Below are 121,896 nucleotides of genomic sequence, written 5' to 3'. Positions count from 1 at the left end.
GTTCGGACAAGCCACCTTTCACGCGGCTGTAGCTAAATGGCTACCATGTGGAACAGCGCTTATCTAGAGAATGAAATGAGACCAGCAGTTTGATAGCCTAAGTTCATTCATTTCTCAGCCCTCTGTCCACTCTTAAAAGTTCCTCCCATCCCCGCTTTAAATTTTACTTTATTTTGTAAAAGTTTGGCCACCAGTATACTTTGGAGTGCTTAAACGACCCTCAAAAGCTTGTCGGCGAACGACAAGAAGACCGTTGGAGGGTCCAGGTCTTCTCTGGAGATCACTAGGGCATTAGGTTGGCCTGCGCTGTCCTTCGATTCGGCTCGCTCTGCGCTCAGCGGCTTCCGGCTGCGGTCAGGTACATTCCGGGAGAGCGGCGGTCGCCGGCGTTTGGACCGAGGGGCGCGTGGGGATATCAGGGCCTGGGGTGTCCGGCCGCCTTGTGACATCACAGCATCATGCTTTGGGGGTTCAAGTTCAGCGAGGCTCCTGGCTTCCAGACCCCGAAGGTCAAAGATTTTCAGTGGGAAACAGCCGGGACTGGAAGAGGCAACGACTAGGTCCCCGCTGTAAGTCGTTGCTTCCCAAGCGGGCCTCTGATCTGGCGAAGGCGGGTGAAAAGACACATGCAGAGTCCAAAAGACCCGCGGAGCGGGGCGTTCCTCCCCACCATTTCCCAGGAGCACCAGCGGGGTCTTCCGGATGGACCCCTACCTCTGCTGATTGGTTGTAGCTTGCTGCCACGTGATCCAGAAACTGGTCGGCCACCGCTTTCCCCGCCCCTCTCACCCCCTCCCCACCCGGAGGTCGCGGGAGGCGGAGAGCAGGTTTCCTAGGTAACCGCAGCGGGCAGTTGTGTACACACCAGGCCACAGGAAAGGGAGGGTGTCCAGCCTGCTGCTGCAAGACCGGGATTAAGAGGCGGGAGTGGACGCTACTCTGTCTCCGATTGCCCCGGAATCCATCCTGTCTCTGGATAAGGTGAGTGACTATAACCTGGTGGCCTTTGGGAGTACCTCACCTCTAAGCAAGACCCAGGAGTCTTTGCTCCCCTCTCCTCACTCTCTCTCTGGCCACACCAGGAGGAAGATAAGAGAAAAGCAACGTTGAGGTCAAAAGACCCTTGTAATGGTGCAGTGGAGATGATGATAATAATGAGAGACAGTGACGTGACTTTATCTGAGGCCATCAGGTTTACCGGAGCAAAGCTGAAGAAGAAAAGGAGAGGGAGGGTGGCACACAGCCATCTGTGCAGCCTTTACTGAGAAAAGGAAGTGCTCCTTGGACACCCTTGGTACCGCTCACCTAGAACTGGAAGGGCATTTGTTTGGCGCATCAGTAATAATAGATGGGATTCTGATCGCTTTATACCCAAGGCAGGAAACAATTTGACCATACAGGCCTTGTAGTTTGTAGAAAAGAAATTGATTTTCTCACAATGACACTTTCCCCAGCTCTCATGGCAGACAGAAACATGGTCCTTTGAATTCTATTTATTGTTCTACTCTGACCAGTCATGTAAAACTTAAGGTATTAGGTTGGCCAAATGCTTTAGGTATCATCTTGTGGAAAACCCAAATGAACTTTTTAGCCAACCCAATATTTCTTTAAGTTATACCATATAGGACCCTGTGGCATGACAACTAATTCAAACCATACAATAAATTGCTATCAAATACCAAGCATGTGTCAGGCACTGTGATAGGGTGGTTGTCCCTGCCTTCAGTGAACATGTAACCTGGTAAGGAACAAAGACCTGGAAGTATCACAGTACAGTAGGACAGGTGTATATATGCCATATTCTGGCCTTTATTGGAATTATGAGCAGGAGAATGATTATAATACAGACAGAATTAAAGTCTTCACATAGAAGACCCTTGATTTAAATTTTTAAGGGCATATGGAGTATGCCATAAAGTCAAGGGAAAGTTAGGGAGGGGAAACAGCATATGCCAAAGTACAGAAATATCCCATGCCATTCAGAGAACTATAGTTGTGGCCAGAGCCTGGGATGCTCTCAGGAATTTATAGTTGATGAGCTTGAAAGGTAGGCAGGAGTTAGAGTTTGGACACCATGAATACCTTGCAAGGGTATTCATGCCTACTCCCCTTAGTAGCGTGAGCGAATTTCCCTTTTGGGAGGTTGCTGGCTTCCCAGGTGACTCAGTGGTAAAGAATCCGCCTGCAATGCGGGAGACACAGGAGATGTGGGTTCAATTTCTGGGTCGGGAAGGTCACCTGGAGAAGGATAATGGCAACCCACTCCAGTATTCTTGCCTGGAGAATCCTATGGACAGGGGAGCCTGGCAGGCTACAGTCCATGGAGTCGCAAAGAGTCAGACATGACTGAGTAATTGGCATCATGGTAATATAGAGGATAGATTGGCAGGAAGTGAGACTATAGGGAAAACTTCTGTTAAGTTGAAGTAATGAAAACCTGAATCAAAACAGAAGCAATTGGATAGAGGGGAGAAAAAAAAAAACTTGATAGACATTTAACAAGTACACTTTAGAAGTACGTATATGCGGAATGATTTAATGAATGAGCAAAAGTGGGGGAAAGAATGAAAGAGTGATTGAGCATCAGTTCCAGGCTTCTTACTTGAGTAATTAGAACAATGATGTCATTTACCAAGAGAAAATATGCATTAGGAGAAGCAGGTTGGCTAGAAAATATAATAAGTTCAGTTTTGAACATACTGAGTTTGAGACACATTCTGATGGAGCTTTCCATGTGGGTAGTTGGGTTATTGAACAGAAAAAAGCAAGATAAAAATTAGTAATTTTCCACCAAGAAGGATACTATTAATCAGAAAATTAGGCATTAAATAACAAGTAGAGAAAAGTCAAGGAGAAAAAGTCAAACCAAAAAAGAAAACTTAAAGAGTTATCAGCATCATCAGATTTCATCTCAGTCAAGTTAAGAGCTAAAACATGTCCAGTGTCTTTGACATTAAACCGGTGTTGACCTGGAAAAAGAAGATGCAGTTGCCTGAGGTGTCCCCACTGAGACAGCAGTAAATTGAGAACTGAATAGAGGTACTGAAGTGTTGCTAATTACTCCCTATGTTTGCTAATGCTCTAATATGGTGCTAATGACATATCTAAAAGGTTTTTGTAAAGGGATCTAAAATCAGCTAATCATTGAATATAGGATAGGAGAACTTTTTTTTTTTAAGATAATAATGACCTAATATTTGTGTATGAAGAGAAAAGAGACCCTAGAGAAGGAAAGATGGGAATAAATGAAAAGAAGAAAAATTTGGCAGATCAGTGTTCTGAAGAGTCTGAAGAGAGTGGGTTGAGTACACAGGAAAAGGGAATCATTTGGGACAGGAGAAAGAATACTTTTTCTAAGATGAATCAGAAAATGAAATAAACACAGCTGACTCTTGAACAATCCACATATAACTCATAGTTAGCCAGCTTATCCTTTGTTTCTCCTTATCCTCAAATTCAGGAAGGCATGGACCATGTCAGTCAGTCATTTCAGTTGCTCAGTCATGTCCAACTCTTTGTGACTCCATGGACTGCAGCATACCAGGCTTCCCTGTCCATCACCAACTCTTGGAGGTTGCTCAAATTCATGGCCATCGAGTCAGTGATGCCATCCAACCATCTCATCCTCTGTCATCCCCTTTTCTTCTTGCCTTCTGTCTTTCCCAGCATCAGGGTCTCTTCCAGTGAATCAGTTCTTCACATCAGGTGGCCAAAGTACTGGAGCTTCAGCTTCAGCATCAGTCCTTCCAATGAATACTTCAGGACTGATTTCCTTTAGGTTTGACTTGTTTGATCTCCTTGCAGTCCAAGGGACTCTCAAGTGTCTTCTCCAACACCACAGTTGAAAAGCATCAGTTCTTCACCACTTAGCTTTTTTTGTGGTCTAACTCTCATAAGCATACATGACTACTGGAAAAGTCATACCTTTGACTAGATGGACCATTGTCAGTAAAGTAATGTCTCTGCTTTTTAATATGCTGTTTAGATTTGTCATAGCTTTTCTTCCAGGGAGCAAGCATCTTTTAATTTCATGTCTGCAGTCACCATCTGCAGTGATTTTGGAGCCCAAGAAAATAAAGTCTGTCACTGTTTCCATTGTTTCCCCATCTGTTTGCCATGAAGTGATGGGACCAGATGCCATGATCTTAGTTTTCTTATTGTTGAGTTTTAAGCCAGCTTTTTCAGCCTCCTCTTTCACTTTCATCAAGAGGCTCTTAGTTCCTCTTCACTTTCTGCCATAAGGGTGGTGTCATCTGCATGTCTGAGGTATTGATATTTCTCCCTGCAATCTTGTTTCCAGCTTGTGCTTCATCCAGTCTGGCATTATGCATGATGAACCATGTAGTACTGTAGTATTTACTATGGGAAAATATCTGCATATTAGTGGGCCTGTGCAGTTCAAACCTGTGTTACTCAAGGGTCAGCTATATATTTTAAGAGGTATGGGAATTTAAGAAGTGTCTATCTCATGGTATCATGGCATCATTGTTCTCTGTGAAAATAGGAACAAGATCATCTACTGAGTGAGAGAGAGAACTTGAGGTGAGTGGTGAAAGTTTAAAATAGTCCAGATGTTGTGAATCTCGGGTCTGTATCTCTGGTCCTACTCTTTAGGAGAGGAAGTTGAAGAGGAAAATATAAAATATCTGTTGTTGGATTCAACTCAGGTTAGAGACCGAGCATTTGTAGTGATTTCAACTCATATGACCAACCAGTCAAGTGAAATCTTTCAGCAGCACTCCAGAGCAGAGATCAGAAGTGACTGGATCAATCCAAGGCTTGAGATTTGAAGGATGAAAGCTATAGATGCTCCTGGTGGCTCCTGGCTCCCTGGAGAAACTTGAGAAGACCTGCAGTTTCTTAGATGGACAGGTCCTGAAAAGAGCTTTCCCAGGTGCAGGAGAGTGAGTACAAGCTGGGCATCAGGACACTCACCTCTAGATGGAATCAGAAGTTGGAAGGAAGCCTTAGGACCACTTGAGTTTGGAGAAAACATAGGAGGTTTGTGAATGCCAGAAAGGTCCATAATTATGTATTATTAATTATGCATAATCAAATAATTCAGATGTAGTTATAAAAATATATAATTTGAGGATTTTAAGTTAACTTTTGTTTCACTAATTAACTATTGAATTACAACAGGGTTTTTCCTAAGTGAGGGCACTGGTGAAGAGAAGTTAAGGTGAAGTGAAAGAAAGGTTGATATCACAAATATGCATATTTCTCTCTGAAGAAAAAGTAGTCTTTGAAAAAGAATAGATTCATGTATATGTGTAACTGAATCGCTTTGCTGTACAACTGAAACTATCACAACATTGGTAATCAACTATCCTTCAACATAAAATAAAAAGTTTGAAAGAATAAAGAAAAAATAGTCTTCTTGAATAAATGGAGAGTTATATCTTGTTCTAAAGGAAGATTCAATATTGGAAAGGTGGAAGTTCTCCCTAAATTAATTTTTTCAATCTAATCTCAGTCAGAGTCCCAAGTGAATTTTTAAAACTAAATGCAAAATAATTATAAATCTTATTTGGAAAAATAAATATGAAAGAATAACCAGAAAATTTCAAAAAAAATAAATGAGGTAGAAATTTACAATATAAATCAGTTATTAATACAAGATAATACTGTAGGAATAAATAGAGCTAACGGAAAGCACAGATTAGAAAGTCCAAAATTAGACTCAGGTACATATGATAATTTAGTGAATAATGAAAGGAGCAGTTAATATCTTCTCTAATAGATATCTTGGGCATAGACTATAGGCTAGAAAACTTGGATCGCTGTTTGGTGACTCTGGGGGTACTAAAGGCAGGTTTTGTCCCTTGTGTGGTGGTGGGCAGACAGACTTTTCCTTTGGTGCTCACAGACATTAAACCAGAATGTAGGGGTCCCCCTTTACTTGGGATGCCATCCAAGTAAACCTAGGAGGGAAGACTGTAGTCTGCATCTCTATGTGGGCCTCTGATGGAGTATCTAAACTCCTTCAGGTAGTTCTTTGCTGCATGCTCCCTTGTCTGGCCACTCCTATGCTGTAATATTTGGGGATTGTCCAAGAATAGTATAAAGAGATAGCTGCCAATTGGAAGCAGGGAAGGAATGATCAGTATTACTTTCAGTAGATCTATCGTCTAACCACTGCTCACCATCTTCACTACAACCACCCAGTTCCAGCTGCCACCCTTTCTCACCTTATTACAACTGCTCCTTGACTGATTTCCTTGCTTCTCCCATCAACCCCTGCAGTCCATTTTCAACACAGTAGCAAGGGCAATCGTTTTCAAAACCCAAGACAGCTCATGTTATTCTTTGATTCAAAATCCTCATATAGCTTTACATCTTATTCAAAAAGAAATCCACCCCACTTCTCTGACTTCACATCCTACCAGTTTTCCACATGCTAGTAAGGTAATGCTCAAAATCCTTCAAGATTTAATAATACATGAACTGAGAACTTCCAGATGAACAAGCTGGATTTAAAAAGGGCAGAGGAACCAGAAATCAAATTGCCAACATCCGTTAGATCATAGAGAAAGCAAGGAAGTAAAAAAAAATCTATTTCTGCTTCATTGGCTACATTGAAGTCTTTGACTGTGTGGATCCAACAAACTGGAAAATTCTTCAAGAGATGGGAATACTAGACCACCTTACCTGCCTCCTGAGAAACCTGTATGCAAGTCAAGAGGCAACAGTGAGAACCGGACATGGAACAATGAATTGATTCAAAATTGGGGAAGGAGTGCGTCAAGGCTGTATATTGTAACCCTGCTTATTTAACTTATATGCAGAGTACATCATGAGAAATACCGAGTTGGCTGAAACTCAAGCTGGAATCAAGACTTCAGGGAGAAATATCAATAACCTCAGATATGCAGATGACACCACCCTAATGGCAGAAAGTGAAGAGGAACTAAAAAGCTTCTTGATGAAGGTGAAAGAGGAGAGTGAAATAGCTGGCTTAAAACTCAACAATCAGAAAACTAAGATCATGGCATCTGGTCCCATCATTTCATGGCAAATAGATGGGGCAACAATGGAAACAGTGACAAATTTTATTTTCTTGGGCTCCAAAATCACTGTGGACGGTGACTGCAGCCATGAAATTAAAAGATGCTTGCTCCTTGGTAGAAAAGCTATGACAAACCTAGACAGTGTATTAAAAGGCAGAGACATCACTTTGCCGACAAAGGTCCATCTGGTCAAAGCTATGGTTTTTCCAGTAGTCATGTATGAATGTGAGAGTTGGACCATTGAGAAAGCTGAGCCCCGAAGAATTGATGCTTTTGAACTGTGGTGCTGGAGAAGACTCTTGAGAGTCCCTTGAACAGCAAGGAGATCAGACCAGTCAAACCTAAACGAAATCAGTCCTGAATATTCATTGGAAGGACTGATGCTGAAGCTGAAACTCCAGTACTTTGGCTACCTGATGCAAAGAGCCGATTCGTTGGAAATGACCCTGATTCTGGGAAATACTGAGGGCATGAGGAGAAGGGAGCGACAGAGGATGAGAGGTTGGGTGGTATCACCGCTCAATGGACGTGAGTTTGAGCAAAGTCTGGGTGATAGTGAAGGACAGGGAATCCCGGTGTCCTGCAGTCCATAGGGTCGCAAAGAGTCAAGCAAATCTGAGTGACTGAACAACAACATATTAAGACCAGGATTCCTATATTCTTATTTTTATTTATTTAAATTATTTATTTATTTTACTTTACAACATTGTATTGGTTTTATATTTTTCTAAATAGTATTTATCTGGAACAATATAATGAATATATTACAGTCTTTTGGACTCTGTGGGAGAGGGCGAGGGTGGGATGATTTGGGAGAATGGCATTGAAACATGTATATTATCATATGTGAAACAGATCACCAGTCCAGGTTCGATGCATGAGACAGGGTGCTCGGGGCTGGTGCACTGGGATGACCCAGAGGGATGGGATGGGGAGGGAGGTGGATAGGGGGTTTAGGATGGGGAACACATGTACACCCATGGCGGATTCATGTCAATGTATGGCAAAACCAATACAATATTGTAAAGTAATTAGCCTCCAATTAAAAAAGTTTATATTAAAATAAAATAAAAATTAATGACAGTAGCCTACATTTTATTGAAGCTATGTAGTTATTTAGTATTTCATACCATTAAGAAGTTGACTAGTTCATTTTACTAAACACTTATTGCCATGCCTATGGTATGTTACTAAGTCCTGAGGATTCTTTTCTTTGCTAACTATACTTAGAAAACTGTATTCAGTTTGGGACATCACAACATAATAGAAAGAATGAACTGGAACTGATTCAAGGAAGAAAAACAAGAATCTTTCTAGTAAGAGAACTAAAAGTCATGAACTTGGGCAAGATAAAGGTATAGATGAGAGCTGATTATGTTCTTCAACTATTAAAGGCTCATAAAGTGGAAGAAAAATTATGCTTGTTTTATTTGAATGCAGGAGGTAAAATGACAGCGAATGGGGAGGAGTTATGGAGAGACAGAATTAAGTTCAGAATAAAAAAATAACTTTCTAAGAGAATATTTCAGATATGGAATGGACTGTCTTGGGGTCTAGACATTCTTGGTAATGTACTGTTGGAAAATGTTAAGTCACAGGTAAGTCCACCTAAGTAATGTTGATTGCTTTACATGATATGGCAGACTCTGGTACTTAGTTCAACTTTTCCTTTTTCTTAACAGATATATTATTATAACCTTTATTTTTAATGGAAGATGATTGAAAGTGAAAACGTAAACCAACACGACATAATTAAAGAACTGGTGAGTCAAAACCAGATTTCTTTTCAACTACATTTGTAAGAATATTAAATGAAACATTTTTACACCTCTCTGGAGTTTATCTAGAGATTTCTTCTATGATCTTTGGAAGTAGAGAAAAAACATATATGTGGTACAGCTTTTCTCCTTGTGAGTCAAAATGTCATCAGTAAAACACAGTTTATAATTTCTAATATCAAAAATAATTTATTATCTTAAAAAGGTAATAACCCAATTTCTTTTTTGAAAACAGTGTTTATGCAATGGTTTATCTTATGAGATGATTGGACAAGAAGGATCAGATACTTCAAAACTGGAAATGTTTTTCTCAGGGTATCCTCGTATAGTTGGATTGTCATTATTTCCTAACTTAACAAGTCTCACAGTTGTTGCTCAAGATATAAAAGAAATTTCAGGACTAGAAACTTGTTTACAGCTTAAAGAACTTTGGATTGCTGAATGCTGCATAGAGGTAAGTCTAAACATAACCTTACGTGAAGTATTTGTACTAAATTATTTGGCTTTGGAAAATAATTCATTGAAGTATATGCTTGAGGCATGGATCAAAACAGATAAATTCATACATGATGAATTAAACCCTTCACCCAGTAAAACAAAAGAAACATTTAAATGGGCAAAATATAAAAATAGATGTATACAAAGGATAAAATAGAAATAACCTAAAAATAGACACATTTTACTTTTTAATAATCAAATCAAATCAAGTAATACCCAGTATTGCTTCATAGTAAAACTGGTTTATTTTAACACTATTGGTTGTGTGAAAATTATAACATCTGTATTGAAAAGCCATATTGCAGAATAAATCAAGAGCCAGAGATAGGTATATACCTTTTGACTCAGAAATCCATATTCTAAGATTTTATCCTAGAGAAGTAATTAAAAGCAGAAAACTCTATACATAAAGTTATTTGTTGTAATATTATTTATAGTAGTTAAATTTTTGAAACAAATAATCATATGAGATTATTTCTAAGAAAATTATTATAAACATGAAATATTTTGTAAATACTGTAATTTGAAAGATTATAAAAACATTTTTTTAGATGGCTTTAAGTTTAAAAAATCCCACAAAATTGTCTAGGTATTATGACTATAACCATATAAAATAGGTATCAAATTGATTAAAATTTAGAGAATATGAAAATGGAAAATAGTTGTATTTAAGTGGAGCAATTATATGATTTTTTAATTTCAGTTCATTTTGCTGGGTATTGATTTTGCAGTCTATTCTGAAAATGTGATTTTTAAAGGAAAATGTACTTAAAATGTACCTTATTGGAAGGATTAATAAAACATAAATATTCAGCCTCCTTTTTTTTTTTTAACAGAAAATTGGAGGTCTTCAAGAATGCAGAAGTTTAGAAAAGCTGTACTTATATTATAATAAAATTTCTAAAATAGAAAATTTAGAGAAATTATCCAGATTGGAGGTTCTTTGGCTGAACCACAATGCAATTAAATATATTGAGGTAAGATAATTTCAGTGATTTGTATTTAAAGTCAATACTCCTGTAGAGTTTAACCAGTGTCCAAGAAATATTCATGACTAGTTTAATTATTGTTGAGAACTAATGCATATATAGCATATTATAACATATAGAGAACCTCATATGCATAATTTTCTTTATTCCTTCCACCATGTCTGGGAGGTAAGATGTTATTTCTTCTTTGAGAGTTAAAAATAAAAAGGAGGTTTAGAGAAGTTTTATATATAACTAGCTCTCTATGTGTTCTTTTTCCTCCGCCTCCTCTTTTCCTCTCTGCTCCGCTCCCTGTTCCCTTCTCCTTCAGTAATTCTCTCCAGCTTCCAGAGAACAAGGTAGGCTGCACTGAGTTCTGAGCTTGTAAAGAAATCAGCACCCAGTGCTTGAAACACCAGGAGAGCTAACTAGCTTGCTCAGATGACTTATAAACATAGATTTTTAATGATTTCTTCTAAATTATATGTTGCCTAAATTTTTAGGGCTTGCAAACTTTGAAGAATTTAAGTGATCTCAACCTTGCTGGAAATCTAATAAGCAGCATTGGTATGTATAGTTTCATTTGAAATATTAGATAATGTTACAATAATTTTTATTAGTATAAAAAGTACAGTCTTAGATTTCTTTCTTTTAGACTTTTTGTATGATGTCTTTACAAAGCATTTCTAAATCTATAATTAAAGGATATGGAAATACTACCCATTGATCAGTGGTTACTAATTGTGCAATGTTACTGTTAGGAAAAGATGGTCATATACAACTCAGAAACATGACAAGATACGAATAGGAGGTAAAAAGAGAAATTTAACTTTTTTCTCATCTTGTTTTTTTAAATTTAAGGTCGCTGTCTTGATCCCAATGAACACCTAGAAAGATTAAACCTTTCTGGTAACCAAATATGTTCTTTCAAGGTATGTTTAAGTGGAATAATTTATTTTTATTTATCAACCTGAATCATGAGCCATGTTATTGCAGAAAATGGACTAAATATTCCCTCTTAAAGAATAATTTAATTGTTTTGGGCTACAGAATACTTCCACAGATTTTCGCATTATCTGATAAATTGGTCCTAATGATCTGACACTATTAAAACCAAAAAAATAACTATTTAGTTGGTTTTAAGGATACCACTTTCTCTTAGTTTTTCTCCCATATTTCTGGCTATACCTCTTCATTTTTCTGGTTTTTCGTTCTCTTCTAGCACCTAAAAAATGGATTGTCCCAAGCTAGTCCAAGATCTTTTCTCATTTCTATCTGCATTCATTCTCTAATCACTCTAATCATCTTACAACTTTAAATACCTTTAACCACTGAGAGTGAAAGTGAAGTCGCTCAGTCGTGTCCGAGTCTTTGTGACCCCGTGGACTGTAGCCCATCAGGCTCTTCCATCCATGGGATTCTCCAGGTAGAATACTGGAGTGGGTTGCCATTTCCTTCTTGGGTTCTTTCCGACCCAGGGATCGAACCCAGGTCTCCTGCATTGCAGGCAGACGCTTTAACCTCTGAGCCACCAGGGAAGCCCCACTAATTACTCCTAAATTGGTATCTCTATTTTGCCTAAAAAAATCATAGACATCTCCTATGCTAACTCAAACTGATTTCCCCTTCACCAAATCTTCATTTCCTGCAGCCTTCTCCCTTTCTCTAAAAGGCATCTCTATTCTGATAACTTAAGCCAAAATCTTTAAAGTTATTTTTGATTCCATGCCCCATATCCAGTCCATCAGCAAATTCTGTTGGCTCTACCTTCAGAATATGTCCACAGTCTGACCATTTTTTAACCGCCTGTATCACTGTTAGCCTGATTCAAGACACCATCTTCTCTTTCTTGCATTACTGAAAAAAAAACCCTCCTAACAGTTCTCCCTGTGTTTACCCTTCACTATACTCAGTCTGTTCTTTACATAGCATCCTGCCCCTTTAAATATATGTCAGATCAAATCACTTCTGCTCAAAATCCCGGCCTTGGTTTCTCATATCTTTCAGAGTAAAAACCAATTCTTACAATGGCCCATCAGATTCTATATAATCTAGTTTCCCCACTGTCTCTCTGACTACACCTTCTATCACTCTCTGCTTTGTTTACATCATTCTAGCCTCTCTGGTCTCTTCACTGTTCCTTAAATATATCTAAGACAGTCACCCTAGAGCCTTTGCACTTGCTGGGATATTCTTCCCCCATATATCTTCATGGGCTTCCCTCGTAGCTCAGTTGGTAAAGAGTCTGACTGCAATGCAGGAGACCTGGGTTCGATCCCTGGGTTGGGAAGATCCCCTGGAGAAGGAAATGGCAACCCACTCTGATATTCTTGCCTGGAAAATCCCATGGACAGAGGAGCCTGGCAGGCTACCGTCTATCAGGTCGCAAGAGTCAGACATGATTAACTAAGTGCACAGTGTGCTCACATATATCTTCATAGCGCATCTCATTTCTTTCCAGACTTTATTCGAATGTTATGTACTTAGCCATGCCTTTCTTGCCTAATTTAAATAAATAGCAACAATCCCCTACTACCCCTCCCAACTGGAAGCATTCCCATCATTTTTCCCCTGTTCTATTTTTCCTATTGGAACTTATCCACAAAGCTTACTAGAATACAAGCTCCGTGAGTACAGAAACTCACCTGTTTTATTCACTGCTATATCCACAATACTTAAAGCAGTATTTGACTTGTAGTAAACCTCAATAAACATTTGTGAAGTACATAAATGAGAGAGAAAAAAACAAATAAGACAATGCTTATGGCATATAGTGTGGGTAAAAATATATAGCATTAATAATTTTGACAGTGTCAGAGTGAAGTACATATTCAAACACTGCCTCTAGGTAATACTGAAGAAAGGTGGGCAGATTTACTGTTTAAATAATTCTGAACTGATCAATATTAAAGTAGGCATTCTTTTACTCAAAAAAGATTATAGAACACCAAAAAGCTATAGAAGGAGGCAGAATGTTTGAAGTGAAAGTTGCTCAGTTGTGTCTGACTCTGCCACTGCATGGACTGTAGCCACAAGGTTCTGTCCATGGAATTCTCCAGGCAAGAATACTGGAGTGGGTTGCCATGCTCTTCTCAAGGGGATCTTCCCGACCCAGGGATTGAACCCAGGTCTCCTGCATTGCAGGCAGATTCTTTACCATGAGGCAGAATGTTATAAGCACCTTAAAAGAAATTTAAATAAAATTTAATTTTATTGATAAAATTAAAGAGGAAATATTTGATGTGAACATTGAAGGGCTGACAGAATGTCAACAGGCAATGTAGGGAGAATCTTCTACAACATAGTGGGAAGTAGGCATTCCAAAGATGAGAAGAACCATATGCAGAAAGAAGTGGAGGTAGGAAATCAAGGGGTTTATTTGTAGTAACAGCAGCAACAGAGATCAAAGGGAGCTATGAAACATATATTCAAAATGCTGTGGGAGGTAATATTTAAGCTAACAAATGAGACATGAGCTGGGGTTACCTAAGGAAAGAGCATTCCAAGCAAAGGTGTGTAGGACCTAGGTGGTGGAAAAATGGTGGCAAATTAAAAAAACTAGAAATCCTGTCTGGAGCAGAGTGAGGGAGAGAGTATGAGTTGAGGCTGAAGAAGATAAGTGCAGAATGCTGGGAGGATGATGTATCGCCCTGCCAAGAAGCCATATGGAAGCTTATCTCACCCTGGCCTGCCATGGCAGCCTTGTGGCGAAGAGCAGAGGCTGCACAGCCAGGAAGACCTGTTGTTTCCAGCCCTGCCGCAAACCAGGGGCAGCACGATACAACGGAAACGTGACGCTGAAGTGACATAATAATATGAGGTTCTTAGAATAAAGACTGAACATCACTGAATAGATAGGCTATTTTATGACTGCTCTCACTGTTATAATGTTAACCTATTTCAGTCTCCTCACCAAAAGAATGGGATGAAATAGGACTATTGCAAAGATTCACTGTATGGCATAAAATTAAAAAGGCTGTCTACAATAATGGCAGCTACTTCTCAAAAAAACACTGAATATAACTCACAGCAACTTTTACTATTCTCATACTAGGAATGTTCCTGAAATACTACTATTCTGAATTTTTATGTCTAACCTTTCCAGTCACCCTAAAAACATACTATCTTGGTGGTGATGAAAAGATTTGTGTGCCACTTTCCATCTGTACCAGGTACCATACCACTAACCTTCAGTGAGATGTTGTGCTTTCATAGACTCCAGTGTCATCTAACTTTAGAGTGTAGGTGGAGGATTCCTGCGGAAGACTTCAAAGATCACACCCACCATAGCTTAGACTAATGGTCAGATGCAATCCAGCCACCCAGAAAACAGCATCTTCATGCTTCAGAACTATCAATGGTTTACCTTCCTTGCCCTGCGGAATTTGACCAAATAATTCTCTGCACAAGTCTATTTAGCACTCTCCTTTCTAGAGAAACACTGCTTAGTGCCACTCCTGGGCTATGGGCCCAGCCATAGCCTCAGGTCCAGCCAGGAAGCCAAGTTCTCACTTGTCCATAGATAGCTGGGACACACATTGTCCACCTCCTCCTTACTGTTGATTCTGGCAGCCTGACTTCATTACTTGTTTCCTGATTCCATTTGTACTTTATCTTCTAAATTAGAACCTCCTGATTCTTGCCTTGGATTTCCTTTAATTATGATTCTGAGTCCCCTAATTAGCATTGCATTCCATCAAGTCCAGCTTTACCATAGTACCCTCCTACCCCAGGCCCCCCTAGTAATATTATTATTGAGAAAGATGTGAGGATGTCTTAGAGATTGGTGGAAAGTAATAAGCATTCAGTTCAATCCATGTTATTTATTTAGTGTCTGCTGTGTTCTAAATGCTTAGTGCTGGGAATGCAATGTTAATAGGACACAAAGCCTGCTCTTAAAGAGTTTATCTCAGGAGTTGCCAAACTTTTTTTATAAAGGCCAGGTAGAAAATAATTCAGGCTTTGTGGGCTACATATGGCCTGTGTTGCACATTCTTCTTTGTTTTTCCCCAACTTAAAAAATATAATCACCATTCTTAGCTTGTGTACCAAGGGCATGTGCTATATGCTGTGCTAGTGCATGTGTGCTAAGTCGCTTCAGTCATGTTTGACTCTGTGACCATGTGGACCATAGCCCGCCAGGCTCCTCTGTCCATGGGATTCTCCAGGCAAGAATACTGGAGTGGGTTGCCATTTCTCCCTCCAGGGGATCTTCCCGACCCAGGGATTGAACGTATATCTCTTGCACTGACAGGCGGATTCTTTACGAGGCGGATTCTAGTGTAGTGCTATCTGAGAAGCTCAGTCACATCCAATTTTCCCGACAAGAGTACTGAAGTGGGTTGCCATGCCCTCCTCCAAGGGATCTTCCCGACCCAGGGATTGAACCCACATCTCCTGTGTCTCCTGCATTGCAGATGGATTCTTTACCTGCTGAGCCACAGGGGAAGCCTGGACCAAGGGCATACCCTTGGTCTGTAACTTGTAGGTAATTGGCAATAAGGTGTGATAAATTCTTTCACAAAGGTAAGGACAGTGGCTAAGCAATTTCATAGGATCATATAACCCAAGCCTAGGGGATGAAACAAGGTCTAAAAAAATGATACCTAGTTTGTATATTGACAAATTAAGGTATAAAATTGGGGCAGATTTCAGTCCATTCAAAGGCAGAAGCATGAGTAAATGTCTTAAGATAAAAAAGGGTCTGGCCCATTCTGAAACTTCAGGTTGTTCAGTGTGGCTAAAACGTAAAATGTCGGGATTTAAGTAGAAGAGACTTCTATTTATAGAAGGGCTTCCCTTGTGGCTCAGCTGGTAAAGAATCCGCCTGCAATGCGAGCGGATTGACCTGGGTTCAATCCCTGGGTTGGGAAGATCCCCTGGAGAAGGGAAAGGCTACCCATTCAGTATTCTGGCTTGGAGAACTCCATGGACTATATAGTCCATGGGGTTGCAAAGAGTCGGACACGACTGAGCAACTTTCACAAATAGAAGAGACAAAACAGAAGAGTTAACCAAAGGCCAGATGCCAAGTAAAGGAAGGTGTAAACAATGATTTTAACTTCAAGGTAATAGATGTAATTACATTACCAACCCCTACCCTTCCAGAGTCTGTGAGGAAAATGAGGGCCTCAGGAGAAAGCTAGATTTCAGTTGCCCTTAATAGGCAGAAATGGAATTTATAGAAACAAAAAACCTCAAACCAAAAGAAAACCTAAAACTCAGGAGTTCAGTGGTAATTATGATAGAACAAAGGTGCCATAGTCTTTGGTGATAATAACAGACCTGGAGGCTGAGGAAAGAGTGAGTGGTGGTCAGTGTGGGGAGTTTGATGAAGCTTGTAGGAGACCTGCACCCTTGTTACTGCTGGGCACTTGTTAGCAAAGGGGCTCTGCAGAGAGGGAATGGGGTCTGAAGGAATAAATGGGCTCCAAGATTTCATGTGGAATACATGATGTAGTAAATACTCTTTGGCCTTTTACATTTAAAATGCATGGAAACAGAGTCTGCTGTTTAATTATTGATCCATTTTTCAAGTATTTAACATCTTTTTCACTAGAGAATAACATTTATTCATCTAAATCACTTTGACATATTAAGGTACATAATTAAAATGCATTAATTAAATTATGGGTGGTCTTAAGAATTCAAATGCCTTTTTTAGAAATGGAGAGTTGAAATTAATTAATTTGTTACTGTTCTAGGACCTTACTAACTTAACCAGGCTACGTCACTTAAAGGATTTATGTCTGAATGATCCTCAGTATAAAACCAATCCAGTTTGTCTGCTGTGTAATTATTCCACACACGTGTTATATCATTTGCCTTGCCTTCAAAGACTTGATACGATTGATGTGTCACCAAAGCAGATCAAGGAACTGGCAGATGTAAGTGTATCCCAATCAGGTATCTGTGACTTAAGTTTAATTAACTGCTTCTTTCTGGCTATGTCAACATGTGGTAGGTAGTATTATTTTGTCAGTGTTGTTACCAATTCTACTTCTGCCCAGTGAGCTGGATATTTCACATAAATGCATATAAATAATAATAATATTAGTACTAGAACCTCAATTTTGATGACAGTACTGGAAGGTAAAATAGTAGAAAAACATTTATAACTTATATAAAGCTTAAAGAAGAAAATCTGAAAAATTATCATCAGTGCTAAGAATATACGAAAATTAATAAAACCTAAACAAAGTAGAAATGAAACAAGTAACTTCCTCTCATTTGAGATATTATATATCAAAATTAGAAAATACCCATGGTTGACAGTAGTATGCCAGGATTAGGTAGATTTTAATCTAATTAAAGATGGTTTGGGGTTCTCTGTAAGTATAAGTGGATCTATCCACACTGCCAAAATCTTGAAGATGTCCAAAATCTTGAAGATGACCAAAATCTTGAAGAGAGCTTTTCCTGGGCTGTCACTGATGGTGAATCTCCCAGTAAAGGGGCTACTTTGACATGGTACTAAAGGCTTTGTAATTTGAGAATAGAGTTCATAGGAATTTACCATGTTTATTAATATTCTTTCCACATTATATTTCTACTTCTGCTTCCAATCCATTGAGTCCCATTTGTTCATTTAGTTAACCATTCAATAAACAGTTTATGAGTATCTAGAATGTGCCAAGCATGTGGATGCCCCCACATAAAGCCCTTCCATCCTTTCCTTGTGGTTCATCCATTATCTCAACATAGATGAAGAATGTCTTTACCCATTTATCTTGTTTCTCTTCTCTTGTTAGCCTGAGGATTTATTCTCAAGTTCCCTTCTTTCCTCTCTTCTTTTCAAAACTGAGATTATCTTCTCTCCCATCCCAGTCTAAGAAGTGAGCTGTCTTGTAATATTGAGCAAAGGGCTAGAGAGTTATTGTCTACTAGCAGAGGTTCAGAGTCTTTGGAGGGTCAGGTAGGAATGTCTTCTCTAACAGTGTTAAGTCAAAAATAATCACAAAACTTTGCAGTGACAACCATATTTTTGAAATTTCCATTATCATCTCTGTGTTTTTTAATCACACACTTTCTAAAAGGTGAGCAGGGTGAATGTGCTTCACTAAACTACTTGTCTGATTAATTTATCTAACAAATATTGAATGCCTATTAGACATTGAGACACAGTTCAAGGCACTAGGAATAAAATGACCAAAATAGATAAAACCCCTGCTTACATATGGAGTTTACATTCTAGTGAGAGAAGACAGATAATAAAGACTAAATGAGCAAAAAACTAGTATGTCAGATGGTGATAAATGCTATGGAGAACAGGGTGAAGGAAACAAGATTGTTGGTAGGCACAGCGGAAGGGCTGTTGGCTCTTTTATATAGAATTGTTGGGAAGTGATTTATTTAGGCAACATTTGAGGAGAGAACTGAGGAAGTAAGGGGGCAAGCTCTTCAGGGATCAGCAAGAACAAAGACCTTAAGGCAGGAGCATGCCTCTCATATTTTAAGAACAACAAGGAGGCTAGTCTGACTGGAGCTGAGTAAATAAAGAGGAGAGAAAGATGAATACAGGAGTGGCGGGGGCGGTAGGGGGGAAACCATGTGAGACTGAAGAATGGTGTAAGAACTTTGGCTTTTACTTTAAGTGATATGAGGCCACTGGAAAATTTTGGGAGGAGATGAAACGAGATGCCTTATGTTTTAAAGTGTTAGTCACTCAGTCATGTCCGACTCTGTGACCTCATGGACTATAGCCCGTCATGAAATTCTCCAGGCAAGAATACTGGAGTGGGTAGCCATTCCTTTCTCCAGGGGATCATCCCAACCCAGGGATCAAACCCTGGTCTCCCACACTACAGACAGATTCTTTACTGCCTGAGTCACCAGAGATGCAAAGGGATCTTTTTTTGAATAATGAATTAAGAATAGAGGATTCGAGGGAAAAGGTGAAAGCAGAGAGACCAGTTAGGTTCCAGAAACTTGGATGGAAGTTGGATGGAGATGTTGATGATTTGTACAGGACACTATAGAGAAGGTAGTAAAAAGTAATCAAATAGTGGTAGTAGTTAGAAGGTGGAACCCATCTGGATTTGCTGATAGATTGAATTTGAAGTGTAGGAGAAGAAAGTAGAGAATAATTCCAAACAACTGGCCCAAGCAACTGAAGGGAAAGGAGCTGCTATTTGATGAGATGAGGAAGAGTATGGGAAGAGTACATTTAGAAGGAAGAATCACAGTTTAATTTTAAGCACAGAAGGCTTGAATAATCTTTTGAACATCTGAGATAGATATGAGTCTATTTAAGAGAGTTGCCCAGGTTGAAGCTATAAATGTGAGAATTGAGAACAGAAGGATATTACCAAGCTGAGGACCGGATGAATCACCGAGGGCATGGTGTGGATGGGGAAGTGTGTCACTTGGGTAGGTAGGTCCTGACTTTACTTGCTACTTCTAGGCAAAAAAAAAAAAAAAAAGAAAAGCACCATTTGCCATTTCCTTAGTTAATGATTTTTTTTTCCTCAGTGGCACCCAAGAAACAAGCTCTTCTTGGTCAGGAATTTTTATCTGCTAATCATCACGCAAAACAGCTTTCCCCACTCTTAAACTCTCCAATTTTATGAATGCCTTATTTTTTGCACAAGAATTTAATGATTTCAGTTTCAGAATTTCATAGTATGTGTGGGAAAGGGAATTATTTTGCTTTTTCAGCATGCATATATTTGTTTCCATTCCATCTTTTATGCCAAATAATTCTGTCGGGATCTTGACTATCCACTCTCTACTAAATAAATCAAATAATAGTATACAGCCTTCCAACTTATCTGAGGTACAGATTTCCTGATAAAAGGAAATCTCTTCATTATTTCAGGTAAACAGTTAAAACCAGGTCATATTATGTTAATAATATGACCTGATTTGTTTATTTTCTTCTCATCTAGTTCTTTTTACTAGTATAACTCATAAGCACCATTTACTTTGTGTATTTCTTTTTTGTATTCTTTTTTTTTCTTTTTTAATTTATTTTTTAACTGAAGGATAATTGCTTTATGGAATTTTGTTGTTTTTTGTCAAACCTCAACATGAATAAGTCATAGGTATATATATATATCCCTTCCTTTTTGAACCTCCCTCCCATCTCCCTCTCCATCCCACCCCTCTAGGTTGATACAGAGCCCCTGTTAGAGTTTCCTGAGCCATATAGAAAATTCCCATTGGCTATCTATTTTACATATGGTAATGTAAGTTTCCATGTTACTCTTTCCGTTCATCTCACCCTCTCCTCCCCTCTTCCCCATGTCCATAAGTCTATTCTCTATGTCTGTTTGTCCACTGCTAAATAAGTTCTTCAGTACTATTCTTCTAGATTCCGTATATATGTGTTAGAATACTATATTTATCTTTCTTTTTCTGACTCACTTCACTCTGTATAATAGGTTCTATGTTCATCCACCTCATCAGAACTGACTCAAATGTGTTCCTTTTTATGGCTGAGTAATATTCCATTGTGTTTATGTACCACAACTTCTTCATCCATTCATCTGTCGATAGACGTCTACGATGATTTCATGTTCTAGCTATTGTAAATAGTGCTGCAGTGAACAATGGGATACATGTGTCTTTTTCAATTTTGGTTTCCTCAGGGTATATGCCTAGGAGTGGGATTGCTGAGTCATATGGTGGTTTTATTCCTAGTTTTTTAAGGAATCTGTCTTCCATAGTGGCTCTATCAGTTTACATTCCCACAAACAGAGCAAGAGAGTTCCCTTTTCTCCACACCCTCTTCAGCATTTATTGTTTGTAGACTTTTTGATGATGGCCATTCTGACTAGTTTGAGGTGATATCTCATTGTAGTTTTGAATTGCATTTCTCTGAAAATGAGCGATGTTGAGCATCTTTTCATGTGTTTGTTAGCCATCTGTATGTCTTCTTTGGAGAAATGTCTGTTTATGTCTTTTTCCCACTTTTTGATTGGTTTGTTTGTTTTTCTGGTATTGAGTTGTATGAGCTGCTTGTATATTTTGGAAATTGATCCTTTGTCAGTTGTTTTATTTGCTGTCATTTTCTCCTATTCTGAGGGTTGTTTTGCTTATTTCCTTTGCTGTGCAAAAGCTTTTATGTTTAATCAGGTCCCACTTATTTACTTTTGTTTTTATTTCCATTATTCTAGGAGGTGGGTCATAGAGGATCTTGCTTTGATTTAGGTCACTGAGTGTTCTGCCTGTGTTTTCCTGAGTTTTATAGTTTCTGGCCTTACATTTAGGTCATTAATCCATTTTGAGTTTATCTTTGTGTATGGTGTTAGGAAGTGTTCTAATTTCATTCTTTTACATGTAGCTGTCCAGTTTTCCCAGCACCATTTATCGAAGAGGCTGTCTTTGCTCCATTGTATGTTCTTGTCTCCTTTGTCAAAAACAAGGTACCCATCAGTGCATGGGTTTATTTCTGGGCTATCTATCTTGTTCCACTGGTCTATATTTCTGTTTTTGTGCCAGTACCATACTGTCTTGATGACTGTAGCTTTATAGTATAATCTGAAGTCAGGAAGGTAGATTCCTCTAGCTTCATTCTGCTTTCTTCAGACTTCTTTGGCTATTTGGGGTCTTTATTGTTTCCATATGAATTTTGAAATTTTTGTTGCAGTTCTGTGAAAAGTGCTGTTGGTAATTTGATAGGCATTGCATTGAATCTGTAGATTGCATTTGGTAGTATAGTCATTTTCACAATATTGATTCTTCCTACCCAGGAACATGGAATATCCCTACATCTTTGATTTCTTTCATCAGTGTCTTACAATTTTCTGTGTTCACTTGTTTTCTCTCCTTAGGTAAATTTATTCCTAGATATTTAATTCTTTTTCTTGCAGTGGTGAATGGGATTGATTCCTTAATTTCTCTTTCTGATTTTTCATTGTTAGTATATAGAAATGCAAGTGATTTCTGTGTATTGATTTTGTATCCTGCAACTTTGCTAAATTCACTGATTAGCTCTAGTAATTTTCTGATGCTATCTTTAGGGTTTTCTGTGTACAGTATCATGTCATCTGCAAGTAGTGAGAACTTTACTTCTTCTTTTCTGATCTGGATTCCTTTTATTTCTTTTTCTTCTCTGATTGCCGTAGCAAGGACTTCCCGAACTATGTTGAATAATAATGGTGAAAGTGGACACCCTTATCTTGTTCCTGATCTTAGGGGGAATGCTTTCAGTTTTTCACCATTGAGAATAATGTTTGCTGCTGGCTTATCATATATGGCCTTTACTATGTTGAGGTAGGTTTCTTCTATGCACATTTTCTGAAGAGTTTTAATCATAAATGGGTGCTGAATTTTGTCAAAGGCTCTTTCTGCATCTATTGAGATGATCATATGGTTTTTATCTTTCAATTTGTTAATATGGTGTATCACATTGATTTGCATATATTGAAGAATCCTTGCATCCCTGGAATAAACCCAACTTGATCATGGCAAATAGATAGGGGAACAGTGGAAACAGTGGCTGACTTTGTTTTTCTGGGCTCCAGAATCACTGCAGATGGTGATTGCAGCCATGAAATTAAAAGATGCTTACTCCTTGGAAGGAAAGTTATGACCAACCTAGACAGCATATTAAAAAGCAGAGACATGACTTTGCCAACAAAGGTCCGTCTAGTCAAGGCTACTGTTTTTCCAGTGGTCATGTATGGATGTAAGAGTTGGACTATAAAGAAAGCTACGCACCAAAAAATTGATGCTTTTGAACTGTGGTGTTGGAGAAGACTCTTGAGAGTCCCTTGGACTGCGAGGAGATCCAACCAGTCCATCCTAAAGGAGATCAGTCCTGGGTGTTCATTGGAAGGGCTGATGTTGAAGCTGAAACTCCAATACTTTGGACACCTGATGTGTAGATTTGAAAAGACCCTGATGCTGGGAAAGACTGAGGGCAGGAGGAGAAGGGGATGACAGAGGATGAGATGGTTGGATGGCATCACCCACCCAATGGACATGGGTTTGGGTGGACTATGGGAGTTGGTGATGGACAGGGAGGCCTGGCGTGCTGTGGTTCATGGGGTCACAAAGAGTTGGACACGACTGAGCGACTGAACTGAACTGATCATGGTGTATGAGCTTTTTGATGTGTTGTTGAATTCTGCTTGCTAAGATTTTGTTGAGGATTTTTGCAACTGTTTTTATCACTGATATTGGCCTGTAGTTTTCTTTTTTTGTGTTGTCTTTGTCTGGTTTTGGTATCAGGGTAATGATGGCCTCGTAGAATTAGTTTGGAAGTGTTCCTTCCTCTGCAGTTTTTTTTGAAAAATTTTGAAAGAGTTTTACCTTGTGGTTCAACTGGTAAAGAACCCACCTGCAATGCGGGAGACTTGGGTTCGATCCCTGGATTGGGAAGGTCCCCTGAAGAAGGGAAAGGCTACCCACCTCAGTATTTTGGCCTAGACAATTCCATGGACGTCCATGGGGTCACAAAGAGTTGGACACGATAATAGGTGGTATTAACTTTGGGCTTCCCTTGTGGCTCAGCTAGTAAAGAATCTGCCTGCAATCTGGGAGATCTGGGTTTGATCCCTGGGTTGGAAAGATCCCCTGGAGAAGGGAAAGGCTACCCACTCCAGTATTCTGGCCTGGAGAATTCCATGGACTGTATAGTCCATGGGGTTGCAAAGAGTCAGACACAACTGAGCAACTTTCACTTTAGAAGGATAAGCATTAGCTCTTCTCTAAATGTTTGATAGAGTTCTCCTGTGAAGCCATCTGGTCCTGGGCTTTTGTGTTTTGGGAGACTTTTGATCACAGCTTCAATTTCAGTGCTTGTAATTGGGTTGTTCATAATTTCTGTTTCTTCCTGGTTCACTCTTGGAAGACTGAACTTTTCTAAGAATCTGTCCATTTCTTCCAGGTTATCCATTTTATTGCCATATAATTGTTCATAATAGTCTCTTATAATCCTTTGTATTTCTGCATTGTCTGTTGTAACCTCTCCTTTTTCTTTTCTAATTTCATTGATTTGATTCTTCTCTCTTTTTTTCTTGATGAGTCTGGCTAAAGGTTTGTCAATTTTGTTTATCTTCTCAAAGAACCAGCTTTTAGTTTTATTAATCTTTACTATTGTTTCTTTCATTTCTTTTTCATTTATTTCTGCTCAGATCTTTATGTTGTTTCCTCCTACTAATTTTTTTTTTGCTTCTTTTTCCAGTTGTTTTAGGTGTAAAGTTAGATTGTCTATTCGATGTTTTTCTTGTTTCTTGAGGTATTGCTATAAACTTCCCTCTTAGAACTGCTTTTGCTGCATCCCATAGGTTTTGACCTGTCTCTTGAGAAATCTGTATGCAGATCAGGAAGCAACAGTTAGAACTGGACATAGAACAACATACTGATTCCAAGTTGGGAAAGGAGTATGTCAAGGCTGTATATTGTCACCCTGCTTATTTAACTTATATGCAGAGTACATCATGAGAAACGCTGGGCTGGATGAAGCATAAGCTGGAATCAAGATTGCTGGGAGAAATATCAATAACCTCAGATATGCAGATGACACCACCCTTATGGCAGAAAGAGAAGAAGAACTAAAAGCCTCTTGATGAAAGTGATAGAGGAGAGTAAAAAAGTAGGCCTAAAACTCAACATTCAGAAAACTAAGATCATGGCATCTGGTCCCATAACTTCATGGGAAATAGATGGGGAAACAGTGGAAACAGTGGCTGACTTTATTTTTTGGAGCCCAAAAATTATTTCAGATGGTGACTGAAGCCATGAAATTAAAATAACTTTTCTTCCAAGGAGCAAACATATGACCAACCTAGACAACATATTAAAAAGCAGAGATACTACTTTGCCAACAAAGGTCCATCTAGTCAAACTATGGTTTTTCCACTTGTCATGTATGGATGTGAGAATTAGACTATAAAGAGAGCTGAATGCTGAGAAGAATTGATGCTTTTGAACTGTGGTGTTGGAGAAGACTCTTGAGAGTCCCTTGGACTGCAAGGAGATCCAACCAGTCCATTCTAAAGGAAATCAGTCCTAAATATTCATTGGAAGGACTGATGTTGAAGCTGAAACTTCTGTACTTTGGCCACTTGTTGCAAAGAACTGACTCACTAGAAAAGATCCTGATGCCAGTAAAGATTGAAGGCGGGAGGAGAAGGGAATGAAAGAGGCTGAGATGGTTGATTAGCATCACTGACCCGATGGGCATGAGTTTGAGTAAACTCTGGGAGTTGGTGATGAACAGGGCGGCCTGGCGTGATGCAGTACAAAGAGTTGGACATGACTGAGTGACTGAACTGAACTGAACTGATAGGTTTTGAATTGTTGTCTTTTCATTGTCATTTGTTTCTAGAAATTCTTTGATTTCCCTTTTGATTTCTTCAGTAACCTGTTGGTTATTTAGAAACATGTTGTTTAATCTCCATGTGTTTGTGTTTCTTACAGTTTTTTTCTTGTAATTGATATCTAGTCTCATAGCGTTGTGGTCAGAGAAGATGCTTGATATGATTTCAGTTTTCTTGAATTTACTGAGGTTTGATTTGTGACCCAAGATGTGGTCTATCCTGGAGAATGTTCCATGTGCACTTGAGAAGAAGGTGTATTCTTCTGCATTTGGATGGAATGTCTTGAAGATATCAGTGAGATCCATTTCATGTAATGTATCATTTAAGACTTGTGTTTCCTTACTAATTTTCTGTTTTGGTGATCTGTCCATTGGTGTGAGTGGGGTGTTAAAGTCTCCTACTATTATTGTGTTACTGTCAATTTCTCCTTTATGTCTGTTAGTGTTTGTCTTATGTCTTGAGGTACTCCTATGTTGGGTGCATAGATATTTACAATTATGTCTTCCTCTTGGATTGATTCATTATCATTATGTAGTGTCCTTCCTTATCTCTTATAATCTTCTTTATTTTAAGGTCTTATTTTGTCTGATATGAGGACTGCTACTCCAGCTTTCTTTTGCTTCCCATATGCATGGAATATATTTTCCATCCTCTCACTTTCAGTCTATATGTGTCTTTAGGTCTGAAGTGGGTTTCTTTTAGACAGCATATATATGGGTCTTGTTATTGTATCCATTCAGCCAGTCTGTGTCTTTTGGTTGGAGCATTTAACTCATTAACATTTAAAGTAACTATTGATATAAATGTTCCTATTGCCATTTTCTTAATTGTTTGGGGTTGATTTTGTAGATCTTTTTTCTTCTCTTGTATTTCTTAACTATATAAGTCCCTTTAACATTTGTTGTAAAGCTGGTTTGGTGGTACTGACTTCTCTTAACTTTTGCTTGTCTGAAAAGCAAAAGCTTTTTATTTCCCCATCAATTTTGAATGAGATCCTTGCCAGGTACAGTAATCTTGGTTGTAGATTGTTCCCTTTCAGTAATTTGAATACATCCTGCCATTCCCTTCTGGCCTGCAGAGTTTCTGCTGAAAGATCAGCTGTTAAGCATATGCGGTTTCCCTTGTATGTTACTTGTTGCTTTTCCCTTGCTGCTTTTAATATTCTTTCTTTGTGTTTAGTCTTTGTTGGTTTGATTAGTATGTTTCTTGGCATGTTTCTCCTTGGCTTTATCCTGTATGGGATTCTTTGTGCCTCTTGGACTTGATTGGCCATTTCCTTTTCCATGTTGGGGAAATTTTCAACTATAATCTCTTCAAAAATTTTCTTATACCCTTTCTTTCTCTCTTCTTCTTCTGGGACCCCTATAATTTGCATGTTGATGTGTTTATATTGTCCCAGAAATCTCTGAGACTATCCTCAATTCTTTTCATTCTTCTTACTTTCTTCTGCTCTTCAGAAGTTATTTCCATCATTTTATCTTCCAGCTCAGTGATTCATTCTTCTGCTTCAGATATTCTGCTATTGATTCCTTCTAGGGTATTTTTAATTTCAGTAATTGTGTTGTCTCTGTATGTTTATTCTTTAATTCTTCTAGGTCTTTGTTAATTGATTCCTGCATTTTCTCCATTCTATTTTCAAGGTTTTTGATCATCTTTACTATCATTATTCTGAGTTCTTTTTCAGGTAGTTTGCCTATTTCCTTTTCATTTATTTGGACTTCTGTGTTTCTAGTTTGTTCCTTGATTTGTATAGTTTTTCTCTGCCTTTTCATTTTTTTTTTTTTAACATATTGTGTTTGAGGTCTCCTTTTCCCAGACTTCAAGGTTGAATTCTTTTTTCCTTTTGGTTTCTGCCCTTCTAAGGTTGGCCCAGTGGTTTGTGTAAGCTTCATATAGGGTGAGATTTGTGCTGAGTTTTTGTTTGTTTGTTTGTTTTTCCTCTTATGGGCAAGGCTGACTCAGGTGGTAATCCTGTCTGCTGATGATTCAGTTCAGTTCAGTTCAGTTGCTCAGTCATGTCAGGCTCTTTGTGACCCCAGGACTGCAGCACGCAAGGCTTCCCTGTCCATCATCAACTCCTGGAGCTTACTCAAACTCATATCCATCAAGTCAGTGATGCCATCCAACCATCTTATCCTGTCTGCCCCTTCTCCTCCTGCCTTCAATCTTTCCCAGCATCAGGGTCTTTTCTAGTGAGTCAGTTCTTTGCATCAGGTGGCCAAAGTATTGAAGTTTCAGCTTCAGCATCAGTCCTTCCAATGAATATTTAGGACTGATTTCCTTTAGGATGGACTGGCTGGATCTCCTTGCTGTCCAAGGGACTCTCAAGAGTCTTCTCCAACCCACAGTTCAAAACCATCAATTCTTCAGTGCTCAGCTTTCTTTATAGTCCAACTCTTACATCCGTACATGACTACTGGTAAAATGCTGATGATTGCGTTTGTATTTTTGTTTTGTTTGTTGTTTAGATGAGGTGTCCTGCACAGGGTGCTACTGGTGGTTGGGTGATGCCAGGTCTTGTATTCAAGTGGTTTCCTTTGTGTGAGTTCTCACTATTTGATACTCCCTAGGGTTAGTTCCACTAGCAAAGTAATGCTCAAAATTCTCCAAGCCAGGCTTCAACAGTACATGAACTATGAACTTCCAGATTCAAGCTGGATTTAGAAAAGGCAGAGGAACCAGAAATCAAATTGCCAACATCCATTGGATCATCAAAAAAGCAAGAGAGTTCCAGAAAATCATCTACTTCTGCTTTATTGACTATGCCAAATCCTTCGACTGTGTGGATCACAACAAACTGTGGAAAATTCTGGACATGAAACAACAGACTGGTTCCAAATAGGGAAAGGAGTACGTCAAGGCTGTATATTGTCACCCTGCTTATTTAACTTATGTGCAGAGTACCTCATGAGAAATGCTGGACTGGATGAAGCACAAGCTGGAATCAAGATTGCCTGGAGAAACATCAATAGCCTCAGATATGTAGATGGCACCACCCTTATGGCAGAAAGCGGAGAAGCACTAAAGAGCCCCTTGATGAAAGGGAAAGAGGAGAGTGAAAAAAGTAGGCTTAAAACTCACCATTCAGAAAACTAAGATCATGGCATTTGGTCCCATCACTTCATGGCAAATAGATGGGGAAACAATGGAAAGAGTGACAGACTATTTTTTGGGAGCTCCAGAATCACTGCAGATGGTGACTGCAGCCATGAAATTAAAAGATGCTTGCTCCTTGGAAGAAAAGTTTTGACTAACCTAGACAGCATATTAAAAAGCAGAGACATTACTTTGGCAACAAAAGTCCATCTAGTGAAAGCTTTGCTATTTCCAGTAGTCACGTATGGATGTAAGAGTTGGACTATAAAGAAAGCTGAGTGCTGAAGGATTGATGCTTTTGAAGTGTGGTGTTGGAGAAGACTCTTGAGAGTCCCTTGGACAGCAAGGAGATCTAACCAGTCCATCCTAAAAGAAATCAGTCCTGAATATTCATTGGAAGGACTGATGCTGAAGCTGAAACTTCAGTACTTTGGCCACCTGATGGGAAGAGCTGACTCATTTGAAAAGACCCTGATGCTGGTAAAGATTGAAGGCAGGAGGAGAAGAGACGACAGAGGATGAGATGGTTGGATGGCATCACCGACTCAATGGACATGAGTTTGAGTAAACTCCAGGAGCTGGTGATGGACAGGGAAGCCTGGCCTGCTGCAGTCCATGGAGTCACAAAGAGTTGAACACAACTGAGTGACTGAACTGAACTGAACTGAGGGTTAGTTCTCTGGTAGTCTAGGATCTTGGAGTCAGTGCTCCCACTCCAAAGGCTCAGGGCTTGATCTATATCCTCCCACTATACTGTAAATCCTGTGCAGTACTGGGAACATGTCTGGTTCATCACTATGATGTCTTCATCAAATGTGATATAACTCCCAGTGGCTCAGCTCGTAAAGAATCCACCACACCCACATCAAGAAATCCAAACAGGCAGAAGCTCAAGGTCAAGGAAACTCCCAGGTGCCATGGAAAGAACAGGAGTTTCTGAGGCAGGCTGGCCACCATTCTCTTAAGAAACCTGAAGTGCTTTCCAAGACTTCTCAAGTCTCCACTTCCCAGTCCATAAAATGGGGAGAAGCTAGTCGTGTCTGCAAAGCTCCTAGTGTCTGGTGTATTTCTTTTTTTTTTTTTTTTTCTGGTGTATTTCTTAATGGTGGATTTAATCAGTTTATTATGATAAGCATTAATAACTACATGAGTCATTGATATTAAGAAATTCAAGATAACTGAATTAGATTGACAGTTTAATAACTTGCTCAATCTAAAACAAATTCATTTAGAGCATCATTTTACAAATTTGAAAAAGAAAACATGAAATGCTATTTCTTAACCATGATTTTTAAAAATGAATAATGTTACCTTTGCTTTTATTCTCTTAAATTTATTTTTTTCAATTAATCAAATAGGAATAATACATTAGCTTTAATAGTACTGCTGCATTACCTAAATGGTACTATTTTTAAATTGAACTCTATCTATATTCTCTCTATGTTGTCATCCTGAAAGTAAATGTAAATATGCCCCACACTTAAAATATTACCCACAGAGAAAATCTTTGAAATTTTATATTTTGCTTATTAAATTTGAGTAGAGAATTCTGTATAACCATTATCATTTCAACTAATATTAATAGTAACTGAGCATGTAAAACTTTATTATATAAACACACCACACTCATATAATACCACTAATAATTACCTATAATGTTTTTTGTTTCAACTAATCTTTTGGGTTTTTTTTCACTTTTAGACCACAGCAATGAAAAAAATAATGTATTACAATATGCGTATAAAAACTGTTCAGAGGCATCTTAATGAAGATCTTGAAAAACTGAATGATCGAAAATGTAAATTACAGAAGTTGCCAGAAGAACGAATAAAATTATTCAACTTTTTGAAAAAAAATGTAAGATAATATTGTAAAATTTCAGTAGCCATGTCTTAAGAAAACTGGCAGATGGCATTATCTTTTAAATTTTTTATGTATATATAGAATTATACATATACATTAGTACCGAGTTTCAAGTAAGTTTGCCCTGAAAATGTTTTGATTCTAGGTATTTAACTCAGCTTCATTCTGTGCTTAGAAGTCTGCAATTTAAAAAGGGTATAGGCTTATTAATTTACAAAATTTTATTTATTTATTTTTTAATTTATTTTTTTTTTGGTCATACATTGATATGAATCAGCCATAGATTTACACGTATTCCCCATCCCGATCCCCCCTCCCACCTCCCTCTCCTAAAAATGCTGGGTAATTCAATATGATTCACTGAGTTATAGAGATCTGTGAGACTTGTTTCACTGCATTTTTATTAGATACCTGCAGGCTTTGCTCAAAATTCATGTTTTGTCTAAAGAGCTAAAATATTCCTTTACTAACACTATTAAGGTATACAACGTGGTGGGAACTTTATAACAAGCTATACTTTAGTAGTTATATGTTCCTTTTTTATTTAGAATAAATTGAATTTCCTTTATTAAAAGTAGACTCTGAAAAATGAAGAATTACCTCAAAACAGAATTTTGTATGTATAAGAATTTATTGTATTTAAAAAGTATAGGAAAATAATGGTTTATTTAAAAAATAGTGTTACAAAAATAGTCACACTACTTGGGAGCAGGAGAATTGAGTCCTTACTTTATACTTTACCAAAAGCTAATATAATGGGGAAAAAGAATTAAATGTAAAAATAAAATCATAAAAAGGCAGAGAATATATAGATTAATATATTTAACTGCTCTCAGTCTGCCAAATAAGAAAAATACTATAAACTCTAGATAAACACTAAAAAATCATGAAGAAAAGAATTAAGATTTGATTTTAAAAAGGTGCTTTTGTACTATAAAGAATCATTAATGAAAATAAATAATAGATGACAATCTGAAAATTTTTGTTTAGGATAAAGGTACTCATAAACAAAACAAAAAGGAAATATCCAGATAGAAAAATTGAACAAATTCCATGAACTTTCATTTTACAATAGAAGAAATAAAAACTGACTAATAAACATTTGAAAGAAGACCCCAGTCTGACTGTTAATTTCTGGGTATGAAATAAGACAACAAGCAACCATTTTCACCTATAAATTTGTCATAGCGTGCCTGGTGAAGATGCATGTGTGCATGCTCAGTCGCTTCTGACTCTTTGCTACCCCATGGACTGTAGCCCACTAGGTTCCTCTGTCTATGGGATTTTTTCAGGCAAGAATACTGGAATGGGTTGTCATTTCTTACTCCAGTAGACTGGAATGGATTGTCGTTTCCTACTCCAGGGGTTCTTCACAACCCAGGGACTGAACTCAAGTCTCCTGCATCTCCTGCATTGGCAGGCGGATTCTTACTCCTGAGCCACCTGGGAAGCCCACCCAGTGAAGATGGGTGTGACTGTTACTCCACTGATGAGGGTGTAATTGGGTCACATGTATTACTAACAGTCTAAAAATGCTCCTAGCCTTTGACCTAGTAAATCTACTACTAGATTCGGATAAATACTTACATATGAGTATTCATCACTGTGCTATTAATAATAATAAAAACTGGAAACTACCTAAATGTTTAAATTTAAAAAGAGAGGAAGAATTATTCATTCTTAAGATAGAATGGTATGTAGCCATTAAAAACCAAGTTTTTAAATATATTTAATACTGTTTCTGAAATGAACAAGTTTAAATTCAATTATAGTCAAAAAAATATTCTTCAAGTTAAAACATTAACATCATCTAAATTATTTATTTGAATAAAAAGTCACAGGAGAACCAGTATATGGAAATCACTCTTTGATCTGCCATTTTCATGTGCAAACGGGTATATTAATATGTGAAAAATAATAGCTATAGGTTATGTAAACTACAGACAGTTTTATAAAATATGCTTCCTTAGTTTTTCAACAACTATATATAGCCATTACAGAGAAGGGAGTAGAGAAACAACAAATTAGTCTATTTGTATACACCTCTCTGTGTACAGTGCAATTTATCTTGAAATCCATCCTACAAGACTGGACTTAGGGTAAGGCAAATGGGGCACTCATTCTGGGCTCAAAATTTAAGGGAAGGTCCAAAACCTCCATAATAAAGATAAATCTTATACTTTAATATAATACATTTAAAAAATACCAATGAATGCAAAAAAGTCCTTTATGGACCAAAAAAATCCCAAATATCAATAGTTATGTTGATAACTATTGTGCAGAGTCATATAGGAGACTGAGGCAAAGAGAAAAATGTGCACTGCTATACCCATGCTTTTTTGTATTTTCTGTTAATTTTTCCCAGAATGCCAAAGTAGTTGAAAAAGTGAAAAGTAGGAGTGGTAAAAGTCACATTATTTCTAGTTTAGATATTTTCTTCGTATCAAAACCAGCATTTCTTATCATTTTACTTTAATGGAAGCTAACTCATCAATAATATTTTAAAATTTACTTCTTTGCTTTTCTTATTTTCAATTGAGAGGACTGCTATGTTTGAAGTAGTTAATATTGTCTTTCATTTGGGCAAGAGAAACTGGGTGACTGAACTTGAACTAAAGTTATAATCATGTGTTTGCCATGGTTTTATGAAGTTTGACTTACTTGTATCTAGGTTTCTACTTTACTAATTTAAGTTAACTAAATATTTAATAGATTACACTAAATGATTTTGCTCTCTGGCACATTGATTTCAACAGCTGGAACGGGAACTGACTGAACTCAAAGGATCTGGCAAAGCACACAATGATAGATCCAGTAACAATAAAGTACCTGAGCTTGAAAAATCAAAAATCTGTGAAACTGTCTCAGAAGAACCAAGTCTTCAACAGAAGATAGTGATCAAACTAAATGCCTTGAATGAAAGGGTAACATTCTGGAACAAAAAACTAGATGAGTATGTTTAATGAATTATCTAGTTGTTCAAATTTGAAACATGAAGATAAAGTTCTAGGTCATTAGTTGAGCCCAATTCTCTCCTTCAGGAATGGAAAGAATTACAGTATGAAGTACAACACAAAATGTGTTTCCAGCCCAGTTCTTAGGAGAGATGGGCATCTCTGGTTCGAAGCTAAATTTAGTTTTTTACAGAGGCAAAACTTTACTAGAAACAGTGCATTTCCTTTGAGTGGCTTCTTGTCACACCGTTACTCTAGTATCTGCAAACTGAAAACATTAGTTTTTTTTAACATGAGCTGCTACTGGTGCAGAAACTCACAACATAGATGAGACTGGGCAAAGCACATATAAAAGTTGTCTGGAAATATGTAGAAACAAACTCAGGTTGAGTATCAACTAGAAACAGAAATCAAGAAGACTTAGTAAGTCTGTGAGTTTCCTTTTACTTAAGAGGGCAGTAAGTGAATAAGTTAGTTTGCCCTGTAATAATACTAACAAAATAATAACTAATACTTACTGAGTTCTTCCTCAGTGCCAAATTCTTTTCTAAGAGCTTTACATATATTTTGCATATAATCCTCAAAAAGGCCTATTCAGGTATAAGTACTATCAATAATGTTATTTTCTGAGAAATTGCAGTAAAAAAATGTTGTGCTTTGTCTAAAATCTGAGAATCATAAATGGTAAAGCCAGGAGTCTTCTAACCTTCACTTATTCTGAGGTTAACAAAATTTGAGGTGATTGTAATTGCCAAAAATAGAATGTCTTTTACTTGGTTTAACTGTTAACACCAAGCTCTGTTTATCCACTGATGAAAGCCTTATATTTTGACATCAACTTAGAAGACGCTATCATGAATTTTAGTGTTGTGATTTTTAGATAATTTTAATGTTTATTTTTTCTTAAATAGAATTGAAGCAATTTATCGTATTGAAGTAAAACGAAAGAAGAAAAGTCATAGTTTATTAATCCCATTTTTGTTAATTGAATTGGAGACAGTGGGAAATATCCACTTTGAAGAAGGCACTCGATCTGATGACTGGTAAATCTTTTGAAATTTAGTTATAGCTTTAAAACTAATCTTAAGTGCTTAGGATCATAGACCAAAATATCAACTTATAAAAATCTTAAAATGTCCCATTTCAACACACTTTCCATATAGAGTATTCATCAACTGAAAATTGGCAGTTACTTACTTTCAGTTCAGTTCAGTTCAGTTCATTTCATTCGCTCAGTCACGTCCAACTCTTTGCGACCCCATGAATCGTAGCACGCCAAGCCTCCCTGTCCATCACAAACTCCCAGAGTTTACTCAAACTCATGCCCCTCGAGTCGGTGATGCCAACCAGCCATCTCATCCTCTGTCATCCCCTTCTCCTCCTGCCCTCAATCCCTCCCAGCATCAGGGTCTTTTCCAATGAGTCAGCTCTTCGCATCAGGTGGCCAAAGTACTGAAGTTTCAGCTTCAGCATCAGTCCTTCCAATGAACACCCAGGACTTATCTCCTTCAGGATGGACTGGTTGGATCTCCTTGCAGTCCAAGGGACCCTCAAGAGTCTTCTCCAACATCATAGTTCAAAAGCATCAATTTTTCGGCGCTCAGCTTTCTTCACAGTCCAACTCTCACATCCATACATGACCACTGGAAAAACCATAGCCTTGACCAGACGGACCTTTGTTGGCAAAGTAATGTCTGCTTTTTAATATGTTATCTAGGTTAGTCATAACTTTCCTTCCAATGAGTAAGCATCTTTTAATTTCATGACTGCAGTCACCATCTGCAGTGATTTTGGAGCCCAAAAAAATAAAGTCTGACACTGTTTCCACTGTCTCCCCATCTATTTCCCATGAGGTGATGGGACCAGATGCCATGATCTTAGTTTTCTAATGTTAACCTTTAAGCCAACTTTTTCACTCTCCTCTTTCACTTTCATCAAGAGGCTTTTTAGTTCCTCTTCACTTTCTGCCATAAGGGTGGTGTCATCTGCATATCTGAGGTTATTGATATTTCTCCCGGCAATCTTGATTCCAGCTTGTGCTTCTTCCAGCCCAGCATTTCTTATGATGTACTCTGCATGTAAGTTAAATAAGCAGGGTGACAATATACAGCCTTGACGTACTCCTTTTCCTATTTGGAACCAGTCTGTTGTTCCATGTCCAGTTCTAACTGTTGCTTCTTGACCTGCATACAGGTTTCTCAAGAGGCAGGTCAGGTGGTCTGGTATTTCCATCTCCTTCAGAATTTTCCACAGTTTATTGTTATCCACACAGTCGAAGGCTTTGGCGTAGTCAATGAAGCAGAAATAGATGTTTTTCTGGAACTCTCTTGCTTTTTCGATGATCCAGAGGATATTGGCAATTTGATCTCTGGTTCCTCTGCCTTTTCTAAAACCAGCTTGAACATCTGGAAGTTCACGGTTCACATATTGCTGAAACCTGGCTTGGAGAACTTTGAGCATTCCTTTACTAGCGTGTGAGATGAGTGCTGTCTTGCGGTAGTTTGAGCATTCTTTGGGATTGCCTTTCTTAGGGATTGGAATGAAAACGGACCTTTTCCAGTCCTGTGGCCACTGCTGAGTTTTCCAAATTTGCTGGCATATTGAGTGCAGCACTTTCACAGCATCATCTTTTAGGATTTGAAATAGCTCAACTGGAATTCCATCACCTCCACTAGCTTTGTTCGTATTGATGCTTTCTAAGGCCCATTTGACTTCACTTTCCAGGATGTCTGGCTCTAGGTGAGTGATCACACCATTGTGATTATCTGGGTCGTGAAGATCTTTTTTGTACAGTTCTTCTGTGTATTCTTGCCACTTCTTAATATCTTCTGCTTATGTTAGGTCCATACCATTTCTGTCCTTTATTGAGCCCATTTTTGCATGAAATGTTCCCTTGGTATCTCTAATTTTCTTGAAGAGATCTCTAGTCTTTCCCATTCTGTTGTTTTCTTCTATTTCTTTGCACTGATCGCTGAGGAAGGCTTTCTTATCTCTTGTGCTGTTCTTTGGAACTCTGCATTCAAATGGGAATATCTTTCCTTTTCTCCTTTACTTTTAGCTTCTCTTCATTTCACAGCTATTTGTAAGGCCTCCTCAGACAACCATTTTGCCTTTCTGCATTTCTTTTCCATGGGATGGTCTTGATCCCTGTCTCCTGTACAATGTCACGAACCTCTGTCCACAGTTCATCAGGCACTCTGTCTATCAGATCTAGTACCTTAAATCTATTTCTCACTTCCACTGTATATTCATAAGGGATTTGATTTAGGTCATACCTGAATGGTCCAGTGGTTATCCCTACTTTCTTCAGTTTAAGTCTGAATTTGGCAATAATGAGTTCATGATCTGAGCCACAGTCAGCTCCCGGTCTTGTTTTTGCTGACTGTATAAGTGAAGTTGCTCAGTCGTGTCCGACTCTTTGCGACGCTGTGGACTATAGCCTAACAGGCTCCTCCATCCATGGGATTCTCCAGGCAAGAATACTGGAGTGGGTTACCATTTCCTTCTCCAGGGGATCTTCCCAGCCGAGGGATCTAACCCGGGTCTCCCGCATTGGAGGCAGATGCTTTAACCTCTGAGCCACAAGGGAAGCCCTGCTGACTGTATAGAGCTTCCTCATCTTTGGCTGCAAAGAATATAATCAATCTGATTTCGGTGTTGACCATCTGGTGATGTCCATGTGTAGAGTCTTCTCTTGAGTTGTTGGAAGAGGGTGTTTGCTATGACCAGTGCGTTCTCTTGGCAAAACTCTATTAGCCTTTGCCCTGCTTCATTCCGTACTCCAAGGCCAAATTTGCCTATTACTCCAGGTGTTTCTTGACTTCCTACTTTTGCATTCCCGTCCCCTATAATGAAAAGGACATCTTTTGGGGGTCTTAGTTCTAAAAGGTCTTGTAGGTCTTCATAGAACCGTTCAACTTCAGCTTCTTCAGCGTTACTGGTTGGGGCATAGGCTTGGATTACTGTGATGTTGAATGGTTTGCCGTGGAAACGAACAATTTTCACCTATACATTTCTCTATTTACAAAATTGCCATGCACCAACGTGGAAACATCCTAATAGTAATTCTTTACTTTTTACTCAATTTCCCTTAGCCCAAGAGCAGAATATAATTTAGAAAAGTTTATGGTCAAGAATTCATTTTATGTATGCCTATACTGTTTATTTCTGGACTGAATATAGCCCTGGTTTCTGACTACTAGGTGAGAAGCTAGAGCAGAAAAGGAATGGCAAAGCAGGATTGGCAGCAGCAGGTTGCAAACACTGGAGGACGCTGCCTAGTGTATTTCCTGGCAGTCCACAATCAGAGTCCACAATCAAACTAGTTATCTAGAACTAGCTAGAGTCAGGGTGCACATAGACTTTATGCGTTTTAAAATAAGGCAGATACTTAAAAACTAGGAATTCAGGTGAAAAGTCCATCTGGACAAAAACAGAACAGCCACCCCAAAGAGAAGCCGGAAACAGGCATCTACACTTCAGAATCAAGGCCTAATGGTAGACACAAGGAAGTGGTTGTGTTGCTTCGGCTAGAGAGTGTGTGTATGTGTGTGTGTGTGTGCACAGTCACTCAGTCGGGTCCAACTCTTTGCAACCCCATGAACCGTAGTCCACCAGGTTTCTCTGTCCATGGCATTTCCCAGGCAAAAATACTGGAGTGGGTTGCCATTTCCTACTCCAGGGCATTTTCCTGATGCTGGGATTGAAACTGTGTCTCCTGCTGAGCCATTGGGGAAGCCCAACTAGTGGGTACAGCACTCAAAAATGATCCTAAAAAAGAGCCTTGGCACAAAAATGTCATAATTACAACTTTCACATTTCTGCAATCACTTTCTCAAAATCAAGAAGCCTATGAATGAGCTGAAGATTTCCCTCAAACTCTAGAAGCATATTGCAAACTTGGATTGTGGAGAGAAACCAGGAAACATTTAAAGCTACAGAATGGACTTGGTATTTCACCCCCGAGGATGGTTTTACTCACAGTCAGTGTTGAAACAAATACCGATTTTTGTGGACTAAAATGCAAAACTTCAGTAACTTTTAGAAAAGAAACATGTCTGAAAGTATCTGCCTGCAATGCAGGAGCTGCAGGTAGACACGGGTTTGATCCCTGGGTCGGAATGATCCCCTTGAAAAAAGCATGACAACGTGCTCCAGTATTCTTGCCTGGAGAATTTCATGGACAGAGGAGCCTGGCAGGCTACAGTCCATGGCTTTGCAAAGAGTTGGACACTACTGAAGTGACTTAGCACTGCAGCAAGCATGCACACACTTTAAGCAAAGCCCCTGATTCTATTAGATGAGGCTCTAACTCACTTCTGTGAGTAAAAGCTACTGAAGGTTCCTGGGGAACTTTGGTGGAAAAGTATAAGACACCCTGCCCACAGGAAAAGGAATATTTTTAAATATTTTCTTTTGTATCAGTACACCCATTTGCCCAGTGATTATCACTGTTTGTTTAACCACATAATTTGTTTTTTGTGTACAAACAGAAAAGGTGGGCTTCCCTGGTGGCTCAGATGGTAAAGAATCTGCCTACAATGCAGGAGACCTGGGTTGGATGCCTAGGTCGGGGAAGAGCCCCTGGAGAAGGGAAGGTAACCCACTCCAGTATTCTTACCTGGAGAACCCCATGGACAGAGGAGCCTGACGGGCTACAGTCCTTGGGTCGCAAAGAGTCGGTCAAGACTGAGCAACTATCACTTTCACTTTTCATATAAAAAGTGCCTTTTCATATAAAAGTTACTCATCCCACTTTCCATGTAAACAAGTAGAGGCCTTGATTTTTCCAGTATAAGAATTGGATGGTGTCTCTTGCAGGATGTGTGCATCATTCTTCAGTCAGTCATTTGTATTCACTCAACCTACATGAGTTGTTTTTTCGTTCTTTCTTTTTAACTTACCACAAAGTAAGCTCTTTACAAAACAAGTAGATTAGCTTTTACAAAAATATGTAAAAGCAAGATAACTAAAAAGCCATTTAGGTAACTGTTATCAGCCTGATAGTAATTTAGATAGCTTTGGTGGATTTTTAATAAGCATTAATAATTGTTTACTTGATTTTAATAAGAATAACCTGGATCCATTTTAAGGAGACCATCAGATATATGTTGGCAGCATTTCAAGGACTGTTGGTTACTTTTACCATACTACAAGCTTGACGACTACCTTAGCCCTGATCTTTTATGTATATTAAGAAACAACTGTTCAAATGCTTTAAATTACTCTATGTGGCACATAAGTAGTAACTTTATTTTAAACACTGATCATTAGTAATATTTTTAAAGCCAATGGTTTACCATTTAAATAAAAAGTACTGGAATAGAGCTAGAACTATAAATATAAAGTTTATATAAATATAAATATAAACTAGAAAATATAAAGTTTTATATCAAAAAAACCTTTCTTTATAGTACAAGAGCATTGCAGATTTCTAATTGTGTATCGCTGAATATTTCTTAGCTTCATTTCTTTTATAAAATTAAAGGGCTTTATTTTTCAGTTTAAAGAAGTCCCGACTTTACAGAGACTTGCCAGTTGAGTAGACTGTTGCCACTATAGCATTTTCATTACAGATCATATTATTTACCTATGCATTGCCAATTTAGTTATCTATTGACATCAGACAACATTTATCAAATGGGGACTCCAAAGCATCAAAGATACTATCCTTGTAGTTGAAAAGCTTTTAACTTAGTTATAGATACAGGGCATTTACAATGTAAAGAAATCATTCTAGGTACCACAGAACAAAATATGTGACTCTGTGAGCTCCCTGGGGACAGACAGAACATGCCTTATAAATCATCTAGTATAGGGGTAGCTGAATTCATAATTCAGTCAATAACTAGTAATTGAAGTCTCCATATCAATTTATAGATACTTAACAGGTTCTCTTTTGTCTATAAAATAACTTAGTAATTAATCTTTTTATTTATAAACATTTCATGCTGCCCTGTTTTAGGCAGCTACAGAAACTTAGACTTTTTGTTTTATACTGTTTTATATTTGTTTTTGATATGGTGTAAGTAAGCAAGTAAGTTAACAGTATTTATTAAATGCTTGTTTAAGATTTTGAAGTACATTTTAATATATTTTATTAAGCTCCAGTTTTACTTAAGTTTTTCTCCTTTACACCAGTCCTGAATCTAGCCCAATGTCCAACTGGCAAGGCAAACTCAACACATTTAAAAGGGAACTCAGCCAGAAAGTAATAAAATATTAAGTGGGGTTAGAATCAGAAAGCCTAGGTTCATACTCTATCGGCATAGTCTTAAAGCAGTTATTTAATCCATCTGAACGTTATCTGTAAAATAAGAAAAATGAAAGTCTGTCACAAAAGGCAACCGCTAGGATTAGACAAGTTAATGTGAAAATCTTTAGTCCTTAATCTTTATGCTTTTATTTTCCTCATCCTGCCTACAAACCATCCTTTTCTTCTGACTCCTCCATTCCTGTTTGTAGTACTACCATTCATTGTCTTAGTCATGGAGGCACAATGAACCCTGAAGCCATTCTTGACTCTATTCTCTTCCTCAATATTCACATCTAATCAGTCTAAAGAAGACCCTCAGGTTCTCTCCATAATGTCTCTTGAATTCATTCTCTGTTTGTAATAAAATCACCTGCCCTCACAACCTTCCCCTTAGGCTATTGCAGTATTCTAGCCTGGCGAATTTCATGGACAGAGGAGCCTGGCAGGCTGCAGTCCAGGAGATCACAAAGAGTCGGACACAACTGAGTGACTAACACTTTCACTTCAGACTGTTGCTACATCTAGTACAGTGTCTGTCTGTAGCCGGCACTCAGTACTCACCAGCCAGTCAGTAAAGACACCTAGTTTCCCATATGCTCCCTTCCTACGCCAAGAACACTCTGTTAAAAACAACAAAAGCCTCTTGTACCAACTTGTTATCTTCCAAATTACATTCTAACTCTTCACCAACATTCAGTGTCCTTCACTGTATTGTCTCCAAATTACCTTAAACCTTTTTCAAACTGCTTCAGAGTCAGCTAAACTATGCATGCCTCACTGCTTTTGGAGTATACCTGGTACACCATCATAGGTGGTTTTCTTTGTTTTGCTTCCTTCACCCAGAATGCCTTACATCCCCAGCCCTTTGTGAGGGATTTTCTTGTCAATCCCGTCAGCTGTAGTCATTGTTATTCTTTCTTCTTTTTGAATCTTCCTAGCACTGAGTTGTATCTCTCTTATACTCTATAATTTTGCTTATACTTGACCTATTACTTTTTCACTTTGTTGGTTTATAAACTCAGTGAATATAGAGACGTATCTTTTTAATCTTTGAGTCTTTGCTATTTTGTTCACTTGCTCAGCAGTCATCCATTAAGCTTCTCTCATAAGTCACATTCTATACTAGGTGCTAGTGGTAAGTGGGGCACTTGAGGGAGATGCTTTGATCTGAATTTTGAAGGACAGATAGATGTTAACTATACACAGAATTAGAGGAAGGACTTTGCAGGCAGAGGCAACAACACAGCATGTGAAAGGGTGTGTAAGTAGTATAATACATCTAGAGAGCTCAGTAGTTTCACATGACAAGGGCCTGATCATTAACGATCTTACAGGCTAGGCTGGGTAGTTTGAATTTTGCCCTTAAATCTACGGGACTCTTTGAATGAAAGGTGTAGCAGATTTCAATATTATTTTATACAAAGCCCTAGAGTGTCTTTATTTCAGGATTTCAGGTTCAGACTAAAATGCAGATACCTCAAAGCAGTGATACATGCTCCTCAGTGCTGCTGCTGCTAAGTCACTTCAGTTGTGTCCGACTGTGCGACCCCATAGATGGCAGCCCAGCAGGCTTCCCCATCCCTGGGATTCTCCAGGCAAAAACACTGGAGTGGGTTGTCATTTCCTTCTCCAATGCATGAAAGTGAAAAGTGAAAGTGAAGTCGCTCAGTCGTGTCTGACTCTTAGCGACCTCATGGACTGCAGCCTACCAGGCTCCTCTGTCCATGGAATTTTCCAGGCAAGAGTACTGGAGTGGGGTGCCATTGCCTTCTCCGGTTCCTCAGTACAGGTAGCATATAGTCAGCTGTGAGAGGTTACCATCCTCCATGAGGTATTGATGATATTGTAAGTCTCATTAATTTTCTGTCAGCATAGGTCTGTTCTCCCTCCTCCAGCAGTATTCCAGCCTCTGAATGATGTTTCCCCATGCACACAGTGTGGCCAGGTGGTTGAATGAATTGCGTTACTTCTGTGACCCCAGATAGCAGAGCCCTTGTCCTCTTAGTACTAGGGTTCTCTATCTCCAAGACTCTAGGAATTTCATATAAAGAAGGGGTCAACTGCTTAATTCCCAGACAAAGAAAAGCTCTATGAAAGGATCACACTACTTAGAGTTTCCTGTGCCATTTCTGGTTCTTGCATTCCTGGGAGACCAGACTAGAAGCGAGTAACTGTCCATTCGTCGAACATGCAAGCAATAAAAAACAAAGGTTAAAGTCAAAGAAAGAGATCCATCATGGAGTCAGAATGGCTCTTTCCTACAGCAATTCCCACTGTCAATGTCCATTCCACAATGTTGTGGGAAAAGGCAGTGATGGCTTTCATCTGCTCCATCAGATGGATCTTTCTGGGAGTGTGCACCGTTGGTGCCAGTGTTCCAGTGTTCCAGATATTGAGATTTGTCTTTCTTTGTTTCTCTTTGGAAAAAATTTTGTATTCTTTTTTTTACTTCTTTTTCATTAAAGTAACATTGGTTTATAACATTACTTGTTTCATGTGTACAACAATATACTTCTACTTTTGTATACATTATAGCATGCTCACCACCAAAAATTTAGCTTCCATCTATCACCATACCGTTACGTGCATGCTCATTCAGTCGTATCTGATTCTGTGACCTCATGCACTGTAGCCCACCAAGCCCCTCTGTCCCTGGAATTTTCCAGGCAAGAATACTGGAGTGGGCTGCCATTTCCTACTCCAGGATATCTTCATGACCCAGGGATCAAACCTGCATCTCCTGCATTGGAAGGCAGATTTTTTACCACTGGAGTCACCATACAGTTGATCCTCCTTTTAAATTTCTTATTAATCTAAATTCTGTGCTACTGTTAAGACAGGGCCAGAATTACTTTGAGCATGACCAGGTGAGGGCAGCAGAGAGCACATGAGTCCTTAGTTACTTTTTCTGAGATCTTCTCATAGCAGGCCCCTACTTCTTCAATTCTTAGCTCAAATATCTTCTCCAAAGATCTTACCCAAGACCTCTCTTAAGTATCCCATGCTCCATTCCTTACCCAAAACCTTTCTTTATTCAGAGCACTTGTCAGTTTATATATTTTATTTATTTTATTATGTCCTATTTATTTTGTTGTCCAACTCCCTTGGAATTATAGAGTCAAGGAGAGCAGGAATCCTGCCTCTTTCACTTCTGTATCCCTAGTTATGAAGCTATGACAATAGTCCAACTGAAAGGTGATGGTGATTTTAGCTAGGATTATAGCAGTGGTGATTAAATAGAGTCATATTCAGGATGTATTTTAGATATAGAGCCAAACAGACTTGCTGAAGAGTTGGATATTGGTAAGAAAGAGTAGAGGCATGATGTATTCCTGGGATTTAACCTAAGCCACTAGTTAGATGGTGGTGCCGTACACTGAGGTGGAAAACAGAAGGTGCAGGTTTAAAGGCAGGTGTGTTAGGTGAGTTAAATTTGAGAGGCCTATTACATGTTCCAGTGAACATAGCAAGCACGTAGTTAGATGTTCAAGTGTGGGTATATTCAGTTAAGTGGGGTAAAGGTAAAGCCTGAAAATAAAATGTTGGAATTTGCTAGTATAATAAATATAGGTGTATATGTGTGTGTATATATATATATATATACATATATATTTAAATTATATATTGCCAAAGGGCCAAGTGAAATCACCTATTAATAGGGTTTATGGAGACAAGAGGGGAGCCAGAGACTGATTCCTGTGGCAATCCAACATTTAGAAGTCTGTCAGAGGAAAAATAAGCTGCAAATAAAATCAAGAAAGAGTAGCCAGTAAGATGCAAGCCAGAAGCGTGTAGTTTCACTGACGCCCCCAAAAGAAACTATTACAATATTGGAGGATTGCTCCATATCTTTTAGTCAGAACAAATATATTATTATTAATAAAAGAGCTATTATTCTTCCCTGGCGGATCAGATGGTAAAGAATTCATGCAGTACAGGAAACCCAGGTTCGATCCCTGGGTTGGGAATGGCAGCCTCTGGAGAAAGGAATGGCAATCCACTCCAGTATTCTTGCCTGGAGAATTCCACGGACAGAGGCTGGCGGGCTACAGTCCATGGGGTCTCAAAGTCTGACAGGACTGAGCGAGTAACACTTTCACTTTCAGAGTTTAGCAGTTCTTTTATTGATTGTATAAGAAACAAAACAGCATGTATCTTTAGCAGAAACATAAAATATGGGCTATTACTTTTTTCATATGTAACTTTGTGTTCTCAACATTTTAAGGAAAGTCTGTTATTTTCTTTGTATATATTTTGTGTTCCCATATAGGTTTAATTCCTGCTATGAATTAATTCTATCACGTTTTTGTACGTGGGACTTCAGAACATATGGTATTACAGGAGTGAAAGTAAAACGTGTCATCAAGGTTAACAACCGTATTCTGAGACTAAAATTTGAAGAGAAATTCCAAAAGTTTTTGGACAATGAACATATGCATGATTCAGAGTAAGAAGCTAACTTCCATAAGAAACATTTTTACAACAACCTGCTTTTATTTTGTAACAACAACAACAAAAAAGTCTTTCTGATTAAAAGTTTACAGTATTGAAAATATCCTTGTTAGTAAATAGTTCCTTTAATGCATCTTCCTGACTAGGATGACCTCATGGTTTATCCACACTGAAGCTCTTTTTGAGACTGATGAGGAGTGGAAATTTAAGAATGACACTGGAACATCCAGCGTAAATGGGAAATATCCTGGCTAGGGCATATGGTCATCCTACCCGTGGCTAGGCTTTTTTGAAATAAATTCTAAAACTGTTTTCGTCTTAATTATTCTTAAGGAGCTATCAAAAGATGCTGGAATGCCTTTTTTATGTTTTTGATCCTGAAATTACAGTGAAGAAAAAGCATCTGCTACAAATACTTGAAAAAGGATTCAAAGACAGCGAAACAAGCAAGGTAGCATAAAATGTTATTCAAAATAATGCTTGCTTCCTAATGAATAAAGCCCTGCCACTGATTAAGCATAGTTTGATTCTCAATCCTTTCATTTATATTTATAGAAAACTTCTACTGTTTCACAAAAAAGTTAGTGCTATCCTGAAAAGTACAGTCCCTCAGTACTCAAGAGGGATTGGTTCCAGGACCTCCCACAAATACTGAAATCCAAGGATGCTCAAGTCCCTTATATGAAATGGCATTCTGTTGACATATAGCCTGTGTAATTCCTTCTGTATACTTTAAATCACCTCTAGATTACTTATAATGCCTAATATAATGTAAATGCTATGTAGAGAATTATAAATACAATATAAATTCTGTGTAAATAGTTGTGGAAGCAGGGCAAACTCAAGTTTTGCTTTTTGGAACTTTCCAGAATTCTTTTTTTTTCCCAAGTATTTTTAATCTACAGTTGGTTGAATCATGAATTATTTTACCTTTATGATTGTCTATTTAATCTTCCTAGGCATCTTACATTTTATATTGTGATCCTTTTGTGAATGATCTTGAAATCCACTTCTTTTAATCTGTTTTAAATGCTCCAAGGTCTTCTCCATCTTGAAAAAATTCATTCACTTAACACTGCTGTGCTTTCTGTCATTCTGTTTTTCTCTTTACTTTTACTACCACCATTTCTTTTTTTTTTTTTCTTTTTACCACCATTTCTTTATTCTCTACTTCATCTTCCCCACCTTGATACTGATACTGCTTTATCTTTGATCACTCATGAGCTCCAAAACATCCAATCAACCTTTTTCAGTCCTCCGCCCACTTGATGAGACAGCTGTAGTACAGAGCAGTATTTCCTAATCCTTTTCTCATCATGGCATACATAACCTGAAAATATTGCTGCATTTGAATCCTGGCTTTCCCACTCACCAGCTGGGTGACTTCACCTCTCTGTGCCCATTTGAAATCCATTCTGGGAAATGAGGGTAATAATAGCATCTCCTTCACAGAGTGGTTAGGACATAGTAAGATATACACGATAAAGTTCTTGGATACTTGTTCATAGCATCATTAGTCACAATAGCCAAAAAGTAGAAAGAACTCCAATGTCCATTAACGGATGCATGGATAAATAAAATGTGGTATATACATACAATAGAATATTATTCAGTCATAAGAAATGAAATTCTGATACATGCTATAGCATGGATGAACCTTGCAAACATTATATTAAGTAAAAGAAACAAGACACTATGGGACAAATATTGTCTGATCCTGCTTACATAAAATATCTAGAATAGACAAATTGGTAGAGACAGAAAGTAGACATTTCCAGGAGTTGGGGAGGATAGAGGGATGGAGAGTTATTGTTTAATGAGTATACAGCTTTAGTTTGGAATGAAATTCTGGAAATAGGTAGTGGTGATAGTTGTACAACATTGTGAGTATACTAATGCCAATGAATTGTACACTTTAAAATGGTAGCTTTAACCTTATTTTTTTTACCACAATAAAATAAAGATGGTATAGAAAAACCCTAACAAACTTTTTGGCCAACCCAGTAATTTCAAAACTTCGAGATAGTGACAAGGAGGAGCAGACCTGAGTCTAAATCATGACTTTGCAATTTCTGCTTCAGTCTTAGATAGATTATATAATCTCTCTTAGCTCTAGTTGTTTTTAACTGATAAAAACACATTTTTGTTTCTTTTTTTTAAGAGCCGCTTTCACAGCAAGTAATATGAATATTCCTGATAAAATACTTTTAAAGAAATAACTCTAGTCACAATGCAAGCTAAAATTTCCATACATTAGTACAATCAGATATATCTGGAAAATAATGTATAGACTATTAGACCAGTTATTAGACTGTTTATTTAAATAAGAATCTTCAGTGTAGTATCCACCGAATATTATATTTCATAGATCTATTTGCATATACATTTAAAATACATTACATGAATGGTTTTATGGAATGAAGTTGTCCCTGAAGATTATCTACTTCTTTGCAGTGAGTGACCTGAAGGTTCCTTGCCCAGACGCATGAACATAAAATGATAAACCATCTGTAGTAAAGTTGAAGTATTGTCAGTCTTATAAAAATTCTCAGACTTTGCTTTTTCTTTATAGCTGCCTCTCAGAAAAGAAGCTGTCATTCTTGCTAATAGCCTAAGTATATGTGAGTGTCCCAGAATTGAATTACTACAGCAAAAGTACAAGGATGAGAAGAAAAACTCTCTTGAGCATGAGCTCTTCAGACATGGTATTATAAATATGCAAAGGTTCTGAACTTTTAAGCTCTAAGTCTTCCAATTCATTAATTACTTTCATAACATTTTTGATGCTTGGTTTTATCAACCTGGGAAGTTTTCTGAAACCCCTTTTATTTAGGATTTACCAGTGAGGTAATACATGACTTTCTGATCTACTACTTTAGTCAGTCTGTCAATGAATATTTACTGAGTGATTATTATCAGCAACATCAATAGGATGAGATTTATTTGTTATTCATATTTAATCTCTCTTATATGAAATAAACAGTTTTCACAATCTGCTTTTGTTCATTAAGATGTGTCCTAAAAATATGTATATGTTACACACACGCACCATAAAAACCCCAAATTCACTGGAAAAACAAAAGAGAACTCTGTCCATTTATGTAATAATCTTCATATAAAGCACTCGGGAAGTCAGGCCTTACTTGTCCTTAATTATCAAAATATAAGATGGTAAGAAAATCTGGTTATAAATCTAAAATTAGCAAAAGAACTTTTCCCAGTCTCAGGGTCTTATTTCCAGTGAGTTGAGTTGGCTCTTCACATCAAGTGGCCAAAGTATTGGAGCTTCAGCTTTTCAGCATCAGTACTACCAATGAGTATTCAAAGTTGATTTCCTTTAGGACTGACTGGTTTGATCTTGCAGTTCAAGGAACAAAACAATTAGGTTCTCCCGATTTACATTTCATAGCTCGTACATAGTTTTAAGAAGTTACGTGAATACCTTATGCATAGTAATTACAAGTTACTTCATAGGATTCAGTGACTCCTAGAGATTCCTAGAAGTTAGTGAATTTCAAGGTTCCTTAATAACTTAAGGAAAAAGAAATGTTCACCATTCAGTAGACATACTGAGTGCTATGTGCTAGATACTGATGATACAGAGATGAATTTTTACCCAGTTAACAAGAACAACAAATTTCTTAAATTACTTCATGAAAATATTGTTAAATATTGCCTTATTTCCTTCTTTCTTGTCTGTAAAGCTTTGCTTGATATAATCACAGGAATCCTCTTTTATAACCATTTTATTTATTCAACAAATATTTATTGAGCTCCTCTATTTTGGATCAAGCAGTGTGCTATGTGCTATACGGATATCTAGGATCCCTACCTTTACAGAATATACAATCAAGTCTGGGGGCAGTAAGGAAGGTAAAATTGGACAATTATTAAGATGAGTTCGTGTTAAAATGTTTTGTTTTTTCATTCTAGGCATCCTCCTGATCACAAAGGTCTTCCTTGGCCAGAGTGTTCAGGCTCATGATCAGGACTCCATCAGTCAAGCCAACTACCCAACGATCAACTCAGTGTTCATTCCCCGAAAATATTTACTACGTACGTCTGCCATGAAATAAATCTTTTTCCATCTTTTTGACTACAGAATATTTTCATTTAATAAAGATGCTTATAATTTAACCTCTATCTGACAAAGCTCATAAACTTCTCTGTAAAACCCTGTTCCTAACCACTAATGAGCTTCTGTATTTCTCTTCCCTACTTCAATGACAGTTATATATTTCTGTGCATCGATATTTTATTTTGTAAAAGTTTCTTCTATATTTTATACACACACATATATATATAATATATTGTATGTATCTCAAAAGAGAGAACCCACCCAACTTTTAACAACAAAGTAATATGTTTAGAGTAATATATTTATCAAAAGCTATATGGTCAAATTCTGATTAGAAAAGTGAAAAAGTATGAAAAAGAAAAGGATATGAATAAAACTAAACCCTACTAGTCTGTTTAGTCAAAGGGTGACTAGTTTTGATAGAATTAAGAAATTATCAAGGATGGTGGGAAGTTAGAAAAAACCTCAATAACATTATTTGGAACGTGCTGCTGCTGCTAAGTCGCTTCAGTCGTGTCCGACTCTGTGCGACCCCATAGACAGCAGCCCACCAGGCTCCGCCGTCCCTGGGATTTTCGAGGCAAGAACACTGGAGTGGGTTGCCACTGCCTTCTCTGTGGAATGTACTGAGTTTGTTGTTTATTAATCTGTGTAAGGGTGAAAAGTGTATATTTTGTTTCACTTTGAAGAGTGTTTATTTATTTTGCTTGTTTTTATTATTTTATCCTAGATTCTATCATGGGACAAAGAAACTGTGATTGCAGTGTTCGGCAGTGCAAGTGGTTTGTCTTTGATCATGACCTTGTTTTGCCTGAATACATTGTGGAATTTGAGTATATTACAGTGGTATGAATGCATTTTTAAAACTGGAATTCCTTAAATGAGAACAGAACAGTAATTTGAAGTCTAATAATGTTATGTCAAGTTTATGCTATATTATATGTACAGGCATACCTCAGAAATATTGTGGGTTCAGTTTCAGACCTTGCAATAAAGTGAATATTATAATAGTTAGTCACACTAATTTTTGGCTTCCCAGTGCATATGCCGACTGAGCAACTGAACTAAACTGAACTGATAAAACTCACCTTTATACTTACTGTAGTCTATTAAGTATGAAATGTCTAAAAAATATACATACCTTAATAAAAAAGTAGACTTTATTGCTAAAAAACGTGACTCATCATCTGAGCCCAGTGAGTCATAGCCTTTTTGCTGGTAGAGGATCTTAGCTGCATGTTGATGGCTGCTGACTTAGGTGGTAGTGGCTGAAGCTAACTGGTGGCTGTGACAATTTCTTAAAATCAGGTAACAATGAAGTTTGCTGCATCTGTTGTCTTTTCCTTTCATGAATGACCTATCTGTAGCATTGCAGTGCTGTTTGATAGCATTTTACCCACAGAACTTTTTTCAGAATTCCACTGCTTTATCAACTAAGTTTATGAAGCATTCTAAATCCTTTGTTGTCACTTCAACAATCTTCATAGCATCTTCACCAGGAGTGGAAACCATTTTCTTTGCTCATCTGTAAGAAGAAACTCCTCATCTGTAAGGTTTTATCATGAGATTGTAGGATTTCAGTCACATCTTTGGGTTCTATGTCTAGTTCTCTTGCTGTTTCTAAACTATATCTACAAATGCTTCCTCCACTGAAGTCTTGAGAGAAAGAAAGTGAAGTTGCTCAGTTGTGTCCGACTCTTTGCAACCCCATGGACTGTAGCCTACCAGGCTCCTCTGTCCATGGGATTTTCCAGGTAAGAGTACTGGAGTGGGTTGCTATTTCCTTTTCCAGGGGATCTTCCTGACCCAGGGATCAACCCGGGTCTCCCACACTGTAGGCAGTTGCTTTACCATCTGAGCCACCAGGGAAGTCTTAACTTCTTTCATATTCCTATTAATGTTGATATTTTGAACTCTTTCCATGAATCATGAATGTTCTTAAAGACATATAGAATGGTAAATCCTTTCCAAAAAGTTTTCAATTTCCTTTGCTCAGATACCTCAGGAAAATCTCTATCTATGGCAGCTATTGTTGTTGTTCAGTCACTCAGTCGTGTCTGGCTCTTTGCAATTCCATGGATTACAGCACACCAGGCTTCCCTGTCCTTCACCATCTCCTGGAGCTTGCTCAAACTCATGTCCATTGAGTCAGTGATGCCATCCAACCATCTTGTTCTCTGTTATCCCCTTCTCCTCCTGCCTTCAATCTTTCTCAGCATCAGGGTCTTTTCTAATGAATCGGCTCTTCACATCAATTGACCAAAGTATTGGACTTTCAGCTTCAGCATCAGTCCTTCCAATGAATAGTCAGGACTAATTTCCTTTAGGATGGACTGGTTTGATTGCCTTGCAGTCCAAGGGACTCTCAAGAGTCTTCTCCAACACCACAGTTCAAAAGCATCAATTCTTCAGCACTCAGCCTTTTTTTATGGTCCAACTCTTACATCCATACATGACGACTAGAAACCCATAGCTTTGATTAGATGGACCTTTGTAATCAAAGTGATGTCTCTGGTTTTTAATGCTCTGTCTGGGTTTGTCATAGCTTTTCTTCCAAGGAGCAAGTGTCTTTTAATTTCATGGCTGCAGTCACCATCTGCATTTTGGAGCCCAAGAAAATAAAGTCTGTCACTTTGCCATGAAGTGATGGGACTAGATGCCATGAGTTTTTTGTATGTTGTTTTAAGCCAGCTTTTTTCACTGTCCTCTTTCACCTTCATCAACAGGTTCTTTAGTTCCTCTTTGCTTTCTGCCATAAGGGTGGTATCATCTGCATATCTGAGGTTATTTATATTTCTCCTGGCAATCTTGATTCCAGCTTGTGTTTCATCCAGCCTGGCGTTTCTCATGATGCACTCTGAATATAAGTTAAATAAGCAGGGTGACAATATATAGCCTTGATGTACTCCTTGCTCAATTTGGAACCAGTCTGTTGTTCTCTGCCTGGTTCTAACTGTTGCTTCTTGACCTGCATACAGGTTTCGCAGGAGGCAGGTCAGGTGGCCTGAAATTCCCATCTCTTGAAGAATTTTCCACAGTTTGTTGTGACCCACACAGTCAAAGTCTTTAGCCCAGTCAATAAAGCAAAAGTAGATATTTTTCTGGAATCCTCTTGCTTTTTCTATGATCCAGTGGATATTGGGAATTTGATCTCTGGTTCCTCTGCCTTTTCTAAGTGCATTTAAACATCTGGCAGTTCTCGGTTCACGTACTGTTGAAGCCTAGCTTGGAGAATTTTGAGCATTACTTTGCTAGCATGTGAAATGAGTGCAGTTGTGCAGTAGTTTGAACATTCTTTGGCACTGCCCTTCTTTGGGATTGGACTGAAAAACTGGCAACTATAGCCTTATGAAATGTATTTCTTAAATAATAAGACTTGAAAGTAGAAATTAGTCCTTGATCCATGGGCTGCAGAAGGAATGTTATGTTAGTAAGCATGAAAGCAACGTAAATCTCATTGCACATCTCCACTAGAGCTCTTGGGTAACCAGGTTCATTGTCAATAGGCAGTAGTATTTTAAAAGAAATTCTTTTTTTTTCTTCCTGAGCAGTAGGTCTAGACAGGGGTCTTAAAATATTCCGCAAACCATGTTGTAAACAAATGTGCTGTCATCCAGGCTTTTTTGGTCCCATTTATAGATCACAGGTAGAGTAGATTTAGCATAGTTCTTAAGTGCTGTAGGGTGTCCAGAATGGTAGATGAGCATTAGCTTCAACTAAAAGAGCCCTTAACAAGAGAGACAGCTTGACCTTTGACTCTCTGAAGCTGAGCACTGACTTTAGTGCTATGAAAATCCTAGATGGCATTTTCTTCTAATAGAGTGCTGTTTCATCTATATTGAAAATCTGTGTATTAGTGTAGTTACCTTTATGAGTGATCTTAGCTAGATATTCTGGATATCTTGCTGCAGCTTCTGCATCAGCACTTGCTGCTTCACTTTGCACTTCTATGTTATGGAGATCTCTTCTTTCCTTAAACTTCATGAACCAGGCTCAGCTAGCTTCAGACTTTTCTTCTGCAACTTTCTCACCTCTCTCAGCCTTCATAGAATTGAAGAGAGTTAGGACTTTTCTGTGGATTAGGCTTTGACTTAAGGGAATATTGTGACTGATTTGATCTTCCATCCAGAGCACAAAATCATTTTCCATATCAGTAATAAGACTGCTTCACTTTTTTTACATTCATATGTTCACTGGAGTAGTACTTTTAATTTTCTTCAAAACTTCTCCTTTGCATTCAAAACTTGACTGTTTGGAGCAAGAGGCCTAGCTTTCAGGCTGTCTCAATGTTCAACATGCCTTCCTCACTAAACTTAGTCATTCTAGCTTCTGATTTAAAGTGAGAGGTATGTGACTTTTCCTTTCACTTGAACAGTGAGAATCCATTCTAAGGTTATTAATTGCCTAAATTTTAAGATTTGGGGAATAGGGAGGCCCAAAGAGAGGGAGAGAGCCAGGGAAATGGCTGGTCAATGGAGTAGTCCAAACACAGTTCACTGTCTTATATGAGCATGGTTTGTGGCAACCCAAAACCATTACAATAGTAACATCACAGATCACCATAACAAATATAATCTTAGTGAAAATGTTTGAAATATTATGAGGATTACCAAATGTGACAGAGACATGAAGTGAGCAAATGCTGTTGGAAAATAGCACCAATAGACTTGCTTGATGCCTTCAATTTGTTAGAAATCCAATAAAGCAAAATGCAACAAAACGAGGTATGCCTGTATATAAATGTAAAATGATTATTCTGTGAGGGGTTTAATTTTCAAAGAAAATAATTATTACACCTAAATTTTTTATTTTGAAAATATATTACATGAGTAGTATATAGCTGTAGTCTCACTAGAAAAGATTAAAACTGTATTGGAGAATATAGAATACACATGAAAATCTGCTTTCACCTCAACCCTATCCCACTCTCTTTCATTAAGGCATCCACTGTTAATAGCTTTGTGGGTTTGCTTTCAATCTTTTTTACTCTATTTTGAAATACTATATTCGTTATTAAAATTATTTTAATATATATAGATCCTTATACTCTGTTCCATTGATCTATTGGTCTAATCTTGGGCCCCTACCATCTTGTTTTGGTTATTACAACCAGATGATATGTTTGGATATGTGATAAGGCAAATTCTCTTCCACTTATTTTTTTAAAAATTTCTTGGCTATCCTTGAACATGAGGAGGGCACGGAAACCCACTCCAGTATTCTTGCTTGCAGAATCCCATGGACAGAGGAGCCTGGCAGGCTATGGCCCATTGGGTTGCAGAGTCGAACATGACTGAAGCGACTTAGCATGCACGCACACATTCTTGAACGTTTTCATTTCCAAATTAAATTTTTAAACAGCTTGTGAAGTTCTATTTAAATGTCCTACTAGGATTTGATTGTAACTGTATTGAATTTAAATTTATTTTGGGGTGAACTGACTTCTTTGTAGTCTTGGGCCTTGCATCCAGGAACATGATACGTTATTCCATTTACTCAAGTCCTCTCCCGTATTTTCCTCTATATAGGTCTTAAATGTTTCTTCTTATATTTCTTGTATAGTTCTGGGCATTTATATTTTATGTTGTTATGAAGAGGATTCTATCAGTCAAATATACTTTCAACAAAAGACACAGAAACCCAAACAAACAGAAAACAAAATAACTGAAAAAACAAGAAGTGGAGAGGCCAAGTCCCTGCTGTTGTGACTGACTTCACAACAAAGTGATGTCAGCAAAGACAAGAGCTCCATCATCCTGCTTGCCCCTTTATGAGCTGTTTTAGTCTGAAGATCAAATGTTTCCTTTAATTCTGGGAAGTTTCCTTTTCTTAATTCCTTTATCATTTCTTTTCTATTCTCTGTTAAGCCCTCTCGAACTCCTATTTGGTAAACATTGAACATTCTGAACTGTTCCCCCACCAATGTATTTTAATTTTTTTTCTCTGTATTTTACATTTCCATCTTTAAATTCTTTGTTGTGAAAGATGCCCTCTATATTAGCTTCCACACTGTTAATTTGATTTGCTGTAGTATCCGTTTGGTTCCCTAGGACATTTATTGAATATTTCATACTTCACTAATTGTTTTTATGGTGACTTTGAAGCATTTACCCTATTTTTTTCTATAGCCGTCTATTCTTTTATAGATGTTTTATTCTCCTAGATTTTAAAAAGAATTCTCTTATGGACCATTTTGGTTTTTTGTAGAGCCATTTCTGTTTGTTCATGTTGTTTTTTCCCAGTCATCCACAATTCTTATGATAACTTAATTGCCTAATAATTACCTAGAGCTTCCTCCTGCTACTTTACTTGTTCACTCTAAACACCAAGTTTCTTGGAATCTGCTCTTTGAAGTGGTTATCTCCTGCATATATTTTGGCTGCAGGTTACATTTCTGCTTCTATTTGTCAGTTCAGTCTCTTCTAATTTATATTTCACAACTTTTAGTCTTTTGTTGGTGCCCTCTCCACTGTGATAAAATATTTTTAAAATGTCTTTTTCCAGTTTTAAGGAATTTTCAGGAGGAGGGAATGAACACACCCATTCTTAGTCCACAATTTTAATCTATTCTCATAGATTTCCTAATGTGATACAGATCATCATAGATATTACTATATAACGGAAAAAGTTTTAATTCATCTTTCCTACATAGCCTATTTTTCAAAATGATAAATACAGCAACCAAATTTTCAATGTTTTTAATAAATTTTTTAGGTCAAGGCTCACTCTTTATTTTCTTCATTCAACAATATTATTCTAGAAGAAAGCAAAAAAAATTCAGAAGGATCAGTATTGTCCCAGGATTTGAAATTTGATGATGAAGTTATAAAAATGGATCCTAGGATCAAGCCCAGACCAAAACTTATGAGTTTGGATGATAAAACGATACTTTCCCTTGCCAAGACTAGTGTTTATGGTCATATTGTGGTGAGTATTATGAGGAAATTCTATTGAGATATTAAGCTTCCTTCTATATCTTGACTCTCAGTCTGTCCATTTCAAATCTGCCACCATTCTATCCAGACTCTTATCGCCAACCTAGATACTTCCATGGGGCTATTACACAATTTCAGGAGGCTCCATGCACATAATACTCTATTAATGTGCTCTTTGGATGCTGTTCAGTATATCGCTAAGTATAACTCAATACAAGGGGTGTGCATGTCTGTGTGTGTTGGGATGGGGGTGCATGCCTACTAGAGCTATGCAACAGAGGTTTTGTCCTACTTCCGCTTTAAGGCCACAACCCATTCTCCATACTGAAGCCAGAGTAGTCTTTTCAAGTGCAAATCTGATTTGTCATCCCTCACCACTCCTATATGAAATGCGCGAATGCTTTTCATTGTTTTCAAAATAAAACCAAAGTCCTTAATATGGCCTGTAAGGTTTTATATGACCTGGTCCCAGGCCTGTCTTTCCAGACTCTTCTCATATTACCCTCCCTGTAGCAATCTGTAGTCAGCCTCCTTTTTGTTTCCTAAATGTACCTTTTGCCGCCACACAGAGTCTCCACGCTAGCTCCTTCATCTGCACAGAATGTTCTCACGTGAACTTGTTTCTCCTATTTAGCTCCCACACATGTTTTAGATCTATACCTAAGCATTAAGTCCTTCTCTTACCTCTAGGTCTAACTACGAATCTAAGTAAGATTCTTTTGTCATGTGTTCTGTGTTCTTCCTAAACTATAAATTCCACAGGGACAGAGGCTATGGCTGTTCTTAGTCATTTATATTCCCAGCATGAGGGTAACAATATAAGACTGTGCAGTGTGCATTGCACAGAAGGGCCACATCTAAGGGGCAACTTTTAAATATACAGTAGTATATTTACTACAACAACTTTCTGATGACTGGTGGTGGAATTTCTTTTACTAACAAAATCAGTCTATTGTGACAATTTTCTAAAAGCTGGAAATAAAGGTGTCTTGAGGTAAAGATGCCTTTTTATAATTTACTCATAAATACTGTGTGGACCAGCATTAACTTTGCCATTATCTAGCACAATACCTAGCACATATGAGATACTCATTGGATATTTGTTCTAAAACAGAATGTCTGAGTGGTTCTTACAGAGAAAGTGAGTTGTCTGCTTGCAACTACAGAAGTAGTAAACAAATTGATATTAATTGATAAGTGATAAAATACTTAAGACAAGGTATTCTTATTTGACATATCTTTCTATTCATTTACTGAAAACTGAAGTACAGATAAAAATTCAGAAATTATTTTTATCTTGAAAGTCAATTACTTGGCTCCATTTTGACATTTTAAAATCCATTGTTTATGATGACAGTTTTTTCCAAATGATTATGTGAAGCAGAAAGAGAATGCAAAACACATATTTTAAAATAATAAATGAGGTCAACAGTTTTCAGTCTGCTTCTAAAAATATTCAAAACATCTTTTTAAGATAGTTTATGAAATTGCTTTGGTAAAACTGTATTAGCATCATCCACCAAATCTTCAAGTCTAGATTAAGTCTAGATTAAGTGTAGACTTAATCTAGAATCTAGAATCTTCAAGTCTAGGTTAAGAATTATTATTAGAGATGAAGGAAAAATTTATAGCATGATAGCAATATCACCATCTTTATCATAAATATGCAGTATACTTAATACAGGAACAATCTTCCAGCTGACAGTATGGAGAAATTGTTTCTGAACTATAATGTCAAGATTTCATATTTGATTAATTCGTTTTTTATAATAAAGCCTCAATAGAAAAGGTTTAATAAATCAGTGTTCTGATAGGACTGAGCTTCTAAAACATGTATTCCTGTAGATTTAAAGAGATTAAATAAAAGTAAAAAAATAGCACCATAAAGTAGGTCTTTTTTTTAATTATCTTTGGTTTGGAAGATAAGAAGCAGAAAGGAGAAGAGTTTAAGACTTTGGAATATCTTGACCAGTGTGACCTCCACCTGACTATTAATTTCGTCAATACCCATAACATAAGAATTTAAGAATTCATCTTAAATTTGTCTATATTTCTTAAAAGCCAGCAAATTTTCTACAGTTTCCAGTAAGAATTCTAGATATTAGAAGGCTATTTAGACATCACACCCTTTATTCTCCTTTATTTGTGCCATTACTGTAAGAGAAATTGAAGGTACATATGTCTTATTTTCTTTTCAGTTATCCCCACTAGATTGAGTTTTATGAGGACATCCATAAAAATAAATAAAATATATAGAAATGAAAAGCCCAGAGTAATATAATTTTATAATTTCTTACAGCACAATTAAATACTAAAAATTAGAGTTGTCAGTTACAAGTCTGGCTTTTGCACTGATTTATTCATCTAGCATTTACTGAGAATTTGCTATATTTTAACCATTGAAGCAAGTACTAGGTGTTCAATGAATAAGTTTTCTTCCCTGCTCCAAGGATATTATTTTAGTGAAGAAGACAGATATATAAACAAATACAAGACATTTAGAGCTGCTGGGAGAGGTCCACAGAAAGAGATGGGTTTGTGTGAATTTCTGAAGGATATGGAAGATTTCATTGTTTTTGTCTTCCATGCCGAGGAATACTTTATCTGTAAGCACATGGTTTTGAAAGACCTAGTGTCTTATCTAGGGTGTGTCATGGTGGGAATATAGGTGTAGGTTGGAATACAAAGATACATGAGACTGACTGAAAGAATGAGAGGTTATAGCCACATTAGGACTCTTTGCCAGGCTACTCTGTCCAAGGAATTCTCCAGGCAATACTGGATTGGGTTGCCATGCCCTCCTCCACTGGATCTTCCCCACCCAGGGCTCAAACCCACGTCTCTTATGTCTCCTGCATTAGCAGGTGGGTTCTTTACCACTAGTGCCACCTGGGAAGCCCATATAGATATCAGAGTCTCCCCTAAATATAAAAATATAGTAACATTCATTTTCATATAGCCCAGGATCAAATGGGCAGGGAAAATCTGGGTCAATTTGTGATGCAGAGACTTAGACATCTCTCAACTCCTTCTTTGATGTAGTATCTTCTTTGATGTTGTATCCTCCCACTTTAACACCCTCAGCCTTTTTTCCTTAGTCGAGGGCCCTCATTTGGTTTCCTGTAATCAGGGTATATCCTCGCCATCCTCTCTCCTGTGAGGCAACCTAGCCAATACCCAAAATCTTTAGGGCCTACATTGTTTACCAGCTAGCGTGAGAAATAGAACTGCCCTAATGAATGTAACAACAAAATATTTAATCATCTTCTAAAAAGAATTTCACGCCAATTATTAGTAAACTTAGAGCAAGTGAAATCAAATTAATCAAGTACCAGTTCCAATACTGCTATTATAAACTTCATCTTGTAAAATCAGATTATAAAAACAGACTGTACTTTTAAAATTAGATTTTTTTCTCATTGGCTCTCTCTTAATGTTATTTAATAGCTATAATTAGAATATAATTTGCCTTACTTTTTATTTACATTTTATTTTACTTCAGAGTCTGAATCTACATGGAAACAGCTTGAGTAAATTGAGAGATCTCTCCAAGTTAACAGGACTTCGAAAACTTAATATCAGCTTTAATGAATTTACTTGTTTAGATGATGTATACCACCTGGTAAGAACTTTTTTGTAATTATATAAGTAAAATAAAATTACTAATTTAATGGATAAATTATTTTTGTAATAATTACCTCATCTATACCATATTAAAGATATATAGCCCAAATCAGGAACAAAGCATGCATAAAACTATAGTATGTTACTTTCTCTAAAATAGGTCTTAGAGTCTATTTACAAACCACATATACACCTGTGATCATATCTGAGTTCTAGCTACTTGAAAATAGATGTAAAACTACTCCAGACTCGTTTTTAAATTGTCATTTATAAGCTGTCATTTCCAATTTCTTCTGCTATTTTTTTCTGTATTTTTTTTCTCCTTCTTGTGAGTCCTTATTTCTCCTTCACTTTTTGGTTTACCACTTCACAGCTAATGTTGTCAGTTCTTCCCATCTGTTCATTATCCTCATGGTTATCTTGTCCTCTCTGCCTTGTCCTTTCTACCCAAACTTCAAATACATAGATCTTGTTTGACTTGTGTTTGCCTTCCTATAAATCAAAGGACAAATATGGTAATACACATGTACACACAGGTACAGATCTTGTCTGAAATTTTTTCTCTGTCATATGTCATGTAACAATAATTACATATGGGTTCCAGAACTGCAACCCAGCATCTCTGTTTCCATAGGTCTCAGGTCATCGACATACCTTTTCAGAATATATCCAATGAGATATATTCAAAATACATCTCAGCTCTTGCCCGTTTTCTACCTCCTCGTAACCATGTCAAGGCCCTTGCACCATTACTTCTCCTACTGTGGTGAGAGTTTGCCACTTTGTTTACTGGCCTTAGATTTTAGTATTTAAACTCCCTTTTTTCTTTTAGTAAACCAGAATCTTTTCTTATTAAATTGGGGTAACATTGGTTTATGACACTATGTAAGTTTCATGTGTACAATACTATTATATTTCAACTTCTGTATACACTACAGCGTGCTCACCACCAAAAGTTTAGTTTCTGTCCATCACCAAGCAGTTGACCACCTTTACCCATTTTGCCCTCCCTCCACCCTACTTCCCCACTGGTAATCACTACTCATATAGCCCATATAGTTCCTTTTATTTATGTGTTTATCTTTATTTGGTTTGGTTTATTCCTTTATTTTGTGTTTTTTTTTTAATTCCACATATGTGATATAATACAGTATTTGTCTTTCTCTGACTTATTTCTCTCAGCATAATACCCTCCATCCATGTTGTTGCAAATGGCAAGATTTCATCTTTTTTATGTCTCAGTAGTATCTCATAGTATATATATACCACATCTCCTTTATACATTCATCCATTGATGGGCACTTAGGTTGCTTCCGTATCTTGGCAATTGTAAATTCAGCTATGAACTCAGGGGTACAATATTTTGAATTTATGTTTTTATACTCTTTGGATAAATACCCAGAAGTTGAATAGCTGGATCAGATGGTGGTTCTATTCTTAATATAAAACAGAACTCTCCATGCTGTAAACTGGCTGCACCAATTTACATTCCCACAAACAGTGCATGAGGGTTCACTTTTCTCTACATCCTCTCGTTATTTCTTGCCTTTTTGATAACAAATCATTGTGGTTTTGATTTGCATTTCCTTAATAATTAGTGATGAACATCTTTTCATGTACCTGTTGTCCATCTGAAAATAACTCTGGAAAAATGACCATCTAGCTCCTCTGCCTATTTTTTAAATTGGGTTGTTTGGTTTTTTGTTGTTGAGTTTTATGAGTTTTTAATATATATTTTATATCAGCCCCTTATCAGATGCATGATTTGCAGATATCTTCTCCAGCTTGGTATGTTGTCTTTTCATTTTGCTGATGGCTTCCTTTGCCATGCAGAGCTTTTTAGTTTGGTGTAGTCCCATTTCTTTATTTTTGCTTTTGTCCACATTGCTTGAAGAGTCATATCTAGAAACACATTGCTAGGACTGATGTCAAAGAGCATACTGCCTTTGTTTCTTCTAGGAATTTTAATGGTATTAGGAAACTGGATAGGCACGTGTAAGGCCAAAGTCCTTTTGAACAGAATTCCCTATAGGGTTTGGTATGCAACTGAGAAAAGAAGATAGTTTAATAGAGGTCCCAGGACTATATAGTAATTGGTGGCATTTTTTGTTTAATTTTTTTCTAATGATTTTCTAGCAGTTCCAAAGGTTATAACAAACACTGTAATTTTGCTAAGGCACAAATAAAAAGAGTAAACTCTAAGGTCACATGGGATGAGTGAGTTTAGCCAGCTGCCCAGTGTGTATCTTGCAGTGTGGCTATGTTGTTCTTCTCATCATCACAGCCGCACAGACTACTTATTGGATAACTATTACCATGGTCACTTTACATGTAGGGGAACTGGACAAATTTTATGCCCAAGTGTTATTTTTGAACTTTAGAACTAGGTATAGACTCCTCAAACATCAAGAATCTGATATATAAATATGTCTCTAAAGAGAGGAGACACTGTGTGTGTAGAATAAAACACAGATCCTGAAAACCATATACTATAAATATGTGGTTTAGTAAATTATTATAAGGTGAACATGCTTGTAGGTATCGTCCAGGTCAAGAAATAAAACTCTGCCACCCAGAGCATAAATCCTTATATATGCCCCATTCCTTCAGGAAATCATTATCCTAACTTCTATAGTTATCCTCTCCCTGCTATTTTCCCCCCATAGTTCCATCACCCAAATGTGCATCCCTAGCACAGCTGTTTGGTTTCCCCCATTTTTTAAATGTACTGTATTTTTTAAGTCTCTTAAGTTTCCCTTCTATTCTCTTTCACACCCCACTGTTTATTTGTTAGGGAAGGAAATGGCAACCCATTCCAGTTTTCTTGCCTGGAAAATCCCATGGTCAGAGGAGTCTAGTGGGCTGCAGTCCTTGAAGTTGCAGAATCATAAAACAGTTGTAGAAAAACTTGCACCTTCCAACCCAAAGAGTTTCCCACAGTCTAGACCCTGCCAATATATTACTTATGATACAGCTCTACATGCCCTCCACCCACCAGTTTTTTTTTCCAAATTGGCAATTGGATCCAGAGATTGGATCAGACTGAGATTGCATTCCTCTGGCAAGACTGTAAGAGACATATAATGTCTAGTCATCACTTTTCTGATTCAAGGAGGCTATATCCATTGTGGTTCAGTTGCTCAGTCGTGTTTGACTCTTTGCCAGCCCATGGGCTACAGCACGCTTCCCTGTCCTTCACCATTTCCCGGAGCTTGCTCAAACTCAACTGCATTGAGTCAGTGATGCCATCCAACCATCTCGTCCTCTGTTGTCCCCTTCTCCTCCTGCCTTCATTCTTCCAAAAATCAGAGTCTTTTCCAATGAGTCAGCTCTTCCCATCAGGTGGCCAAAGTATTAGAGCTTCAGCTTCTGCATCAGTCCATCTAATGAATATTCAGGGTTGATTTCCTTTGTTCTCCTTGCAGTCCAAGAGACTCTCAAAACACCACAGTTCAAAAGCATCAATTCTTTGACACTCAGCCTTCTTTATGGTCCTACTCTCACATCTGTACAATGAGACTACTGGAAAAACCGTAGCTTTAACTGGACGGACCTTTGTCGACAGAGTAATGTCTCTGCTTTTTAATACACTGTCTGGGCATAGCTTTTCATCCAAGGAACAAGTGTTTTTTTTAAGTTCATGGCTGCAGTCACCATCTGCAGTGATTTTGGAGCCCAAGAAAATAAAGTCTTTTACTGTTTCCATTGTTTCCCCATCTATATGCCATGAAGTGATGGGACCGGATGCCATGATCTTAGTTTTCTGAATGTTGAGTTTTAAGCCAGTTTTTCACTCTTCTCTTTCACCTTCATCAAGAAGCTCTTTAGTTCCTCTTTGCTTTCTGCCATAAGGTTGGTGTCATCTACATATCTGAGGTTATTGATATTTCTCCTGGCAATCTTGATTCCAGCTTGTGATTCATCCAGCCCAGCATTGAATATTCATTAATTCATTGAAAATTATGAAATAGCAATATTCTTATTCTCATTTCTTTTTCATTTATTAATTGGAATATTTTACAGAGACATTTCCCCTTATCTATTATTTGGATACCTAGTAGAACCATTCATATAGAAAATCCAGAACAGATATTTATTTGCCTTTATTTACAAACTTTGAAGATAATGAATTAGTTCCTTATTATTTCCCAAAGATGAGCAATTCTTTTTCTGTTTTAATATCATTAGGAATGCAGGGACTTAAACATATTTGATGATATTCAATTTATTGCAATTATCATCATGACGAAGCTGAGATTTTCTCATCCTTAGCCAGTGTAAGCATCATAAAGTTATCTCCTTTAGCCATGACTCGTAGTCTGTGATAGCTTCTTTGCCACCTAGCATGAATGATTTTCCATACACATTTTGTGTATTTTTCTACTGCAGACATGGAGTCAACTATTTCTTCAAGAAGCCCTGGTTTCTTTTAGAGAAGTGGTATTTCAGGACCACAACCTGGGTTGGTCACTGTTTATAAGTCTTTCCATTGGACAGGACTTGTTGTGAGGGGTGTGTGTGTGGGAGTGGGGCTGGTATATGTGCATATGTATAACTAAAACAAACCTTATGAATTTATATTGATATTTCCAATTCAAGACTGCAAATCATTTAGCCTAACCTTTCCTCTGTTGTTGTTTTGGTCAGTTGTTAAGTCATTTCGGACTCTTTGCAATCCCATGAACTGCAGGACACCAGGCTTCCCTATCATTCACTATCTCCCAGTTTGCTAAAACTCATGTCCATTGAGTTGGTGATGCCATCCAACCATCTTATTCTCTGTCATCCCCTTCTCGTCCTGCCCTCAATCTTTCCCAGCATCAGGATCTTTTCCAAAGAGTTGGATCTTCCCATCAGGTGGCCACAGTATTGAAGCTTTAGCTTCAGCATCAGTCCTTCCAATGAATATTCGGGGTTGATTTCCTTTAGGATTGACTGATTTGATCTCCTTTCTGTCCAGGAACTCTCAAGAGTCTTCTCCAGCACCACAGTTCAAAAGCATCAATTCTTTGATGCTCAACCTTCTTTATGGTCCAACTCTCACATCCGTTACATGACTACTGGAAAAGCCATAGCTTTGACTATATGGACCTTTGTCAAAGTGATGTTTCTGCTTTTTAATATGGTGTCTAAATTTGTCATGGCTTCTCTTCCAAGTAGCAAGTATCATTTAATTTCTGACTGCAGTCACTGTTCACAGTGATTTTGGAGCCCAAGAAAATAAAATCTGCCACTCTTTCCGTTTTTTCCCCATCTACTTGCTATGAAGTGATGGGACTGGATGCCATGATCTTATTTTTTGGGGGATATTGAGTTTTCTCTGTTACATACATCTATATCTTTTTTCAACACCAATAATCCTGATTTTCAAGGTTATAAGATGATAGAATTAGTATATTTAATAATCATTTATTTGTTTTATCCCATGTTACAAATACAACAGCCTTGGAATGACAGCACTAAAACCCACATCAGCTTGTTACCATAACTATTTTTTTTTTAATTTTGTGTATGCTCTTTCCAGTCTTCCCTATTTTAAAAAAGTTAAAATTATCATACTATATCTACTTTGAGCATGTAGCCCTTAGACTCTGTACACTCTACCTTTTAGATCATTGGTAATTGTATATTTAATTCTCATCACCAGTCCTTAGATTGGTATCAAACATCTTAATTGTCAGAAAAATATTCTAGTATATATTCCTCAAGAAGGGCTTATAGGAACAAAATCCCTTAAGTTACTACATGTTGATAATAGTTTATCTATGTCCTTTATACCTGAAAGACGGTTTTGTTAGGTATAAAATCCTTGACTCACAATTTTGTTTCTTGGGCATCTTAAATGTTATTTAATTTTCTTGTGGCATAAAGGGTTGCTGTAGAAAAGTCTGATGAGAATGTGTAATTTTTTCTCTTATAAGTCACAGGCTTTTTTCTTCTGGATGTCCAAAGGAAGTTTTTTAGTTTTCATTGAAGTCTAGTAATTTTATTATAAGAGTATGTCTTGACATTGGTTGTTCTGGGTCAAGATTTCACATTCACAGTATACTCCTCCAAAATAAATATTAAAATCATTTTTTTTACCTGAAAGTTTTTAGCAATTTTTGTTTCTTGCTTTGGTTTTCTTCTTAAGGAACTCACATTATCCATATATTGAATCTTTTCTTCACTATTTGTCACTTTCTCTTGAGTCCTTTTTATAGCTCCATTTAGATTTTTTAATTGATTTGATTTTTTAAAATTTCTGTCTTTTTCACTTTCTGTTTCTCTTAAGGCGTTGTCTGTTGTTTACTTTTTTTGTCTTTGGCTAGTTTAGTATTCACTTCTGAAATGATTTTGTTATTTTATTTTAGATTCTTTTCTGGGTTCTTTCACTTCACTTCTGAGTTTTTCTAATCCAGATTTCTGTTGTTATTTTGTATCTTGTATCATTCTTAACATCTTTTTGCTTTGCTTTGAAATAACACGTTTATGGTTATGATATGTTTCTTGGGCATGTTTTTCTGGTATACTTTTATTGCTCGCAGCAATATTTCTGTCTCTCTTTCATGCATGCATAGTTTGTTTAGCTTTGTCTGGGATTTTACCTCAGTACTTTTCTGCTGCTCATTTTTCAGTGAAATTACTTCTTCTTAACTTTTAAAATGAAAGTGGGTGTTGGGGAAGCTTTTGTAATTTCACAGATCTCCCTCTTCTGCTGTTTATATGTACTGTTAACAGTTGTAGCACTTATTTTCTGAGATTTCCTGACTCTATTTCCTTCTTCCACTTCAGTTTGAACTTTCTCTTTTATTTGCCTCCTTTGTCCTTATCCTGTTTAATTTTGACTCAGCCCAGCAGTTTCCTGTCCAAGAAGGATTCAGTTCTTACCAGAGCCTGGTGAGGCAGTTTGAAAATTCACAGGTGCTAGACTGGTCCCCTTCAGACCTTTTTACTCTGGGTCTCATGCACTTATCTGGTATCAGAGAAGGCAAAACTCCCACTTTCAACTGCACTCAGGGTGCCTTCAGAGAGTCCACTGAATATTGGTTGGCTATTTTGGGGCCCAGGTCTGTCAGATGAGATGCCCTGACGCTTCCTTCTTCCTCTCACATAGACATGGACACCATGTAGTCTTGTGGTTCTTGGTGGTTTATCCCCACCAACTTCTTTTGGGACTTATGGGGCTACCTTGTTATGTAGCTTTATTATAAATGTTGTCTATGGAATTTTGGTCTTATTTTTACTTTCTTTTTATGTGGGGATTCAGAGAGATTGAATACCTATGCTGTCTCCGCCTACGTATTTTCCAATAATCAACTTTGTATGTGTGTTTAATATTAATTATATTCATCTCTGTATCACAAAAGTCTATGCCCTAAGTTAATCACTCACCTGTTACTTCTATCATCTAAGTTTTTATGTTTGCCTTTAGTTTATCTCATTTTTTACCAGCTGAGCCACTAGGGGCTCAGATGGTAGAGAATCTGCCTGTAATTCAGGAGACCTGGGTGCAACCTCTAGGTTGGGAAGATCCTCTGGAGAAGGAAATGGCTACCCACTCCAGTATTCAGGCCTGGAGAATTCCATGAACAGAGGAGCCTGGAAGACTACAGTCCATGGGGTCCCAAAGAGTTGGACATGACCGAATGACTTTCACTTTTACTTTTCACTTTTACTTATCTCATTTTTACTATCATTTTCCTTAACTGTGTCTCTAACATGGAGAGTTTCTATACTTTATTGTATGATAGGCATTAGGTTCTACTAGGTTGCAGAAAGTAAACAGATGGTTACTATGTGTTCATTACCCTGTCTTTGCCTTGTGAATCAGAATTCCCAATCTATGACTGTTTATATAATGAAAGACCTGGGCTTCATAAATGGTGGAGATACATTATATAATTTTTATAGATTTTTTTAAAATCTAAGCAAGACATCCACATAAGGTAAAATTGAAATATCAAAAGCTGTATGTCTGTCATTCACTCACCTGAACTATCAGGAAAGGAGAGCATCCAAGCCAAAGAAATAGGAGCAGATGTTTTTCTCTGAAAATAACTGTACCATAGTCAGAGTGGGCCAAGGAGAGGCAAATATGTATGGCTATTTGCAACTTTATAGATTATAGAAATAATACTTCTGTCTTACCTTTTCCAATGGAAAATTTAGTGTTAAAATATTTCTAATGCCTCAAGACGGCTAATCTACATTTAGAGATTGAACTATTATCCCGAAAATATTTTAAATAGGCCTTGTCAGTTTTAATCTTTGTAATTTGGGCTGAATTGTACCATAACTTACAAAAGATTTAACCCAAAACACAAGAAATACTAAAATGCCAAGTTCTCCAGCAAAACTGAAAATATTATTCCTTGAATATTCATGGAGTGTATGGAGTCTCTTTTATATTCTGGGAATATAAAAAAGTGAAGATCCTACCCCTGTTTTCAAGGAAAGAAGACAGCTATCTTTATATAATGAATTGTTCCCAAATGCTAATCAGCATGCAAGTGTCAGAATTTGGGGCAAGTTTTTAACCATTTTTTGATGAAAAATCGCAAAAGATGTACCATATAGTAAATTTTTATAAATCTAAATTTATTTAATTTAAAAGACTGTTCTAAGATTATATCCTTAATACTTTCTACTGCCAAATATCCTTTTGTTCAAGAAATTATAATGATAGTAAATTATAGGATATTTTTTACTGTGCTTACTTAAATAATAAAAGTCAGTAACACTATTTAATTTCCAGAAACTTTAGATTTAATGATCTGAACACTCAACTCTTGAAACCTGAGTCATTGTAATAACAGGTGCTATTACAACAATATGAACTATGCATTATATAGCAGTAACTAATTCTATGGTGAACTAAAATGATTGTTTAAGTTATAAAGAAATCAAGTTTATTTTTAATTTATAGTAATGTTATTTTTATTTTAATAAATATGTTGCAAAATATTTTCTTCATGTTTCCTTTATCACTTCCTGGTTCTGGGTCTGAGTTGGTATATACTTTAAAAGAAAATTTTGTTTGCACTGAATAGAAGTAGCAAATTGTTTTAAAGATTTCTTACAGTTAAGTAAAATAAAGATCTAAATATATAAGTGGCCAAAGATGAGAAACTCAACAAGCAAAAGAATAGCTGCTATAGATACAGGCTTCCCTGGTGGCTCATACGGTAAAGACTCTGCCTGCAATGCGGGAGACCCAGGTTCAATCCCTGGGTCAGGAAGATCCCCTGGAGAAGGAAATGGTGCCCACTCCAGTATTCTTGCCTGGGAAATCCCATGGACAGAGGAGCCTGTTGGGCTATAGTCCATGGGATCTCAAACATGGAAAAGGCGTGCAACTTCACTGGTAATACTGTAAATTAAAATAAGGCAGGTAGGTTGGTAGATATTTAAGGAATGAGCATTCTCAAATCCTATTGTTGGAAGAAAAAACTGATACAAACTTCCTTTAAACTACTTGGCAATATTTATCGAGTCTTAACAATATAGAAATCCTTAAAAACCATTAATCCTATTTCTAAAAACCTTTCCTGAGAAAATATTGGAGTCTCGGTTAAGTTATTATGAACATGGACATTTGTTGCAATGTTGCCAACAATTAGAAGTCACATAAATGTCCATAGCAAAATGTTTTTAAAATTCTAATAATTTACATATTAGACTATTATACAATCATGAAAAATCATTTTGAATAATATTTAATAATGTGTGAACATGTTAGAAGGGAACAAAATTCCATATAATAGAGTAATAAATTTGTTTTATATAAGAAAAATATATGAGCATATAATAGAAAATGTTTTCAGTGGTTCTTTCTGAGCAACAGAATTATATATGCTTTCTTTTTTTTATTTACTGTATTTCCCAGACCTCCAACAAGAACGTGTTACTTTAATATTTTTTAAAAGATTATTATAGAAAAATCCTGTCCTTTTAAAAAAGGAAATTATAGACTGTAACAGGTTTAGTTTCTGCCTCTGAAGATGAACCTTTTTAAACTAGGCTATGAGTTTAAACCAGAAGCCTAGATATAAGAAGTGTAATTCTTTGCTGGGGACAAATTTTCTTGTTAGTTTCTCTTTGCTGTCTCATCTGTAAAAACACATACTGCCACTCTATGTTACAAGGGTGAGGAGAGAAGAAAGAGAAAATTACTAAAATAAAATATCTGTAGCTCTTAATTAATAGGAAAATAGGTACTTTGATGCCATTACTGCAGTATAGGCTACTGTTTCGGTTTTCTGTAAGGATTACCAAAAAGCATGTAAAGTACTTACAGAATCAGAGAGAGAAAAAAAGAAGTGTGTAAATACAAACCATGATCCTTCTGGCATCACTTCTGTTTGTATGTGTTGCAGTATAACCTTGAATATTTGGATGCAAGTCATAACCATGTGATAACCCTTGAAGGATTTAGAGGTCTGATGAAACTTAAGCACTTAGACTTGAGCTGGAATCAATTGAAAAAATCTGGCGATGAAATAAATATGTTATGCAAACATACCACAAGCCTTCTCACTCTAGATATTCGACATAATCCATGGCAAAAGGTAAGTAACAGACATGTTTATAAAAAACAATCATTTTTATTTCAAAGCTGTTTTCTCACTATTATTCAATAATACCCAGAAGCAAACTGTCTTTGTCTCAGTAGAGTTCCTTGAAGTATTTCATAAGTTGAATATAATGTATTGATCAAGTGAATCAAATGTTATTATAGAAAAGTCTTTAATTTCACATCAGATCTTTTTGCAGCCTCTAATAGTTTGAGAGTATTTTGGTCTTAAGAGCCTCAGATGTCATTGCCATCTGAAAACCTTTAGAGAAGTTTTATAATGCAGTATATACAGCTCAGTGTGCTAGAATCTGACTGTAGTGAGGCATAGGAACCAAGAATAATAGAATATTATACTGTGAGAGAAACATATTGTTAAAGGGGGAACACATTTGTCACATTCTCTGATAAACCTAAATTATAAAGTCTTACTTATGTTCTGTTATAAAAGGAAATTTGAGCACTGTTTTTTCTCATCACATGTTTAGATTCATGCTAAGAAATTTCAATACTCAATGATTATATTGAAGAATATCTCTTAAGTATTTAAAATAAGCCCCAAATTTATAATTTCAAGAATACATCTTTTCTTGCTTTTCAAAAATGTATATAGACCCTGTTCAACATTTTAAAAAGGGACTAAAGCATGATTGCTTCTATCACATTGGCCATATTACTATGTTTATCCTGTTGTATTTCTCCTTTTTCACTCCATAAAATTGAAGCATATTTTTCTTTTACCAAATCAGACTTCCTGAATGATCATAGTAGAGCTATAGCCCTGCTGCCAAATTAAATGTCAAGAGCTGAAGATCTGTATTGGCTCACCCAATTGGCTGAGTTGCTAACTGCTGATCTAGATAAACAGGAGGCACTGCAGTTCTTTGAACACTTTTCATCACTGTCACTTTTCAACAGCTAGTGGGATTTCCTCCCTTCACAACAGTAGAAGTATCCAGCTTCAAACAAAACAGATTAATTCTTAAATATAATTTAATATCAACTATTATTTGAAGAATTAAGTTAAGCCTTTATTTTTAGACATATATAATAAAGTAGGAGGTGCATAATTTGAATTATGTGGGAAGGAATGAAGAAAAACTCCTTTCTGTGTCATAACATTATGTAATATTTTGTAAAAATTACCTTTCGTTATTTTTCCCAAGCCAGCCACATTAAGGCTGAGTGTTATTGGCAGATTAAAGACTCTTACTCATTTAGATGGAGTCCTCATTTCTGAAGAAGAAGCAACAGCAGCTATGAAATTTATTTCTGGAACAAAGATTACTCAGGTTGGCTTTTACTGTTTAATATTTCTTGTTCTATTTAGAATATACAAATAATATTTCCCATACTCTTATTTCATTATTGAGATTTTGTATTCTCTCTTAGCATGCTAATAAAAAAGTTCATCTATAGCAATCATATCACTTGAAAATTTTTTTCTGCTTAAATGTATCCTATTAAAATACCAAGTGGTTGTATGGAGTCTCATCCCTGGACACTACCCCAAAAATACTTCTAGGGTAACTGTTTTTTTCCTAGTCAACCTGAACTCACCCGAGTCCTTTCTAGAGCCTTCATGAAAATAAGCAACTTTCTGTGGATAAGGTAAGCCTAGAGACCTTGAGAAAGCATTTAGTGACTTATTTACCTAGTATTGATATTATATGTGTCTGGCTGAAAAAAACAAAGCCTATTAACTTGGGGAAGGGAAAATACCTGTATTACCCAGATTAAGAATGCTACTTTAACTAAAGTTGCTTCAATATCCTTAATATCTCCACTCGAGTTATCTAGGTATTTACTTTCTGTAGAATATTTGAATGTTAATTCCTTAATGTAATGTTTAAGTTTGGATCTGTTTAAAGTGAAGGAAAGAAACTTTTTTGTTGATCAAAATATCATTGACTCCTAAAGAAGACTTGGGGATTTACCCTACCAGACATCAAAACTTGCTAAAATCCAGTGTGGATTTGGCAGAGTTAGACAAATAGACCAACACAACAGAATATAAAGACCCAGTGTAGACCCACACATACATGGAAAAGTGATAAATCACAGAGCTGACGATATAGATTAGGGAGTCTAGTCAATAAAAGGTACTGGGATAACTGCATTAAGGTTTCACTGCAAAACACAAAACCAAAATATTTTAGAAGAAAAGATCAGAAATTATCATTATAACCTTGAATTAGGGAAGAATTTATTATGTAAGAAATAAAGAGCATAAACTATAAAAGATTGGATTTGTCTATCTTAAAATTAATACATCTAATCCTCAAAGGGTAGAAAGTCAAAAGACAAGCTATTTAATGGGAAAAGAAATTTGCAACATATCTAATTGACAAAATTAGATAAAATTAGATTAAAATTAGACAAAATTCTTTATATATCCAAAATATATTAGGAAAAAGACAACCAATCAAACAGAAAAATGAGCAAAAGATTTAAATAGACACTTCACTGGAGAGGAAATCAGAACAGCCAAAAAACTTAGGAATAGATGCTCTACCACATTAATACTCAAGATAATAAACTAAAACTTTAATGACCTACCAATTTATGGCCACTATTGGGAAAAAAAACACTCTTGACAATACCAAGTTTTAGCAAAGATTTGAAGTAAAAGTTATTACAATTGGTGTAACCACTTTGGAATACAAATTGACCCTATCTAGTAAAGTTGAATATATACATACCCTAAACCCAGCAAGTTATATACTCCAAAGAAACTCTTGCATATGTGTACCAAGAGTCATACACAAGAGTATTCATAACAGCAATGTTTATAATAGCAAAAAAACCCTGAAATCAGCTCAGTGTTCATTGACTCTGATAAGGAAATACTATATAACAATGACATATGAATAAACTACAGCTACAGGCAGAAGTGTAGATGAATCTCATAGATACAATGTTGAGCAAAAAAGCAAGTTACAGAAGAATACAAACATTATTCAATTTTCACAAAGTTCAAATATGTGTAAGACTAACTAATATTTTATTTATGGATAAAAACATAGGTCTATAAAGAAAACAAGTAGTGGTAGATACAAATTTTGAGATTATTTGATTGCTTCTTAACAGGACTGACTGATTCACTTGAGATGAGTGATGGCTTCTGAGCAGCAGAGAAAAAAGATTAGGATGGGAGACACAGGGAGCTTCTGGGGTATTAGGAATATTCTAGCTCTTAAACTGGTTTCATGGATGAATTACATGGTATTTGTATTATAATAATCCTTTCACAGTTTTATGAATATTATTTTATTATGGTTAAATGACTGACAAAACAAAAACTGAGTGAGACATATGATTTAAAGTGTATCAAGTTACTGAAAACACTTTAAGACATAGAAAGTGTCATATTTTAAAATCACTCATTGGATCAGCCGCCTGAGAGACAGTGCTTCTAACTGTGTATACATGGGCCTCTCTGTGCTAGTTCTTTATTCATCGTGTGTTTTTCTGTTTTATTAGTTATCTCTCTTACGGCATTCTAGTACTAAAGAAGAGAGACCACGGATTCTCAGCACATGGCCTTCTGCCAAAATTCTGACACAGACTTCAAAGTTAGGACCACATTCACATATGAGTGGAAATTGGTACTTGAAGGTAAAAGCAATTCTATTAAACTTAATGTAAAAATCTTAAGTTCAGTTGGTTTTAGTCAGCTTTGCCCCTTATGTCATAAAGAGGGTACAGATAGGTAATGGGCAGAAAACTGGGAGAGACAAATTAAAATTGAAAGAGAAGTCAAGTTGTGACTGGCTGTGTCACAGGGCTAGACATCAGGACTAGGCCTCAATGTTCCAGATGTTCAAGCTGGATTTGGAAAAGGCAGAGGCACCAGAGATCAAATTGCCAACATCCATTGGATCATAGAAAAAGCTAGAGAGTTCAAAAAAAACATCTACTTTTGCTTTATTGACTATGCCAAAGCCTTTGACTGTGTGAATCACAACAAACTGTGGAAAATTCTTAAAAAGGTGGGAATACCAGACCACCTGACCTGCCTCCTAAGAAATCTGTATGCAGGTCAAGAAGCAACAGTTAGAACTGGATATGGAACAACTGACTGATTCCAGATTGGGAAAGGAGTATGTCAAGGCTGTATATTGTCACCCTGCTTATTTAACTTGTATGCAGAGTGCATCATGTGAAATGCCCGGCTGAATGAAGAACAAATTGGAATCAAGATTGCCAGGAGAAATATCAGTAACCTCAGATATGTAGATAACACCACGCTATGGCAGAAAGCAAAGAGGAACTAAAGAGAGCCTCCTGATGAAAGTGAAAGAGGGGAGTGAAAAAGATGGCTTAAAGCTCAACATTCAAAAAACTAAGATCATGGCATCTGGTCCCATCACTTCATGGCAAATAGATGGGGTAACAATGGAAACAGTGACAGACTTTATTTTCTTGGGCTCCAAAATCACTGTGGATGGTGACTGCAGCCATGAGATTAAAAGACACTTGTTCTCTGGAAGAAAAGCTATGACCAACCCAGAAAGCATATTAAAAAGCAGAGAAATCACTTTGTCGACAAGGGTCCATCTAGTCAAACTATGGTATTTCCAGTAGTCATGTATGGGTGTGAGAGTTGGACTATAAAGAAAGCTGAGCACCAAAGAATTGATGCTTTTGAACTGTGGTATTGGAGAAGACTCTTGAGAGTACCTTGGACTGCAAGGAGATCCAACCAGTCAGTCCTAAAGGAAATCAGTCCTGAATATTCATTGGAAGAACTGATGCTGAAGCTGAAACTCCAATACTTTGGCCACCTGATTCAAAGAACTGACTCGTTAGAAAAGACCCTGAAGCTGGGAAAGATTGAAGGCAGGAGGAGAAGGGGATGACAGAGGATGAGATGGCTGGATGGCATCACCAACTCGATGGACATGAGTTTGAGCAAGCTCCAGGAGTTGATGATGGACAGGAGATGATGATGGCGTGCTGCAGTCCATGGAGTCACAAAAAGTCGGACATGACTGAGTGACTGAACTGAACTGAGACCTCAACAGTGGTCACTCTAGCACAGGAATTTAGGATAAAGGTACACTACAAAACCAATGGGTAGATTCTGATAATATATCCAAATAAACAAGAGGACTTTAAAGCTCAGAGCCAGAGACCAAGTCAAAAGTTTGGATGGTAAGGTAAAAAGAATCAGGAATCCTGGCAAGGGAATAGGGGAACTGGTCAGAATTCACCCAAAGCTAAGGGAAAATGTTATGGATCACCCACAGCTTCTTGCTTCATAAAGCAGCATGTAACCTCTTGCCAAAGGTAGAAACTGAGTTAACAGAATGGAAATGGAAGATATTAATGCCATTGTTTTTATTACAGGATACAGAGATATTTAGCTGTGATGCTGGCTCAGTTATAGTCTTAGCTGACCCCATGGGCAGTTCTGGAATTACAGTGGCCCTTTAAATCTGTCCTCAGTTGGGCCGAGAAGGCCAGGCCTTTCTTTGCCAGGCCTTTCTTTCCCTTCATCATTGGGTAGGCGCCAACCTGGGAAGGGGCATGACCTTGAGCAAGGCAGCTGTCTGCAGCTGATGCTGTCCCTGAAGGGACTGACAGTTGAAGGCTTTCTGCCAATAGCATTTCCAGCAGCTGAGACAAGGCCTTCAGTACTGGGAAGCTGACTGGCACAGCTCAGTTCCTACAAAACTATATAAGTCCCTCTTTGAGTTATAATCTCAAAAAATAATCAGAATTTTACTTTTCTGTAAATTAAGAGCTTTGCCATGTTTTTAGTTCCTAAAGGATTTTTTTCTCATGTTACCACATTTGAATTATTTCTTTAGCCTTTTTATCTTATAACATTGAATTCTGACATGATTCAGAAATAACATATAAAGTGAATCATTCTACAGATAACTGCCTTAAATTTAGATGGGCAGCATCTTTTTGAAATCACAAATTTAGAAAAATTGGAAAATTTGAAATGGGCTTCATTCAGCAACAATAATCTCACTAAAATGGAAGGCTTGGAATCTTGTGTTAACTTGGAAGAGCTCACATTAGATGGAAACTGCATCTCAAAGATAGAAGGTAAGATGTTAGATAATCCTAGAGTCTTAAAATATGAATGTCTAATTAAGAAGAGTAAAAAGTGAGTAACACTGATGAAGGAATTTCTGAAGAGGAAGATCTTCCAAGAAGTCCCAAGAAGGTTTGGAGTAAAATATTCTGTCTAACTCACTTCAGCCGTGTCCAACTTTTTGTGACCCTATGAACTGTAGCCCGACAGGCTCCTCTGTCCATGGGATTCTCCAGGTCAAGAATACCGGAGTGGGTTGTCTCCTCCTCCAGGGGATTCTCCTCACCCTGGGTTAGAACCTGTATCTCTTATGTCTCCTGCATTGGCAGGCAGGTTCTTTACCACTAGTGCCACCTGTTAAGCCCAGAGTATTCTAAACACCTCTTAGTGGAATCTGTGGTTGGTTACTATATATAATGAGCCCAACTAGCTGATTTTCATTTCCTCTGCCTTCCCTCCCATCTTTGAACCCGTGTTTACCATCTATTACCAAACCTAGCATGTAACAAACTAGGCAGAAGTCAAGATCTATACCATCGTGTATATATTAATAAATGAATGAATGAGGTATACTTTTGAAAAAGATAAGTACCCATACACAAACACACACACACACATCAGCATACTTATCTAGGTATAGGATATTTCTGGATGTGCATTTTGGTAACAGGGTTGTCATTGAGAGAAGGTAAAAATTGAAAACCAAAGCCTGGGAAAGAGACTTAATTTATTTGCTTTTGAGTTGTTTTTAGCATGTATGTGCACTACCTTTTTCATAAAATAGAAATTTTTACTTTAAAAAGTTACATATGAAAAGCAAGTGTTAATTATCTTTAAAAATAGAATGTTTAACAGTCATTATTCTTTATTTTAATAGTGATTAACAATAGTTTATAAAAAAGTGCTTGATCGTAGGGATCACTTAGGATACTAATCAAATATATGTACAGATTCACAGGCCTCTCTTCTATAGATTTCAGCTGAGTAAGAGGGTAGAGAGGTTTAGCTCAGGCATCTGTGTTTAGAACCATCACTAGTCTTCCACTCCCATACAATAGGGTGCGAATTTTGCTTTGTATATACAACTGAGAACCCATTTCCTTTTTATTCCCCACCATATGCTCATTGAAAGGAAGAATCCTTCAACCTGTCTTTTCCCTATACCCACTTTTCAAAGATAGCTACCCCACTAAACTTTAACAGATATTTACCTTTTTTTTTTTTCCCAAACACATATAGGCCTAATATCCAATTTGAGGACTTTTGCTTTGATAGTACATCCTAACGGGCCCCAGATTGATTTACTTTCAGCATTTCATAGTCCCATGATAAAGGCTGATGTGAGAGGGGAACATGAATAAAATTTATTGAGTACTCATTTATTTGCCAATAGCTATAACTGATACTTTTCAAATATCACTCTATTTAATTCCATAGCCCTTAGAAGTAGATTTCAGTATATCCATTTCATGGAGGAGGAAAATCAGGCTCAGAGTTTACATAATTCTACATAATTTATCTATGGTCCTAAATCTAGTAGTGTTACATTTGAAATCAATTCTGACTCCAAAGTTCTGGTCTTTCAACTGCATCATCCTATCCACAGTTACCAAGTGTCTACAGTACATATTATATTAATATATAGGGATTAGATTGTAGTGAGAGGTAGCATTTCTGTCTTAAAGTACTTCTAAGCATAAAAAGGTAGAATTAAAGTTCTTTTTTTTTTACTGGAAATGATGCCACAGTAAGGAATACTTTTCCAGAGCATTATATTCTAGTTCCTTACCCTTAATGTTTTACAGTTCGGGTTAGTGATTACTTTAAGCTTTGTGTAGAGCTTTATATTATTGTGATGATGAAAACTTTAATTAATTACATCATTAAAAGGTTATTTGAAAGCTTAATTCAATATTCCTACACAGTGCTTTCCCTTAACATCTAAGAAAAATGAGTCTACTTAGAAATCCAAAATTAGAATTTAACATATTAGTTGGGACTTAATGCACATTATATTCTTCTTTAACAAAAGGGAAAACAATGAAGATCAATACTATAAAGTCTGTCAAGTGACTTGAACTTAGCAAAAGAAAATAGTAAAACAACCAGCAGCTTATTTTTTAAATTAACCTTTCAGTGCTGTCTGAATCTTTTTTTGAATTTGCTTATTTTTCTAGGCATTTCCAAGCTGACTAAATTAACCCGCCTCAGCATAAATAATAATCTCCTCACTGGTTTGGAAAAGCATACTTTTGATAACATGCTTCATCTGCATTCCCTTTCTCTTGAGAACAACAGAATCACTTCACTGAGTGGTTTACAAAAAGCTTTTACACTAATTGAATTATATGTAAGCAATAACTATATTGCTCTCAATCAGGAGATCTACAATTTAAAGGTGACTATCTGGGGGCACTAATGTTTTTATTTTTCTAAATATTTTATTTATTTATACTATGAAAGTAATACATGCTCACTATATAGAATTTGGAAAATATAGAAAACTGTAAAGAAGAAAATAAAAATCAGGAAAAACAAGGTTTGTTAAAATGTATCTGCATTCAATTTGTGTACACATACAAACATGTGAGTGTGTAACCATAGTGTCCCCAAGTTGATAGCTTCACAGAAATATATTTTAGTCCACAAATAAAATAACCCGATCCCCCATTCTTTCTAACTGTGCCTTCCTTAAGTATTTCCAAGGATTGCCTAACCTGACTGGGGGATAAGATTCATTAACAATTCCTGTTCTCAGAGCAGTTCTTGATTATCTTTCACTGCTTTCTGGCTCTTATTGATAGCTTCTACCCTCTCTGGTCAGCTTTGCCCAGTTTTGCTTTCTATAATTCTCACCAGTAAATCTCTTATATTGAGGCTACTGTATAACAGGTTTTACTGGAGGTTTTAATAAAATGGCAGTTTACTACAACAAAGAATAGGAATTTACTTCAAATGTAATGTAGGACTTCATAGTTTCTGAAGTTCAAAGGTCATTTCTTACCACTGAGACTCCCAATGGCCTCTCTCCTTTTGCTGATACCACATTGCTAGGGCTTTATCTCCTACCAAAAACTTACATCCATTTCCTATCTTTTCTTGCTTGCAAACTTATCCTCATCATATTCCCCCAATACAACTACTTCTAAAGCTGTAGAGTCAACCTAATCAACAATAGCTACATAATAAATATTTTATATTATAGATGCAAAGTAAGTAGTTTTTACCCTCTCATGTCAGGGCCCTTCCTTCACAACAAAGGCACATCAAAATATCTTATCTAATAAGGAAGCACATTGAAGTCTGCTACTCCCTTACCAGGCAGAAGCACTTCAGTTTTATCCCTCATCAGAAGACTGTGTTTTTCATTGCTTCATTTCACTATTTTATTTGTATATGTGCGTGTTCAGTCATGTCCAGTTCTTTGAGACCCCATGGACTGTAGCACACCAGACTCCTCTGTTCATGGGGTTTCCCAGACAAGAATACCAGAGTGGGTTGCCATTTCCTCCTCCAGGGGATCTTTCCCACCCAGGGATTGAACTGGCATCTCCTGTGCCTCCTGCATTGGCAGGTGGATTCTTTTACCACTGAGCCACCTGGAAAGCCCATATTTGTATACTACATAATAGCCACATACTATTTAATAGACTGTTATTCCATAAACATAGCATATGTTTTAAACTTTGCTAAGTTCTTTACAAGTCTTTATCATGGGTAATACATTTAGCAGCAGTATCCAAAAAGTGATTCTGATCATATAATATAGACCACTGAAATACTACACAAAATTATACCTTTAATAGTCTGAAAGTGTACTATAAATAGTACACTTCAAAAATCTCAAATCACTATGGAATGATAGAGTAATTCAAATATTGAAATTCAAGGATGATTAAACTCTTAAGGGGAAAAAACTGGTTAGAGTTAGTGTATATGTATGTCACATTAAATGTATGTATTTTATTATGCAGGGTTTATGCAACCTGGTTATTCTAGACATGTATGGAAACATTATTGTATGGAATCAAGAAAATTACCGGTTGTTTGTAATATTTCATCTTCCAGAACTGAAAGCTTTGGATGGAATCTCAATTGTAAGTTTTTTGTTGACTCATAGCATTTGGTCCAAACTGCATATTAATATATACCCATAGGTCATAGTCATTTTGAATGTTGCTTTATCACTAGTATGTAACCCAAACTTAACTATGCTTATTAAAATCTAGATCCCCAAAGCACATTTTAGATCTGGGTTTTAATTTTTTCTCCTTTGGCCAGTTTTTAATTGTCTAAATGAGGTGGCACAGAAGAGAAGATACTGCTTACATTTACACCCACTGAATTCAATTCCTAACAAATAAAGAGCACAATTTTATGAGACAGGATAGAAAAAACTGCCCTGGAGCCCTACCATCTTCTTGGGCCTAAAACCTGCTTCCTGTTACCTGGAAAAATACAGTTAAGATTTAAGGAAAACATATTTGAACCAATGAATGGTATGTCAACATTACTAGTAAACTGTACTAGTAAAAAATAACTTTTTGTACTGTGTTAAAAAATAACACAGAACATAGAATTGACTATGAAAGCAATATTTGGAAACTTGAATTCTGTAACAAGCAGGTTCATTCAAGGCTTCTGATTTCCATGTAATAGGATAGCACAACAAATGTGTGGAGAATAAAAAGTTCCCTGTGTAACATTGCCTAGCACCTATCAGACAATAAAACTCTTCAAGTTTCTAGAAAAGTGAGAGATAGTTTATGATTATTTGCGACTTTGAGGTACTCTGATAAGACTACTAATTCTAACCCTGCTTTTATCAGGACCCTCCTCAGAATGAAGAATCAAAAATATTCTCCCTCAAACATGAACAGTTCTCTAGAATGTTGCATACTGGGTTTTGTTTGGGTGTTGGTTTTGAAACAGGCATATGAAACTAGTACTGCATGTGCACCAGGGTGTTGTTGAGAATATTATCCTTCCTATCTCTCTGTGCCCTCAACCGAAGGGCCACTCGGAAAGTGCTTTTTGAAGTAAGTGTAGAAAAAACATTTCCCCCTGAAGAAAGGTTATGGTCTCCTCGCTGACAATAAGTATTATTTAACTATTTTCCTTTTCACTTTGACCACCTTAAAGCTCAGTGCCAAATTTGTGGTTCAGTAACAGAAACCCTGTAGGACTTATGGTCTCTCTCCCTATCCCAACATTTGATCTCTTCTAACTTACATCATTCTCAATCTTCACTATTATTTACATTTTACTATTTGATTATATGTTCCTCCTGTAAGCTGCCACAAATTTTTTGTAAGATGAGGTAGAATATATGAATTAATCATGGGACATGAAGATTAGTCTGAATAATCTAGACTTTAACTGAGAAGAAATGGGAAGGCATTGAAGTTTTTGAGTAGGGGAATAACATAATTCAAAATTATGTATTAGGAAATTTAACAGCAGTGTTTAGAGCAATAGACAAAAAAACCAATAGACTATTAGCTTAGTCTAGATATGAGGTACTGAGAAACTGAAATGAACCAACGGGAAATAGTATTAAAAATGGAGAGTTGAAAGTTAGAAATACTAGGAAAAATTGACAGAACTTGGCAACCAATTAAATTTGCAAGATGAGGAAAGGAAAGAATAAAAGAGGTCTATAAGGCTTGAGTCTATGCCAGTAAGAGATATCATAACAGAAATATTATAGAAAGAAAGTAGTTTCAGGAATAAGATGATTAGTGTTGGACATACTAAGTTTTATACGATAGTGGATCATCTGATTGGAGATGGCAAACAGGCAATTGAAAACACAGGACTAACTTTAGATATGGACATTTAATTTACATTTGTTTAGATTTGGAAGTAATTTAAAGAAAGTTGTCTAGTTAAAACCAAAGCATATACCATTGACTAAGGAAAGAGATGTAGAGAAAGTAAAGAAATCTAAGTGAGGCTTTAATACTTTCATTTAGTAAATGTAAAGAGGAAAAAAAGCCACCATAAGTAGATGTAGCAGGAGGTAGAAGGCAATATGATCCTAGAGTGCTTGAGAGGTAAATAGACATTGACTTTAGAAATAACATAGTCCAAAGCCTATATCTTGTGAATGAACACAAAGAACTCCAGAGAATTTAAATGCCTTATTCCAAGTGACAGGACTTTTTAATGGTAAAGCACGGACAGCTAAGTCTCACTCTGTCTCCAGGGCTCCGTGGATATATAATCATACCAGGAAGTAAGGTAATGTCACTGGAAGTTCCAACCTTCTAATCATGGTTGATTTTCCTGGCAACCAGTCCCCATTCTCAGGGACTTTCCAAAAGTCATCTTGTTAAGATAAACTCAGGTGTGGTTGAAAGGCTTGTTAGGAATAGCAGCACGCTCCTTTCACCTGATGGTTCTGGAGCTATTTCAGGAATTGAAAACAAAAACCACAATATTATAATAAAAGATTCCCAGATGTGAGAGTTGGAACATAAGGCTGAGCACTGAAGAACTGATGCTTTTGAACTGTGATGTTGGAGAAGATTCTTGAGAGTCCCTTGGACAGCAAGGAGATCAAACCAGTAAATCCTTTAGGAAATCAGTCCTGAATATTCATTGGAAAGACTGATGCTGAAGCCGAAGCTCCAATGCTTCGGCCACCTGATGCAAAGAACTGACTCATTGGAAAAGACCCTGATGCTGGGAGAGATTGAAGGCAGGAGAAGAAGGGAATGAGAGGATGAGATGGCTGGATGGCATCACTAAGTCAATGAACATGACTTTGAGCAAGCTCCAGGAGATGATGAAGGACAGGGAAGCCTGGCGTGCTGCAGTCCATGGGGTTGCAAAGAGTCGGACATGACTGAGTGGCTGAACAACAACATGGCTCTAATACAGGAAATTACAAGAGTTTTAGGAGCTATGTGCCAGGAACAGTAGACGAAGACCAAATGTATATTTCTTATTATAAATCACAATATCACAGCTCATGCCCTTGTCTTTTTACAGCAAAATGATCATAAATTCAAAAGATTTTGGAATATTGCTATAATCCCATTCAGTTATTATATAGTCCATAATCATGGAAATGTCTCCCAGGGTGAGGCTACTCAGATTTACAGCTTTCCATTGGAGACTTTTGTCAGTCTCCTAAAACAGGGGTAGTCTCAGAAAACATAGCTTCACCCTTTCAAGCATCTGCTGTAATTGAACTGAGACAATATCAACTCTTGCTCTACCCTCTTTTGAGGTAATATAAATAATACTGATTTCCCTCATTACATTACGTATTTATTAATTCCTTTACCCACAACTTCCCTTCCCCATTCTTTCCATTTATACCCATATTTTTCCACTTCTGGAAGGGACATTAGGTTTGACCACTGTGCTGGTCTAGATTGCAGACAGCGATACTAGTCTACCATATATCTCCCCTCAGCCCACCTCCCTTAAAATAGGGCGAGGTGATAATAGGTGCAAAACTAGTGGGCTATTTTTGCTACTAGGGAATACAGATACATTCACTGTTAACTCCAATTTTGCCAGATGGAGTGAAGGTAAAATCTACCCCCATCAGGCCTTTAGGAATTCTGACAAGATGTTTAAAAGCATAGTTTCTTGCTTAAAAATGATCCCTATTTCTAGCACTTATGATTGCAGGTGTGTTTCTGTGACCACTGCATCGGGTAGGAAAAAAAAGTTGAGGTGATGTAAGGAAGAAGGAAAGAGAAAGTATAATGATTTTACCAGCATCATCCTTCCTTAGTAAGAAGTGCATAGTCATATCAGCATCCTTCCCCTGTCCCCAGATCCACCAGAAAAATAGACGTCTATCCATCGGGGACACTCTTTTTAGCTCCACTCACGTTCAGTGAGTGTGAGCACACTCAGAAAGACGTGTAAGCCAGACCCCAGACTGTCAGGATTCTATCTCCCCCTGTTTTAGACAACCAGTGTTTTGATTGCCCACTCCAATTCTCCATCAAACTACTACTCTGAAAAGGATAGTTTCCTGTCCATTGTTGCACAGTATGGCTGTAAAGCATGTTCCTTGGTCTGAAGAAATAACCATCAACTGTCCAAATTGGTGTCATATCTTCAGTTCCAGCTCTTTTATAGCACTATGTGCATTTGCATTTACACTGGATAAGCAAATCCCAGTCCAGGGTCAGTATCTATTCCTGTCAGAACCTATTTGTAGCTCCCCAGGGCTACCAGCCTCAGTCTGACTTGCCAGCTATGTTCAGGGCCTTCCCACAGGGAAATCTGCCACACAGCCATCTGCAGTCTCTGTCTCTTTTGCTGGCAGATGGAACAGTGCTTATTGGCATTTTGTACCTAAGAGGGTGCAAGAGGAATATCTCTAGATTCAGCCTATCTCTGCATTGCTATAGACCCCCAATGTCCACCTATTTTATAGACGCAGGTGGCCACCTTAAGTGAACATATGGGCCTATCTGCTTGTCTATTTCAATCACCTTCCAAAATTGAAAGCGAGTTCAGATGGGCATCAACGTGCCCTACTTTAATATACCCACCAATTTCCATAGGGCTGTGCCCCATATGGACATCATTTTAACAGGTCAGGTTTTCATTATTCTCCTGTCTGACCATATGGCAAGCAGGAACAGTAGATGAAGGTTTCTAATTATTATCAGAGTAACACACCAGAGAACTCACCACATGTTGTTCCTCAGGTCCCAAGGTCCCTACCTGGTCTGCATTCTTCTCTGAACCTTTCAGTCTCTTATGTGTATTTTATATGTAATATCCAGAGGGTTTGGCTATACTTAGTATGAAATAGGGAGAAATGAGTCCACTCCATTTTGACCTGGAACCAAAGAATTAAAGACATTCAGTCATCTGTAAACGTGGAGAAGGGCGTCGCAACCCACTGCAGTATTCTTGCCTAGAGAATTCCATGGACAGAGGAGCCTGAGGGACTGCAGTCCTTGGGGGTCACAAAGAGTTGGACACAACTGAGTGACTAAGCACAGCAGAATCATCTGTAAGAGAGGACATCACTTTCTAAATATCCTCATACACAGGAACCAGCAGAGACTGAGTGTGCAAAAGATTTGTTTGGTGGCAGACTGACTTCTGATATGATTGCTGAACGACAAGGACACTCAAACTTCACCCAAATGCAAGAACTAAATTGGACTTCATCATCCATCAGGTACAATCATTTTAGTATATGATATTTGATATTATGAGGGCTTCCTTGGCAGTTCAGTGGTAAAGAATCCATTTGCCAAGCAGATGTGGGTTCAATCCATGAGTCAGGGATATCCCCTAGAGTAGGAACTGGCAACCCACTTTGGTATTCTTGCCTGGGAAGTCCTGGCACAGAGGAGCCTGGCAGTCGCAAGGACAATGAGGTTGCAAGTTTCAGACATGACCAAACAACAGCAATTTGATATTATAATTAAATGTGTAGTCATTATTATTTTTGTAAGGTTTATAATTTATACATCTTATCCAAATACAGCCAGTAATTCAGAAAATCGACTACCCTACTTCACAATCTCATATTAACTTTACCATCTTTGAAATGCATTAATAACTTTTATTATCACACATTATGATTAAAGATGTCATCAAGCTCTTTCTAAGACTTTATATTTCTATTTTATTTTATAACCAAGTTTTTAAAATGGGAACATACTATGTTTGCTCCTCACATTGTATCACTCTAATCCAGCATTATCTGGCTTTCACTGCTAGCATTCCTCTGATGCTGTTCTCATGAATGTTTTCATTGTTAGATAATGATAATGGTTAATAAATCCTTTTCTCTTCTTTTTTCTATTCTGTACTCTTCATAGGCAGATATCTTCAGCCGCTGTTTTAATTTATGATGAACCCCTAATTTAGCCTGAACCTGGGCTCCTCATTTGAATATTTGCTCCCTAGATAGCATCAAGGAAATAACATTCTCCTGTTGTTGCCCAAGCCAGAAATCTAAGGTCCACTTCTCTCTCTCCTTTGTCCATTTTTAATTAATCACAACATTCTACAGAGTCTGTGTCTTAAGTATGTGTCATAGTTCCCTCTATCTTCTTTCCATAGTCATTGCCATTGTCCTAGATTGGAGAATTGCCTATTTTAGAAACTATTGTTTTTTGTCTCATATAACCTTACCTGCAAGTCCATCTATTATCCATACTGCTTACTACAATGCAAATTTTATCAGATCACTTCCCTTCTCAACATCGTTCAGTGGCTTTCCACTGTAGAGAGAATAAAATTTTAAATCTCTTTGTATGACATGGGAGGCCCTTTCATTACCAATCCATTTTTATCTCTTGTAATCATTACCTTTACTGCACCATAACTCTTTATACTCCAGAAATTCTAAAATATTCTATTCCTTAATCTCAGTCACAAAATGCTGTTTCATGTTTCTGCCTTTGCTTGCAGCTGTTTCACTGCCGGGAACTCTTTCTTGCCTGACAGATGCCCCAAATTCTCCAAGTCTCATTTTAAGATCTTTCTCCCCAGTGAAGTCATTTCTGACTTCCCCAAATAGGTTTTTCTTTCCCTAAAATGCCGTTATACCTAATCATATTGTGGCAAATTTCCTTTTTTTATTATAGTTTTTCTGTATCCCATTTCTTGAGTGCATGGACAGTGTCTTTCATATTTGTAGACTTTCTAAATACATTGTCTGCACTTAGGAAATAACTAATGAAAACATGTTGAAAGAATAAGAAACTTACTAATGGATAAAGTATGTTATAATTATAACTTAAGAGTTGAGGATTTAAAGATGTGGTTAGGCTTTTGTGCAGCAAAGGAAACCATCAACAAAATGAAAAGACAACCTACTGAATGTGTAAAATTATTTGCAAATTATATGACCAACAAGGGGTTATTATCCAAAATATATAAACAGTTCATACAATTCAATGTTAAAAAAAAAACCTGATTAAAAATGGGCAGAAGATCTGAACTGACATTTTTACAAAACTAACATATGACCCAGCAATTCTATTCCCAGGCATTCATCTGGAAAAAAAAGTACTAATTAAAAAAATATATGCACCCTATGTTCATAGCAGCATTATTTACAATTGCCAAGATACGCAAGCAGCCTAAATGGTCATAAACAGATGATACGTAAGATGTAGTATAAATATGTACAACGGAATAGTACTCAGCCACAAAAGAGAACAGAATTGTGTCATTTACAGCAACATAAGTGGAGGGTATCACACTAAGTGAAAATAAGTTAGACAGAGAATGACAAATACTGTATGATATCACTTGCACATGATCTAAAAAATAAAACTAGTGGACATAACAAAAAAAAGACTCTCAGATACAAAGAATAAACCTGTGGTTATTGGGGAGAGGGAAGTGGGGAGCAAGATAGGGGTTGGAGAGTGAGCTACATATAGCCTGTATAAAATAAATAAGCTACAAGAATATAATGTACAACAAAGGGAAACTGTGAATGGAGTGTAATCTTTAAAAATTGTGAACCACTATGTTGTACATCTAAAATTTATATAAATTTGTACATCAACTATACCTCAATTTAGAAAAGAAATAAATGAAATAAATTTGTATATCTTAAAAAAAGAAGGAATCAGAGCAAGGTGATTTAGCTTTATGCTCTTCTTCATAGCTCAAATGAAGGTATAACAGTTTTAAAGCTATCAACTAGGAATCAAGCATTCTGACTAATTATCAAAACATCCTTATAAGGTGGAATGCCATAAAAGTTTTCAGGAGATTACACAGAAAACTGTTTTCAAAGACCTTACCTACTTTCTCCTTTTCTTTCCCATCCCAAGCCCCTTCCTGGCATTTCAGAAATAATCTGTTTCATATATATCCTCTACAGTTTACAACTGAAAATCTTTTGGATTATCGTATCAACTTCACTATGATTTCATGAGCACATATGTGAATTTATAAAGAAATTGGATGTTTCTTTTGTGATAGTGCTGTTTATGTGGTAATAGACATTTCTTAAGTCAATGAAATTCTGTGTCATTTTTCTTACACATATACCCAACAAAAATATGTATTTATCTGATCATTTGATCCATACATTTTATATTATGACAATTCTTTTTCATAGAATTTGTCAGATTAATTTTTCAAATGGCTTTGGTGTTACATGTGAGAGATTTCACCAGTATAATATGCCTATTAAAGTTATAACTGTATTTACTTTGTCTCAATTCAGAACTGTGGATTTGATTCCAGTTGACCAATTTAGAAATGTGTGTAATGTGAATCTACAGAACAATAATCTTACCTCATTCAGTGGATTAATCTATCTGCCTAATGTGAAGGTGAGTCACTCACAAATTTTCTTTTTTTTTTTTAAGATATCCAGTGCAGGTTGTAATCTTCTTTACTTTGGACTAAAATGTATATTCATGTCATTAAAGAAAATAAATTATTTTTCCTAAAGCATTTTTTCACCAAGAAAAAAAGTATTACTTCCCAAAGTGATTTCAAATGACCTTAATTTTTGTTTTCATTTATTTTTATTAGTTGGAGGCTAATTACTTTACAATATTGTAGTAGTTTTTGCCATACATTGACATGAATCAGCCATGGATTTACATGTGTTCCCCATCCCGATCCCCCCTCCCACCTCCCTCCCCATCCCATCCCTCTGGGTCTTCCCAGTGCACCAGCCCTGAGCACTTGTCTCATGCATCCAACCTGGGCTGGTGATCTGTTTCACACTTAATAGTATACTTGTTTCAATGCTATTCTCTCAGAACATCCCACCCTCACCTTCTCCCACAGAGTCCAAAAGTCTGTTCTATACATCTGTGTCTCTTTTTCTGTTTTGCATATAGGATTATCGTTACCATCTTTTAAAATTCCATATATATGTGTGAGTATACTGTATTGGTGTTTATCTTTCTGGCTTACTTCATTCTGTATAATGGGCTCCAGTTTCATCCATCTCATTAGAACTGATTCAAATGTATTCTTTTTAATAGCTGAGTAATATTCCATGGTGTATATGTACCACAGCTTTCCTATCCATTCGTCTGCTGATGGGTATCTAGGTTTCTTCCATGTCCTGGCTATTATAAACAGTGCTGCGATGAACATTGGGGTATACGTGTCTCTTTCAGATCTGGTTTCCTCAGTGTGTATGCCCAGCAGTGGGATTGCTGGGTCAAATGACCTCAATTTTATGTGATTGTCTTATAAGCAGTGAATCTTCCTCTCTAAAAGGAGATGGGATCGAAAGCTGCCTCTGTCGTGAGCGAAGTTGGAGGGCACTATGGTTCTCAAAGCAGCCTCATTGCCTCCTGTCCTATAGCTTTGAGACATCTACTAAGGCCTTTTAAACTTAGGGAAATAACAATCTCTCCAACTAAAGAGTTATTTCATCTAAATAAAGAAGTCAGGAATACAGATTGAGAAAATTGAGCAGCTTTCTAGGGTCTCCATTACTTTGTCTGAAATGGTGTCATTTCTCAGCATGTCAAATAATAAAAAACACTTTCAAAGTCAAATCCAGACAATTTGGGACATAAAAATTTGTCATTGTTAACACTAATATATTAAATTATGTTGTATAGTCCAAGTTTTATCCATAGCATAGTTTTTAGGATGGTGATAACCTCAAACCAAAGATATATATACAGCATCATTCATATTTTAATAGCTGGGTAATCATGGATTCTTTCTGTAGGTGTTATGCCTAAACTATAACCATATTGAATCAATTATACCCCGACTAAAGCCTCAGACTCACTTGACCAGTAGACAACTGCTCTACCAGAAAGTGCCTTCAAGTGGCTATGGGCAGCAAGGAACTTCAAAAATAAACAGGTATTATTCTTTTTTTACAACTATAAATAATTTTGGTTGGGAATTTTAAAAGCAGTTAGTCATATCAATGCCAGTAGTAACATACAGTTAGCTTATTTAATGGAGAAGGCAACGGCAACCCACTCCAGTACTCTTGCCTGGAGAATCCCAGAGATGGCGGGGCCTGGTGGGCTGCCGTCTATAGGGTCACACAGAGTCGGACACGACTGATGCGACTTAGCAGCAGCAGCAGTTTATTTAATACTTAATAGCTGCCTAGCAAAAGTAAACTTTGTAAATAAAAAGATACCAAAATACTCCTTTGTTATTGTTTTTTCCCTGCTTTTTCCATTTCATACCCATCTTGTAAAAAAAATGAAAAAAGTAAAAGAAAAAACCTTGTATGTTTAAGGACTGTGGGTTTTTGGGTTTTTTTTGAGATACAATTCACATACCATAACACTTACCCTTTATGTACAATTCAGCATTAGTCATGAGGGAAATGCAAATTAAAACCACAATATGATACTTCTTTAACTCCATTAGAATGGCTGTAATGAAAAATGTAGACATCTAAGTGTGAAATTCCTGAGTCAACTTCTTAAGAAACTGCCACACTCTTTTCCAAAGCGGTTGTACCAAATTCTATTACCAAAAAAAGTTTTGAGGGTTCTAATTTCCCCACATCCTCACCAACATTTGTCTACATTTTTTATTACAGCCATCCTAATGGAGTTAAAGAAGTATCTTACTGTGGTTTTAATTTGCATTTCCCTTATGACTAATGTTGAGCAGCTTTTCATATGCTTATTAGTCATTATTTTATCTTATTTGGTGACTGCCTGTTTAAATATTTTGCTTATTTTTCAGTTATGCTGTTTGGTTTTTTATTATTAAATTCATCAAATATTCTGGATACAACACCTTTATCAAATAAATGATTTACAAGTTTTTCTCTAAATGTGTGGCTTGTCTTTATGTTTTCTTAAATGATATCTTTTAAAAGAATTTTAATTTTGATAAAGTCTAATTTATCAACTTTTTCTTTTACAGATTATGATGTTGTTGTACCTAAGAACTCTTTGGCTAACCTAAGGTTACAAAGATTTTCTCATGATTTCTTCAAAAAAATTTTTTTCTCTTACATTCAGGACTATAATCCATTTTGAGTTTATTTTTGTATATATTGTGAGGTAAAATGTGAGGGCTAAATCGAATAGCCTTGGTAACTTTGTTGAAAATCAATTGACTATAACTGTAGAAGTTTACTTCTGGACTCTTAATTCTATTCCATTGATCTGTGAGTCTGTCCTTTTGCGAGTTCCAGACTGGTTTGATTACTGCAGCTTTATAAGTTTTGAAATCAGAAAATGTAAGCCCTCCAACCTTGCTCTTTTCAAAGATTATTTTAGATATTCTGGGTTGTTTGCTTTTCCTCATAAATGCTATGATGAGATGGTTATTTTCTGGAGAAAAAGAAAAGGGAGAAAACCTGCTAGACTTTGATAGAGATTGAATTGATTCTACTAATCAATTTTGGGAGTACTACTGTCTTAGTAGTAATAGTCTTCTACTGTGTGGACATGAGATTTTTTTCTATTCATTTAGATCGTTATCTCAGCAATGTTTTGTAGTCTTCTGTGTATACATTTTGCACTCCTTTTGTTAATTTTTCTGAAGTATTTTATCATTTTTTATAACTTGTGAACAAAGTCTTAATTTCATTCTCAGTTATTACAGATGTATAGATATTCAGTTGATTTTTGTATATTAATCTTTTACCCTTTATCTTCATGAATTAATTTATTGGTACAGTGATAGTTTTTGTTTTGTTTGGTTTGGTTTGGTTTGGTGGATTCCTTCAGATTTTCTAATTACAAGATCATGTCATCTGAGAATAAAGACAGTTTTACCAATTCCTTTCCAATCTAGATTTGTTGCTGTTCAGTTGCTCAGATGTGTCAGACTCTTTGCAACCCCATGGCCTGCAGCACACCAGGCTTCCCTGTCCTTCACCATCTACCAGAGCTTGCTCAAACTCATGTTCATCGAGTCGGTGATGCCATCCAACCATCTCATCCTCTGTCGTCCCCTTCTCCTGCCTTCAATCTTTCGCAGCATCAGGGTCTTTTCTAATGAGTCGACTCTTCACATCAGGTGGCCAAAGTATTGGAGGTTCAGCTTCAGCATCAGCCCTTCCAATGAATATTCAGGATTGATTTCCTTTAGGATTGACTGGTTTGATCTCCTTGCAGTCCAAGGGACTCTTAAGAGTCTTCTCCAGCACTACAGTTCAAAAAGCATCAATTCTTCAGTGCTCGTCCTTCTTTGTAGTCCAACTCTCACATCCATACATGACTACTGGAGAAACCATAGCTTTGACTAGATGGACTTTTGTTGACAGAGTAATGTCTGTACTTTTTAATACACTGTCAAGGTTTGTTATAGCTTTTCTTCCAAGGAGCAAGTGTCTTTTAATTTCATGGCTTCAGTCACCATCTGTAGTGATTTTGGAGCCAAAGAAAATAAAGTCTGTCACTATTTTTTTCTTTTTCTTGCCTGATTGTGCTAGCTGTTGCTTTTATTCTGAGTAACTCTTTCTGTATTTCTTTGTTCTTTATCATATAAATAACTGATTTTAAAGAAGAAAAAGTGATTATTATATGAATTATAAAGGCAGAATATTATAGCTTAATTTGCTCTATTAGTAAATTCATTCTTTTTCTTCAATTTATAGTAAGTACATAATAAACTCGGAGAAGGCAATGGCAACCCACTCCAGTCCTCTTGCCTGGAAAATCTCATGGATGGAGGAGCCTGGTAGGCTACAGTCCATGGGGTCGCAAAGAGTCGGACGTGACTGAGCAACTTCACTTTCACTTTTCACTTTCATGCACTGGAGAAGGAAATGGCAACCCACTCCAGTGTTCTTGCCTGGAGAATCCCAGGGACGGGAGCCTGGTGGGCTGCCGTCTATGGGGTCACACAGAGTCGGACATGACTGATGTGACTTAGCAGCAGCATAATAAACTGCCTTTTTATGTTTATACAAACAGCTAGTTTGAAATTAAGTTTATGGGCCAAATTGACATTTGTGTTTCAGAGATACAACGAGCAGTGAAAATCTGCCTCCAATAATGAACAGTTTAGAAGTTCTTCATTTGGGCTACAATGGAATTTGTAATTTGATTCAGCTACAACTTAACAGACTAAGAAATTTAAAATTCCTCTTTCTTCAGGGTGAGTAGCAACACTGTTAATGTGTAAGTCTTTATTATTAAAAACTGACTTGATTATCATCCTATTTTGAAAGAAGATTAAGCATCACTATTAGAACAGATTCATTGACAAAGATATTTGAGTAATTATAAATGGGTTTATCTTGAGTTATTTATATAAATAATGTAAATGCAATATTCTCAGGCTATAAAAGACTGCATTCTAGCTCACCAAAGCACATGCATTTTTTAATCCAGTATGAATGACATACTAAGGGCTGGGACTAGAATGGTGTCTTGGTGTCAGTGGGAAGGGTGAGTAAAGGGGGAATCCAAAAGGTCATTTAAAAGAAGTAAATATTAGGACTTAGTGATTAAATATACAAGGAGAGAAAAATAGTTCAGGATGTTTTCATGCTTTCATTAAGACATTGGAGGCAGGAGGGGGGATCGGGATGGGGAACACATGTAAATCCATGGCTGATTCATGTCAATGTATGGCAAAAACCACTACAATATTGTAAAGTAATTAGCCTCCAACTAATAAAAATAAATGGAAAAAAAAAAAGACATTGGCAAGCAAATTTCTAAAGCTAGGGAGAGGATAGTGTTGTGACCACTCTGAGACATAAAAATGGAAACTTTTTCAAGCAGTGGTACTGGACCACAGATCAGAACTGGAGATGTATAGTTTAGAATTATCCCAGTGGAGGTGATAGGTCAAGTCATAGTATATGTGCTTATTTAGGAAATAATGATAGAAGAGAAAGAATGAAACACCAAAAAGACATGTAGAGACACAACTCCCCCCACTACCTCTCAATAATTCCCTTCCACACCCCATTCCCAGCATTAAGAAGGCTGGGAAAAAAAGAACCAGCAGAGGAGTCATTAAGAAATTTTGAAAGAAAACCAAGAAATACAAACTCTCGATGTCAGGAGAAAAAGGGTGATTGACCAAAGTCAAATGATGAAAAGAATGCGGCCTGTGAAAAGAATATTGGATGTAGACAACTGGATTCAACAAAAAGGAGACCACTGGTAACCTTCAGAGTATCAGATTTGGAAGTGTGGGAAATTATTAGATAGGCAGTAAAAACAATAGACAGAGGTTAGAGGCTGCATGTTCAAGGAACTTGTCCTTGAAAAAATGGTAAGAAATGGTAGCTAGTGAAGTTATGAGTGTATTTGAAGGTTTGTAAAGAGGTCAGTTAGGTTAAAGATACAGAACAGGAGGAGGTAAAAAATTCTAAGGTCAGTCTAAAGGGAGAAGAGGGCAAAAGCTATAGAGAAGTACAGAAATGTGGGCAGTAATAAGATAAGGTTATATCAGATATATCAGGATATATCAGAGAGTTAATGAACCTACATTTCACCTGCTGCATTAAATTTGCTAAGATGGTGGAAAAGTCTTTAGGGAAAGGGCAGGGTGTGGCTGTAGGGAAGCAAGTTAGATTCTTAAGGATTAAGAGCTAAATTTATCTAAAATGTAACTATCTAGTTAAATAAGTGGGAATTTTCAAAGAGTGGCAAATTCCACTAGTCATAGAAATGTAAGATCCCTGAAACCACATTTAGCATTGTTTAGAATTCTCTTTCTTAAATATGTTTAATGAGCATTCTAAAGTGAATAATTCATTCTAAAGTGAATGCTACTGTAGATATTATTCAACACTTAAAGCTATCTCATGTAATTTTTATACCACTGGATTTAAAATATTAAAGTGACAGTCCAAATACATAATTTTTTGAAAGTGATATACAACTGAGTCATTTTTCTTAATCTGACTTAATAGACTTTTTTTCATTTATAAGTAAGGCACTGGTAATGTTTCAATTTAACTGTGTGATTTAATTCTGTGAGAAATTTTATTGAAGGTTATGATGTTATCAGTTTCTCTAAAGAATAAAATAAAATAAGATAAATTTCCCATATTTCATCCATTCTGAAACACCCCCTTTAATATTTTAACATCTTGAAATCAGGTGGTATCTTAATTGATGGCATAGTTTATCTAGCTGAGCTTTTTTTCCCTTTCTTAGTATACACAAAATATTGACATATCTTATCAATTGTTGGCATCTTAAATTCTATGAAATATGTTAAATTACAAAGAGAAGAACTCCAAGAAAGTGGGATGACATATTCAATAATGTATTAGTTTTCTAGGACTGCCATAGGACAAAGTACCGCAGACTGGATGATTTCAACAACAAAAGTTTATTTCCTCACAGTTCTTGATTAAGATGTCCAAGATTAAGATGTCAGCAGGGTTGGTCACTTCTGTGGCCCCTCTTCTTGACTTGTAATTGTACTCTGTATCTTCGCATGGTCTTCCCCTCTGTGTCTATGTCCTAATCTCCTCTTCATATAAAGACACCAGTGATACTGCATTAGTGCTCACCTAATGACCTCATTTATTTAACATTAGTTACCTCTTTAAAGACCCAAATACAGTCACATTCTGAGGGACTAGGGATTAGGACTTCAACATATAAATATGAGGAGACACAATTCAGTCCAGTAATAAACAAGGAAGATAAATAGTGGGCAAAAGACAGAATGGCATAGTAGTAGCAGCAGCACTGTAGAAGGTCTAAGTTATGCCTAGTGTTGCTACCTTTATGTCATTCAGCAAGACAATTTCTCTGACCCTCAGTTTTCTGATGATTAAAAAATGATAATATTTTCCCTGTCCTAATTTGAGAATCTAATAGAAATAAAAGCATTTGGTCAACTCAAGGTTCCTCTTCTTATATAAGTTATTTATACTTACAACTATTGATTGCTACAGTAGAGAGAAATCATATGTTATAATGAAAGAATTGAGGTTCTAAAAAATGTAATAAATTCTTAATTTTTTAATGTAATTGCAGTTCAAAAATATGTTGAGAAGGAATTAACAGCATGATTAAGGTATAACTAACATACAGCAAATTAGTTTATTAATACAGCATAATTAGCAATGCAGCAAATTATTTTAATAAATAATTAATATATCTATTTGAATGCTTATTAGAATAATCCAGTATACTCAGGAAGCATATCTTTTTTTTTTCTTTTTAACTACTTCCTAGTACATTTTGGTCTTTTTTTGTTTGTTTTTTTGGTTTGCATTTTATTTAAGTATAGTTGATTTGCAATGTTGTGTTAGTTTCTGGTGTATAGCAAAGTGATTCAGTTATATATGTATAAATATATATATATATATACATATATATTTTCATATTATTTTCCAATATGGTTTAGCATAGGATATTAAATATAGTTTCCTGTACTATACAGTAGTATAGTTGTTTATCCATTTTATATATAATAGATGTCTATATATAATAGAATGTTTATCCATTCTATATATAATAGTTTGCATATGCTAGTCCCAAACTCCCAATCCATCCTTCCTCCACCCCCTACCCCCTTGGCAACAAGGGGGAACAAGTCTGTTCTCTATATGTTTCTAAGTTATTTCTATTCTGTGAATAGATTCATTTGTGTCATATTTTAGATTCCACAGAGTTTCCCTCATAGCTCAGTTAGTAAAGAATCCGCCCGCAATGCAGGAGACCCTGGTTCGATTCCTGGGTTGGGAAGATCCCCTGGAGAAACGATAGGCTACCCACTCCAGTATTCTGGCCTGGAGAATTCCATGGACTGTATAGTCCATGGGCTCGCAAAGAGTCGGACACAACTGAGTGACTTTCACTTTCACTTTGGATTCCACATATAAGTGATATCATATGGTATATGTCTTTCTCTTTTTGACTTATTTCACTTAACCTGATAATCTCTAGGTCCATTCATGTAGTTGCAAATGGAATTATTTCATTCTTTTTTGTGGCTGAGTAATATTCCATTGTATACATGTACCACATCTTTATCCATTCATCTGTTGATGGACATTTACATTGTTTCCATGTCTTGTAAATGGAAATGGCTCTTGTAAATAGTGCTGCAGTGAACACTGGAGTGGAAGGATCTTTTTGGTTTATTGTTTTCTCCAGATAAACTCCTAGGAGTGGGATTTCTGAATAATATGGCAACTCTATTTTTAGTTTTTTGAGGCAGCTCCATACTGTTCTCCACAGTGACTGCACCAATTTATATTCCCACCAATAGTATAGAGGGTTTCCTTTTATCCACACCCTCTCCAGAATTTGCTATTTGTGGACTTTTTCATGATGGCCATTCTGATGAGTGTGAGGTGGCACTTCATTGTAGTATGAATTGCATTTTCTCTAATAATGAATAATATTGAGCATCTTTTCATGTGCCTCTTGGCCATTTGTATTTCTTCTTTGGAGAAATGTCTATTTAGGTTTTCTGCCCATTTTTGGTTTTCAACCCATTTTGGGTTGCTTGTTTTTCTTGTTATTGAGTTGTATGAGCATATCTTTTGCAACACTTTTATACATCTACTTTTATCAGTATCAACTATTTTAGCACTTAACTGTTGAAGAGACAGATTGGGTCAATTCAGTACATTTTCTACATCATATCTTGATCTTTCACACATAAAGGAGAAGTTTTACCTAGTATTATTTGATGATGATGCTACCTTCCTATAAATTAATGTTTTTCTCCTTGGATACATGTTCTTTTAATACTTCACGTTTAAAAAATCATTTGATAAAAATAGTTAAACAAAGATAGTTAATTTATTCAGTTTGGGCTCACTTGACATATCATGAGTTACCTTTTTTCAGGAAATGAAATTAGTCAAATTGAAGGACTTGACAACTTAGAAGTCCTTCAAGAATTGGTAGTGGACCATAACCGCATCAGAGCGTTTAATGATAGTGCCTTTGCCAAACCAAGCTCTCTGTTGGCACTTCACCTGGAGGAAAACAGACTACGAGAGCTGAGCAAATTACAACCTTTGGTAAAACTAGAGAAACTCTTCCTAGGATATAATAAAATCCAGGTAACATTATTTTGTTTTCTTATAAGATTTGCAAGACTTAACCCCTCTAAACAAAGCTGTCAAACATACCAATGAATATTTTGCTAGTGAGCTACTTATCATTTATATGACATGTAAATACTCTGGGATGCAGAAATGCTCACCCTACTTCTAGACTTATAAACCTGACCAACCCACATGCATCCACCTGGATATCCTCTAAGAGATCTTTTTAGTTCCTGACTGCTCTTGGTCCAAGCTGTTTGTGTATCTCAACCCCAGACTCCCTCTGGGCCTTTAAACTTAACATTTGTACTTGGTCTACCTGACATTTGAATCAACTCCTGATAATGAACTTTGATTTGGCTTTAATATTCCATCTTTCCCCACTCAAGGCTGCCTGCCTTTCTTTCACCTGATCATAATTCAGCCTATTTCCATTAGGCCACTGCCCTAACCAGCCCTGCCCAAGCTGTCTTCTGAGACAGTATGCAGATAAGAGGTATACACATAATCATACACAATCCTAACATTTCTTAGTATTTTGCTGATGATTGGTTAGCCCTCCTTGTACCAATTTTGTTACTTCTGCCCATACCTCTAAAACAACCTTGAAGACAAACTGAACTGTGTACTGCCCCGCAAGGGCAGGGACCAAGTCTTTCTTGCCCAAATTTGTATTAGTATATAGCATTGTGCCTGGTACATAGTAGATACATGATTAATATTTGTTTGTGGCTCTACTTGCTGAAGTTCAGGAAGATTTTCTGGAGTGATATAAAAGCCTGAGCAATACCCTTTTCTACCTAACAACTAGGAAATATATATATACAGAGAAAATAACATACAATTAATACATCAAATTTCAAACAACATTCATCTGAGAAGATGAATGCCAAAGCTGGCAACGGTTCTTTCAAAGCTTTTTCTAGAAGAAATCTAAATTAGGAAAATCGTGTTCCTATAGGAACTCTTTCCACTGATAGAAATTGAGCTAACACAAAGGATTTATCAAATCAGACTTACATGAATCTGAGACTTTACCCAGTATCAAGCTTTACTAATAATTTCAAGGATACACATGGTTTGGGGCCTTCCTGTGGCTTCTCTAATTCTACTTCCAAGTGATCTAAAATAGGTCTAAAATTTTTTTATAGTTACTTGATGAATTGGCTAAACCCACTTGTCATTCCAAATAAGAATAGGAGCATATCAATAGCCATTTCATTACTGTGAACTAGCAACTTAAGCTGATCGTGTTGCCTAAATTTTGTCAGCAATAGTGTTTTAGAAATAATTTTGCAAAAACTAAAATGTATTTGCAAACTTTCACCAATGTTAAATAATAATAAACAATCTCATTCAGTAGCGAAAACAACTCATTTAACTAGAGAAACAGTTTTTCAACCATATATATTCCCAGCAAATATGTCAGTATTCAGTCTATTCAACATGACATGCTCCTTCCTGGTTAAGGTTGTGCTTGATATATACCTTTGAAATTGTTTAGACTAGACTTGCCTCCTTTTCCACACGTCTAGGTCAGTCCTCTTAGGAATTAACCAGATATAATCTGAGTTTTAGAATGGATCATAACTCTTCTGAAAAAAATATGGTCTTTCCTAACAAGGGCTGCTGTGTGGCTTGTTTTCCATGTTGGCACATCATCTTTACCCAATCATGTATTTGGAATCAATAGTAAACAGATCTATCTTTAATCAACAATGCAGAATATTGTCACTCAAGCTCATTTCAGAAGATTCAACTTATTACAATCCAACACCTACATGTAATAACTTCAAATCAGCATATATAAGATGTTGGGTAACCAAATAATAATTTACTGCTTAATTTTTAATAGGATATGGCAGAACTGGAAAAACTTGATGGTATCTCTTCCCTCAGAGAACTTACAGTTTATGGCAATCCAGTGAGTGTTATTTTTCTAACTTATCAGTTAATTTACTTTAAATGTAATCTATAGTTGTACATAATTTATTTTTATATACTTTGAGAAAATATTTAATTTTATCTGTTTCCACATGCATAGACAAATTATCCAAGTACAATGTATTGACTAGTGTCTTCTTCCAACTGACTACAATATAAACTGCCATTGTCATGTAAAACAGGGTCCACTTCTTGGTTCTACTTTGTATTCATTGGTCTATTTGTCAGTCCCTATAACAATATCAGTCTATGTTAATTACTAAAGTTTTCTATTAAGTCTTGATATCCAGTAGAGAAGGAACCTCTAATTTTCCCTCTCTTCCTCCTTCTCTCTTTTTTTCTTCACTGTCTTAGCTATCCTTGGCCCTTTACACTTCCTGTGAGTTTCAGGAAACAGCTTCTCAAAGTTACATGAGAATCTTGTTGATAATTTAATTGGAAATTGGAATTGCATTGTATTTATAAATTAATTTTGGGGAGAATTTACCACTTTTACTGTTGAAGTCTTTGAAGGGATAAAATAAGCAACTACCCTTGCTCACCTAACATTTGAACACATTGAGAAATATGACAGTGGCAGACAGAGAGACTGTTTTGCTTAGTTTAGAATTTTGACAAAGCCAAATGGCCCTGCCAGCAGTTGCCAGAATTAATCCTGATGACTCAGTAGCGGGAATGCTTGACTGAGGCCTTTCCACATGGAAGGAGAGCTTCTCCTGCAGGAGCGAAAGGCATTCTCCCAGCAATAAGCTCTTTCTGAAGAGAAAAGACAAGAATTAAACATGACCAGTTTAATCTTCCCAGATTTATCAGTTAAGTCACTCTACTTCCCCAAGTAGAGGGGTGAAGGGACTGAGAGAGCCAGTAGTGCCACATCATAGAGTTACTTCCACCAAGAAAGAAACACAGTAAGCAGTCTCCCCAATACTTTTAGCTTTGATCCTTCTCATTCACAAACATAAATATCCCTGTGTTTATTTTATGTTCTTCAATAAAGGTCTATGCTTTTCTCCTAAAAGTTTTAATCATCTTTGGTTTAATCATCCTGTTGTTTTATTTTTTTTTTCATTTCTGTTCTTTTAATAGCTGTTTTATTTTTTTTTATTTTTTTATTTTTTTTTTTTTTTGTGTAATGAAGTTTTATTAAAGTATAAAGGAGATAGAGAAAGCTTCTGACATAGACATCAGAAGGGGGCAAAAGAGTACCCCTTAATAGCTGTTTTAAACAATATCTTTTTTATATTTTTCTAGTTGTTTGCTCCTAGAATATAGAGATTCTGATTTTTTGCATATTACTCTTTATCCAGGTAGCTTCTGAACTCTCTCTTAAATTCTAAAGGATTGTAAATTTTGTTGGATTTTCTCTGTAGACAATCATAATATTTGCAAACAATGACTCTAATCTTTCTTTCCAATCCATATGGTTTTATTTCCTTTACATCTCTCAGTGTACTGACTAGGACGTCTAGCACAGTATTGAAGAAACACACTCATAGTTACTGACTTCAAAGGATGCTTCTAAATTGTCACTATTAAATATGATGTTTGCTGTAGGTCATGGGTAGATAACCTTCAGCATTTTAAGGCAGTCCCATTCTAATTCCAGTTTACTACTTGTTCTTATCAGGAATGGACACTGGATTTTAACTAATTGGTAATATAGTATTTGTCTTTAATCTGTTAATATGCAAATTAAATTAATAGAATATAGTGCTAAACCATCCTTAAATTCCTGGGATGAATATTACTTGGTCATCTTTTATGCTTTACTGGATTCAATTTGTTAAAATTTCATGTAACGTATTTGTGACCCCATGGACTATACAGTCCATGGAATTCTCCAGGCCAGAATACTGGAATGGGTAGCCTTTCCCTTCTCCAGGGGATCTTCCTAACCCAGGGATTGAACCCAGGTCTCCCACATTGCAGGCCGATTCTTTACCAGCTGAGCCACCAGGGAATCCCAAGAATACTGGAGTGGTAGCCTATCCCTTCTCCAGGGGAATCTTCCCCACCCAGGAATCAAACCGGGGTCTCCTGCCATTGCAGGCAGACTCTTTTCCAGCTGAGCTAGAGAGAACTCTCCAATTAATTTTATGAGGCAAAACAGCATTGATTAACTTGAAAAGAATAGCATAAGAGAACAAAATCATAATAATTTTACTTATTTCCATAGAGATATGTTGAACTTCCCTGGTAGCTCAGTTGGTATAGAATCTGCCTGCAATGCAGGAGACCCTGGGTTGGTTCCTGGGTTGGGAAGATCCCCTGGAGAAGGGATAGGCTACCCACTCCAGTATTCTTGGGCTTCCCTGGTGGCTTGGCTGGTAAAGAATCTGCCTGCAATGCAGGTGACCTTGGTTTGATCCCTGGGTTGGGAAGATCTGTTGGAGAAGGGAACTGGCTACACACTTCAGTATTTTGGCCTGGAGAATTCCATGGACTGTATAGTCCATGGGGTCACAAAGAGTCAGACATGAGTGAGAGAATTTCACTTCCACTTCCTCTCTTTTTCTAGTCTATGAATTAATTTATATAAAAGAAGACTTGTATGTTCCTTGAAGGATAATAGATCTTATCTCTAAAACCATCTGAACTTAGTATTTTTTGAAGTTAGACTTTGAACAACTTATTCAAATTCGCTGACATGACTGAGAGACTGAACTGAATGGATATATATCTAGTCATTTTCTATTAAACTGATAAGAATATATACTACAGTATACTTAAGAACATATGCTGCTGCTGCTGCTGCTAAGTCACTTTTAGTTGTGTGCGACTCTGTGCAATCCCATAGACGGCAGCCCACCAGGCTCCTCTATCCCTGGGATTCTCCAGGCAAGAATACTGGAGTGGGTTGCCATTTCCTTCTCCAATGCATGCATGCCTGCTGAGTCGCTGCAGTCATGTCCAACTCTGTGCAACCCTATGGACAGCAGCCCACCAGGCTCCTCCGTCCAAAGGATTCTCTAGGCAAGCATACTGGAGTGGGTTGCCATTTCCTTCTCCATTAAGAACAGATACTAAGTTCAATATTGAGAACTTACATTTTTCAATAAAATTGTCCTTTTATCTAACTTTTAAATGTACTTCCATCATAATACGTTCATAAATTTTAAAAATCTTGATTATATCTGTGTTTTGTCACCTATTTTATAGCTAAATTTTTTTTTTTTGCTTTTTCTCTCTTATATTTGATGAGTCTTACTATCATACTAATCTCTTCAAATAACCACATTTTGGCTTTATCAAGTATAATTTTTCTTTTTTTAGTTCATTAATTTCTCCCCTCTATCTTGTTTCTCGGAATTACTTTTGTAAAAAAATCTGAAGTAGTAGAATGCCTACTCATTAACTTTTAATATTTCTTCTAAATTAATAAATTTTAGGATACAAAATACTGCATTAACAACAGCCTAAAAGTTTTGATATGTAGTGTTTTTCCTGTTATTTCTTAGAATCTACTTTATAAAAGATTTCTTCTTTAACTGTGAATTATTGAAGTGTGTTAATTTCAAACCTATTATGTATTTTTAGTTATCTCTTTGTCATTTATTTCTAGTGTTGCTATATTTTAATCAGAAGAGACAGTTTATACATTCTTTGGTTTTATGAAACTTGCTTTGTGGCCTTGAATGTGGTTATTTTTTAAACTCAATTTATGACTTAGAGATCACTCTTCATTGATATATATGTATCTACTACCTTTTAAAAAAGTAGATTATTTATTCCCTTTTGATAATGTTTCTTTCTTCCTTCCTTCCTTTCTTTCAATCACAAACAGTGCTAGAAGATTTGCTGAAAGTCATGGGACTTAGCATATAGTTGTATTTATGGCTAAAGGTTTATTACAGTGACATAATGAGGATACAAAGCCAGGTGATGAAGAAAAAAAAAATATGCAGAGTGAAGGAATCCATGTGCAAGCTTCCTTATGCTTTTTTCTTCACATGAGGGTGTCACACAGTGTACACTCTTCATGCAATAACAAACATGTTATTCTCTGACCAGGAAATCCCATTAGATTTAATGGATTTCAAGGATTTTTTTTGGAGGCTTGTCACATAGGTACCCTCTGCCTATCACATACAAAAATTCCAGGACCCCAGAAGGAAAGCAGGTTGAACAAGAATCCTACTGTTTGTAAAAGTAGTCTAGGAATAATGAATTACCTTTATCACTTAAGGAATGGTGGGAAATCTTCCAAAATCCAAGTATCAAACACTTGTTAAAACTTACCCTTGCAAACAGATCCTTCTACAGTTAACAGCCTCAAACCTACTATGTTAACTCTTTCTACACACTTTCTCATGCATATATGCAAGTAATTTTAGAGTAGGCTAACACTATGAAGTGATGATTCATACAGTTCAACAGATGTGCATTGAATTAAATTGCGTAGTACTTATGGGAAATTATAAATTTCAAACTACTTATAAGCAAACTTTTATAATATAATCCTATTCATGAGTTGGGATTGACTGTAGTTAATGAACAATATCATATACTCTTCAAAGAAACTAAACCTCCACATGGTAGCCTTGGTTTAAAAAAAAAAAAAAAAAAGCTCTTATCTTCATTTAGCGTAACAGAAAACTGAGAAATCTTTTAAAAAGGGAGTTTGTATTTGTATCATTTAATACTATATATTAGCTGTTATCTGTCACCTTTGCTGTCTATGCTAAATATCCTTCTCTATAAAGGTTAATCTTTGAAATAAAGAGCTTTTTAAATGAATGAATTGTTATTTTTAACTTTATTCAGATTTGTAGAAAAATGGTACATCGCCACGTGCTTATATTTCGACTGCCTAACTTACAGATGTTAGATGGAATTCCTGTGAATTCAGATGATAGGGCAAAAGCTGAATTTCACTTCTCTGAACTACAAGCAAAGAAAAATTCGGTAATATTTACACTTTTCCTTTTCAAATATATAAGTTAGTAGTAGATGAACATTATGTCATGCATTTTTACTTAAATGTTTAAATCTAGTGTATGATGCTTCTGTAGACTATTTTAGTATGTATTTAATGGTTATTGTCAAAAGCAGCTTGATGTGGTGAACAGAGCACATACACACACATAGAAACCAGGGAAGCTCCTTATTCTAAAAACATACTTTAATGTAGAGCAAGTTATTTAAAACTGTGTGCCTCTTGCTCCATATGTCAGGTGCTACTAGAAGTTAAGAAACTATAACATATCACTCTTATAAACTATGACTAACAATAAAACTCTTTCCCTTTCTATCTCCTAAATGGAAAGAGTTTTATTGTTCATGGGCAAAAGGCCCATGTACAACCCAAGTAGGATATCCAACTGTGATAGGGACAAGGTTAGAGAAGGAAGAAGCCACAGAAGCATATCATTTGGTAGTTCTATCATTGACCACCAGGATTTTTCATAGCCATCTTCAAAAGACTAAACACAGAAAAGCTATGGGTTTTGAGCAAAGAAGTAATATTATTAGAGCTGTGCCTTTGCAAAGTTTAAGGAAGAAAAGCCTAGAGGCAGAGAAATTAACTTAAGAGGCTTTTAGGATAATCCAAGAGAGAAATTATGAAGACCTGGACTAGGGTGGGGCAGTGAAATGTAAGTAAACCTCTAATGTAAGTGAAAGCCAGAGAGCAAGGGCATTAGTCAGTGAACAAAGATTACTTTTAAAAGCTAATTGAAGAGGAAAGAGATAAGACTACAGTAGATGCTTTCACTCATCTCACTGGCTTATCCCATACTCTCCATTCCCTCTATAAAACAAACTAACCAATTCCTAGCATTTAATACTAGTAGGCTCCTCTCTAACTAACTTCTGCCTTCAGCTATAGAACCACAGATTTATTAAAAGTTGGCTATGTTTTTTCAAAAATGTATGCCAATCTTTTATTTTAAATAAATAGATATACAAGTACAAATTTTATATTATTATTTCCATGTTTCTTTGAAAACCAAATGAGATCCTCTGAAGAATCTGGATAAAGATCAACTACACACATACATGAATAATATCAAATTAGGTTGGGGGTAAAAAGAAAACCTGCAAAATAAGGAAGAGAATTATAAAAAGTCAGATAAAATATGTGGGGAAATTTTTAAAAATCTAGGCAGTTTCTTGTATTCAAATTTTCTCCATATGTTGTTGAAGTCTTGTTACTTTAATGAAACCGAGCTGGAAATTGTGGTGGCTTTATCAATCAGACAAAATACCAGTCAAAGGACACTTCCTTACAGAAAAGGCCTTGGCCCTTCATCCAAAGATGGGTGGGCACATGTACTTTATGTTTTAAAATCCTTTAAAGGATTATAAAAAGATTATAGATCTAATTCTTATTATTTCCTGGACTTTTTTTTTTTTATTAACCAAGGGGATTCTATTATTGATCAAAATAACTGTAGATACCTGTGAAACTTAACAGTTGTACAATGTTAATAAAGATTATCTAGATTAGGCAAAGGAAATTGGTTCATATATGGGTTATATCTACAAAAGTTTTTCTAAGAACTGTGCTTTGTGTAAAACAATGTTAGCTACTAATCTATATGATACAATTGAGAGCACCATCTAAATGTCATCTACCAAAATTATTGTCACAGTCTCTAGTCTTTAAAAAGAGAACAAATAAAATTTAGTTCAAAGATTTAAGCTTCCTTTCCCTTTCTTTTATATTCCATGAGCAAGTCACTTCTTGCTTCCAGAAGTGAAAAACTAAAGGAAACTTTAGTTTCTTGTTGCTGTTATAACAAATTACCTCAAATTTAGTATCTTCAGACAACACAAATTTATTATCTTAAAATTCTAAAGGTCCTAAGTCCAAAAATAAGTCCTGTAGAGCTAGAAGCACAAGTATTGGCAGGGCTACAATATCTTCTGGAAGCTCTGCAAGTGAATTTGGTCTTTGCCTTTCAGCCTTCTAGAGGTTATCAGCATCCCTTGGCTTGTGGCCCTCTTCCAACAAATAGCATAACTTTGACCTCAGCTTCCATCATAACATCTTTTCTCCATTGTTATAAGATGTTTGTGATTGTGAAGGGCCTACCTAGTTAATAGGGCATAATCTCCCCATCTCAAAATCCTTAATTTAATTATACCTGTACAGTGCATTATACCACATAAAGCATTCACAAGTTTTGGAGATTAGGATGTGGACATCTTGTGGGGGGTGGCATTATGCTGTCTACCATACCACATATGTGAGGCCTCTAGTGAGAGACCTATACGAATTGTAACATTAAATTTTATAAATTCTATTTTAAGGTAATGCTGGCTACATTTAAAAAATTCCATATAACTTCATAAATACTAAATTCCATATGAAGAAATCACTCAGAGCAACTTCAAAGATCTCAATTTCCATATATATTTTTAATTGGTTTAATATAGCAAAAAAAGACATAAACTCAAATTTTAGTCATTGATGGATGTGTATTTCACTAAAAGTTTTTCTTGTTTGCTTCTTTTTTATTTATCATATAGTGAACTAACATTTCCCCCAGTCTATACTATGATTTGTTTTCAGTGATTCTAGATACCTATTCTTGCTATTTGCATCAGTGCCATATGTAAGAATGGAAAGAATATCTTTCCATTTATCCTATATAGGTACATTTTATTTAAAAGTTAGGTTTTTTAAAATTCATCTATATATGGTTAATAAAATAAAGGGAGCACTTTAAGTCTTTATTTCAGATAAATCTATTTTTTAAGATGCAATAATAATTTTTATTTTCCTGTCCAGAACAAAATTGAGGTATTATTTCATTTAGCTGTTCAGAAGACACAAGAACAGAATACTTTTCAAGTTTATCAGTTCATTCTAATGTATTTTCCTTTGTTTTAGTTGCTGTTCTTTTTTTTAAACAGCAAATAAAGAGGGAATACATGAAATCTAAAGTCACCGTTTAAACCATAACATTTTGGTGCTTTGGTTTCAGAAGAAACTTGACAGCTTTCTAGATTAGTGATGGGAAGAAACTCCAATGAAGGAATTAGTTAGGGAATTTGGGATCTGCTTTACTAAAAGGCCTGATACCTTAGTGCTCATTACAAAGCTGCATTTTGGTTACATTTACTGAAATATGAGGGAAATGTGTAATTTTACACAAATGCATAAGCCTATATCTTTAAATAAATTGAATCATATATTCAGAATTCATATTTTTTAAAGTATAAACAAGGTCAGTCTTACTAAAGACAGAGCAGGCATCCATTTCTAGGGAAACCAATAGTGTCCAGTCTATAATACCCCTCTCCTCCATTTGTTGATTCCTGAAGCTCTTTTACAAGCCTCTTAATCCGGAAATCCTGTGTACAGAGGAGGCTGGTGGGCTATAGTCCATGGGGTTGCAGTTGGACTGAACAACTAACACTTTCACTTTAATTCTCAATTAACATAAAATGTTAGAGGGTTAGTGCACTCACTAAAAGTGATTGTGGTAAGATGCTTTTCTTGTGTTAAGTCGTTTCACTTGTGTCTGACTCTTTTCGACCCCACAGACTCCCCACCAGGCTCCTCTAGCCCACCAGGCTCCTCTAGGTCCATGGGATTCTTCAGACAAGACTACTAGTGTGGGATGCTATGCCCTCCTCCAGGGGATCTTACCAACTCAGGGGTCGAACCCGCACCTCTTATGTCTCTTGCATTGACAGGCGGGTTCTTTACCACTGCACCACCTGGGAAGCCCCATGCTTTTCTTAGTCCCCACTTTATTTACTTGTTTTTGAAAAACTAATCAACTGCAAGACAACTGAAGAGGTAATGTGAGGAGCACAAAAATGTAGAAGATGTAACTCTTACCATCCAGAAACTCCTGTTCAGAAAAAAAAGAAAAGATATTACAAAAGGGGAAAGGCTTAATTCTCATTTCCCTAATTTTACACTTACCACATTAGGACCCTTTGGAATGGGGAGGTGCCATCACACTAAATTGTAGTGATGCGTACAATGCAGTCTGAAAAAAGTAAAAAATAAGGTTCTGATGGGGGGGTAAGGACCCCAAAGGCTGTCTATTTCACCGTTTTTGCCTCTCTACCAACTCTTGAGTTTAGGCAACCATTTAATTTCTGACCTAAAAAATTTTAAGTTGAATTTCAAATGGGGCTTGTGGTAAGGCTAAGCCTATTGATCTGAGTTTTAGAGGCAAGGTGTTCCTAACTTTTATTTTTATCATGTAGTTTATTCCTGTTACCAGCTCTCCTGTGGATGGTGCATCGTTTAGCCAAGTGAAAGCTCCTCCCATAAAGATAACAAATGTAATTCTGCCTGGTGGATTTAGCCATTACTTGGGATCTGACTTCACTTTAACTCCTGAAGTTGAAGGTATTTTGAGAGTTTCTAAATGAATGTAAAAAAAAAAACCCAAAACACTCCATTTGATGCAAAAATCTCACTTTTATTTCTAATACTACTTAAAATTGCATATTTTAAATTACAAATTTACAATTCCTAAAAGTGAATTTTTGTTCAAGTTTCATGTGACCATTCTGATTTCAAAGAATATTCTATAGTATTTTTTGGTTCTACTCAACTACTAATATGTTGTAGTTCAAGATTTGCTTGCAATTTGAACTTTGTGATACTGGATTTTTCTTGGCATTTCCTTTCAAAGCTTTTATTCCATTTTGTGTATTTCATAGCAAATGACTACTAAAACCTGTAGTGCATTCTGCTAAAAGTAGAGGTTTAAAAATATTCATAACAACAGACTCTTGGCTCTCAAAGTGTGTCTTAAAAAAGAAGATCAAACTTCATCCTTGAAACCATAGTATTATTTTATATATTCATGAAGCTATTAGTAGGGAAGTGTTTCAAGAGGTAGCTCTCTGTAAAGGAAGGGAGTATATTAAAAGGTCAAGGCATGGAAATGGTTCATTCTATTATTACATTTGCATTCAGGCTTAGATGAAACCTTTTCCCTAATTCCAGATGTTGGCTGGCTATCACTTTTATGAAATTGGGGGTAGCTAGAAGACCTTGCTTCTTGGAAAGAAAGCTATGACAAACCTAGATAGTGTATTAAAAAGCAGAGATATCACTTTGCCAACAAAGGTCTGTATAGTCAAAGCTATGGTTTTTACAGTAGTCATGTATGGACATGAGAGTTGGACCATAAAGGAGGCTGAGCACCGAAGAATTGATGCTTTCTAACTATGATGTTAGAGAAGACTCTTGAGAGTCCCTTAGACTGCAAGGACATCAAACCAGTCGTCCCTAAAGGAAATCAACCCTGAATACTCATTGGAAAGACTGATAGTGAAGCTCCAATACTTTGGCCACCTGATTGTGAAGAGCTGACTCATTGGAAAAGACCCTGATGCTGGGAAAGACTGAAGGCAAAAAAGAAGAGGGCAGCAGAGGATGAGATGGTTAAATAGCATTACCGACTCAATGGACATGAACCTGGGGAAACTCCCGGAGATAACGAGGCACAGGGAGACCTGGTGTGCTGCAGTCCATGGGGTTGCAAAGAGTTGGACATGACTTAGTGACTGAACAACAACTCTTTCCCTGAGGGCTCACCTCTTCCATTCTTTTTAACATCCCACTTTGCCTCAGACTACTGTTAGACAATAAAATTCTAAAACTGAGTATCACAATAATGATAAAATGATCTAAAAACCTACTAAGAATAGTAGATCTCTCTATGCAATTATTCTTAAAAGAAACTCAATTTAAAGAAATTCAATATAATTTAGTCTAAGATGTTATTTTTTAACTTATTCTTTATACTTCTACTTATTTATAGCTTTAAGATTTAATCATAGTGAGAATTTTAATGCTTTTGTCCAGAAGACAAAACCATCAGTAAAACTGGATATTCCAAATTGTTATTAGCCTCCTTAAGAGTACAGTTTCATCACTATCATCTTCAGGAATGTCTTCAATATCTTTTTTTTTTTGGGGGGGGGGGGGTTAGGGATTAGTTCAACCCTGGATTCATTTCCATAATTTTTTCCTGAGATATCTTTAAGATTCATTGTGCAACTACTTTTTAGGATTTTCTGGAAAACTCCTATTTCTTTCCTATTTTCTGAGTATATTACCCCAATTTTTGTTTGAGAAGTATGGTCATTTTATCTATGTATTTATTTACAGCACACAGCTCTGGATATTTATATTTTTTAAAATTACCAAGAAAGTATCAAATTGATTCACTAACTCAGAAAATTTTAAACAGCATTTAAGTACTAGAAATATATTCCAATTTTAACTTTTATTTAAAATTTTTAACTCATGCTGTGAAATGTGTATAGCATACAGTCAATTGAAGGACAGCCACAGGTTATTAATTTATTTTATTAATGCCTTTCATTGTTTCATAATTCCTAATTTCAGACAAAAAAGCCAAGAACGCAGGGATGCTAACAAATAATCCTCGGAGCATCCATGCAGAAATAGCTTTTCGGCAACTCAGAGGGATAAATCTCTCTCCATCTCTTTTATCACATCAGAATATGGCATCTCCAAGTGCACAGATGTACCAGAGCAACCAAGATGAGGGAAGGTAAAGCTATTCCGTGTTTTAATATCACTTCTCATCATAAAACCTCCCAAATTTGCTAATCACGTATAGAAATAGGAAATATTAGTATATACTATCATGTATTTACTCTGTGAGCTGGGGGAAGACTTCAGCATAAGGTTTATTCTCTCACATTCACCGAATCTTTCTCAAAGTCCAGCATATACATCATAATTCAAACAGAAATGGCTTTCAAGGTAGAATAGTGCTCACCTTATACTTATGTGAGGGAACATTGAAACAATTATGGGAACCACTTGTAATTGTATTATCTCCCAAGTCACTTCTACTTACTGAATATGCAAAGCAGTTCACTTATATTTTGAACAACAGATAAATTCAACTCTGAAATCACAAAGGCTGAGAATTAGTAAATTCTTCAGACTTGTAATTCCCACTTGCCCTTCCTCCAGTTTGGATCCTAGTCCTTAGAGGCCAGCTGAAGGCCAAAGAACGTGATATTCTTATTAAGATTTCACTCTGCTGCTCAAAACCTATTCACCCAGATTTCCAGTTAATATTTGCCCTCTAGCTTCTTTGTAGCCAATCTCTGGAATACCTATTAAGCCTGGCTCTTGCCGTACTGACCTCCCTGCTATAATCAGTCATGTCCCACTAAGTATATATTTACTGAGTATACTGTGTTGATATCACGGGCTTCCCTGGTAGCTGCAGGAGTCCCCAGTTCAATTCCTTGTTGGGAAGATGGCCTGGAGAAGGGAATGGCAATTCACTCCAGTATTCTGGCTTGGAGAACTCCATGTACAGAGGAGCCCGGCAGGCTACAGTCCATGGGGTCACAAAGAGTTGAACATGACTGAGCAACTTGCACTTCACTTTATGTTGATATCATATTTTTACATCAGTGGGTTATCCTCATGATAACCTGACTTACAGTTAGTCAAAAACATGATATTTTTCTCTCTTGTGGTTCTTTTTGAAATTGTACACATATAAAATACAAAAATTATTTACTTCAGAATTACCTTAAGTTAGCTGATCCATTAAGAAATTGTCACCACTCTTTAGCTCATAAGTATTTTGTTTCTGACAGGATTCCTGGCAGCCACTTTTCAAGATCAAATCGAATGTAACTGCCTAAAGAGAACTGAATATACACCAAGAAACCTATTTCCGCTTAGAAGTTGTGCAAAAACTAGCAGACAGTGTTGGTGATAAAAATATACATATAAGATAATCACGTTACTTATGTTACTGAAGCACTTCAGTTCCATATGAAGATAATCTCTATCATCCTTGGTGAATTTTATTTAATATCACCTCTCTTAAACTTTCTTTACAGTTACCTTATTCATTTGATTTTCTATGTTAGAAAAATCATGAAATATACAATTTGAAAAGATACAAGTGACATAAAATGAAGTCCAAAGAATCAAATATTTAGTCCTATTATTGGAAGCGTTTAGTTGTAAAATCTCATTTTGACTTGATATATAAAGATACTAAGCAAAGGTAATTTTAGGAAATAGTATGTTTTCATTTGTAGAATATCTATCCATTTAGGCTTATCTAAAACTAAAGAATACATTTCTTACCAAACACACTATTCTTAAATCAGGTTGAGTTTTGTTAGTTGAACTACAGATTAGTTTTTTTAGGACTATATTTTTTTTTTAAAAAAATAGTGTTAAACGGGGTTTGTTCTAAGAATTATTTAGAGATGTAAATCATAGGCATCAATAATACTTACTGAAGGTGGCTAACTATGAGTGCAACTCATGCTACAAGAAGAAAAGAATACTATTTCATATACAAAATTCATTAAATGTGCCCATAGTGATATAATTTTACAAGTAAGTTGTAGGTTAAGTAAACACATGTTCAAAATGAGTGGACACATTTAAAATTTGGACTCATATTTCACTGGAAATAATTTTTCTAAAATAATTATATTGTGTACTACTAGGACAAATCAAATCAATCAAATGTGGTTTTGAATTTATTAAACACAGTTCTTTAATGATTAAATTGCCAATCATATTTTTATATCAAAAGGTTCCATGATTCATGAAGTATTCTGTTTAAATTTTTCAGGTAGCGGTTCAACACTGCATGTAATTTTCATATTATTTTATGTGTTCCTTACATGAAAATAAATTATTTTTACTAAAATATTTGTATTTTATAATCTATCAAAATAGTTGTAAGGATATTTTGGAAATTCCAATGTGCATGCAATAATTTTGTGTCTTCTTTAAATACTCTATGTTTGTAATTTAATCATGTAATATTTAAAATTTCAAACCTAATACAGATTGATTTTACCCTTCTTAATGCGTGGTGTTTAAACTATTACTCTAAGGTAAAAATAAGATCCTTTGTTTAAAAAGGAACTATGCAGTTCTTAAGATGTCCAGAAGATGTCTTTGTCACCCTTTAGTTTTGAAAACTACTTTCACTAGTGTTGTGATAAGCATCTGCTCGTTATTACTTGCTACTAACTTGACATCATTTGCTTTTTCTTCCTGTCATGATTATGTGTAAATGAAATGCTCAGTATATTCCACTTTTATAGTAAAACGTGTCTTTGTAAATAATAAACTGGATGGGAAAACAGGTTTTCACTGGAGAAAAATTTACAAGAGTTGAAAATTATAAAGCAAGAAAAACAGAGCTTATTTAGCATCCACTTAATGTTTGAAATTTTTTTTCCTTAGCCATTTTTTCTATGCATTTCTAATATATTTGAGATCTACCATTTGATTTCTTATGAACACACTGTTCAATTGAGATATTATTATAACATTTTAATTAAATCTGAATTTCTTCCTGAAAGTAAATTTGTAATACTTAATTTAACAGTAACAAACACTGAGAATAATAACAAACATATTTAGGCATTTCTGGGTGCTGACAGAAACAGACACTGACTTAACCTTAAGAACATTTTAATATAAATATATAATAAATAATTCTACATGAAAGCAGTGAGGGGATGATTACTAAGATAATTTGGCATAGTAGTTCTGAAGATTTTTCTACTAGGAAAGCAGATGATGATACAACATACTCCCCTAGGAATGCCCAGACAGGTTAAGCTGTGGTTATGTGAAATTCTTAAAGCAATATTTATAACTTCATCCCCTTCCTATTCAACAAATGAAAATATAATTGAATATGAGAGATGCTTTTACAGACCTGCTTTAGATCTGCTCTAAATGATTTTTTTCAGTAAATCAACTGTGAAATTTTACATTATTCATAATATGCTTCACCACCAATTATATAACAAAACAAGCAAGTAGTGCTTATTTTTATAAACCACTAGTCCATATTTTGGGCTTCCTGAGTGGCTCAGTGGTGAAAAATCTGTCTACCAGTGCAGGAAACTCAGGTTTGATCCCTGGGTTGGGAAGATCCCCTGGAGAAGGAAATGTCAGCCCACTCCAGTATTCTTGCCTGGGAAATTCCATGGACAAAGGAGCCTGGTGGACTATATAATCCATGGGGTTGCAAAACAGTTTAGTGACTAAACAGCAAACAACAACAATCCTAATAACTTATGAAGTATATAAAACATGCACTGTCTCCATTCATAGATTTTTTGAAAAAATGGCCTTAACAGGAAAAGATATCACATCAAATTCTAGATTTTTTCAACTCTAAATTCATTGCTTTTTCAATTACTGCAAATAACTGACATGTAATCATTCCTAATGTGCTGTTTAATCAGCTGTTGTTGAGCCCTAATGTGTGCAAAAACTGCAAACTATTTCTTTATTCTCTTTCAGTGTATTTAGCTTAGGGAAAATGTTTCATTTCTACAGTAAAATTAGTTCTTTACTCCCTAGCAAATGTCTTGATAAGTTTGAGTGCAGTCAAATGCATAATTATATGATTTGTTTTAAATTAAAGGACAATTCTATAAACAATCTGGAAGGCTAAAAATTAGGGCCCTTTAACTATAGGCAAGGAACCTGCATTGCTGAACTGTATATAGATGTCGAAGTGATCTGATTTCTATGAAGTAATCGTCTGACTTTTATGAAGATTGACTGTAAATGTTTATTAGAACTTTATTATTTACTTTATGTCTACTACTTACACAAAATTAACTATGGTTGTGAACATACCCTTGCATAGAATATTTCGTGTGGCTGTGTGTGTGTGTGTGTTTGCATGCACTCATGACTCGTTTTAAAATAGTCCTTATATTTAAGTAACATGTCATTTCACTATTTACTCATAAGCTATCATACACTATGAGAAGTATTTAATGTTTTAAAACATTAGATCTTACTGTTTAGTCATGCCATAGGCTCTTAGCTCCAATTAAATGTTACATAAAAAGAAGTAAATTATAATTTTATAAGAGTAGAAGCAAGCAACTTGTGTATGACTTCTGTTAGTCAATGAATTTAATATTGGGTTTTTTTTTTTTCTGGTATAGAAACTGGCTGACTCTTTTAAATTACTCTGCTATAAAACTTAGAATTTTGGATGACCTCCTTTTAACTACATTTCTTGTTCATCTCTATGAAGTGAAATTGAAAGTCGCTCAGTCATTCCAGCTCTTTGAACTCCATGGACTGTATAGTCCATGGAATTCTCCAGGCCCGAATACTGGAGTGGGTAGCCTTTCCCTTCTCCAGGAGATCTTACCGACCCAGGGATCGAACCCAGGTCTTCCACATTGCAGGCGGGATTCTTTACCAGCTGAGCCACAAGGGAAGCCCAAGAATACTAGAATGGATATAAAAGGTTGTTGCTGAGCCATGAAAGACGCCAGGATTCTTGGCCTCCAGAGGAGAGGAATTCAATCCAGGGCCAGTGATGAGGCTTGATCGCTCAGAGCTTTTGTGTAATAAAGTTTTAATAAAGTATAAAAGAGATAGATAAAGTTTCTGACATAGACATCAGAAGGGGGCAGAAAGGGTGCCCCCCTGCTAGTCTTTAGCAAGATGTTTTACGTCTGTTCAATTCAGTTCAGTTCAGTCACTCAGTCGTGTCCAACTCTTTGTGACCCCATGAACCACAGCACGCCAGGCCTCCCTGTCCATCACCAACTCCCAGAGTTTACCCAAACTCATGTCCATTGAGTCGGTGATACCATCTAACCATCTCATCCTCTGTCATCCCCTTCTTCTCCGGCCCTCAACCTTTCCCAGCATCAGGGTCTTTTCCAATGAGTCAGCTCTTCACATCAGGTGGCCAAAGTATTGGAGTTTCAGCTTCAACATCAGTCCTTTCAATGAATACTCAGGACTGATTTCCTTTAGGATGGACTGGTTGGATCTCCTTGCAGTCCAAGGGACTCTCAAGAGTCTTCTCCAACACCACAATTCAAAAGCATCAATTCTTCAGTGCTCAGCTTTCTTTATAGTCCGACTTTCACATCCATACATGACTACTGGAAAAACTATAGCCTTGATTAGACGGACCTTTGTTGGCAAAACAATGTCTCTTCTTTTTACTATGCTGTCTAGTTTGGTCATAACTTTCCTTCCAAGGAGTATGCGTCTTTTAATTCCATGGGTGTTATGTCTGTTAGAAAGCTATTAATCAGATAAGAGGGACACCTCAAGGCTGAGGGAGTTTCACCAGGCCCTTCTCCCACAATATGCATTTTTGAGATAGGATGGCAAGAGGTGTGTCATCCCCCAGCCATAAAACAATTGATATGAATACTGGTTTGTTGAACTATTATCAGCCCAAGGTTTGAGAAAAGAAAAAAAGTTAGTCTTAGCTGGAACCATTTTGAAGAAAGGCAAATTCCAAAGCAAATACATAGTTTCATTAACATAGCTTAAGAAAAACATTTCCATAAAAAAAAAGCATTGGTTAGCTCAAGGTTTGAGAAAAGTTAAGTTCAGGTGAAACCAGGTGTCGTCATGGCAACACAGAATTTTAAGAGAAACCTCCTTTTAATTTTGTATAGAGAAGGGAAAAAAATCTGACACTTGGAGTTTGTTTCCTCCTGTGGCTTAAGGGAGAGAGAAAAAATGTCTAACCCTTGCAGCTGATTTCTTCCATTTGAGACCCCTGGCCTTCCTGCCTGTTACCCTCTCAGGTAGCCTATCCATTCTCCAGTGAATCTTTCTGACCCAGGAGTTGAACTGGGGTCTCCTGCATTGCAGGCGGATTCTTTACCAACTGAGCTATGAGGGAAGCCATCATCTCCCTATACTTTCCTCTATTATTGAAAGTTTGTTTCTTTTAAAAAAGTTGAAATATAGGTGATGTACAATATTATGTTTAGTTTGGGGTGTACTACATAGCAATTTGACAGTTACATACACTATGAAATGTTTGCCTCTATAAGATTTATGACCATTTGTCCCCATACAAAGTTATTAACAATATTATAGACCATATTCCTTATGCTGTATATTACATCACTTGGCTTATTTATTTTACAGCTAGAAGCTTGTACCTTTAAATCTACTTCACCTTTTACACCCTCTTCTCCTATCTGCCTCCCCGTCTAGCAACTACCCATTATTTGTATCTATGAATCTGTTTTCATTTTGTTTTTTTATATTCTACATATAAATGAGATTATATGGTATTTTTCTGTCTCTACCTGACTTATTTCACTTAGCATAATACCCTCTAGATACACCCCCATTATTGAAGTATTTTAAAGAAAAAAACTACACCAAATTGCAATTTTAGTTTGCAATTGCCTTTTGGAACTAGGTCAGCAAAAGTACATAGTTATTTTATGACTATTTTATTTCTGAAATTTTTAACCTTATAAAAATATGAATTATAAATATTATATTATTCCTCTTTTTCTTTGATTTATGGATAAAATTATTTTGTAAACTACAGAAAAGATATTTCTCTGACCCAATTTGTGCACTTTTTAACTCAAAATTTTGTTTTAGTGATGATTTTTCCTTATAATTAAAGTAAAATAAATGATTTTATAGCAAAAACATGAAATTCTGTAACCTAAAAATAGAATAATACATTCAAAGGAAATTAAAAGTCACTTTGAAAGTGTTAATTACCCGAAATCAAATTATTTATTATTTACATGTAATCTATTAGGAAACCTTAACTATATGCTCTTTTAGGTAAATAGAAAAGCAAATTCAAAAACAACAAAAGCAAATCATCAACATCATTTTCACATAAAGTACTGGTGATTCTGAAATGCTAATTTTAAAATTAGAATATTATTCCTTATATTGTATCATTAAAAATAAGAGTATTTATTTCTAAAATGCTCCAAATAAAAATCCGTTGGGTGACATTTTGATAACTTTTAAAAATTAATTTCATTTTGATCAAACAAAATGAAAATGGATATGAAGTATTTTTCACAAAAAATATTGTACATTTTCTTCCAGTTTTTAATTTTATGATTCTAATGAATTTCCAAATGTTTAAAGTATGTCTTACCAACAGAGTTCCATTTTTGAACGTTGCAAATAGGAAAAAAGGTCAGTGATGATCTTAAATGAATCATTTATAGTTTAGTTTTGTAAACCATTATGGTTACATTTATTTTTAAATAACAATATCTGTCTTTTAAATAGAAAAAAATTAAGATCATGTGGTTTAAAACTGTGGATTTTAATCATGGACCTGTATGTTTTACATCTAGCTTACTGTAAAACATTAAAATGTTTTAAATAATTTTAGTAGTTTGGCTCTACTATTTGTCTTATCTTTAATTATAACATAATGCCCCCCCTTCCATCCCTGCCCTCAAATATTTTACAGAATTGTTTCTCAAAGAACAACCAAAAAAACACTAATCTGTAAAAAAATATATCAAAAACATTTTAAAGTTGACAATTATTTATTATTTCATCCTATCAGTGTGGCTGAAAACAGGTATTTACAAACACTGGTAGCCCACTTTCCTATGGCCTTTCACTTTTTTATGAAGTTCCTTAAATGATTTCAATCAACCTTAATGGTGCATTTTTAGTTAAGAAAATAAAATGCGGAGAAGTCAATTTGAGTGCCCAGAAGAACAAACGTCTTCAGAAAGAATAGGCATAAATGGGTTTAGAAAACAGAGAGAATAGGAGTAAAATGCAGTGAGCAGAGCACTCAGGGAAGCCAAATACAATGCAAAGAGTAAAATACTGCAGAGCTTTTTAAGCTACATATAATGGGAACAATGGACTTGATCCAATCATCTATGTTAAACTGTTAAAAGATAGGTGGAAAGCAAGCTGGAATTCTATAAAGAGTGTTAAGGAACAGTAGAATGAAGAGCTTGAAATCTAAAGAGAATGAATGCAATCATTCAACAGGATGGAAATGAAGTCAAAATTGGCATATTTCCCTGGTTAATTTACCTTGTGACCAACTCTGTTCAGTTTTAGGTATTAAGCCATTATTAGTAACAAAAAGTCTTTAAATTGCCAGCATTGGAGTTTTAAGCAACAACGTAGTGTATATCTGTGAATTTAATGTATACATACAACTGTCTTTGGGGACAAGGGGCAAAATTTCCCTTTCTACGCCTCCTGAGTTCTTACGGCTGGACTAATAATAAAATTTACACACGACAGGTAACAGTAGAAAAAGCAACTTAATTTCATGCACACAGATCATAAAAGGATGCTCAGAGTAACCAAAAGCAGGCAGTTTTTGTACCTCTTTTACATGAAGAAAATTTGTAAGGATTTGACAGGACAAACTCAGGCTTGGGTTCTTAATAAGGAATTTAAGCAAAGTTTAGACTTGGGTAATAAGTTAGTAAAGAAGTAACAAGGTTTATTTATACAAGCTCTGGGCCCAGAACTCCCTGTCTTTCTACCTCTGGGTACAAGGAGGGCACCTTTAAAATGGGAAATTTATTTCCTACCTTCAGAGAAAGAGGAGAGGTCAATGTGTCCCTCTTGCATCGCCCATTTTTTTAAGTAACTTTAATTCAAAATAGTCAATATGCCATTGAAGCATATTTTGGGAAGGCCCCAACACCAGATAAACATACACAGATACATACAAGTAAAACTACAACATATAGGTCTCATATAATTGTAGCAATTTAATACTGTGGTCTGTAGCAATCAGAACACTATGTCAACTTCCTATCCTCCAAAAACAAAAAGCCTAACTTAAAGTTAGTGGCAAAGATGCAAGTGTACAATTACAAAAACTTGAAAAAGAAAGCTAATCTAGATAACATATACAACTCATAGGATAGGATACTTTGGAATATATTTTTTTAATTAGCTGGAAGTCAATCATTTGTTTTCTACATTTTGAGAAAACTATTATTAAATATATTGACATACTTTCCTGTTTTACTGATCAGAATAAATGAAAATTTTTATTTTCAATGATTTATAGTGTCTGAGGTGATAGTTATGCTTGATTTACAATTTTAGAGAAATATAGACAAGAGAATTGTGTAGTTCAGTTCAGTTCAGTCACTCAGTCGTGTCCAACTCTTTGCGACCCCATGAATCGCAGCACGCCAGGCCTCCCTGTCCATCACCAACTCCCGGAGTTTACTCAAACTCATCGAGTCGGTGATGCCATCCAGCTATCTCATCCTTGTCGCCCCCTTCTCCTCCTGCCCCCAATCCCTCCCAGTATCAGGGTCTTTTCCAATATGTCAACTCTTCGCATGAAGTGGCCAAAGTATTGGAGTTTCAGCTTCAGCATCAGTAGTTCCAATGAACACCCAGAACTGATCTCCTTTAGGATGGACTGGTTGGATCTCCTTGCATTCCAAGGGACTCTCAAGAGTCTTCTCCAACACCACAGTTCAAAAGCATCAATTCTTCAGCACTCAGCTTTCTTCACAGTCCAACTCTCACATCCAACTCTCACATCCATACATGACTACTGGAAAAACCATAGCCTTGACTAGATGGACCTTTGTTGGCAAAGTAATGTCTCTGCTTTTTAATATGCTATCGAGGTTGGTCATAACTTTCCTTCCAAGGAGTAAGCGTCTTTTAATTTCATGGCTGCAATCACCATCTGCAGTGATTTTGGAGCCCCCAAAAATAAAGTCTGACACTGTTTCTACTGTGTCCCCATCTATTTCCCATGAAGTGATGGGACCAGATGCCATGATCTTAGTTTTCTGAATGTTGAGCTTTAAGCCAACATTTTCACTCTCCTCTTCCACTTTCATCGAGGCTTTTTAGTTCCTCTTCACTTTCTGCCATAAGGGTGGTGTCATCTGCATACCG

The 121,896-nt window shown here is 36.4% G+C and overlaps 1 protein-coding gene across 1 annotated transcript; it reads left to right on the top strand.

The window, feature by feature from the left end:
* Nucleotides 1-858: 858 nt before the first annotated feature.
* On the top strand, nt 859-112,983 carry LRRC9 (leucine rich repeat containing 9). Its single transcript, XM_043920452.1, has 33 exons — nt 859-981; nt 8,693-8,773; nt 9,024-9,242; nt 10,123-10,263; nt 10,758-10,821; nt 11,116-11,186; nt 16,959-17,141; nt 30,321-30,476; nt 33,239-33,435; nt 34,348-34,479; nt 44,962-45,138; nt 45,477-45,594; nt 47,716-47,848; nt 49,077-49,199; nt 49,952-50,067; nt 55,936-56,148; nt 59,659-59,778; nt 70,139-70,330; nt 71,502-71,627; nt 73,819-73,953; nt 76,221-76,398; nt 78,565-78,785; nt 80,362-80,484; nt 85,423-85,553; nt 88,575-88,683; nt 90,054-90,193; nt 93,276-93,412; nt 98,095-98,312; nt 100,153-100,221; nt 105,006-105,146; nt 109,413-109,557; nt 111,574-111,742; nt 112,815-112,983. Exons 2-33 carry the CDS (start codon nt 8,726-8,728, stop codon nt 112,852-112,854), a joined length of 4,485 nt encoding a protein of 1,494 aa, XP_043776387.1. The 5' UTR covers nt 859-981; nt 8,693-8,725; the 3' UTR covers nt 112,855-112,983.
* The last annotated feature ends 8,913 nt before the right edge of the window (nt 112,984-121,896 follow it).

The sequence above is a fragment of the Cervus elaphus genome, chromosome 12, assembly GCF_910594005.1.
Source record: "Cervus elaphus chromosome 12, mCerEla1.1, whole genome shotgun sequence".
Taxonomy (NCBI): Eukaryota; Metazoa; Chordata; class Mammalia; order Artiodactyla; family Cervidae; genus Cervus; species Cervus elaphus.
Note: the sequence above shows the minus strand (reverse complement) of the source record. Positions and strands in the feature narration are given on the sequence as shown.

What these genes read in the sequence shown, in the direction of transcription:
- LRRC9 (XM_043920452.1), top strand. Translation starts at nt 8,726, where the DNA reads ATGATTGAAAGTGAAAACGTAAACCAACACGACATAATTAAAGAACTG. An exon ending in CTTTGGATGGAATCTCAATT is followed by an intron (nt 80,485 to 85,422) that starts GTAAGTTTTTTG and finishes CCTCATACACAG; the next exon opens with GAACCAGCAGAGACTGAGTG. An exon ending in TAGGATATAATAAAATCCAG is followed by an intron (nt 98,313 to 100,152) that starts GTAACATTATTT and finishes AATTTTTAATAG; the next exon opens with GATATGGCAGAACTGGAAAA.